At 33.1% G+C, this 121,896-nt stretch overlaps 15 protein-coding genes, 4 long non-coding RNA genes and 5 other non-coding genes across 45 annotated transcripts; 22 read left to right on the top strand and 2 right to left on the bottom strand.

Moving 5' to 3' along the window:
• The first annotated feature begins 1,044 nt into the window (after positions 1 to 1,044).
• LOC123199140 (splicing factor U2af large subunit B) lies at positions 1,045 to 6,509 on the top strand. Of its 7 annotated transcripts, none has more exons than XR_006498201.1 (13): positions 1,045 to 1,283; positions 2,036 to 2,343; positions 2,421 to 2,516; positions 3,110 to 3,186; positions 3,825 to 3,895; positions 3,986 to 4,033; positions 4,106 to 4,165; positions 4,242 to 4,302; positions 4,385 to 4,497; positions 4,625 to 5,071; positions 5,352 to 5,487; positions 5,593 to 5,824; positions 6,082 to 6,509. XR_006498201.1 is itself a non-coding variant. In XM_044614008.1 (13 exons), exons 1-13 carry the CDS (start codon positions 1,173 to 1,175, stop codon positions 6,217 to 6,219), a joined length of 1,731 nt encoding a protein of 576 aa, XP_044469943.1. In that variant the 5' UTR covers positions 1,046 to 1,172; the 3' UTR covers positions 6,220 to 6,509. The 7 variants fall into 7 exon arrangements, 6 of the variants coding, with proteins under 6 accessions (XP_044469943.1, XP_044469942.1, XP_044469945.1 ...); XM_044614008.1 differs by having other exon boundaries at positions 1,046 to 1,283; positions 3,989 to 4,033; positions 5,757 to 5,824; XM_044614007.1 differs by having other exon boundaries at positions 1,046 to 1,283; positions 5,757 to 5,824.
• A 4,746-nt stretch (positions 6,510 to 11,255) lies between these two features.
• On the top strand, positions 11,256 to 14,203 carry LOC123199141 (indole-3-pyruvate monooxygenase YUCCA6-like). Its single transcript, XM_044614013.1, has 4 exons — positions 11,256 to 12,739; positions 12,932 to 13,180; positions 13,270 to 13,392; positions 13,789 to 14,203. Exons 1-4 carry the CDS (start codon positions 12,110 to 12,112, stop codon positions 13,984 to 13,986), a joined length of 1,200 nt encoding a protein of 399 aa, XP_044469948.1. The 5' UTR covers positions 11,256 to 12,109; the 3' UTR covers positions 13,987 to 14,203.
• Positions 14,204 to 19,590: 5,387 nt separating this feature from the next.
• LOC123199657 (transcription repressor OFP7-like) lies at positions 19,591 to 20,877 on the bottom strand. The gene has a single exon (XM_044614688.1). It carries the CDS (start codon positions 20,836 to 20,838, stop codon positions 19,765 to 19,767), a length of 1,074 nt encoding a protein of 357 aa, XP_044470623.1. The 5' UTR covers positions 20,839 to 20,877; the 3' UTR covers positions 19,591 to 19,764.
• Positions 20,878 to 28,250: 7,373 nt separating this feature from the next.
• LOC123199542 (probable polyol transporter 6) lies at positions 28,251 to 30,408 on the top strand. The gene is made up of 2 exons (XM_044614577.1): positions 28,251 to 28,546; positions 28,805 to 30,408. Exons 1-2 carry the CDS (start codon positions 28,441 to 28,443, stop codon positions 30,208 to 30,210), a joined length of 1,512 nt encoding a protein of 503 aa, XP_044470512.1. The 5' UTR covers positions 28,251 to 28,440; the 3' UTR covers positions 30,211 to 30,408.
• Positions 30,409 to 32,932: 2,524 nt separating this feature from the next.
• On the top strand, positions 32,933 to 35,035 carry LOC123199543. Its single transcript, XM_044614578.1, has 3 exons — positions 32,933 to 33,232; positions 33,641 to 33,985; positions 34,522 to 35,035. The coding sequence occupies exons 1-3, from the start codon at positions 32,945 to 32,947 to the stop codon at positions 34,999 to 35,001; spliced, it is 1,113 nt and encodes a 370-aa protein (XP_044470513.1). The 5' UTR covers positions 32,933 to 32,944; the 3' UTR covers positions 35,002 to 35,035.
• Positions 35,036 to 36,170: 1,135 nt separating this feature from the next.
• On the top strand, positions 36,171 to 39,080 carry LOC123199544. 2 transcript variants are annotated; one of them, XM_044614580.1, is made up of 3 exons: positions 36,171 to 36,587; positions 36,675 to 36,890; positions 38,670 to 39,080. In XM_044614580.1, the coding sequence occupies exons 1-3, from the start codon at positions 36,357 to 36,359 to the stop codon at positions 38,700 to 38,702; spliced, it is 480 nt and encodes a 159-aa protein (XP_044470515.1). In that variant the 5' UTR covers positions 36,171 to 36,356; the 3' UTR covers positions 38,703 to 39,080. The 2 variants fall into 2 exon arrangements, with proteins under 2 accessions (XP_044470515.1, XP_044470514.1); XM_044614579.1 differs by having other exon boundaries at positions 36,177 to 36,587; positions 38,696 to 39,080.
• Positions 39,081 to 41,334: 2,254 nt separating this feature from the next.
• On the top strand, positions 41,335 to 44,571 carry LOC123199696 (plant-specific TFIIB-related protein 1). Of its 3 annotated transcripts, none has more exons than XM_044614738.1 (4): positions 41,335 to 42,048; positions 42,132 to 42,290; positions 42,747 to 43,553; positions 44,205 to 44,571. In XM_044614738.1, the coding sequence occupies exons 1-3, from the start codon at positions 41,461 to 41,463 to the stop codon at positions 43,530 to 43,532; spliced, it is 1,533 nt and encodes a 510-aa protein (XP_044470673.1). In that variant the 5' UTR covers positions 41,335 to 41,460; the 3' UTR covers positions 43,533 to 43,553; positions 44,205 to 44,571. The 3 variants fall into 3 exon arrangements, with proteins under 3 accessions (XP_044470673.1, XP_044470672.1, XP_044470670.1); XM_044614737.1 differs by lacking the exon at positions 44,205 to 44,571 and adding an exon at positions 44,022 to 44,153; XM_044614735.1 differs by lacking the exon at positions 44,205 to 44,571 and having other exon boundaries at positions 42,747 to 43,756.
• A 2,219-nt stretch (positions 44,572 to 46,790) lies between these two features.
• On the top strand, positions 46,791 to 51,106 carry LOC123198787 (acidic leucine-rich nuclear phosphoprotein 32-related protein-like). Of its 3 annotated transcripts, none has more exons than XR_006498131.1 (3): positions 46,791 to 48,367; positions 49,773 to 50,153; positions 50,480 to 51,106. XR_006498131.1 is itself a non-coding variant. In XM_044613560.1 (2 exons), exons 1-2 carry the CDS (start codon positions 47,231 to 47,233, stop codon positions 50,025 to 50,027), a joined length of 1,392 nt encoding a protein of 463 aa, XP_044469495.1. In that variant the 5' UTR covers positions 46,791 to 47,230; the 3' UTR covers positions 50,028 to 50,429. The 3 variants fall into 3 exon arrangements, 1 of the variants encoding a protein (XP_044469495.1); XR_006498132.1 differs by having other exon boundaries at positions 50,467 to 51,106; XM_044613560.1 differs by lacking the exon at positions 50,480 to 51,106 and having other exon boundaries at positions 49,773 to 50,429.
• A 62-nt stretch (positions 51,107 to 51,168) lies between these two features.
• Positions 51,169 to 51,753, top strand: LOC123198788. The gene has a single exon (XM_044613561.1). It carries the CDS (start codon positions 51,170 to 51,172, stop codon positions 51,659 to 51,661), a length of 492 nt encoding a protein of 163 aa, XP_044469496.1. The 5' UTR covers position 51,169; the 3' UTR covers positions 51,662 to 51,753.
• A 671-nt stretch (positions 51,754 to 52,424) lies between these two features.
• LOC123198483 (F-box protein At5g49610-like) lies at positions 52,425 to 55,274 on the top strand. Of its 3 annotated transcripts, XM_044613167.1 has the most exons (3): positions 52,425 to 52,658; positions 53,143 to 53,319; positions 54,024 to 55,274. In XM_044613167.1, exon 3 carries the CDS (start codon positions 54,036 to 54,038, stop codon positions 55,104 to 55,106), a length of 1,071 nt encoding a protein of 356 aa, XP_044469102.1. In that variant the 5' UTR covers positions 52,425 to 52,658; positions 53,143 to 53,319; positions 54,024 to 54,035; the 3' UTR covers positions 55,107 to 55,274. The 3 variants fall into 3 exon arrangements, with proteins under 3 accessions (XP_044469102.1, XP_044469101.1, XP_044469098.1); XM_044613166.1 differs by lacking the exon at positions 53,143 to 53,319 and having other exon boundaries at positions 52,428 to 52,658; positions 54,030 to 55,274; XM_044613163.1 differs by lacking the exon at positions 53,143 to 53,319 and having other exon boundaries at positions 52,430 to 52,658.
• A 3,830-nt stretch (positions 55,275 to 59,104) lies between these two features.
• LOC123198635 (F-box protein At5g49610-like) lies at positions 59,105 to 61,747 on the top strand. Of its 2 annotated transcripts, none has more exons than XM_044613365.1 (2): positions 59,105 to 59,246; positions 60,352 to 61,747. In XM_044613365.1, exon 2 carries the CDS (start codon positions 60,356 to 60,358, stop codon positions 61,493 to 61,495), a length of 1,140 nt encoding a protein of 379 aa, XP_044469300.1. In that variant the 5' UTR covers positions 59,105 to 59,246; positions 60,352 to 60,355; the 3' UTR covers positions 61,496 to 61,747. The 2 variants fall into 2 exon arrangements, with proteins under 2 accessions (XP_044469300.1, XP_044469299.1); XM_044613364.1 differs by lacking the exon at positions 59,105 to 59,246 and adding an exon at positions 59,677 to 59,923.
• Positions 61,748 to 61,880: 133 nt separating this feature from the next.
• On the top strand, positions 61,881 to 65,893 carry LOC123198634 (proline-rich receptor-like protein kinase PERK4). The gene is made up of 9 exons (XM_044613362.1): positions 61,881 to 62,203; positions 62,283 to 62,842; positions 63,534 to 64,085; positions 64,259 to 64,345; positions 64,419 to 64,489; positions 64,631 to 64,707; positions 64,930 to 65,071; positions 65,165 to 65,326; positions 65,407 to 65,893. Exons 2-9 carry the CDS (start codon positions 62,359 to 62,361, stop codon positions 65,650 to 65,652), a joined length of 1,821 nt encoding a protein of 606 aa, XP_044469297.1. The 5' UTR covers positions 61,881 to 62,203; positions 62,283 to 62,358; the 3' UTR covers positions 65,653 to 65,893.
• A 953-nt stretch (positions 65,894 to 66,846) lies between these two features.
• LOC123199135 (U1 small nuclear ribonucleoprotein 70 kDa) lies at positions 66,847 to 72,135 on the top strand. Its single transcript, XM_044613997.1, has 10 exons — positions 66,847 to 67,125; positions 67,717 to 67,831; positions 67,928 to 68,007; positions 68,599 to 68,674; positions 68,780 to 68,844; positions 68,935 to 68,997; positions 70,348 to 70,429; positions 70,520 to 70,682; positions 70,948 to 71,019; positions 71,296 to 72,135. Exons 1-10 carry the CDS (start codon positions 67,027 to 67,029, stop codon positions 71,915 to 71,917), a joined length of 1,437 nt encoding a protein of 478 aa, XP_044469932.1. The 5' UTR covers positions 66,847 to 67,026; the 3' UTR covers positions 71,918 to 72,135.
• A 1,274-nt stretch (positions 72,136 to 73,409) lies between these two features.
• On the top strand, positions 73,410 to 76,846 carry LOC123198530. Of its 4 annotated transcripts, none has more exons than XR_006498052.1 (4): positions 73,410 to 73,723; positions 73,790 to 73,879; positions 75,417 to 76,323; positions 76,397 to 76,846. It is a non-coding gene; the product is annotated as an uncharacterized LOC123198530 (long non-coding RNA). The 4 variants fall into 4 exon arrangements; XR_006498051.1 differs by having other exon boundaries at positions 73,410 to 73,879; positions 75,417 to 75,753; positions 76,183 to 76,323; XR_006498053.1 differs by adding an exon at positions 75,005 to 75,059 and having other exon boundaries at positions 73,410 to 73,879.
• Positions 73,412 to 73,607, top strand: LOC123199827. Its single transcript, XR_006498433.1, has one exon. It is a non-coding gene; the product is annotated as a U2 spliceosomal RNA (small nuclear RNA).
• An 886-nt stretch (positions 76,847 to 77,732) lies between the features above and the next one.
• LOC123199344 lies at positions 77,733 to 80,714 on the top strand. Of its 4 annotated transcripts, XR_006498329.1 has the most exons (7): positions 77,733 to 78,087; positions 78,177 to 78,206; positions 78,296 to 78,346; positions 78,865 to 79,302; positions 79,434 to 79,960; positions 80,063 to 80,168; positions 80,276 to 80,714. It is a non-coding gene; the product is annotated as an uncharacterized LOC123199344 (long non-coding RNA). The 4 variants fall into 4 exon arrangements; XR_006498328.1 differs by having other exon boundaries at positions 78,177 to 78,201; positions 80,063 to 80,714; XR_006498326.1 differs by having other exon boundaries at positions 80,063 to 80,714.
• Positions 77,761 to 77,956, top strand: LOC123199849. Its single transcript, XR_006498452.1, has one exon. It is a non-coding gene; the product is annotated as a U2 spliceosomal RNA (small nuclear RNA).
• Positions 80,715 to 81,843: 1,129 nt separating the features above from the next.
• On the top strand, positions 81,844 to 84,781 carry LOC123199040. Its single transcript, XR_006498167.1, has 2 exons — positions 81,844 to 82,715; positions 83,734 to 84,781. It is a non-coding gene; the product is annotated as an uncharacterized LOC123199040 (long non-coding RNA).
• LOC123199839 lies at positions 82,210 to 82,405 on the top strand. Its single transcript, XR_006498445.1, has one exon. It is a non-coding gene; the product is annotated as a U2 spliceosomal RNA (small nuclear RNA).
• Positions 84,782 to 85,661: 880 nt separating the features above from the next.
• On the top strand, positions 85,662 to 92,212 carry LOC123198526 (ATP-dependent DNA helicase DDM1). 2 transcript variants are annotated; one of them, XM_044613210.1, is made up of 16 exons: positions 85,662 to 85,822; positions 86,028 to 86,107; positions 86,821 to 87,090; positions 87,187 to 87,270; positions 87,399 to 87,745; positions 87,839 to 88,028; positions 88,139 to 88,314; positions 89,247 to 89,316; positions 89,395 to 89,584; positions 90,314 to 90,409; positions 90,493 to 90,587; positions 90,678 to 90,797; positions 91,151 to 91,270; positions 91,389 to 91,487; positions 91,579 to 91,689; positions 91,793 to 92,212. In XM_044613210.1, exons 2-16 carry the CDS (start codon positions 86,036 to 86,038, stop codon positions 92,018 to 92,020), a joined length of 2,268 nt encoding a protein of 755 aa, XP_044469145.1. In that variant the 5' UTR covers positions 85,662 to 85,822; positions 86,028 to 86,035; the 3' UTR covers positions 92,021 to 92,212. The 2 variants fall into 2 exon arrangements, with proteins under 2 accessions (XP_044469145.1, XP_044469143.1); XM_044613208.1 differs by having other exon boundaries at positions 85,698 to 85,899.
• A 172-nt stretch (positions 92,213 to 92,384) lies between these two features.
• TRNAE-UUC lies at positions 92,385 to 92,456 on the bottom strand. The gene has a single exon. It is a non-coding gene; the product is annotated as a tRNA-Glu (tRNA).
• Positions 92,457 to 93,470: 1,014 nt separating this feature from the next.
• On the top strand, positions 93,471 to 93,543 carry TRNAE-CUC. Its single transcript has one exon. It is a non-coding gene; the product is annotated as a tRNA-Glu (tRNA).
• A 1,543-nt stretch (positions 93,544 to 95,086) lies between these two features.
• Positions 95,087 to 98,153, top strand: LOC123198642. The gene is made up of 3 exons (XR_006498085.1): positions 95,087 to 95,538; positions 96,612 to 96,655; positions 97,515 to 98,153. It is a non-coding gene; the product is annotated as an uncharacterized LOC123198642 (long non-coding RNA).
• Positions 98,154 to 111,272: 13,119 nt separating this feature from the next.
• LOC123199686 (cytochrome P450 90B1) lies at positions 111,273 to 118,170 on the top strand. The gene is made up of 8 exons (XM_044614727.1): positions 111,273 to 111,517; positions 111,600 to 111,924; positions 112,021 to 112,173; positions 112,251 to 112,502; positions 112,730 to 112,822; positions 112,909 to 112,987; positions 113,073 to 113,179; positions 117,847 to 118,170. Exons 1-8 carry the CDS (start codon positions 111,315 to 111,317, stop codon positions 118,075 to 118,077), a joined length of 1,443 nt encoding a protein of 480 aa, XP_044470662.1. The 5' UTR covers positions 111,273 to 111,314; the 3' UTR covers positions 118,078 to 118,170.
• The last annotated feature ends 3,726 nt before the right edge of the window (positions 118,171 to 121,896 follow it).

The following is a 121,896-nucleotide window of genomic DNA, read 5'->3' as shown; positions in this document are numbered from 1 at the left end:
TTGTGCTGTGTGCCTCCTGTACTCTTGATGTTCTGTGTATTGGGCTGGAGATCCTAATGGATAGGGTTAGGGCTAGATTCGAGCCGAGTCGATCTCGAACTCGGTTTGGTTCACATATAGTTGAGTTCGAGTTCGAGCTCGTGAAAGCCAAGCTCGAACTCGGCTCGAGTTCGACTCAGTTTGTTTTTCATTATTAAAACGACGTCGTTTTAATACATATTGATCAAAATGACGTCATTTTGTATCAAAATTTTTAATTAGAAAATCTTATTTTGATCGAGCTCGACTAGAGCCTGCTCGTTTCGAGCTTGTCCGAACCGAGCTCGCTAGGATCTGCTCATTTCAAGCTCATTTAAGCCGAGCTCGAACTCGAACTCGAATTCGAATTGGCTCGGTTCGAGTCTAACCCCAGATAGGGTGTCTTTTGGGTCCATGTAAAGTGATAGAAATTTTTTTTTTGTATAATTGTTATCTCGTTTCCTATTTTACTTTCATGACAATAGTTTAATAAGATATGTTTAGGTTGTTATTTTTGGGTTTAGTAATTTAATTTTACTTTGATGATACACATAAAATATGCGTCTAATTCTATATTTAAGTAGATATACATAATTTTATTATTTCACAAAATAAATTAAATTCAAATCAATCTAAATATTCAATCTTGAGCTAACACGTATCAAATGCAAAATAAAATTATTTTAAACTCTAGTTAGAGCTTCAACTCATGAATCTCAATCTTACTCTTTTTTATTTGAGCTAATCACGATTTAGACTTTGTTCGGATTCCGTCTAGCCAGAATTCCTTCCCCTCATTGTTCTTTTACAACTAACCAGCCCACTGCCGGCCAATGACATTGGGCCTCAATCTATCCATTTGGTTTGCTCAATTTCAAAGTGATGATAAAACTATTTATAAATTAATTTTTTTATTTAAAGATTTATGGTTAACTTTAATTTTTTAAAACATTATTACTATAATACCCTTTACTTTTACTTTAATGCCGCATCAGAAATTCTCTATCCCCATCACCTCTCGCAATAATTTATCGTATCTAAAAGCAGAAACTGTTTAAAAAGAGGCCGGCAAACCCTAGAATTACCTGCGCTCAAATTTGCCGCTAGAGCAAAATAAGACAAATCTCATTTAAGATAAATCGTCAACCTGAAAGATGGCTGATTACGAGCTCAACGGTGAAGACGTCGGCAACAAAAATAATTACGCTTTCGATTCCTCCCCGCAGCCTCGTGGTACTGAAGATTATAGCGACTCCAAATCCCAGGTATTCATTTTCCCTTAGTCACGTCACATGCATACAAACTACTTGATTTGTTTTGCTAATTGTTTTAAATGTTTATTTCTTTCGTATTGTTAGATAACCGTCCTTTTGATGCGTTGAATTAGGTTTTTTTTTTTTATTCGTTCTAGATTTTATTGAGGGTTTTGATGAGATTAGAATGCTTTTATTAGAGATTGAATCTCTGTATTGTCGTATGGTGAATTACAACTCAGTTGTCCATACTCTCTTATTTAAGTCTACGCTTTTGCTTTTTTTATTCAAGTTCTGATAAATATATAACAATGTTAAATGTGTTTTGTTGATCTGCCCTGTATGAAACATTTTACAGAGACCCAACATGAAATTAGTTAATTACAACCGAGCCATCTAAAGGCTACATTACGGGTTAGTCTATGTGGCTTCTTATGTCATGCGATATGCTAGGAATTTTATCATTGTCTGGGTTTCTGTTTGCTTTTATTATGGGTTTAACTTTGAGGTACTGTGCTTATGATTCGTACATGTAAATTTTCTGAAAATGAATAACTATTTGGGGTTGCTTTATCATTTCAATCTATGCTGCACAATTCCTTTGTTTAATCATCCGAGATGCCTACATCATGCAACTTTAAGACAGTTTCATTTATAAACCCAATAGAAGTTACTTACATCAAACCATCTTAGGACATAGTTTCATTTATATACTCAAGTCATCTTTTACTAGTTACTTTTTTATGCAATTTTTCCATTTGCAGCATGGATCTCGTGATCATGAAAGAGAATCTTCAAGAAGCAGAGAAAAGGAAAGAGAAAAAGGTCGTGATAAGGAGAGGGACCGTGACCGGGATAGGGATCGGCGTCGTGACAGGGATAGGGATGGGGAGAGACGCAAAGATAGGGACAAAGACAAAGATAGGGATAGGGAAAGGGACAAAGAAAAGGATCGTGATCATCATCATAGAGATCGACACAGGGACCGCAGTAGAGAACGCAGTGAGAGGAGGAGGGATAGAGATGATGATGATGATGATGATGATTATCACCGAAGTCGAGATTATGATAGGTATTAGAAAGCAGAGTAATTTTAGACTTCAGCCCCATTTTATATCCATATCTTTAGTTGATAGTTTTTATTTGTAGGCGAAGAGATTATGACAAAGACAGAGAAAGCAGGCACAGACGCGGCTCTCGATCTCGGGGTAGATCGGAAAATAGATCAAGGTCACGTTCAAAGAGGTAGGTTATAAGGAAGATGTTTTTAAGCATGGATGATATTAGCTCCCATCTTTACGTGTGTTTCCCCAGTTGTGATTGTATTTGATATATTAGTTTCTAAAGTCTATTTAGCTTCTGGAGTATTTTATTTTATAGTTCTTTACTAATGTTTTCCATTTTCATGTGTGGTTGCTCATTCTTGTAATATTTCAAATCTCTTTTAAGGAATTTTAATTCCTTTTCTCACGAATTAAGACTCTCTGATTGGGAAATTTATATTTGAGTGACATTTGTTATTAACGTCTGTTTTTCTTGATTGTTTTTAAGCCTCTAATGACATTGCATTAATTCTGTTTGGAGTGTGGAACCTTTTATTTAGAAAAGGCTTTGTTAACTGAAGTTTCATTCAACTGTTATGTTTATAGTGTATTCCAATGTATTCTTTTCATTTTCAGTCTTTTCTGTTTTTGTTAGATGGGGTGGTGTAGTTTGCTTTTCTGTAATGTTGGCTAGGCTGTGGCGATAATAGTATTTACATGTGGTCTTCTTTCTTTGTTTTCCCATCACTTTAACATTGTTTTATTGTTGGTGTACCTGACCACGTTCATTTATAGCAAAAGGATTAGTGGATTTGACATGGCACCTCCTGCTTCTGCAATGTTAGCTGCTGGTGCTGCTGTTGCTGCAGCAGGTATATGCATCATCCTATATACCTAAGATTGTTATTCTTTAACTGTTATCTTTTGGTTTTGGTTGATCTAGTGTGGAAAGTTCGTACAAAATAACATGGTGTGATTTTGGTAAGCTTAATTTTGTTCTTTTACTTTGTTCATCGTATAGTCTATTGAAGGTTTGGTCTCTGGATGGGCTCAGCTATTATTTTTTACTTTTTAATTAGTGAAAATATTCTGGAACTGAGAGAATTTTTGGTTTTTTTGTTGTGTTTGGTGTTTGTTTTGTATGTTTCTATGTCTTGTCTTTGTTGTAAGAGGGCAATGTTGGGCTACTTGTCCCACTGTGCTGACAATGGGCGTGAGCCGACTTCTGTAGCTTTAATGTACAAGAAGGAATCAATGCACCGGTTTGGTGGGTCTTGTTCATCTTCAACCTTGCCATTTTTGGTAGTCTTGCAAATATTTCCTCCGAAACTTGTATATGATGTATTTCATTCATCTATTTTGGTTAACATATTGTGAGAGGTTAATAAGTACTTAGTGAAATAGGTTTCCTACAAAAATGTGCTATAGAAGTCTTTTTCAGTCTTTTAACGGCAAAATAGTAAGATGATTCATGTCTGTGCTCTGATTTGGAGATTAATTACCTTCTCAGGTCAAATTCCTGGGACTACTCCAGCCATTCCTGGAATGTTCCCAAGCATTTTCCCATTGGCAACTGGTCAGGTATTTGCTCACTTCTATGCAAGGTATATATTTGAGCATGCTTTCTCATTTTTTCTAAATTAATTTTTTGGTCATTTTCTTTTCATGCAGCAGTTTGGTGCTCTTCCTGTTATGCCAGTTCAGGCAATGACACAGCAGGTTTGTGTGATTTTTGCATACTCTACAGTCACTTTAAAAAAAAAATCTGTATGATTTACTTTCTTCTTTCAGGCTACAAGGCATGCTAGGCGAGTATATGTCGGAGGACTCTCCCCTACAGCGAATGAACAGGTCTGACATTTAACCTGAATCCATACTGCCATCTTTGATGTCCCTTTTATTTCTGACCATTCATATTCTACTGCAGTCAGTTGCTACTTTCTTTAGCCAAGTTATGGCTGCAATTGGAGGGAACACAGCTGGTCCAGGTGTGTTGATTTGTGACATACTTATGTGTGAGTCCTCTTGTTTTAGATGGTTGATTGACTTATGCTTATTGGTTCTATTCAGGGGATGCTGTTGTTAATGTTTATATAAACCATGAAAAGAAATTCGCTTTTGTTGAGATGAGATCTGTTGAGGAAGCCAGTAATGCAATGGCTTTAGATGGGATTATTTTTGAGGTTCTTTTCTTTTCATATCTGTTGGCTTTCCTAGTTCCTCTTGGATCTTGAGCAACTTCTCTTTAATCTGTGCAATTTACTATTCTGGATTAGGCTGTTACTGTGTACTGACATGTTAAATTTGCAGGGAGCCCCTGTCAAGGTGAGGAGGCCCAGTGATTATAACCCATCTCTCGCTGCTACACTGGGTCCCAGCCAGCCCAATCCCAATCTTAATCTGGCTGCTGTTGGTCTAACTCCAGGTTCTGCTGGTGGACTTGAGGGTCCAGACCGCATTTTTGTCGGTGGTCTTCCCTATTACTTCACAGAATCACAGATTAGGGAGTTGTTAGAATCTTTTGGGCCCCTGCGTGGTTTTGATCTGGTTAAAGATAGAGAAACTGGAAACTCTAAAGGCTATGCTTTTTGTGTTTATCAAGATCTTTCAGTTACGGACATTGCATGTGCCGCCCTGAATGGGATAAAAATGGGTGATAAGACTCTCACAGTTAGGCGTGCGAACCAGGGTGCTAACCAACCTAAACCTGAGCAAGAGAGTGTATTATTACATGCTCAGCAGCAGATAGCATTGCAGGTGACAATTTAGATTTTATTCTGATTTTCTCTGCCTTTTTTTTTCTTTTGGCTGGTAAATGAATCTTCTCAATATCATTCTATCCCAACTATCCTGTAAATTAATTTTTATATCACATATTATTCTATTTCTTTGTTAAGTAATTAGTATGATCTTTAATTCAGCTGTTGTTACCATTTCCTATTAATTAATATTTATATCCCATATCATTCTAATTCCTAGTTTGTTAAGTAGTTAGTATAATTTGTCCATTAATTTATTGTTTCTGTTTCTTGTGCAGAGGCTTATGTTACAACCTGGTGCAGTTCCCACCAAGGTTGTGTGTTTAACTCAAGTAGTTACTGCAGATGAGCTCAAAGATGATGAGGAGTACGAAGATATTTTAGAAGACATGAGAACAGAAGGAGGGAAATTTGGTAAATCTCTTGAAGTTTGTTTCTTGGCCCTTTTTAAATCTGTGAATGTTTTTATTTATTAATTTTCTTTATTTTCTTTGTTTTGTGTATATGTCTGTTTTACAGCTTTATGTAGTCCCACATTCTGCTATAAAGAATCAGGCCTAATATGCACAGATAGAAGACTCCATAACTTTCAATTTGTTTATTTTATGTTCACCTTTATATGTTTTTCTAACAACATTCAAAGTTTTTTTGTCCATTCCAAAATTTTCACACTTGATATGCAGGTGCATTGGTGAATGTTGTCATTCCACGCCCAAGCCCCAATGGTGAACTATTACCAGGAGTTGGAAAGGTATGATGTTTATTTGTGGCTTACTGTTATTGTTAAAAAATTTTTATAGCATTTTGAGGTCAAATATAATCATCAAATGTCTCTCCACACTGACATTGCCTTGCAAATACATGAAATATGTTAATGAACCAAAATTCTCTTGCCCAAATGCAAGTGCTTCTGGGTGGGCATGATTTTCTAGTGATGGCATTCTTTGTTCTTTTCACCAAACTTGCTGGGGTCCATGGTGCTGAGGACAATTTTCTTGTTCATTCCAGGTGTTCTTAGAGTATGCAGATGTTGATGGTGCTTCAAAGGCCCGGTCGGGGATGAATGGAAGAAAATTTGGTGGGAATCAAGTGGCTGCTGTGTTTTATCCGGAAAACAAGTTCGCTCAGGGGGATTATGATGGATGATAGTTTTCTTCTGAAAATTACTGCCCTGATATTCAGTGCTTAGGTGTCCTTAGTATTAGATGGGTTTACAAGGACGATTTCGAGAGTTTTGGTGTTATGTTATTAGTACTTTTGATTGTCTGCTCAAGGGTCATTATGAATATTGTTCCTTCTATTATTAGTTAGAATAGGTGAATGTGGTTGATATAAATCCATGAACAATTTTGTTAGATTTGAACAGTGTCTGTTTTTATTTTATTTTTCACTAAATTTTATAAGGAATTGCTGGCATCCAATGATTATTTCTTCAATAGCTGTGGAAGCTTGCATAGGGGCTTGAGTGAAGCCATTTCAGCTTCATAAGCTCAACACACATAAGCCTCTGGTTTGAGAAGTTAAGATAATTTTTAACAATAAAACCATGTAGCTTCTATTGTCTGTCAGCCATTGAACCTATGCAGTTATATCTAAAAGAGAAATGCCATTGGCACTTTCTTTGCCCAGACATTTTTCATTGTGATTCTTTCATCCCCCAGCCAATAGCATAAAAGATGTATTTGCCATTTTTTCACTTATTAATATTATGTGTATCTATTTCGAATATATAAATAGATATACACTTATGTATCATCATGTGATTGAATGTTGTTTTATACTTAATTAAAAATCATGTAATTATATGATGTTATATATATGTATATATTTATTTGTGTATTTAAAATGAACACGCTTAGTTTTATTGTTTTTCACTAAATTATCCAGATTTTCACTTTGGCTCTTCCCAAATTATATTTTCCAAGAAGAGAATCAGACACTGGTAAATAAATTGCTCGTAGCATTATTTTCTCTTCCCAGTTTTATCATGAATGAGCTGGATAATTATCATTTTCAGGTAACTGAAGGAAAGGGTTTGGTAGTCAGATTTGGTCATTGCTTTTTATGTTAGTTTTCTTTACCTGCCATCTTTATTCACTTTTTGCCTATTTTGACTATCTGTGGCAGCAGTGTTAATCAGCAGTTGGCAAGCCTATTGCTTAGGATTTGGTACCAAAAACAGTTCAAGACAAAATAATCCCAATTCACTGTTTGATCCTGATAACCTCAGTTTAGTGTTGCCATCTGGTATAATTAGAAAGAACATATTTTTATGATCTGGCCAACAGGTTGCTTGTTATTTACGCTTAGGCAGTTCTGGTTTGTCTAATTGGATGCATTTTTCCTAATGTTGGAAGCTTGCTTTGCTACTATAGTAAACTTGTAAAGAGTTACATGTGAAGATTACAATTCAGTCGATGAAACCAAGTTTTCTGTCTGCATCTTTCCAAAAGCAGAGGGAATTCTCTCGATAAAAAAAATGACAGGGATGGTTAAAATCCCCATAATTGAGAACAAGGCGAGAACATAGACAAATATATTCTTAACTTGTACTTTCCTTGACTTATCCCTTGGTTCATTTCTTTTTTTACATATTTCTTAAATCTTTATGTATTGAATTATATTTTAAAATTTTAATTATTATAAATATGTTTTCATATATAATAAATATTATATTATTTTTTTAGTAATAGTGGAAAGAAGAAAATGTGAAAAAAATTTCCCATTGAGACAGGGGGGAAGGGGAGAGAAATTTTCTCATGAGGGGATAAAAATTCTTTATCATCCTCATATTAGAGACAGTGCAAGAATAGGAAGAGATCTTCTTTGTAGAGATAAGCGCAAGATTAAGGTATTCAATTCTTATCCGATTATATGATAAATGGATTTTTCTTTTTAACAAGCCGGAACCTAAGTAAGCAATCGTTATAAGCCCAGTTACATAATTTGATAGTCTCCTTCCCCTTCTTCCTGACTTGACAAGACACATCAATTTCTGGGTAGAAGAACTACTTTCTCATTTCCCTGTTTTTAATCTCATGCTTATCTAACTTCCACACCTTTTCACCCAACGCATTGGAAACAAATATCAGTCTCTACGCATATCTCCTATAGCTTCAACATAATTCTTCATAAAAAAATTTTCATTTTTCACATGCTTGAATAAAAAAAATTTATTTAAATTTATTGTCAACTATGTCGATTGTCTAAATTTTCATCTTTATCTTTAAACATCTCTTTTTTTCCATCACTAAACCTCCTGAAAATATCACAGTTTTAGGTTCTAAGGTTCTACAATTGAGTGAGGTCTTTCATGAATGCATGGCTTGTCACATCCCAAATTTTATGAAGATTAAACTGCATGAACATAAATGAAATTGGTACAAAATCTTTGTAAAATGCCCATTTATTACACTTTAGATAATTATTTGAAATCGTTAGACTTAAACTTGAGTTATTGATTATCGTAGTCAATTTGGGTATCTTCAAGAATCCTTCAAATACTCTCCAGTTATCAACAATCAATGAGTCACAAGAGAATTTCCTTTTCCTTCATACTAGATTATATTGACGAACAAATCCCATTTCCATCCTTATATCAGTTTAATTCATTTGGTATGATAATATTCAAATATAAATCTATATAGGGTTTTCAGGAAGAGTAATATGATGTATATATAATTTTCAGTACATAATTGAGTACTCAGATGACATATTATCATGCGATTAGAAGTTACTTTATTTATAATTCAAAATTACTCAATCACATAATAATATATCATTTGTGTATCCAATTATGTATTATGCGCACATGTAATACCTCATTTAAAAATACTACGCTCCAAAGAAAAATAACATTAACTTACACTATTTGAGCATACATTCACTCTCAACTCAACCATAAACACATTTAAATACATAAATTAATCAAAATGACTAAATTACCTTTGAGATGTACCTGTGGATATTATATCATATAATTTTATTATATCAGAAATCAACATTCTTCAGTCATATACAATACGTTTGGGCTCCAAATTCTTCCCAGCATTTCTTTCTATTTCATCATGTGAATTTTATACCATACAACGATTTGTCCAATCATCTGCTAAAAAAAGAAAGTTCACCAACTTTTGTCTCTTAGGGCTTGGATGGTTCCACTTGACGTCTACGAATTCGGTCGACCTACAGAGAAGAAAATGTATATAAATGTGGATAATCAGTTCATCAGATTTGACTGTTTTCTTCACAGATTTAGAAGAAGCCAAATGATTGATGGAACTTTTCGTAGTACTGCCAAATGGCCTGTGCTTTGTTGGGTGTTTAAGCTGATATTGAATTTTCCTCGTTTTCATGCATGACTCAATTGTGTTGAAGCCACCTTGCATTGCCACCGTCCTCTACCAAAACAATGCTGCTTGTGGAGAAAGTTTAGTTTTGGGTTGTTCATAGTTCTAATGTTGAGCATGAAACTTCATTGCTACGGCTTTCCCCCTTCATCAACATTTGTCTAACAAAACTAACACAATTTGGCACCCCATGCCCATGTATATATGATCATATCATCTGTTCACATGATAAGATTAGCATTATACTGTAGTAAGTCATTATTTCCTGAGACCAGGAAAAAGATGATATTAAGATATTAAGCATTGCAATCGTGTGACACCCCTAGACTAATCCACATTAGTACAGTACAAAAGAGATATTATGTTTATATATGTATCTCATATCAATGCTAAGATATAAATAATTAAATGAACTATGAACTCCTTTAACCATAGAGAGATAGGTTGAGTAATTAAAGTATTCAATATCTTGATAGTGAGTTAGAGTATTTAACGAAAGATGTTATAAATAGTATCAAACCTATTCTGAATGTCCTTTTAAGCAATGATGAAACAAATTTTAATAAATACGTTAAATTTTATGAGGGAGGAGGGGTGAAATGTGATATCAAATCATTCTACGTTTCCTTTTAATCAATAGTAAGACAAATCTCAATAATCATTATTATTTATCCAAATTCAATATAATAAGATGATAGTTTATTCTTAATTTAAGATCATTAAATCATAAGATGATAAATTATATAAAAATTTAATTAAATATTTAAAATTTTATATGCTTAATTTTATTGTAAAATTTAACTCATATGTCAATATCAAGGATGTAAAGATCCCATCATATCACATCACAATTAAGGCAGGGATAAAGGAGAGGCTTATGGGCAAAGAGGTAGGATTGTATTTAAATGTGGAGAGACAGCTTAAAACAAGAGGGGCAAGAAGTTGGGAATGGAAGGTGAATAACTAATCTCCCTCGTTGATTTTTCGTTTAACCTTTCCATGATAATGATTGACAAACTTCACAATCCTCTGCACAATTATACAGCATTGATGGTTCCTTTTTTAATTAAAAATGGCAGCATCGAATAGTTTTAGGGCCTTGTACTTTTAGAGCCTTGTACTTAACCTACATAGATCCCCCCCTCCCCGCTTATTTGGCTGTCTTCCTTTAATATAATTTTGGTTTAATAAAATTAAATATTTTAAAATTTTAATAATACTTTACAGATAAATTTAAGTAACCAATAAATATAAACTTAAATATATTGTGATCTCTTATACGTGGGTCTTAAATTTATTAGTTTTTTTATGGGTTATTAACTTACTATATATTAGTTAAGTCTATACTCCGAAACCAATACAATATAGTTTTACCTATTAAAAGTTGTTATTAAAAGAGGTTTTAAAAACAAAATATCAGTTCAAATCGTTATTCTTATAAACTTAAATAATTTCAATTTAGTATAATCTATGTGTAGATCCTGAAATTAGAATTGATTGGTTTATTTTATTTAGTTTATGCGATCTTACAATCCTTCACACATTATTTATAAGCAAAGAGCTGATGAATTGAAATCCCTTTTCATACTTTCTGTCAGTTATTTGTTTCTGTTGTAACTGGATCTCTGGAAAGCTTGGTGGCTCTCTTCCTGCCTCCTTTGTACTGTGTAGTGTGTACCACATAAAAGCAAACTCTAGTGGGGCTTCTAGCCAAAACCCTTTCATCCCAGCCACTCATCACAAGTACCCAGAATGACACGTGCTAGCCATTTTTGTGTAGATAACATCTGTATGTATATAATGTATCTCTAATTATGTAGTACTGCAAATGATAAAGATTTCAGAGGCATCAAAGAGAGGATTCTGAGAAGATAGCAACTGAAAAGCCCTCTCATTTGCATTGATTTGGTATGAAATTTAGCGCATAGAAAAGCAGTAAGCCCAGAAAATGAACAGAGATATAGCCATGTGCAGCAATAGTTATAAAATCTGAAGTTCTATCAGATTCATCAGAGCCTAAATAGCAACTCGAGCAGTATAGGATCAATAATAAATTGAAGAACTATAGGGACACATGATTTCTATAAGTTGACTGAGAACATGGGGTTCTTAAACCCAACTAAATTTTTTTCACCTTTTGTTGGCTTTTATCTCCATATCTTTCATTAAAAAGATCCATCCGTTTTTGAGTCACCTTCCTCATCGATTCATCTTCTTTCTTTTACTCAATAGAGCAAACAAATATTAAGTTTCTTTCAACTTCAATATCCATGTGCAAGGATATTTCTTTTATGCCATTCATTTTTTTTTTTCATGCTTATGTAACTTCTATATGTTCCCTTTCACATACAGCATTGGAAACAAATCTCATTCTCTACAGAGGTCTCATACAGCCTCAACAAAATTCTTTATAGAAAGATTTTCTTTCTTCACAGAGATGAATAAAAAGGGTTTATGTAAATTTATTGTCAACCATGTCTATCATGGATGCCTTTTCCTGATTGTAGTTATAATTAGAGTCTAGCTAAATTTTCATCTTTATCTTCAAACTTCACAGTTCATGGTTCTACTCTGTTTATTTCTGCATTCTGTTTACAATTTCCTGAATTGGGTTTGTAGCAACAAAGGTAAATTCATCTCAGTAGTTAATTTAAACTGAATACAAGAACTTTACACAGTTAAATTCAATGGATGATGAAGCAGTGAACTCAAAGTCCAAAATTTTTTGGACCCCAGGACCAGTTATTGTTGGTGCTGGACCCTCAGGGCTAGCTGTTTCAGCATGCCTTAAACAAAGGGGAATACCCTCTTTGATTCTTGAAAAAGAGAGCTGCATAGGGTCTCTGTGGAAACAAAAAACATATGATGCTTTAAAGCTTCATCTTCCCAAGAAAATTTGCCAGCTTCCTTATGTTAAATTTCCTAGTGAGTACCCCATATACCCAACTCAACGCCAGTTCATAACTTACTTGGAGGATTATGCTAGCCACTTCTCCATCAACCCCCTGCTGGGACAGGAGGTTCAGTGGGCTAAGTACGAAGAAAGAAGGCGGTGCTGGCGGGTGAAGACTAACGAGCATGAGTACAGATGCCGGTGGCTCATTGTAGCAACTGGAGAAAATGCAGAACCTGTGGTACCAAGAATTCCTGCAGTATCAGAATTCAAGGGAACATTACTTCACACCAGTGCATACAAAAATGGTGCTTCTTTCAGAAGAAGGAAAGCTTTGGTAGTGGGCTGTGGTAATTCAGGCATGGAGATAAGCTTGGATTTATGCAAAAATGGTGCTAATGTCTTTATAGTCATAAGAGATAAGGTGAATTTATGCTCTCTCAATTTCCCCTTTTAACTTGTCTTTGACTTCCTAGTGCATAAAATAATATCTTCCATATGAGACATTTTTAACATGCTTCATTAAGATTGTCCATGTTAATAATAAATTCATGGTATTAAATTGAAGCTTTTCTTGTGATTTATGAATAAACATATCAATTTTTGCCTCTTGTAGTTCCATATATTACCTAAACAGGTGCTGGGAAACTCAACCTTTGCTCTGTCAATGTGGCTGTTGAAGTGGTTTCCAGTAGAAGTAGTTGACTGGTTCCTTCTTCTCTGTTCAAGGCTTATCATTGGAGACACAACTCAAAGTGGGATCAGAAGGCCCGAAATTGGACCCCTGAAGTTAAAAAACTCCATTGGAAAAACCCCAGTTCTGGATGATGGAGCTTTTGCCAAAATTAAGTCTGGTGAAATCAAGGTCAACACAACTTCAAAGTAGAAGCATAAACCAATTCATTAAGAGCTTTATTACCATAATTTCTGATACTGCATGAATGCTGCGCATAGGTGGTTAATGGCATTCGAAAATTCACAAGCAATGGTGCTGAGTTTGATGATGGAACAATGGAGGATTTCGATGTGGTAATTTTTGCAACTGGGTACCAAAACAATACGACATCTTGGCTTCAGGTATGGGCTTCTTTTGTTAAGTTTTACCATTATTATATATAAAAACAATATAATGAGTATCTATTTTGAGTATTTAAATAAATATGTAGTTCTATGTATCATCTTAATTATATGATAACATATATAAATCACATAAATATGTATCTATTTAGATATTCAAAGTAAGTATACATAATTTTATTTAAATAACAATACTATGTGTACTCACTTTAAATACACAAATAGATATACATTTATAGATGTTATCACGTGATTAAGTATTACTTTATCTTTAATTTAAAATTACTCAATCACATGATAATATACATCAAACATGTAGACGTTTGTATATTTAAAGTTTTGATTGTTATATAAATATGCAAAACCATCTTAATCAAATTCTTTTCGCAATCCAAGGGGGCAAAATTCTTTAACCAGAAGGGTGGTCATCGTGAAGGCTCACAACCCAGCAATTGGAAAGGTGAAAATGGAGTGTATAGTGTGGGTTTCACCTCCCAAGGTTTGCTGGGAACTTCCATGGATGCACACAAAGTAGCAGATGACATATCAAAGCAATGGAACTCTGCAACAGAGAAAGTCTCTCTTGATGCTTAACTAATATGTTCCTTACTCTGTATCAGTCATAGCTAAGCACTTTTATCTTGTTCATCAAAGCAAACTTGAAGATATTTCTGTTATAGATTTCTCTAAGACTGCATAATTCACTAGAGTCAGTGACACTGTGGGTCATAAAGTATATTGTGTGAACAGAATTAAAGAGAAGTCACTGTAAGATTCGATTTACATGGACTGAACAATAGCATACATTCAATCGGATCTATGTAAAGAGTATAAAATACTAAATTAAGCTTTAGGATTATAAAAATATCTGGAACATCATGTAATCTGAATTTATAAAATTGTGATTTCATAATGTTATCAAAATTAGTTGTACCAGAATGATTACTCTTTCACTCTTGAAACCTTTATAAATGACAACTTTCAATAAAAAAAAGTTACACTATTTAGTTTCAAAAAGAGATCTAACTAATATATAGTATATTAATAGACTTTGTAAAAGATCCAATAAATCTACTATCTATCTAGATCATAACTTGCGGTTAAATTTTATGGAACTGTCGAGGCATTAATGGAAACAGTTATAGCTTGCTAGTACTACTAACTGGCTCATTAAAGTCTCCACTAAAACCAGGTTGGTCCCCTCCCACCATACCCATGAAATCTGCAGGAACACTGAGAAAGATTGTCTTTACCTTCCAAGCTCAATGGTTCAGCCAATAACTTCTGCAAATAATTGCAAGGCCCACTATCCGGGCTTTGATGAAATTCTTTATGCGTTTTTGTAGTGAAGTCGTAATCGTCTCTTCCTTTTGATACTGATACTTATTCACTACTTCATTGTTGGTGAACCCCATAAAATTGGAAATAAGTGTAGATTCAATCCAAACTGTTAAAATTCAAATCAAATAAGTCAAGTTTGAATATGAATAGATTACCTTCTATAGAATATTGAAATCATGTCATTAAAAATGTCTTGCCTTGTTTATCCCAATGGTAAAACAATGAGAGCATCCATTGTTTTAGTTGAAGAAGGGCACTTAATTGTCGGCCGGCCATTTCGCAACTAAAGATTACAAACTTTAACACAATAAAATTAAACTAACGTGAAAAAACCTCTTTAATGTAGAGATAAAAGATTTACGAAAGAATAATATTTTACTATATCTTACAAAGTTTTCAACTGAAAACTTTACTATAATATATTAAAGTCACTAACAATATCTTGAAAAAATAACATGAATACAAATACAACAATGCATCCTATTTGGGATAACCATTTTCTATTCTTTCTATCACCAGAAATCTTTGGTCTCAACTCCTTCATAAAAAAGGACTAAGCTCATCTTTGAGACATTCAATCTTTTTAATATCACGATCAATAATCATTATAGCATCCACATTGTATACAAGTATAACAAAATCATTTTTAGGAAATTTCTTTCAAGAACACATAATCGTAGAATGTGGTCTTCCCATATCCATGCATATTCACTTTGTTGATCAAGATTCAAAATTTTTCATATACATTGACGGGTACTTCACTTTTCTTAGTCATAATTAATAATTTATTTAATTATATAGACAAAAATGCATACTCACATTTCTTAGTATGTCGAGCTTGAAATAATATTGATATTAAAAATAACTAAAATTTAAGAAATTTTACTAATATATAAAAGGATAAGGTATTGAAAATGTGATCGATAACCGTAAACTAAATCGGACTAAGTCATAAATTTTTGTTTGATTTGGTTCAAAGCACAAAATTATTCAATTTGATTTGAGATTTTGTTAAACTCTTTTTTTTATTTTCATTTTGATTTAAAAATTTTTCTAAACTAAATCAAAATGAATTGTCCAAATATTTAAAACACAAATAGACTTTTTGACTACAAAGTCCACTTAACATAGACCCCACAAATAAGGCCGCTCATATGGCCTTTAACTCTTTCCTTAAAGAGAGAATATTAGAAACAAAGTAAATTTCATCTTACATAAACTGAGATGAGTATCAGGCTTAGCACTTGAGTTCTCATGGGACCAAATCTTATAATGTAAAAGGAAAAAAAAATTCATTGTTAGCAGATTCTTGGGCCCTTCAATTCAATGTCTTCATTTGAGAAAGGCCACAAACAAAATCTTGCAAACGTCAAGATGAAATAATACATAACAGAGTAAGTGCTTTATCGATTCCGAATTCAGATTTTAAGGGAGCTACCAAAAATCAAAACCAAGTACAAGATTCCAAATTCAGCTGAGTAGACTGTAACAATAGCCTCGGTTTAATTAAGTGAAGTACCAAACTGTAGAAATAGTTTCATGTTCCAGCTTTCTCCATTACAAATTCAACGCACGGGACATGCCTCAGCTTAAGCAGAGTACTACTGATTGCAGAACTGGGCTCAATATTCAAAACTTTGCTGTGTAGACCATCACCTCAGGGTGAGTACAGTACCAAATTGTTGGAAAGCAAGAGTAAGATATAAAACTTATATCTCATTTTAAGAAGTATGAATTTTTAGTGTAAAGTTTATACAGTTATATAAGTTTTTGGAATGGGTTTATATAATTTTATATTTTTTAATCTCAATAACTAGATTTTAAAATATGATTCTCTTGAAATTGATATCATTTTATATCAAAACCATTTTTATATCTCTTAGTTGTAATTATATGTCTGGGCTAATACACAACTAACCTATATGAATGTTAAGACTGTAGAACGTAATGGTATGTTCGGATTCCAAAAGAAATAAGATTTAAATCCCACGTCACAGAACAAGCTCACAAGTCTACTGATCTAAATTATATTTTTTTCACCGGAACGAAGAGCCTAGAATCATCAAACATAAAAAAAAAAAACGAATTTCAGAATAGAGTTGAAAGTTGGAACACATCCCACTTAGAGTAGAAATTTTCAATTCAATCAAGGAAGCAATATCTAAATGAAAACCTTGGTGGACCTGCTTAAAGCCATAGTTTTATGCTATTTCTATATCCCAGATCGAAATCTAGAATGCAATCTTCAAAATCACATTAATAGTAAGGAATCCTGAAGACTAATGAAGCAAGAGAGTGGGGCATTTCTCTCTTGTTTGCCATTTTTCTGAAAACATGCTCAAGTTCTGCAAGTTCACATGCATATATGTGACATAACAACAAATCAGGTGAAATAAAATACACAAGCTGGGTACGATTCCTTTGCCTCATCATCAGCTCTTTGAGATAGAGGAAATATCTGAATCGCCAAACAATCATCTGCAATATGCAAAAAGATATTTCTTCTTTTGGTCCAATAACAAAATCCTCCCAGATGAAGAAAATCTTGGAGAAGTGATAAACATACATTTATGTAGACAATATATCCTCCTTTCACAGGCATATCTGAGGGAAAAGGAAAATGCAAGGCAAATAAGAACAAAGATTGGCGTTGAAGTTTAAGCCCAAAGTCCCTTCATAATCCCAAGGCCTAATCTGAATAAAAATCCATAAGTTTACATGGATTTTTTTTGGGTTGCGGGGTTCTGTGAAAGCTCCATATCGACAAATGAAATCCTGATGATGAGATAAGACACTATTAGCGAGCTTTGGCTATAGAATAAAAGGGATCCGCTAGCGAAGTTGTTTTTTCTAATAATAGGTAAAAAAAACTATTGTTTTAATAATTGAGTTATAAACCAAATTTCAATGGAATTGAGTTATATATTCAATTTGTAAACTAAATTAAACTAATTTTTTTTTAATTTAAGTTTAATTTGATTTTAAAATAAGTTAATCTTCCCATTCAAATTCAATTTAGTTTTAAACTAAATTAAATCAAATGGAGTGTTTCAAGTTTGAGCTAATGCGGCTAAGATCCAACCATAGGTCTGGGTAAGATCAGTATCTATGACTGACAAATAAAATCCTGATGAAGAGATAAGACAATATTAGCGAGCATAGGCTATAGAAGACAAGGGATCCAGGTATGCAGAATTCGAAAGATCTAATCTCTGTATCCAAAAAAAGCTGTCGTTTTCATGGGAAAGGGTGCTCTCTGTGCCCTTTAAGTCAGTTTCACAAGGCGGGTAAAGAATCTCTGATACCGTGTTTCAGCAAAGCCCAAGGAAATATTTCTACTTTCACTTAAAAGATGTAATTCTCTTTGCAATAGGGTAAAAATTTGTCTTTTGGATTTTGCCGTGTTATTCACGAAATTTAACCTTTGGTAACAGTATCCATGAGCTCTCTCTCTTTCACAGACAGCCATAGGTATTCTGCAACAGAAAAAACTCAAGCTTGTGACTGCTTCTGTGGTGGGAATCATGTATATATACGAGGGTAGCAGCCATTGCTGAAGGACGTTTTAAGTATTTGTACATACCCAAAGACTCTAGCTGCTGCCTGATGCAAAATCAAGTAAAAAAACATTGTCTTACCTGGTTTTATAAGCACCCATTTGGATTTGGCAATAGAACATTCAACTTTCAAATTTACAAATCATTAAAGCGATTTTCAAAGCTAACAGTTCAGTAACATTGGCATCTTTGTCAACCTATAAAGCTTACAAATTTCAAAGAATGGAGCCTTGCTATTAAGACTATGAATATGTTACATGTAGATCAAATTCAAATTAAAAGTCACTAAATATGTTTACAGTGAAGGGTTTATAAGCTCCAAACAAAGTGTAAACATGTGGCCCCAGAATGGATAGATTCCAGTGGACAGGAATAATCACCGGGCAAAACGGGGAGGAGGGCAATCTTCCTCTCCTCTCATGCCCTGTAATCGTGGGTGAGTTTTAATGATGAAGGGTTCTATAATTCAAAGCACTCCACGTGTAACTGATTAGCGCCTGTCAAGCCAAGGACGGTGTCTCATAAACAATACAACTATGAGAATCTAATACATAAAGTAATTAATAATTTTAAATTAAAAATAAAATAATATTTATTATTTATTAAATATAAATTTATTTATGTATTAAAAATAAATATACATAATATTACTTATCCTAAAAAAAGTATATGACTGCTTGCTTCTTCTTCGTTAGCAATGGCCCATCAACAGATCCAGGCAAGTTTAAACGGGTCCATTTTGTTCCACGCTGAGCTTATTTAATCAACATAAAAGCCTGCAAGTCGGCCAATGATAAGCATGCAAAGAAAGCGTAAAAGGATGAGGAAAAGGAAAGAACATGCAAGACAATTGGGATGGACAAAGAAAATCCCAGAAACTAGCACAATTATGGAGAATATGCATGCGGGAGAGAGCACAAATAATGTAGCTAGAGTTCTTGAGATTTTGTGTTTGTCAAGTCAAATATAAGCATTATCAACAGAAATGATTATGTTGATTATGATTGCTATTTGGTCAAATGACTTTGATTAATTTCTGATTAAATACAACCCAAGAACATAAAGTCCCACAGTACATGTCCAAAAGAGAAAAAAATATAGTCAAACAATTAATATGGTCAAAGTAAATAAATTGAGAAGAAGGGCATCTTGTATTCTATCAATCAATTTCTTAGATTGAGAAGAAGGTCATCAGTTAAGTTTCTTTCTTTCTTCTCGTTCTTCTTTTTTGTATAATTTCCAATGTTAGTCCAGTGGTGTGCAAGAGGTATACTGTTGCATAAACTGGAGACGCAGAGGCTGTACAAGCAGTAAAACTTACAATTCACTGATAGTTATATGTTCATCTCATAGAAGAACAATGGGTACATATAAACCTTACAATTGAACTACATTGATATCTTAAATATAGGGTTAACTAAGACAGTTAACATAAACCAAAGAGGTTCTTGCTTTGTTTATCTGCTGATTTATTTCAAAGACCCCTAGAAATTCTGAAACTACCGGAGCTACGGTAAAACATGGCCTCCCATATCTCAGTGAAAGCCTCCACAATGACCCTATGATGCTGCCTGGAATTCAAAGACAAAAAGCAATGCAAGAGTTCTTCCAACTCATGCTCTTCAAACATTTGCTTCTCCAAAATCATCTCCAACATGGATCCTTTGAAATCCTCGTAAGGATCCTCAGATTTCTTCACAACAGCAAAGCTCTCTCTCACTTTCCCATCTACAGTACAAGGAATCAGCCTTTGTAGAAACATCGACAACCTCGCTGGAGATTCAACCTCTGGCGAAGAAAAATCAATTCTTTTTGTGATCACTTGGGATTTCTTCAAAGCTGCAGACCGTTTTACCTTCTTGATCCTGTTCTTCTTCCGGGTGCTTCTAGAAAGGGGTATTTCTCGAATGGTTTCAAGTTTGGGATAAAACTCTGAAGAAGAATAATCAGTGGATAAACTTCTAGAAGAGGAAACTAAAGTTTCAGTTTCTTCGTTGTGTACATACTCGACGTCATCATAATCTTCACTGCTAAATAACTCAGTCTCAGCTGAAGATGTGCTGATGCGGGTCTTTGGTGGTGTCCTTTTTTTCCTTCTAACACGTCGCTTTTTCTTCTCGGTGTTTGGAGGCGGAGGAGGAGGCATCAAAACCTCGTCATCGCATGACGTCCGACTGGAGGCTGAAGCCGAGGAGTTGTAGATTTTCTGGCGAGGGGTTTCATCAAAAACTTTGGCCACCACATGAAAATTATCTTCTTTTTCCCAGTGGAACTCTGGCCCGAGTGGAGACTTACAGTGGTCGGTTAAAGCGAGGTTCTTAGAGGTGGATCTTGAGGTGCAGCCGCATGCTATGCACGTGATCGCGGAGGAAACGTGGCGTTTAAAAGAGGTGTGAAGTGTTTTGGCGGTGTGTTTTGGAGGGCTGGCCAAAGAGAAGCGGAGGACTGAAGGGACAGGATTTGACGGGAGAGTGGAGGGGTCTTTAGAACGGCAAGAACTGAAGGTTGCGATGAATCGGGACATTCGGAGCTTGAAACCCTTAGCCATTATTCTGTCTTGAAGGGAAAGCAGCTCACCTTCAAGACTAAAACTGTCTTCAAGTGAGAAAAAGTAGGATTTATATAGGCGGTGTGACGAAATAAATGAATTATTTTTTCAAATTTCCTTTATTACTTCCTACAGTTCAAGTCCCAGATTTTTCTCCCTGCCCATTTTTTATATTTACAGAGGAAGAAAGCGAGCTATTTATCAAGCCAGGACCATAAGATGTTCAGTATTTTAATTTGTAATTAGTTCTGCATGTAAATTGTTTTCATATTTAGTACCTCCTTTGCCACTCCAACCAGTTTTGACATTAACAAAACTATTTTGGACAGGAATATAGTTAGACTTGTAGCCAGGAGTCCTCATAGTTAGTCTGTAGGCAAATTCGTCTTGAGAAACTTTTAAGTTAAAGGGAAGTTTCCTCTACCACATACATGATAGTTAAATCGTACATAATATAATATATTAAAATTTTAATTTTTTGTATTATATATTATATCGTATAATAAAATATATCTATTAAAAAATAAAATAAAAAATTTAATTAACATATTATTATTTAAAAAAATTTGAATATATTCAAAATTTTAAAATTTTTCATATACATTTTTATTGTATCATCATTTTTTTTTAAATATATATTAATTCATATCAATAATATATATTATATTATAAAATATATATGATATTATATAATATATTTATTATATTATATTAATTTAATATACCTCGTAATTATATCATTATTCACCTATAATTGGCAGAGTTTCTGAAAAATAAAAATATTGGAGACTAATGATGATTATAATCCAGGGGATCCAACCTGCACTGCCAGATTCTTCAATAATATATATATATCCCAGTTAATAAAATCCTGAGCAAGTTCATATCTGAAAATTTGGATGTACAGATTTCGCCCGGTTGGTTTCCCTAGAAAACATATTGATACAAATCCCAGTTTCATCTTCTTTTCCGACCTTCATCTGTTCATCTGACAATGTCTGCCACGTTGAATATATAAAAACCATCGATGAACATTGCAAGTTCAGGATGAAGAACTAAAAAAACCCTGATATATCTGCCTTTTTATTACAGAAAATCAAGCTCACTGTTTCCATTTGACCTTATCTCTTCATTTCTGGATAATTATTAGAAGATGATTACAGTATGGGGACATTGTTCTTGATAGATTGATTTTGAAAAAGGAGCGCCAAGATGAGACATGAAGAACTGGAGGCTCCCATGCATTAAGTTTATGTACATCTACAGATGGGTAAAAATTTATTGCTTTTACGAAAATAGTAAAAGGTAAGTAAAGCAAAAGGGATGGGAAGGAACTCAATGACTTAAAAATTTTAACCTATGGGAAGGCACCTGACTGAGTGATTCCATGGTCTCTTTCGCTTGCAACAGAAAAGATAGTTAAATAGTCGAAAGAAGATGAAAAGCAAGTGTCGTTTTCTCTATTTTTAGCTTAATATTGATTATTGTATGTAAATAAAAGCTTGCAAAAGAGCAAAGCTTTTGTGTTTAGAATAAAGATTATATATGGGTTGATGGAGCTAGAAGAGAGTAGACTACTCAAGAAAAAGGTCGATGCAAAGAAGCGCTTCACAAGATAGGTGGGGATCCAAGGAAACAAAATCATCTTTTGCATGGTATTGTCTTTCCTTTTTTGAGACATGGTCATTCGGCCAACCTCCTTTCTTGTGTTGGGCATCTCACCTCAGTCAACCATTTGCCTTGCTCCAATCCCAAGTTATATTCTTTAAATTTCCAAATTTAAGTTAGGACACATGGGCCAGGCTGCAAACATGCATGTAGAATTGTCCACAGTCACAAATTAACTTGTTCTACAATGGGCTTTTTTTTTTCACTTACGTTTGTAGATCAGCTTTCCTGGAGGGTTAGGGTCACCGTCAAGGTAGATGAAGGTGACAAGGACTTAGGCGAAAAGAGTGCATGAGTGTTTTAATGAGTGAGTATGTGTGGTTGTTAGTTTTGTATGTGTACTGTTAGTAGTTAGGGACGATTCAGCCACAGGTTGTGCACAGTAGACAAAGGGTAATATTGAAAATGAATTATATCATCCTTGTATAAACTAGTTGAGAGTTTGAGTCGCTTTCCTAATCACTCCAAGACATGACAAAACCAATTATTCTAAATCATTATATGAGCGCATGTAAAACTGGCATTTGAGAAGGCAACATCGGATATGTCCAGTTGGCTAATCAAACAGTTAAGCCAGTGACAGATAGCTTGTATGATGGTATACCTGAATATGTTGTACTCTTCTTTTGACTGTAGATTCAAATCTGAACTCGCAAAGAAATCTAACGCATGAATATTGGGTTTACTGTTATTATTATTATTTTTGGATTCTTGTGTTTGATTATGAACGTATTAAAGTTTAAACAGTAATATCAAAATAACTGTAGAAGAATATTAATAAATGAGCTGGGTTGAGGAGGCAAGCTGCCAGCATGAATAAGCAAATAAAAGGTTGACCCCATATTGTCCACCACATGAACCTCGGCCTGGGAGACTAGAGGTTCTATTAACTGTACCAGAAAGGCAGAAACTTGAATTCTTATAGTCAAAAAATAAAGGCCGAATTCGTGTGCAGCTCGCCATTTATTCGTGCATTTCAAATATGATTTATTGTCAAGACTCAGGATAATGTGAAAACTCTGCTCGATGTGGACTTTCCTAGCCACACGAATGAGAAGCACAAGAGATTAGGTCAAGCCAAAATTATTAATAATGATAATTAGATTTAACTGAATAATTCCATATCCATTTACTCTATATAGGATAATGAATGAAAATAATTTAGTGGGCGTATAAATTTGTATAAGTAAGAAGTAAATATGAAAAAAAAAATTATATTTATTCATATAAGTTTAAATATATATATATATATATTTATTTATTTATTTATTTATTTATTCATATTCTAATTTTACAAAAACATGATAATTGCACAATTCTCATTTGGTATAAAATGATAGTTTTCCCTTATGGACATGAAATATAATAGGAAGATACCCTAGCAAATACTAAGTAGTTAACTACCCAGTAGAGCTTTTTTTGTTAGAAAATTTTCTAATATGGTTTAATATTAATTATGAATTTGATTTAATAAAACTAGCTAATTGAATAGTTAATTACAGTTTATAGACGAGTTTGAATAATCAATAAATATAAATTCAATACACTTAAATGAGTTATAATCTAAGTGGATAACATTAGTGTGAACTTTAAGGGTTATTGGACTTTTATAGGAGAGTCAATTAACCTATTATATATTAGGTATGTCTCTACCCTAAAATCGCATGTAATATAACTTCTCCCATTGAAAGTTATCATTCAAAAAAATTTTTGAAACGAAAGACTAATCACATCGAGAGGCAATCTGGATAGATTTACGGATTCAAATTGTATGGCTTTTCAGATTTTCTTATAACTATAAAAAATTTAATTTAATATTTTATAATTTATGTATAGATATGTAAAATATTTGGTTTTGCTAACCAAATGACTTGTGATTAACTACTTCTTAAGTGTTATGTCTACAAGTCTAGTCAAAGAAGAGTTTTATAGACTGTATCTTAAACCTTTTAATACCATTGTTAATACGCAAATGGAAGGAAGGAAGGAAGGTAAGATATATACATCATGGACTATTAAAGCGAACAAATTAAAACAAACAAGTTGACGAAATTGAAGGCGACGCCTACCACTGCCAGTTCCAAACGTTTGACCTTCCTATCAAAGGTGGCCAACCCAAAATTTGCTTAGGATTCTTATCTTTATTAACCTCTTCAATTAAATCTAATCTGTCCTTTGCTAGCACGGAGCGGTCCTTGCTTGTACAGATAAAAGATCTTGACCTGTTCACATTCTATTGAAAATTCAACAAATAATTAAAAATGTACAAATCGGTATTCCCCTTTATGTTTATATTAATCTATTATTAAATTCATACTCAGTGATATGGATATTTGGACCACTTAATTTATATGAATTGACTGAGCTGCAAATATATAATGGTTAACCCTCGTTAAGTAAACTTCGTATATAAAAAAATATATATATGGGTTTAAGTTTTATAATTTAATAATTATAAAATTGATCATTAAATTTAAAATTTATTCTACTCAAAATGATTGATTCTCACTTAATATGATAATTTGATTTAGATAAGATTTCTCATTACTCAAAAAGTATACAATGGATAAGAGTAATTCCAAGAGTGACCTAATGACAAAGAAATCAAGAATATCAACATAGGTAGGTATTGATTTGTTTTCAAATTTTACTTATTCCAACAAGAAAAGAAGTTTGAAAATTGATTATTATTTTATTCATAATTTAAAATCATCTAATCAGATATTAATATATTATTATTAATTATTTTATTATATATAATTTTTTCTAATTTTCAAAACGTAAAAACTTTGAAGAAAATGAATTATAAATAAATATGGATTTAGAAAAAAATAGTATAATATAATAATTTTACATGCTTCTATTTTAAGAAAGATATTATTGGATATCTCCCACTCAAAAGGTAGCTTATAGTTATAGATGAGGTTTTTCCTAACACTAATACACTGACACCTCTTCTCTTTCCCAATCAATATGAAACAATCCAAAACCGTCGCCTCATATCGATTATTGGTTTGATATTTTTTATAATTAATTTTACATCAATTGGTTACTCTCATAATTTTTAGGTCAAATTGTTACAATTGAATTCTAATACCACTGGTCAATGTTAGGGTATAAGTGCACGAGAGAACTTATACTTTTGACCGATGGGTTATCATCTTTTTCAATCTCGGGAGTGACCTTATGACAATGAAATCAAGAATATGGTGAGGAGGGTGTTAGATTTGAGACATAGTTTTTAGGGATGTTATATCAGGATTCATTTGTCTATAAATATTATATTTTTCGGACAAGAAAAGGACATTAACAGTGGAGTTATTTTTTATTTAAAATATTTTAAGTGAAAGAATTTTTTTAATAAAATTTTCTGACACCCAACTCTTACCAATAAAGGAAGACATTCTTCATTACCAAACCAAAACAAAATTCAGGTTTGATGAAATATAATCCTAAAATATTATCTAATAATTAAATAATTAAAATCATTTTAAATATTATCTTTTATCGGATCAATGTCTTGAAAAAACATTTGGGTCGCCGTTGTGACACATTTGACGATTGACTTTCGGCCGCAGAATTCTGGTGGGCCTAATTTTGTGGAATTTTAACAAACATTCGACTTTTCATAAGGCCCACCCTCCACGTTTACTCCTAAACCCACTTAATTTCAACAGTACCTTGTTTCCGACATCACTATGTCTTCACAAATCCAATTTTGCCACGTTACTATATCTTCAATATTGGAAATTAAAAAGCCTCTCCACCTCTTCCAACTTCCTGCCTCACATGACACCTGAAACTGTCATCCATTACACGGGGACTAAACAAGAGTAAAATTATCTCCACTATCCAAGTATATACCATACATATTTTATAATATAAGATAAATAAAAAATAATATATGTTATAAAATATATCAAATTAATATAATATAATTAATATATTATATAATATAATATATAATATTGATATAGGTTAATACATTTTAAAAAAAAATGATAACATAATAGAAATGTATATATAACAAATCTTAAATTTTTAAAAGTTATTGTGATATTTTCTAAAATAATAATGTATTGATTAAATTTTTTATTATTTTATTTTTAAAAATTACATCATATGATATGATATGATATTCAATACATGATACAAAAAATTAGATTTTAAGTATGATTCGATTATCAAGATGTCAAATAGGTAGAGTTTTAGTGATAAAAGAATTATTTTACTAACTAATGAAGTATTAAAACTTTCAGTTAAAAGATCTAAATTTAAATTTTTATTATATTCATAAAAATTTAAATTAACTAATATAATAATTCTAAATTTGATTATTATATATTAAATTTATTTATCTATTCATCCAATAGATGCATGTCGTTATGAAAAAATATATACTTTGCCAATTTTAATATGAGTTACGAAGGGAAAACTCTTACGCCACTTTAATTATTAAAACACGTGGTAATATTACTTCCATTAGTAGTGGTTTTTGTGCAATTATATTAGGTCATGCATTTTCCAGGCGGCCAACTTCACTGCTTTGATAAATTCCACAAATGCGCCCAACTTGGTCTTTATTCTGCCTAATTACATTGCTAATTGAGTAAATTAAATTAAATTAATCATTCCGCTTGCTTATGGCTGGCCAAGTACAATTTGGTTGCTCTTCTATTACGTTTTGTTGGAAAGAAATTTTCAACCTAAATGAATCAAATCAACTGATGATCTAAAGACCCCCATTAAAGCCATTTAGCCGCAAGAAATAATTATTCTAAGAGTAATATTACATGTATCTATTTTAAATACATAAATATATACATATAGTTATTATATGTTATCATGTGATTAAGTATTTTATTATTTTTAATTCAAAATCATTCAATCATATAATGACACATATTAAATATATATTTATTTGTATATATAAAATAAGTATACATAGTTTAATTGTTATTTAAATTGTTTTCCCTTTCTTTTTACCCTAATGGGGTACTTGCTTTAATGTATAAAAAAATTACTCTGATAATTTATGGCTGTGAGGTGATAAAAGATTTTGATAGTAATAAAAAATTTCATAAAAAATATTTAAAAATAATTATATTCAAAAGTATTTATACCTATCAAATTTTATAAAATATAATAATCATTATCTTACCATAATTTATCTTTAAAGTATTCAATTTTAATAATAAATATTACCCAAGCAAAGGAAACCTAAAAGATTATTTCCAAGAAAAAATGGAGTAAACTGGGGAGATATATATGAAAAACATTTCAAGGATTTTCTTATTCGTATTTGTTTGATTATACAACTATATATATATTGATAAAATAAAAAAATAGAAGCAAATATTAAAAAATATTCAGTCCAATTATTCTCTCATGCAATTAATTCTGTAATATTTCTTGGGTGAATATTACAAAGAATCTGCTCCATAAATTTCCTGCAAATATTTCTTATTATTGTCGATATCCTCCAAATCTGCACTTCAACTTATATATGAAATATGGATTATGCCTGCAACGTGTTTAGATAATCAGAAGATCTAAATTTACCTATAAATTTAGTTGCTTTTTACCTTTTCTACCGTAACAGATTAGATGGGAGATTTTTCCGTATAGGTGTCTTCCTATAATTGAATGTCCAATTTCTTTGATATCATCCAGAAGTATCAAAAACCTTATGGATAATGAGTGCTGAATATTAATACTGCAGAGAATCCTGTTTTCCATATTTCTTGACTGATTTATCTTCTTTCTTAATCGGGCCGCTGGTTAGCTTTATAATACAACCTGTACTAGTAAGTTATCGCCAAACAGGTGGGTGCCACCAGGACTGTTTCTCGTTTACTTTCTCATAATCTTGCTCACCTTGTAATTCTATATAAGAGGGTTCTGTCATTGACACTGTCGAGCTCAAGCAGAAACATGAGTCTGGTTTCCACTGATCGCCATGGCGATCCCCAGAAGTTCAACAAATTTGCATTTGCCAGTTCCATTGTTGCATCTGTCATCTGCATCATATTTGGCTATGGTAATTCACTTTTATCTTTTCTTTTCTGTAATCTTTATATGACCGGGACCTATCCGACTTGGCAGATAGATACACTTGGGTTACAATGATTTTACCCAGAATTATTATGTCAGGGTTTCGCTTTTGGTGACAGTCGCTATTCTGTCCCGAATTAATCCCTCCAGAAGTTCTTTCGCCTAACTTTTCTGTAATTTTCATTATTATTTTCTCCATGTTTGATTCTGTATTTATGTATATTGCAAATTCTTGTTTGTTCAGACACTGGTGTTATGAGCGGGGCTATGATTTTCATAAAGGAAGATCTGAAAATCAACGATGTGGAAATAGAAATTCTGGCTGGAATTCTCAATGTCTGTGCGTTATTTGGTTCTCTTTTTGCCGGAAGGACGTCGGATATTATTGGCCGGCGTTACACCATAGTCGTGGCCTCCATAATTTTCTTGGTGGGTGCAGTTTTAATGGGCTATGGCCCCAACTATCCAGTCCTTTTAGCCGGAAGATGCATCTCAGGCATTGGCGTCGGCTTTGCCCTGATGATAGCGCCAGTTTATTCTGCCGAGATTTCATCTGCAAAAGCTCGAGGGTTTTTATCCTCTCTACCAGAGCTCTGCATCAGTATTGGCATATTATCAGGTTATTTATCAAATTATTTCTTCGGGAAATTAACTTTGAAGCTTGGATGGAGGCTGATGCTTGGAGTTGCAGCCATTCCTTCAATTTTCTTAGCCTTTGTCATACTAAAAATGCCCGAGTCTCCAAGATGGCTGGTAATGCAAGGCCGTTTAGGAGAAGCCAAAAAAGCACTATCACTAGTCTGCAATTCTGAAGAAGACGCTGAAAGGCGCTTTCGTGACATAAAAAGTGCCGCAGGATTTGATGACAACACCAACGAGGAGTTTGTAAAGCCCGCTAACAACAGTGGTGGCAAAGGTGTATGGAAAGAGCTTTTATTGAGGCCTACACCGGCTGTCCGCATGATCTTAATCGCCGCCATCGGAATCCACTTCTTCGAGCACGCCGTCGGAATTGAAGCTGTCATTTTATACGGCCCAAGAATATTCAAGAAAGCCGGTGTCAAGTCCAAGGAGAAGCTCTTGCTGGCCACAATTGGAGTGGGCATCACAAAGTTCTTCTTTTTACTGATAGCTACTTTGTTATTAGACAGAGTCGGTCGCCGGCGTCTTCTTCTATTTAGCACAGCCGGCATGATTGCAGCTCTAGCAGTGCTGGGTTCCAGTTTAACCGTTGTTGAAAACTCAAAAACAGAACTCTTGTGGGCATTAACTCTCAGTATTGTTTCTACATACGCATATGTAGCTTTCTTCAACGTTGGGCTTGCGCCGGTGACATGGGTTTACAGCAGTGAGATATTTCCATTGAAGTTAAGGGCACAAGGGATGGCCATAGGCGTGGCTGTGAACAGGTTCATGAACGCCTTAATCTCCATGACTTTTATTTCGATCTATGAAGCAATAACCATTGGTGGAGCCTTCTTTATGTTTTGTGGCATTTCAGCGGTTGCCTGGTTTTTCTTCTACTTTCTCTTGCCTGAGACAAAGGGTAAGTCTTTAGAAGAGATAGAGGCGCTCTTCTCTAAAGGATCTAAGCCATCTGCTGATGCTGAGATGCAGACAGGAAATAATGGCCAGACTGCGATGGCTTAGCAGCAGCATAAACTTAAATTGTGTTGCTTATCTTGAGATGGATCACTAAACCTGGTGTTTCATCTAATTGATATGATTGGTTTTGTCAGTCTCGAAGAACAGTCTGGCCGAGGTTTGCCATAGATATTGTAATTTTAACAAGAAGCGAGCTTATATGACATGTAGTATACAGTGGTTTTCTAAGATTTCCTTTCTTTGTTATAATTCCACCTCCAATTAATTTTTGCTGCTAAAGTTAATCTCAAAGATTGGTGTATATCTCAAGTCATATGATACTAGTACATTATTGTTGTGTCATTTCTTATATACAAAATACTTGTGTCATCACTCGATTCGGGATATTAATTTATACCCAACAATCACTCTAGAAAGAGAATAACTTATAAATCGGGTCTTAAAAATTGAAGTGTGAAAATAATATCAATTAAAAGATTTGATCTAGTTATCTTCAATATAAGAATTAATAAATGAATTTTTTAATTTAAAATCAAATCACTAATCACTTGATAGAGATTTAGTATGTACTCATTTATATAATTAAAATAAATATCTTTAATATTATTTCTCCTAGGATGTAGAAGATATTTTATCTTATATGATATTGTTAGATATATTAAGAAATTGATGGACTACATAAATATTTGTATATTTTATCCAATTCCTTTTAGAGTAACTAACATTTTCCCACCCAAGGTTTAGCTAAAAATCCTTTTTCCACTCTTTAATAGTATAAATAACACTTTTTACCCAAAATCAAACATCTTTTGACATAATACCAGCAAGTTAAATTATTATATAATCTATTACTATTTCACTTTTAAAATTACCATACCACATTCAATTAATAAAAATAAAATAAAAACCCTTTAGAAATGAATTTGCAACAAAACCCTCTTTCTTTTTTCTTTCACCCTTGCGTCCTTTTTACTCAATTATCTGGTCAGGCTTCACCATGCCCTCAACCCACCCCACACACACCCCTTTTCATCCACCCTTTCTCCCATATCACCATCTTTTTCCCTCTCTATCACACATGGTAGTAGCCCCCACCATTCTCTCCTTCTTTTTTATTGTCATGATCTAAAATTGCATTGATAAATTCATTTGATCGAGTTATTAATAAAATATTTTCATCAATGATTCAATCAAATGAAGGAATCATTGACAATATCTCAAATCACAATGACAGAGATCATGACAATGTTAAGCTCATGATGTGATAATTAAATTTTCTGAAAAATTAGAAAACAAAATTGAAAGTTTTTAAACATGTTAGAAAGTCAAATTATCATGTTTTAAACTTAAGTATGTATTTATAAAAGAACAAAATCTCAAACATTAAATATGTTTTAAACTTAAACAGTGAAGATATATTATTTCATCAAACGTTGGGTGGGAAATAATAATAATAAATATAATTGACATTTAAAAAATTATTTCTCTATCTCATATTGATATCTAACAAAGATATTAGAACAATCTTGTTGATATCAATGTTTTTTAAAACTTCATCAGTGATTGCACATGTTATCTCATTAGTTTATGATTCGACCAGTTTAACCAATCGATTCACTGGTTCATGTTATATGATATTTCAAAGCTTTAAAAAAATTCTTTCACACTTTGTGTATCAGCTATTTCAAGGCTTAAAAAAAATATACATGTTGGAAATATATATTAGGTTTACAAGTGTGAAGATTGAAACTCATGTTATACACACACTTATATACCACTCTCTTATGTTATATTCATTAGATGTGAGATTCTCCTTTTATTTGAGTCTCTAACACTTCTGCTTAAGTGCAAGCATCACTTAGGTGGACTTGTATTCAGGAACACTTAGACTCATATTGAAAATATATATTAGACTTACAAGTGTGAAGATTGAAACTCATATTACATAAAACCAATTGACTTGGGTTAAAATCTAATTCACACACTTATATACCACTCTATTATATTTTATTCATTAAATGTGAGACTCTTTTTCTTTCCTTTTATTTGAGTCTCTAACAATACACAAAGAATCCACCATCCCATTTCTATTGAGCAATAGAACATTTTCCACTTGTTGAAAAATATGTAATAGGATCAATTTCATTTTCCCATTACAAAATAAAATAGACTTCTATTAATAAAACTCAAACTTAATATCAAACTATTAAAAAAGTTTTCTTTTTTTTTTTTATTTTTATCTTATATTTTCTTCACAAACCTTTAAAAATTGATTAATCGGTTCTTTGGTTTTAACCAGATTTGATCGAGTTACTAAGCAACCCAATTTTTAATGTAAACCAAACTAGACTTTTGTTCCCAATTCAACCAAGTGAACTGGTTGATCCAGTCTAGTTTTGAAGAGCTTGGTTAATTTAACTTTTTATATTATCTATTATTCGTTGGCCGATAAGGTTAAATACAATATTAATAGTCGCATGTGTGCATTTGTGTGGATATTAATTTTGACAGGAAAGGACCATAAGACAAATTCTAATTAATATGATCAGAAGAATTAAGTTGCAATAACAAAATGGGATAGCCATTTCTTAAATTAGAAAGCTAAAAAAACCAATTGAATCTAGCTTATAAATCGTGCCCACATAACAACTACAAGCAAGGAGAGCCCTAAGCCAACCTCCCATTCTGAAATAGCATATTACCAAACCTAGACACAATCTTTCTTTCTTTTAATTCTTCCTACAATAATTTCTGCAATTTTACTCAATCAATCAACTTAATGAGGAAACTTTGTCCAAATGTTTATAGAGAAGATGGCCTTGAGACGGTTCTCGAGGTGCCAATTCCAGAAGAAATGTTCCACAGCATGGGCAACACTGCTCAATTACGATCGCAAAACATGTTAACTTGGATGAAGGCTCAAACTTCTGATAAATGGTCGCAGCCGGTGATTACCAGTCGGTTTAATGAGCTTCGGTTCCTGCTTTACCTCGTTGGCTCTCCTCTTATCCCTCTACAGGTTCAATTGGGCCACTCTGTGCATAAGGCTGTTAGAGATAGTTCCATTGTAAGCTTCCTTTCTCTCTTTCTTCCTATTAGAGATGGCAATAGGGATAACTAAAATCCTTGCAATTTGGAGAAAGATCCCCAACCTGTCCCCTCTCCGGTTTGTTTCCTGCCTAACATATTTTTTAATCCTTAAAAATTTTAAATTATTAAAAATATGTCATAAATATTCTCCAATGAAATTTTCTTCTTGGGGATTCGGAGGAAAAGAAAAGAAAAATATTTCCAGGGAAGGGAGAGAGATTCTCATTATCTCCCTATCAGGAAAGAGAAAGATTTCTCTAAATATTTAGATTAAAATATTTAACCCTTACCTATTTCATTGTGATCTATCCTTCCTATATAAACAAAACAAGAATTAGTAATAAAATTGTATCAGCTAATAGCGCAAGCATTAATCAATTTGCAGCAAGCATCGACGGCAAAATACATTGTACAACAATACATAGCGGCCACAGGAGGGCAAGCAGCTTTAAACGCAGTTCACAGCATGTGTGTAATTGGGCAAGTCAAAATTTCTGCATCGGAGTTTCGGCAGGCAGATCAAGATCAAAACACAAGCGTAAAAATCACCCAGGAAGCTGGTGGGTTCGTGCTATGGCAGAAAGATCCAGACTTGTGGTATTTGGAACTCGTCGTCTCCGGCTGCAAGGTCATCAGTGGAAGCAACGGTAAGCTTTCATGGCGACATTCCTCCAACAGCCAAACACCCATTTCAAAGGGCCCTCCAAGACCCCTGCGACGCTTTTTACAGGTATCTTTTATTCATTTATCAACCTCACCTTACAATTTCAAATGTAAGGTATGAGATATCGTAGAGTATGAGATTGTAGTTTAGGGTTCAATTGTACAGAATTTTTCAATCTTAATAATTAATTTTTTATATATGATTTTTTAAAGTTTCATATCATTTAATATCATAATCATTACCATATTTTCTTGTTACAATTATGCAGTGTGGATGGTGATACTATAGTGTTAACCCAATGTTAATAGTGAGGTACAATATAACCAACTCACATAGGTATCAAGACTGTTTAGCATAGTATTATGTTAGCATCCATAATGTAAGTCTCAAGCTAATGCACAATCAACCCATATGGGTATTGGGATTGCAAAGTGTGGTGGCATTTTAGCATCCCAAATGCAAAACATGAAACTTATATATCAAAGTAGAAAGTATGAACTTCTAATGCATAATTTATATGACATAGGCTCCTTAATTTCAATAACTAGCGTTATTTATTTGCAAAACGTTGTTGCCTTTATAGGAATTTTTGTTTTTATCAGGGTTTGGATCCAAGGTCGACGGCGAATCTATTTACCGGAGCTTCATGCATTGGCGAAAAGGTGATAAATCAGGAGGACTGTTTCATATTGAAGCAGGAGACAAGTCCAGCCATTCGAGAGGCACAAAGCGGCCCTAATTACGAGATCATTCACCACACAATCTGGGGTTACTTCAGCCAAAGATCCGGGCTATTGGTTCAGTTTGAGGATTCAAGGCTGCTAAGAATGTTAACAAAAGCCGACGACGATGTTTTCTGGGAAACAAGCACGGAATCAGTAATGGATGATTACAGATACGTAGATGGTATTAACATTGCCCATGGTGGCAGGACACGTGTCACGATTTATAGATATGGAGAGCAATCTGCAAATCACAAGAGGGAGCTGGAAGAGAGGTGGAAGATTGAAGAAGTGGACTTCAACATTTGGGGCTTGGCAGATGGTTTCTTTGTTCCTCCGGAGGACCTTCAAAGCAAATAACTTATACATGAGCAATGCCATGAATACAAATTTTGAGTACACAAAATAGATTTATAAATAACGTATAATCATAAGATTGAATATTAATCTATCTTTAATTTAAAATCATTCAATCACATGATAACATATTAGTTTGTGTACTTAAAGTATGTATACAGAATGTTATTGTTTATAAAAATTTGTAGGATGAACTTATCAAAATGCAAGAATATATACTTAAAAGAGCAATGTTATGCGTATCCAGTATAGAGTATTTAATTGGTATTCAAATAATATATCATTACATAGTTCGGTGTTATTTTATTTTTATTTTAAAATTATCTAATTACATAATGAGATATCATATAAGCATTCAATTGATGCTCAAAACTATATACATATATATTTATTAATTCGTATGCCAATAGAATACACATTTAATAAAAAAATAAATATATGATTTTAACGACACATTAAATATAAAGTAATTGTGTCGATCAAATAACATGTATCACATATAAATGAAGTGAACCTCCTACAACATGTAATGATCGTAATGGTATACATATTTTTTCAATCGAACGAATATGCAAGTCTAATAAAATCTACCAACTTTACATGTCTTTAGTGATGATAACATCATTTCATTTCAAGTAGGTAAACTAAAAAATTCTTAATTGCTCTGTGAAATTGTTCTTTAGAAATATATTGTAAAAATAAAATAAATAAATAAATAACTCTACAGAAAATTTAAGTTTTTCTTAATAAATTGAACAATTTAAAAAAAATCATTTTTTTTATTTTTACTGTTTTGTTCCTCACATACTATTATCACTTAATTTCCTATTTATATTAAAACTTAATTTAATTGAATATTATAATATAATTAATTATTATATTATTTTAATTTAAAATTATTTAATCAAATAAGTACGTATTATTTGACTTCGAAGGGATACAAGTATTTTCATAATTAAATTTAAATTTTGGTATTTATATATGTCACTCCATTTTATGAGGATCTGCACGAAGGCCTCCGGCCCAATCAAATCGAATTAAAACGATGCCGTTCTTTGTCGGTCGCCTTTTAACAAAGTCTAAACAAAACGCTGATCTCACATTAAATCGACGGTCAAGATGATACCGCCATCCATGTAACATTAACCAAAAACTGATAAAGGTCAACAGCCCTTAGAAATGAGAGAGTATACGATTCACAGCCGTGGTGGGCCACAAAAACGTATTCGCCGTCCCTATCTCAAAGCCCTCTCTTCAAATTCATTTGATTTCCAACTCTTTTCAGAACTCACAAATTAATCTCAATTTCTAAGTAATCGAATCCGTAAACTTAAATTTCTCGCGTTTTGATTTTCGAAATGAAGGATGATGACAACCTTCCATCAACAACGCTAAGTGTAAAGAAAGAAAGCTCAGATTTGAGTTTTTTGGGCAAAGGTCGTTACAAGGTTTGGGCATTGGCGGCCATCTTATTGCTGGCTTTGTGGTCAATGTTCACCGGCACCGTTACTCTCCGTTGGTCGGCCGGCAATCTCAACCGTTTTACCGATGATATTGATAGCCCTATCCACGACGATCTCGACGTCCTCGTCAGTCGCTTTCTTTAATCTTTACTAAGTTAGTAGATACACGTGTCTGAATCTGTGTTAATGCGGTTTTGTTTGTGGTGAATTTAGGAGATGGAAGAGAGAGAGAAAGTGGTGAAGCACATGTGGGATGTGTACAGCAATAACCGTCGGATCAGATTACCGAGATTTTGGCAAGAGGCATTTGTTGCTGCGTACGAGGAGTTGAGCAGTGACGTGCCGCAGGTTCGAGAGGCTGCAATTACTGAGATCGCTAAGATGTCTATTCGCTCTGTTGATATTGATCCGCCTCCGTCCCACTCAACGGTCAGCATTTGCTTTGGGTTTTGATTTGATATGTGCAAAATTGCTTTTGTTTTCAGCGATACATCATTTTTTAAGTAGTCGTTAGTTTAGTAATTTTCAATTAAGCTGCTCTCATGATAATAACTACTATAAGTCAAGTATTTTTGTTACTACCGGGCCCGATCCGGTTTATTATGTTCATGATGTGAAGATGCTTTTCTGGGTTGAAAACTTGTGCATGACATTTTAGCTTGGAAAATATAATATATAGGTTCTGTCTTTGGCCCTTAGCTGCAAATTAAAACTAGAAATAGTTCGGCTAAGCATCCAGCTGTTGTAAGGGTTTGAGGGTTTAAGTAGGATAAGCTCCTTCGGGGTATGCTTGACTGATCTGCAAAATCACTGGCCATCAAGTGTGACTTACTCAATTATTTCTTGCTTGAGTGAAAATTTTGAATAGTAATCTTGTATTCTTAGGCATCTGGATTGCCTTAGAGATTCTGTCTTTTTTTGTTTTTTTTTTTTTTAAATCCTGGTGGACAGAAGACAATTACATAGAGATGAAAAATTTTAAGTTTGTACATTGGGGTACATATTTGGGGAAGTGGGAAATGGGCAAATACTTGACTGATCTGATTTTGTATGCATCTGGGTAAGGACATTAGATTGAGATTCAGGTAAAGAGAGTTTAGACATGTTGTGCCCGAAGGTTTAATGGAAGAATTTCATCTGTATAATTGTGAAAGGGATGCAGAAAACATGGATTATCTTCTTCATTGTTTTGCTATCGCCGCAAAGCTTGGGTTAATGCTTGGTTGTTGTTTAAGTATTAGCGAATTCATTATGCCAGAAATATTGATTTAACTGTCTTCAAGTTGCAGTAGCTTTCCTTTTTTTTTTTTTTAATTGTTTAAGACTCAAGTTAGAGGAGATTTGATTTGGGACTTATAATTGAAGTTTTACTGAATTCTATTTGGTTTGAAGTCTGGGATTTCAAGAAAACATTTTTCATGGTTATCCAGTTTTCCTGCTTAAGTTTTAAGGAACTTATAGGATTTCATATTTGTCCTTGTTTCAGTTTTATTGCGTGTATAAAAGAAAAAGAAAAGAAAATACCAAGTGTTGTTTTACTGTAATTGAATCTGTAAATATTAATACTCATTTATGTAAGCTAATATAAAACTCTGATATGTCTAATTTTTTTATTAGAGACTATAAATAACAGGAAAGGGAATATGTAGGTTTGTCTTTTTGGACCACTTTATTTGGAATACCTATCTGAAGCTACAAACATGCTTGCTATGTTTATAATTGCATTGATGCTGTAACTTCTAGCTTGTTCATGTGCTTTTAGCCATCCATTGTTTTATTATATTTATCGTTTAGCCTTCAGCATTTTTTCATATTTGATGAATGTAATAATTTGGCCTTTTAGATTTTGTAATGGATCCTGTTCGTGCATGCTTTACCTTAACAAAATGGTGAGCCATAGGGATGCTCCGCATTTTTCACCTATTCATTGAGTATTTTAGGTCACTGGGGGACCATTAACAAGGAAATGAATGCTTGTTTTAATAAAAATTATCTGAAACCTGCCAGCATTGATATTTGCACGGGTTATCCCCAGGTGATATTAGAATTGGATAAATGTTTCTCTTTGTACTTATTCATTGAATTGGCTCAATTTTATTGTCAAATAACATAATCTTAGGGTCAATAACCTTAGCACGGTATTCTTATTCACATTTCTTGTGCTTGATTTAATTAGATCCAATGATACAGAGACTAACAAATCTACAGCCGTTCCATTCTTGTGTTTTTCTCAGGCGGTAAGACAATTAAGTACGAGTCTGAGGCAAATTGGGATAGAGGGGGAAACCATAAGTTCAACCACAAAGGGTGAATGATGTAAAGAATGCTGAGGATCCAAGAATAGTGATCATCATTCCACCCCAGGTTTGCCCAGGGATTAAACAAAAAAAATCACACCCTCTTTTCTTGCTTTTTCATTTATAATTTATAAACAGGGACAGTTTATGTATCTAATTAGGTTCCTTTCCAATCCTTCCAAAATTTTGCTGTCAAGATCATGTGTAGTGGGTGATAGAGTAAAACAATATTTTGAGCGCATATAATGTTGAAGTGAGATTTTTTTTTTTTTTATGAGATTTTGTTTTATAAATTCAAGTGAGAGATATCTTTGAAGCTCTACTTTCAACCCATGTTGACGGCATAATCATGCATTTGAGATAGTTGGTGTTGACAAATTTATAAGCTATCAATACTTGTACGCTGGTTCCTTTTTATTTCCTTTTTCATCATGTCTTAAGAGTGGTATTTATGATATGTACTGTGTCATACCACTTGAGTATTTTTCATGGGCCAAAGGACTTATTCCCACCGAAAGTTTACTCTTTCTCTGAGTTTTCACTAATTATCTTTTAAAAATTCAAATGAGTTATTATAGTTAACTAAATTTATTAATTTTAAGAATAAAATTAACATTTAATTAGTCATATTAAAAAAAGTAAAATTTTATCTTTTTTTCCTTTTTAAACTTTAAAAATTAATAATTTTTTTTCAAATTAAAATTTTGAAAAATTATATTTCCCTTTATGATTTTAATCAACTTCATATTCATTTGGATGAATCATTCGTCATCTAGACGATGTTGAGTGGTGTATTGGAAAATGTTCGGGAAAGAGAGATGGTGTCAAAGAGGGAAAGACTTTGTTGGAGAGCGTTAGAGAAGACAATCGTTTACATAAAAAACTCACTAAAAAATTAATTTTTTATGAGGAAATATATAACTTTTTAAAAATTTAGTCGGAGATAAATTATTAATTTTTTAGGTTTATAAGAAAAATGAAATCAAATTTTAAATTAATAGAATTAGTTAATTTGAATAGTTTATAGTGAAATTTTGATTTTTGGAAAGATAATGAATAGGAGCTTAAGAAAAACGTAATCTTTTATGTGTGCAAGCAACTCCTTTCCTTTGGCCTTTTTCTTGTTTTGTTATTATTAGTGGGACAAATTCCATTATTAACTGGAACTCAGAATATTAGATTCAATAACTACAAGAGAGGTTGTTTCTTACAAAGACAAAGTAGAATGATCAAAGATGAATTAGACCGAATCGCAAAATGTTTTTTCAAATATTTCTCAACTTTCTGGACATTCTTCAATGTATGTGAGAGACAGATGAATATGCACATGCTTATGAAAAATATTGATTTTTTTTGTTTTTCCAATTCTTATAAGATTCATTTATGCTTTTTTTTTTTTTTTCTGATAAATGGTAAGAGATTTCAGTTGAGTTAATCTTACTAAAAGGTCCACAAAATATTAGATATCGATGGAGAAGAGACAATCGATAAACAAAGAAATAATTGATATATTCAAGTTTTGATGTACGATTTCAATTCTTCTATGTTTAACCAGTATATTTTCATAGAGATAAGCTCTATATTAAACCATATTCTACAAGTTTTACTTGGTGTGAAATTGAAAACTTCCCATTCTAAGACTCAACCTGTCAAAATTTATTAATTTTATTTAACAATTTGTTATAAATTTCAACAAAAACATGTATCATCTTTGTCTATTGTTAATCACTTTTCATGTATCATTTATTGTTAATCTATCGTTAACTTAATCGACATTTAATTTTTATTAAAATTTTTAGTTAATTGTAAGATTATAAATATTATTTAATCAAAAATATTAAAAAATATAATTTATTTTATTTTTTCATTTTAATTTTAAAACAGTTAATTTCTTTATCTCGTATTTTCTAATTTTAAAAAATTAATTTTTCTTAGTACTAGAGTTTTTTTTGCCCTATTTGACAACTATCTTTGTCTAAACGATTCAATATGGCCTATGAGCCCTAAGCCGTGACCTAAACCTTGTTACAACATAAGTCTACATGACCTACAAGCCATGGCCATGGCTATGGGTAAGGTTGGACTCGAATTGAACCAGTTCGAGTTTAAATTTGAATTCAACTTGATTGAACCCAAAATGAGTCAAACTTGGCTGAGCTCGAACTGACTCGATAGATTTTTTATTAAATTTTTTTTATACAAAATGACGTCATTTTGATCAATATATATTAAAAACGATGTTGTTTTGATAACGAAAAACGAGCCGAGCTAAGCTAAATCAAACTCGAGCCCGAAACGAGTCAACCTTAGCTGAGCTCGATCGAGCTCGAACTCGAGTCACCTATATATGAATCGAGCCAAACTCAATTCGATTCAAATCCAACCATAGCCATGACCCTGTCTAATCTACATAATAGCCCTCTTCTATGCATAATTTAATTTTATTGAATGTCAGAATTGGGGTTCATGACATGGGGACCCTTAGTTTAGGCGGTAGCTCGGTTCGGTTCAAATCCAGCCCTCGCCATGGGCCTGTCTAAATTACATAATAGCCCTCTTCTATGCATAATTTAATTTTATTGAATGTCAGAATTGGGGTTCATGACATGGGGACCCTTTGTTTAGGCGGTTCACTCGTTTCTTCGCTGAAAAAGTCGCAACACAAATGATCGAGGCTTCTTAACGAAACAGCCGGACCCAAGATGAAGTGTCCGTACTGCTTAGCGGCGCAGGGACGCTGCACCACGACAACCACTGGCCGCTCAATCACGGAGTGCACCTCGTGCGGCAGAGTCGTCGAAGAGCGAATGTTCCAAAACCACCACTTATTCCATCTCCGAGCACAGGACAACCCGCTATGCCTGGTGACCTCCGATCTCCCCACAGTCACCCCCGCTCTTCAAAACAAGAACAACGACGAGGACCCTTTCGAGCCGACGGGCTTCATCACGGCCTTCTCCACCTGGTCCCTGGAGCCCAGCCCACTCTTCCTCCGCTCTTCTCACTCCTTCTCCGGCCACCTCGCTGAGCTTGAACGGACCTTCGAAGTTATCTCCTCTTCTTCAACCTCCACGTCATCGACAGTTGTGGTTGATAATTTAAGAGCATATATGCAGATCATTGACGTGGCATCGATTTTACAATTGGATTATGATATATCTGATCACGCATTTCAGTTGTTTAGAGACTGTTGTTCAGCTACTTGTTTGAGGAACCGGAGCGTTGAGGCTCTTGCCACTGCTGCTCTTGTTCATGCCATTAGGGAGGCCCAAGAGCCCAGAACTCTGCAGGTAATTTTTTTTCTTTAATTTTAATTTTGTTTAGCAGAAGGTTGATTATGGCGCTGAGTTTGATATCTGCTTTTAAACAATAGGAGATTTCGATTGCGGCTAATGTGCCTCAGAAGGAGATTGGAAAGTACATAAAGATACTTGGAGAGGCTTTGCAACTAAGTCAGCCTATTAATAGCAACTCCATATCAGTTCATATGCCCAGATTTTGTACTCTTCTTCAACTCAACAAATCTGCTCAGGTAACTCTTCTTGTCCTTGTTTTGGCTGAAACTTGTGGTGATTATGAAACTTGTAGTCAGTAAGTTTAACAGCTAAATAGGAGAGTAAAATTCTTTGTTTCCTTGTTTATGTTTGTAACTACATTGTGAAACGGCATTGGCTATGCATCTCAAGAAAACTGTTGAAATATATTTAAAGTGAAAGGGATTAAGGGATTTTTATCATGAGAAATTGTGTTATTTATCAGATGGATTGGAATTTTGGGGAATTTATGAACCAACATCGGTGAAAAATAAATTCCATATTTGATATGTATCTTGATTAGATTGACTACCAAATGGGTGCAAAAGAAATACTGATAGACACATTTCCCTGTAGTATATGTATTGATGGCATTATATCTTATCTTGGAAGATTAAGCTGTTATACCTATTGTTCAAACCGTGGGCATAATTGACTTCTTATAACTTTTTCAGGAACTGGCAACTCACATTGGAGAAGTTGTAATTAACAAATGCTTTTGCACTCGGAGGAACCCCATTAGCATCTCTGCAGCTGCTATATATCTGGCCTGCCAGTTAGAAGACAAACGCAAGACTCAGGCAGAGATTTGTAAGGTGACAGGTCTGACTGAGGTTACACTAAGAAAAGTATACAAGGAGTTATTGGAGAACTGGGATGACCTGCTCCCATCTAATTATATTCCAGCTGTCCCTCCGGAGAAAGCATTTCCCACTACTACAATTGCTTCTGGACGCACATCAACAGTTAAAGTTGATTCGAGTGAAGTGACTCCTTTAGACAAAGATAAGCAGCCAGAGACTAAGCCAAATGAACTCCTAGAAGCTGAAAGTAGTGGTGATGTTCATGTTGCGAATGCCTCCATGTTGAACCTCCCACAGACCTTCACACAGCCCTGGCTTCAATTAGCTGCATCTAAAGTGAAGACATCTGGAGAGAAAACTCAGAGTGTTCCTCGAGGAGACACCATTGATGTGCAGTCTAATTATCAAGAATTAGACCAGAAGATAGATGAGGACACAAAGGCTGCTATTACTTCTGTAAGGCCTAGCCAGTTTTCAAGTACTTCAGCTTCAAGCGTGAGTTCAATTATGTGGCCATTTAGGCCTCCATCATCTTCCAGGTCTTCTGTGAGTGTTCAAGTGTATCCATCAAAGTTCCTGCCAGATCACACTGAGCTTCAGGGAACTGGAGTTCAAAATGAACACAAAACTGACAATCAATATTCAGACACCAAGTAATTCTATAGAATTGGCGTTCTGGTATGTGTTACTGTAACTATAAAAACTATATTAGATTGTTCTGCATTCTTAGTTCCTAAATATTTTAATAGTTTTTCTGTTGTATCATGCATCATGCAACATATTTCTTCGCATTAGAATAGATATCCATTCTGTTAACAGTCACAGAATTGCCCATGAATGGATTGAGGACAACAAAATATTTGTTTGTTTGATTTTTGCTACATCTGATCTTACATGCTAACCTTTAGATGTGTACAATTGATATAGTGTATTTGATGAGCTAGAGCTAGTTTCTTCTTATATTTTAACCATTTAGATGTATTGTACAAATCGTATCCGCGTATATGTTGTGGTGAGAGCAAATTTTCTTCTTATATCTTAGGCTTGAGATATTTAGAGTTATTTCGTGAATTTGGTAGGTTTTTGCGTTAGAACTAGAAGCTTTAACTTCAAATTAAAATGCTGAAATTTGGAGTTGCGTTACAGGAAACCAAGTATAGAAGATGAACGAAGGGTGATTATGAGGAAGGACTGATTAATCTTAAAACTAAACTGACAAATAAAGTTAGAGAGAATGGAAGAGTTACCTTTTAAGTCTTATATTCATGAGCCAGGGTTTCTATACGAGAAGACTAACTCTTTGTACATTTTTTTTTTTTATATTAACAGTTAAAATCCCTTTTGACCTTTCTGAATCTGCAAATCTTTCGCTCCAGAGTTGCTATTTCTCTTGAATGGATGTACTTATTGTTTCCCACAACTCTATATCGCTCAAAATGTTTTTGCGTCTTTGAAGATGCCTCTACTAATTAGGTATAGGATTCCAATTAAACTACAAAATCAAATTGTATTGTGACATACTTTTTCCACTGTTGCAGCATTGATCTTTTGGCACTTCTGCACATTTTATTTTGTTGCAACACCTTGCTCTTGCTGACGGGCATTGCTCTGTATTTTGTGATTCCCCCTTTTGAATTTTCGCATCTTCTTCATTCTAACTCAAGTTCTCAATCCATTTGATTTTGCTTGTCATGAATCTCTTCCTTGGTCTTATTTTTCATAAAGTGTCATTCTCGAGCCTTTGAGACTTGAAAACACACAAAATTTCACTAGCGATTTCGAAAAACATACGAATTAAACCCAATTCCTCAAAATTATTTCTGAAGAAACACTAGTGTATTTGTAAGCACTTATCAACAATTGTTTCATTGTGATTTGTAAACAATCTTACTTCATGGGTTTGCAAATGAGCTGGTCAAAGGGGTTGGTTTTGAAACAGGGACCATGCACATGCGAGGAATACAGAGCCTAGTCCAATTTTTTCCATCAACATACTTACAAACTACCCACTTGGTCAAATGCTACAAATGCTAAAAGCTTCGGGGATATCATTGAAATGGGCGATAGACCTAAGCCAACCCGAGATTAATTTCAAGCCTCATATAACTATCAAAGGCCAGACACTCGCGGACTTCATTTTTGAATTCACATGCCAACTTACACTGGAATTTGCAAAATTAGGCCGCCCAAGCAAAAAAGCAACTTCGACAAACTAATAACCTGTCACCTTTATGTAGAGCATGATTACTATTGATTAGGTCCGAGGGCTATCGATACTATAGTGCCCTCAAACTTGGCTATAAGGCCTTCAAACAACGAGGTTGGCCACTGGTGTGTGCCAACTTCCAAAGAAAACTATACAATTTGCTTTGGAGCTCTCCTCCTTTACAACAACGAAACCTTAGTTTTGACAGACGAGTTCTCTGAATTCCAAATCAACATAACGTAACTCAAACCCTAGACAACTCTATGATTGACCCCTTTGCATACTCAAAACTATAATTGCAGGAGCAAATCAAAAGGATTGGTAGTGGAATAATCTTGGAGAAGTGAGCACGAAACCAAGCACCAAATGGCAAAAGGTTATATCGAATTGGTTAGGGTATTGCCGATAAAATGGAAGTATTTGAAGCGGAATGACTTATATGAACCCAATGTCATTCTTATAGACATTTTGGAAAATAGAAGGAAATAATCTAAATTGTTTAAGATAACATAACAATCACGTTATCAATTCACTCATAGATAAAAAATATGATCAATAAAATATTTTCGAAATTTGAATCGACTCAACTTGCACACAACTCGTGCATGTGGCACATTAAATGCATAGGAAGAGCCATTGTTTTAACAACAAATAAATCTTGATTGCGCATATGTTGTTCATCCATGTAGAGAAACAAAGGCTTTTTGAAGTCTTCCTCTCTCTATCTGAAAAATAAGAGGTAATTGTTATATGATCAAAATTTTTTTCAATCAAATTCCTAGATATAACATCTACGAGACAATCAATAATTAATAAATATAATATATATCATCCTATAGTAGAGATGAAATAGCGTAATATCAGTAAAAGTAGTAATGATGAAACATGAGTTAGTATCTTTTAAACTCATGCATCTCTCCGATATTAAATAATGTTTATCACTTCTTTATAATTATAATAATCACAATAAAATGTAATTATTCTTTTACCGTATTCAAAGTATATAATACTGGTTCCATATATAAATTTAGTTAAACATAATTTTTAAAAACAAATTGTTATATCAAAGACTCATCTTTAAATGGTAGTTTGAGTGACAAAAGATGAAAATCTATATATAAAATAATATAAGTTTAAGTCTTATCTAATAATATATCATAATTAAATTTTTGATTTATCTAATTTAGTAATTATAGAATCAGTTATTGAATTTAAAACTTATCTTATTTAATATAATTAATTTAGTTTCAAAATGATTATTTAGTTACATTAAGATCCAAAGTTGTGAGAGCTCCTACTTTTTTTCTTTGTAAAATATTTTCGACCATTAGATTTAGATCTAAAGGCTGAAGCGGTCAGTGACACTTCATTAATCATGCGTGTGCGTTACACGTAGTCTTTGTGATGATCCATCGGTCACATAACGCTTCGCTAATCCGAACGTACTATACTAATGGCACACTCGTAATTAATCGAAACATCTATGGCATTTCTTAAACGACCTCGATATTTACATAGAAATGTGACGTGTTAAACGGAGAGATCCCCAGTCCCCCCATTCTTTCACATCCTAAAACAAACACAAATATTCCCAATCTCTACCGTCCATTCTTCCAAGTCATCGATCTCTGTCCTCTTGAATCCAACGGCCCACATCTCAGCAATTATTCAAACGAGCAAACACAAAGCCACTTAACCTGCCTGGCCACGTCCAAACTCTTGCCACGAACCGAGCGACTGCAGGCTTATCCCCGACTTGCTCTCGTCTTCCTAACCAATAAATGAAGGAGAGAGAAAGTGAGAGAAACAGAGAGAGAAAAACAAAATTAGGTTTAATTTCATTTGTGTGTTTCTCTTGAATCAACCGAAGAGGAGGGACCCGACACCTCTGGGGTTAGGGTTTTAAGATTTTTTAAAATTGATAAAGCCTGTCAAGTCCGCCATCGGTCTTAGAAATCCTGCTTACTGTTAAGGCCACTGGTTGGTTCAAAAGGTTGTTTCCTTTTAACCATGAAATTACTATTTCTTCTTATCTCTTAGTGCTGTTAGCGTGGTTTGAAATAACTGTTTTCTTAGCTTTTTATCGATTTCTCATAAAAAGGAAAGTAAGTATATAAAGAAATTGTATGTTAGAGAAATAGTTGGTTGTATGAGATACAGGGTTTCATATTTGATGGATGAGATCTGGGAGAGAGCCGTGGAAACAGCTTTAGACGGTCAAACGGACCATAGCGCGGCACGGACCTTAACTCTAGACGGCGCGGTGAAGTGTGTACAGGGACGGTTGCCACCGCCGAGTCTTCTAGAGAGATACGAGAATCTTGAGCTTCTTTCGATTGCGAATACGGGAGTTTCAACGCTAGAGCAGTTTCCACGACTGAAAAACCTTGAGAAACTTATCCTCTCTGACAACCGCATCGCAGGAGGCCTAGAATTTCTGGTTCAAGCGGGCTTGGACTCCCTTCGCGACCTTGATTTGTCCAACAACCGGATCCAGTTTATTGAAGATCTAGCGCCCTTGGCTCAACTGAAGCTCGTTTCTCTCGATCTGTATGAGTGTCCTGTCACCAGAGTGAAAGATTATCGATCTAGGGTTTTTGCGATGATCAAGTCCTTGAAGTACTTGGATAAGATGGATGCAGAGGAGAATGAGAGGCCTGAATCTGATGATGAGGAGGAAGATGACGATGAAGATGATGAGGATGACCCTGGGAGCGGAGAAGTTGATGGTGAGGATAGGCTTTTTAGGAGGGATAATGGGCACAGTGAAAATATAGAGGGGATTGTGGATGCTGATGAGGATGAAGAGAGTGATGCTGATGAAGAAGAGACTGAGACTGCTCGACAGCCTAACGAGACGAGCCATCAGACAAATGGATATGAAAATGTGAATGGGGAATATGTAGATTTTGAAGATGAGGGTTACGATGATGAGGAAATTGAATCTGGAGAGGAGATTTTTGAGGAAGAAGATGTAGCCGCCATTGGGGAAAGTGACGATGAGGAAGATGGAGTTGAGGAAGATGATGAGGATGATAATGATAACGATGATGATAATGAAAATGATGATGAAGAAGAAGAAGAGGAAGTCGATAATGATGAGATAGATGGGTATTTGGCTTACCCTGAGAGTACGGGGAGGTTGACAAGCACAGAAGGAGAGATTGATGGCCATGAGCATGGGGAGGAAGATGGTGACGATGATGGGGAGACTGGAGAGGAGGAGCAAGCTGTTGAGGATGATGTGGAGTTTGAAGTTGAAGATGAAGAAGAGGCTGAAGAGGAGGTGAGAATGATATAAGATCTTCTTTGTGCTGTATTAAAATATTAATTTCTCTGAGGATGTTGATTGGGTTAATGGACTTTTTGTTGTTGTGTCTGCTATTAAACTGCATATATGATAATGCTGTTTAATTTCTTGTATTATCGTATATGCTTTTGTTGCAGTTAACTTTTATATCTTTTTTAACTTAAATTTGTCAGTGAAATTAGACCTTTGCAATTGTTTGATGTTATCACTTCCTTTTTTGTGACTGATAGCATGTTGCTTTAGAGCAAATAAACGACTTGTGTCATTCAAATAAACTCAAAGTTTCTGAATCAAGGTCAAATGTAGAAGTTGCTGACAGTTTTATTCTTGGCTTGTGAATTTTGAAAGTTATTGTTTGTATTTTATAGCCTCACTGTGAAAAGGATTATGTTTCTTTTATCTCATTGTTGTTTGCTTGTTTGGTGTTTCTTTGTCTACGACCTTAAAAATGATCAAACTCAGGATTGCAAATTTGATTCATGGACTTTTTCTTTGAAGCTGTATATAGCATACATTGAGTCTGTTAAGAAAAGAGTGAACACTTTTTTTCTTAATTTTTTTGCATGTTGAAATTTTAGATGTAAATTTTGAAACTGGTTGTTGAATGATTTGGTAATTGCATTTTCAAAATTTAGCTCCGGGGATGCTTTTACTTGATACTTCACATTTGGTATTGTATTATAATATGTGACATGACATCTTTTCTGATTTTTAATGTTTTCAGGAATTTTGTTGACTTCTTAGTTCTTAATCATATCACCCAGGTTTTACAGGGAATGTCTTTGATATTTCATTAACATGGAGCATGCATTTAGTAAGAATTTTGTATTTGAGTTTATTGGTGAGGGTGCTTGGTTTTTGCATGTGATATTTTCTCGCTGAATGCATTTAAATACATCAAGTTGCTATTGTCCCTACCCAGCTGATGTGGTCCTGTTGTTGTTTCAATGACTTGAACCATGAATGTGATTTTTATTTTGGTTGCTTATACTGGTTTTATATTCTTACCTTCGTATACGTGTGTTTGTGCTTGTAATTTGGTATTTATTTTTGAGTGCAGCATTATTTTACTCTAAATATTAGTTTCAGCTATTAACCTGATCAACTCTTCTACTTTACATACTTGAGTGATTATTTTTCATTTCTTTTTAATTAAGTTTTACTGTTCAAAAGTGTTTCCATGATTTTGGATTTCACCATGAAATTTGATTTGCTTTTTAAGTATTTGTTTAGCTTAGTTTTTTTTGTATGTAATATTGCTTTTTAGGTTTTCCTCTCTGCCGGCTCTTTTTCCGTGTTTTTGTTCTTTTGTGGCTATATTTTATTTTTTTTATTTGTTTATTCTCTGATACTAACTGTGGGAAGTTCTCTGGAATGGCAGGATGAAGACTATGGTGCAGGGTACCTAGTTCAGCCAGTGGAACAGGCCGAAGAAGATGATGGTGGAGGGAGTGATATGGAGGCAGGGAATGAAGAGGAAGTTGAAGAAGAAGAAGTACAAGATGACGAAGGAGTTCAAGATTTGCCTGCATCTTCGTCACAACTGAAGAGAAAGAGAGGTGATGATGTTGAAGAAGATGACAGTGGTGAGGATGATGAGGATGTTGTTGAATCACCATCAAAGAAGCGCCATTAGCTGTTTTCCATCTCATGATTAGATGTTTATTAATCTTGGCTGTCTTCTTGGACAATGGCGATGTTTAGGAAGATAGATAGATACAGAAAGAAACTGTTATCTTGGGTGGAACCTTCGATTCAAAAGGTTGTTGGTAGTTCTTTCCCGCTTGCCCTCTTACATAGCCGTCGCTATGATATTTTCAAATGGTAGTTATTCGGGGAGAGCTCAATCTCCCCGCCCAAACCCATCGGTAGTACTTTTGTTTCAAAAGGGGTTCTAATTGGAGGGAAACTTAAAATTCTCAAAATCTCTTTGTTTTTTCTTCTGTTTGTCCAAGCGGGGTTTTCATAGGGCTCTTGTAAAACGCATCGTTCTGTTGTAGATAGTTTATAATTTGCAATATCATTATATTGTTGTCAAGCTGTGATTGGTAGCCTGCTTTATTTATCAATTTCAGGTCTGTTGGACAGGTGGCAATATGTTGATAATAACGAAGGGGCTTCATCGGTCCATACTGATTCCTGAAATGTTCCCTTGGAAGGTTTTTGAGTCGTGTGATGTATGGGGCCTGTTAGCATGATAGGCATTGATAGATCATCGAACGGTTAAGGCTCTGTGTAGAGGTGCTCCTGAGTAGTTTGGAAGATTAATTGCCTCCCTCAACTATACGCTTTCCATATAAAGCATTTGCACGGCTATTTAAATATTGATGCAGCGAATCTGATTGTTGGACTCTCTCTGCACGGCCCAGCTCAAGCTCCAGATTCATTCAAGCTCAAAAATTGACCCATTTGTAGCAGATGAAGCCCGCATTGTTGACGAGTTCATTAATCACTGGTTTGAGGAGCCAACCAGAAAACCGGCTGAGTTACCCGGTTTTTCTGGCTTGACTGGCTGTCACTTTTCTGCCACGTGTCGTGAAGTCATTGTTTTTCATTTTATTCAGGCTCCATCCATATATGTGATTTTCAAATTGAAGTTGTTACAGTATCACGTAAATCTGATTGTTATACGGGTTACTTTGGGTCCAATAAACATCTGCTATTTTTTTAAAGATTATTTTTAATTAAAAATGGGACCCACAACCCTTCTGTTTATCACTCAGCCATGGATAAGGCACTATTAGAAGCACCATCACACAAGCTCAAAAGCTTGATAACATGGAAGTCTCAAAGATGTTGCTATCAAATTCATCTCCACCGTCCGCCTCATTGTCATCACCACTACACAAGCGAAAATCAAGGTCGCACGCCCCACTCAAGGTACTAAGCATGGTAAAGGAGACCAGTGAAAGCGGCAACGCAGTTCTAGAAAAAGCAGCAATCGGCGCTGGATTAATCTCAACCCCAGTGATCGGCTGGTCTCTTTACACTCTCAAGACCACCGGCTGCGGCCTGCCCCCCGGACCAGGCGGCTCAATTGGCGCTCTGGAGGGAGTCAGCTACCTGGTGGTTGTGGGAATTGTGGGTTGGTCCTTGTACACCAAAGCCAAAACTGGCTCTGGTCTCCCCAATGGCCCTTTCGGCTTGCTGGGAGCCGTCGAGGGTTTGTCGTACTTAGCGTTGCTTGCCATTCTGGTTGTGTTTGGTTTACAATTTCTCGAGCAGGGCTCCATCCCTGGACCTCTCCCAACTGACCGGTGCTTTGGTTGAGATTCTGTAATATCAGCCATTGCAATTCTATCTTCTGTAATAAAGCTTTAGTTGATTCATTGAATGTGATAAATTTTTATATTTTTACCGTATATTTTTAAGGCCGAAGTATTTATTTCCACTCAAAGACAGTAGATTTCGCAAATTTCTATCATTTAACTTTGAAAACGTCTCATTTTCTCAGTTGAAGACAAGATTTCTTGTTTTCCTCAGAGAAGATGAAATCGGACGATGCTTCATCTTCCCATATTTGATTTGGCGCTTTGACGGTTAGTTAGGGGGAGAGATGGGGAGGAAGAGATTATCAAAGAGAGAGAGAGAGAGAGGATGCCAGTGGTGAAAAAATAAATTGCAGAGGAAAAAATATTGTTTTGTAAAATTTTTTAGAATTTAAAAGAAAAAATAAGATAAAATATTCTTAAAGTTTGTACATACCTGATTTAGACTCATTTAACCAAATATAAATATTTTTAATTAAAACATAAAATTCATCCATTTATTTAACCAAAGTTAAAATATAAGATAAAAATATAAAATTTTCTATTAATTTTGACAGAAAAAAAATTGACCAGTAATCAGTCAAATACTTAATTAATTAATTTATTTTTAAAAAATTAATTGATTAGATGATTGAATATTTAATTAATCAATTTATTCTAGAAAAATTGGTAATAAGTGATTGATCACCCGATTTACCCATTCAACCCTACTCAAATTTTAAAATTTTCTCTTTTGAAAAATTATATTTATATAATAAAAATATATATAATTATGTACATAACATCGCTCGATCTTTCTATTCCTGTTAATTGAATGGAGGCGTTCTCCAAGTCAAGCTTCAAGTCCTCTCTTAAATATTAGGAGAACAAACGTATCATATAGTACCATCCATCTGCTCACAAGCTGTCGGTCCTCTTGTTCCAATTTCATATTTCTGGCTCTTCCGGAACGAATCGCAGGATTCTCTGCCTTTGTTTTTAACGATTGTCACCGTCAGGTATGGCTTTTTACCCGATCATTACTGTAAACTTAGTTGATTTTGATTTGCGTTTAATCATATTCTATTAATCCTTATTATTAACTTAATCAATGCGGTGTTAACGGGTTTTCTGATTATCATTTTTAAACTGTTGATTGTCTGAAATTCATGAGTTTGTTTTAGGTTTTGAGTTGATTGTGTTTGGTTGCTGAGAAATCAGAAAAGAAAACAAGTGTAAGGAAGTAATGAAAACAATAAAAAATATATAAATTAGATGTTTAATTCATGTAACTTCTGTTTGGAAGAGCAAGTGTTGTCTGTTTCTGGAAAATTGAATTTTACTTCTTCTGACCATGAGACTGACTGGAAGTCCAACTTTTAAAATGTTTATTATTCTAATAATGTGGATAAATTGGCTTTTGAAGTAGGAAAAGAAATAAGTAAAAAGACGCTTGATACAAGCATCATATATTGCAATTGATGTAGTGCTTTTCTACCTTAGGGAAACATGTACATCATCGGTGAAATTGGTTGAACTTTGCATCTCCTTGGAGCTATGTGGCTGGAAATATGTTAATCTAGTTGCATTAGAAAGTGTTTGCTATATAGTTATATTTCAGCAATAAGGTTAAAGTTGATACGCATGAGAGGAATCTAATAGTAAATCCTTTTGTTTAAGGTACTGGGTACTTATTTGACAAACTTATTGTATTGACTTCTCTTGAATATTCAACTAAAGATTATTTTCTGTTTTGTTTTATTAGAATGTATGTAGAGTTATTTGTTTGATTTCTATGTATGAATTGTTGGTTTTTGTGAGTTTTATGCAGTGAATTTTTTATGTAAAACAGAGAGGCTGCTAAAAATGTTTTTGCTGGAAAGTTCTTCTTTTCATTACTTTATCTGAATAAATATTACATGACTTCACTTACAAAAAGTTAGTAAAATCAGCTGCTATTCAGCTGGATTTAAGCATAGCCATTGACTTAAACTAACACACATTAACTTGTGTCAAACTTTTCCCTAACACACCTAACATTATCAACTTTACATAAGCACAAGTTAATTACAAAAGCATTACATCAAAACTACCAGGAAAGCAATGTCATTATGCCACATCAATATTCAACTTTCAACTCAGCTTCCAGGTCATTGCTAATTCACTCCAGCTCATCATGAATAATGAATTGTTATCAGAAAATGTCATAACTGCAACATTCGGAAATAAATGAAGAACATAAAACCAAAGCTTTACCTTGTATACGAAGTGTTCTTTTCAAGCTTCTCAAATTCTCATAACCAATCAGATCAATGAGATGCTTCCCACTTTTTTCTTTATTTTATATATTCCTATTGGTCATTCTGATAAACTTTGATGTCCAGTTGCAGTTAAATATGGATCAGGGGACGAAACAAAGCACCATCATCAGAAACACCAATAGGAAGATCTACTTGGAGCTCAAGGATATTATTCGGGAGCATGCCCTTCAATACCTTCCAGCTAAATCAATTCTTCGGTTTACAGCAGTTTGTCGAGACTGGAAGTTCCTGATCTCAACTCCTTTCTTTGCACACAACCAGTCAAACCATTTCCATAATATCTCAGGCTTCTTTTTTCAGTCCTCATCTGGTGATCCATCATTTCTTACGCTCAACCCAATGGCCTATGGTGTTCCAGACCCTTCTTTGAAGTTTTTGCCTGAAGCTGTTGACATTAGGAGTTCTTCTAATGGATTACTTTGCTGCCAGGGTCGCACTGACTACAATGCTTACTATATTTGCAATCCTGTTAGCAAACAGTGGCAAAAACTTCCTAAACCAGAAAATTATCATGGCCCTGAACCTGCTGTGGTGCTCATTTTTGAACCATCAGTATTGAAATTTAGGGCTGAGTACAAGCTGGTTTGTGCCTTTCCATCCGAACTTGATGGATATGAATTTGAGATATATTCCTCTGCTGAAGGATCCTGGAGAACTTCTGGTGAGATTTTCCTTGGCAGTTGCAAGATCCAGCCAAATTCAGGTGTTCATGCAAATGGTATTATCTACTGGACAACAAAGAATAATAAAATTCTTGCTTTTGATCTCACAATGGAGCGGTCCCAACTCTACTATGGTGATGGGACCTTGGGCGTGATCAATGGAAAACTTTGTGGGTTTTCTATTTCCCGCAATAGATTGTCTGTGAAAGTGTTATCTAATGCATACACGAATACAATGCAAATGCATAGTAATATCAGGACATGGGAAACATACTTTATCACTTTAGACCGTTCTGCTCTTGGCAGGGCTGTTTTTGGTCCTGATAGCGTGCTGTGTGCACAAGATGACATTTTGGTGCTTCATTCAGAGAAAACACTTTATTTATGTGACATGAAGACGAGAGAAACCAAAATCCTTATGAACGAATCTACTACTGTCAATGGTAAGATTGTACCTTACATTAATAGCCTCATTGATATCTAGTTATTGCCTTTGCCTGCTCTCACCTAATAGTATGTGTTTTGGTAATGGTTATTTAGAGTTTTTATGCTTGTAGCAATATTCGTCCTGTCGTTTAATTGCTTTCGAGGGGGAATGTAATATTTCTGTTATGATTTTGGAGTATATACTAGTGTAAACTTGCTTGGATAACCTGTTTGTCTTCTGTTCTTTTCTCCTACCTATTTTACCAATAGAGGAATGTAAAATTGTGACATGAATAAGGCTAGGATACAAGCTGAGCCAAGTTTAGTTCAACTCAAGTGCAGTTGCTTGAGCTTAGGCTCAAGTTCATCGAGCTCCTTTCAAACTAGTTCAAGTTAAGCTTGTTTAAGGAGAGTGAGCTCGAGTTCAGCTACAATACTAAACTGATATTGTAACCGACCAAAAAACGGTTAAAATGATATTATTTTGTTACATACTAATCAAAATAACATCATTTTACTTAATTCAAATAGAATTTTTCTAGGTTCATTATCTTTGCAAGTCAAACACTTGATAATATTAGTCATGAGAAGGAAAATGGGTTAATTGACTCGTTCAAATTTGAATCCAGTCTTAGTCATGAGAAGGAAAATGGGTTAATTAATTCTTACTGTATTCAAGTCCTTGTTTAAAAAGAATTCGAACACTAACTTCTTAAAGAAGTGATTGCCAGCCCACAAAATAGGCAAAAGTAAGTGAAAGAAGCTTGTAAGAACTGTTAATGACTTACTGTATGTTGAAGTTGATATTTTGTAAGATTGATAATGCAAGATGTGAAGTGATTGGATGTTTGAGTGTAATTTAGCCATAAACTCCCCAGTTTTGATTCATAATTTGAATACACAAATAATGTACTATTGTATGATTCATATGATTTTGAATTAAAGATAAAGTAATATTCAATCGTATGATGGTACATTATTTATGCATCGAAATTATATAAAAAAAATATGTATATATAATATGGCTTCATTTATTATAATAAAAAATAGGAATTTTTGAGAATTTCTTCCACTAATCTTAAATGTCCTTATTTTAAATCGTTTTACTTTTGATCTTGTTTTTAAGTTGATTTAACATCAACCAATATGCTCATTTAAAAAAATTATAATTATATATTTAAAATATTTTATTATGTTATTTTATAAATGAAAATCGGGGTACGCAAAATTTTGTATTTTTATTTCAAGACATGCAAGACTACTCTTATATATTGTATACAGAAAACAAATTTTTATTTTAAATATTTCAGGCCTATAGAAAAAATTATTAGATAGGCCGAAGACATATTCCCACCTAAGGTTTATTGCAAACCCAAAGTAATATCTATTACGTATTAAAAATCCAAAATCTTGTTCATCAGATATTAAAATTAATAAAAGCAGTTAGTTACAGAAGTAAAATCATCATTTAACTAATAATATATTAAAAATAATAAAATATTTTTTTAAAAGAATTTTACTTAATGAATATTTTATTTTTTAATATTTTTTAAAATCATTATTATTTTTTAAAAATAATAAAATGTTAATTTTAACATTTTATAGATGCGAGATTGGGTCTTCAACACTTAATGAATGCCAATTTGAGTTCGGGAATATGTCTTTTGGCCTATTAGATAAACACGAACGCCCCATTCCTTTAACTTTTGTAAGGTTTATGTTAGAGTTATTTCCCTTAAAAATTACAATCCTCCAACATAAATAACAATAATAATAATAATAATATTAGCAATAATATATATATATATATATATATATATATATATATATATATATATGATATGTTATAATGTGATTAAATATTATTTTATCTTTAATTTAAAATAATTTAATCACTTAATGACATATATCAAATATATATATATTTATATATATATAATAGATATACATAATTTTATTGTAATAATAAGTACTGTTTTTTCTAATTAGCCACTTGTATTACATAGACAACTTTTAATGTTATACGGGGAGAAAAAGGCAAAATTAACCTATTATGTTAATACACATAATTGTAATTAAAATTTAAAAAAGATTTATTTTTAAATAAAATATATTCAAAATTTAATGTATTTAAAAATATTTAATTTTTCTTAAAAAGAAAGTATAATATCCTATATTTTATTTGTAAGAAAAAATTAAAAAATAATTTTGTTAATCTTTGTAGATTTTATAACAATAAAAAATTAAAATATAAAGATCTCTTCAATTCGCGTGTACTTGCATCTTTTTAGGGGTCAACTTGTTAAGTTTTGTATCTTTTGGGGTGTAAAAAATGATAGTACCCTGGTGAAAGTTAAAAAAGTGGGTTGTTTGTCTTAATAAAATGATCTTTTAATGCGTCTAGCGGAATATTGAAACCTAAGGGGAGAAATGTGCAATTAACTAAAAATGTGTTGCTTCGCTCTGAAGGACTTAGGAAATTGTACTCGATCTGTAGCTCTTTAACAAAAGTAAAAAATCCGAGCTTGCAAGTCGGGCAAGTTTGATCGTAAATGGACGACTTTACGGTTGACGCCAAATTACGTCCAATTAAAAGAAGCCACGTTGCTGACAGTTTTTCTTGTAAAGCTCTTATTTGATGGGAGGGAAATTGAAAATTTTACTCACTTGTTTTTACGCTGTATATAAATATATCAATTATCTCATAGCTTAAAAAAAATATCATAATAATATTTTATTTTTTTAAAATATTTTTATTGATATAACTTATGCAGAAAAAGAGAATATTATTTCTCTCTTTTTTTTCAATCTTTCAACGAAAGAAAAACAAAAATTATTAAATTTATTTAGATAATTAACATTTGTTATAAAAATTTCACAGTAAAGTAATCTACATTCAAATTAATATATTATGTGTTTTCTTTATGAACAGTCAAAAATCAAATAATATATGATAGATTCATATTCATTATTTATATAAAATTTAATTTTATTATTTTTTATATTGTTATATTATTTAATGTTATTATTTTATATTATTTTTATTATTTAAAATTATTATAATATTGTATTAATGATTATAAAATATAAAATTTAAAATTTAAAAAATTTTCAAATAAAGAATGAATGGCGTTGCCAACCCCCTGAGGTTAACGGCACCCCTTGGCGGCAACGCGCCAGCCCCCTTTCCGGATTTTTTTTTTTAGTATCTTCCAGCAGTGGGGCATATAAGTTAAAATATTGCAAATGAGTTTATTTTACTACATAAAAAATTTTTCCATTCTTTCAACAGTGGGGCCCATATAAATTAAAATACTGCAAATGATTTTATTTTAGTGCATGAAAGAAACTAAAAATAAATCCAGAAGAGGGGTTGGCAACGCCAAGGGCCAATCTCTCGGCGTTGTCGCAAAAAATTGTCGTTAATGCTAAGGGGTTGAGAATGCCAACCCATTCTTTATCTGAAAATTTTTTAGATTTAAAATTTTATATTTTATAATCACTAATATAATATTATAATAATTTTAAATAATAAAAATAATATTAAATAATTTAACAATATAAAATCATAACAAAATTAAATTTTACATAAAATTATAAACATTAATCAATCATATATTATTTGATTTTTAATTATTCATAAAAAAATATAATATATAAATTTTATTATTTAATCACGTATCTCTTTTGTTAAAGAGTTTTTTTCATATTACAATTATTTTTTTTCACTAAAAAACAAAAAAAAAAGGTAAATGATATTTTTTTAATATAAATTATATTAATAAAAATATTTTTAAAAAATATAATACTATTACGATATTTTTACTCTCGTTAGAATAAGTGGTATAAACGTATAAACGGTGAACTAAAAATGTGTTGCTTCGCTCCGAAGGACTTAGCTGATTGTACTCCACCTGGAGCTCTTTTACAAAAGTAAAAAATCCGAGCTTGCAAGTCGGGCAAGCTTGACCGTAAATGGACGACTTCACGGTTGACTCCAAATTACGTCCAATTAAAAGAAGCCACGTTGCTGACAGTTTTTCTCGTAAAGCTCTTATTTTATAGAATGCCAGTCTACTTTTTGAAAACCAGCACTCAGCGACTTACAGAACACGCTGAGAATTTCTCCCTAAATAGTTTTCTCTGTTTCTCTTTGAGCTTGCTGAGTTTTTCGCTCTTCATCTCTTCGCTTTCACAGGTAGTGTTCTCACTCCTTGAAAGGTTTTTTTTTTTTTAAATTTGTGAATTTTAAAAAAGAAAAGAAAAAAGAAAAAGTCGATCTCGGTAGTTCATTTCGTGGTGTTAAATCCTTTTTGCATTCTTGAAAAATCTTGGTTTATGTTTTTGTTTAAGTTGCTCTTCCGGATTCTCATATTTTGATGCAAATTTGCTGCATTTACTGTTTCTTTACGAAGATTTTGAATTTTCTTGTTTACGTTTATTGGTTTGCTTGACTTGTTTGGGTCTGCCCGGTTTATAATTTTTTGTTTCGGATAAAAGGATTTGGATATCGAAAAGAATATGAGTATAGCTACTAAACTAAATTAATTTAATTACCTTATGTTTTCGTTGCCTTGTTGAGCAAGTAATCTTTACTTGAATATCAAAGATTTGTTTACTCACGTTAATTTGTTTGGCCCTTGTGTGCCAAGTAATCTTTGAAATGAGTTTCTTTGGTCAGCATCAAGTGACACACACACACACACTCGTATAGATGTATGTATATGTATGTAATTGTTTGGTCCTTGTGTGCCAAGTAATCTTGGAAATAAGTTGCTTTGGTGAGTATCAATTGACACACACACACATATAGAGAGAGAGATTTTCTTGTTGAATTTTTCTTCACAACTCAAAAATGGAATTATTTTGTAAAAGGTTAGGATTGAGAACCATGTGTCTTGGAGATCGATTTTGAAGCGATTTAAGTAACTTCATATATTTGTAGTGAATTTTCTTTGCTATTATTCTTCATTTCAAGTTTATTAGTTAGTAGAATAGAATTAGAATTTGTAATTATTCATAATAAATTGGTTTTTCTCATTGCAAAAAATAATGAACTGATCATTGATTTCTGATTAGTGAAGTTGAATGCACTTTTGCTTTGGATTTAGATGCTAATAGATCTACTGGGTTCTGATTAGAGCCAAATTTAATTTAATTGATGTCATGCTGCATTTTTATTATGTTATGGCCAGTTTGATGGATGATATTTTTAATGCACTTAAGAATCGCAACTGTTAGTCTTTTTAGCAATTGAATTAGATTTGTTTTACTTTGACTAATCTATTCTTCTTTAATTGTAGTGTAATGGAGAGTTTTGGGAATACCAATACAGAGGAAGAAGTCTTCCATGATGAATATAGGTCTGATTTTAAATGTTATCCAACTATGAAAAGGAGGTTCTACCTTGAGCCGAAGGGTTGTCCACCCCTGGGAGACATCATAAAACAGCATGCTCTTCCCTTCCTACCAGCAAAATCGCTTTGCAGGTTCAGAGCTGTTTCTAAAGAGTGGAATCGGTGGATAAGCTGTCCTTTTTTGGCTCACATGCAAACTATCCACTTTAAAGATGTTTCTGGCCTTCTTTGTCAATCTCCTGGTTTAGACCCCTCCTTCATCTCATTCAACCCAGATGCTTACAGCATTCCAAGTCCCTCCCTGGAGTTCTTACCTGAACGTGTTCGTATCAGAGTCACATGCAATGGATTGGTATGCTGCCAAAGCCGTTATGATGAGTTTGTCTACTACATGTGCAACCCTGTGACTAAGGACTGGGTAGTGCTTCCTGAGCCAAAGTTGTGCCATACTCCTGAAACAGCAATAGCACTTGCATTTAACCCGACCACACTGAATTTTTCTGCAAATTATGAGATTGTTTGTGCTGTCCCTGTTGCTTTAAATGGTGTGTCAGCTCTGTTTTTTGAGATTTACTCAAAGAGTTCAAACTCTTGGAGGGTTGCTGATACAGTTTGCAGTGAACTGATCGCCTCAAGTCTGACTCGTAATGGGTTCTACTTGAAGAATGTTGTCTATTGGAAGACATCTTCTGGTGCAGTTTTAGCTTTTGATTTGAAGAACGAGGTCTATGGGATTCTGTCACTTCCTTATGGCATTGAATCACATGGTGCTTTGATGCAGATGTATGGGGAATTGTGTTACATTCTTCCAGAAATACAAGACGGAGAATGCATGTTAAATGTTTATGGAAACATGGCTATGAACCTGAAGTGTGTAATTCCTCTTAAATCTGAAGTTGTGGGTGAAAAAGTTTCTTACTGCCGGGTTTTGACTTGCGTTAACGATGACATGCTGATAATTTTGCTCCCAAGTAGGGTTATTGGTTATCATGTGAGAAAACAGAATGTGGAATTGTTAAGTGAGCAGAGGACTGAAGATTTCGAAACTTTTCTCCCGTATATAAATAGCCTTGTGGCTGTCCAGAAGTAGCTGTGAAACCAGATTTCAGATGTGATGTCCCACTCCCAAACTTTTCGATGACAAATTTCTGAAAATTTAAACTTGAAACTGAAGATTAGGACTGGATGGATGCTTTAATTTGCAGTTGTCTTTATTTGTCTAAGCTCAGTGATGTTGAACTATGATGTTTCTAAATATTCAGATCTATTGTTGTGAAAAACAATTGTGGGATGTTGTAAATGGTTTCTTCTTTATTGTGATATAGCTGTATTAGTTTTGAAATTTGCATGTTGAATATGTTCTTCTCAAATTTAGGAAAGGTCCGAAAGCTTCAATCTTAATAGCCTTCCTGTATGTAATTGAATCATGTAAATGGTTGCCTTTACAGGGACCTGTAAATAGTTGTTTAGTAAAAAGCGGTTGACTAATTAGTTAGTCTGAGATTGTGTTTGTTACAAGCTTAAAGCCGAGCGTTTATGGTGGAGATAGTCTATATTAGGCGGAAATTAAAGGCTGTGATGGCTCAGGCAAAAATTCCAGGCAGGAAATGGTAAAAACAATAACCAACTCAGACTAAACTAAGATTGTTTAATACAGAAAGAGAGAGACAAGCCCTGTTTTGTCGCAAGCCACAGTGAATTGACATGTCTCCCTTTCTATCTAGAATAGGAATTTCACTAGGGAAAACCTTTCTCTCTCTTCTTCGAGTTTGAGAGCTCTTGAATCTTCCTCATTCAGGTAAATTTTTTTATGTTCTTCCATTCTGCATTTGAAGTTTTTCAGATCCTGCAACAATATTTGCTTCATTTGTGTTCAGGAGGGTGCTCAAAACCTGAGACGGGAAGTTCCAGGAGAGCTGGAGGTTCCTGGGCGGCATTTCTTTAGCAGAAACAATGAGCGACGACGGTGCCCCAGCTCCAGATACTCCACCTTCTTCTTCAAATAATACTAGTAACAACAACAGTGGTGGTAAAAAGAAAACTAATGATAATTCCTCATCTTCCTCTCCTCCTCCGCCGCCACCAGATTCATCGTCACCAACTCCACGGAGGTCCCCTCCTTCACCTCCTACTTCTACTGGGAATACTAATACTCCACGTATACCGGGTGCTGCATTTACTCCACCTCCACCGCTTCTGCTTTCCATACCATCACCAGCAAAGAAAGTTTCACCATCAGCGAATACAAAGTCATCATCTTCTTCCTCATCTTCATCTGCTGACAATTACCTTATATATACTGTAGCAGGAGCGATTGGTGCTGGGTTACTTCTCATTGCTTTGATCGCCATTTGTGCTATGTGTTGTAGGAAGAAGAAGAAAAAGCACCATCAACAACCAATGCCATATTATGATCATCAGTCCAACCCATATAAAGGTCCTCCCTTAAGGTTTTTTATTTTTATTTTTTTGAACATATGAATGGAAAGGAAGGTCATTGTGATACCCCTAGGCGAATCCCACATCGACAAAGCACGGGAGAGATGTTGGGCCTGTGTGTGCTCTGTCTATGGATCCCACATTGGTTAGTAGTGGGAGAATTGAATTGGTTAAATAGCCTGTGAGCTCCTTAACTGTTAAGACGCGTTTTGGGTTGCAAAGCCCAGAAACAAACCCATGATGGACTGTGTGTCCAAAGTGGACAATATCTTAACAGTGAGCCGGGCTATTGGACCTGGGGTGTTACAAATGGTATCAGAGCAACTCCGCGTGTCCTCTTGATCGATGGTGGGGCAAACCTCAGCGAGGACGCTGAGTCCCGTAAGGGGGGGTGTATGTGATACCCCTAGGCGAATCCCACATCGACAAAGCACGGGAGAGATGTTGGGCCTGTGTGTGCTCTGTCTATGGATCCCACATTGGTTAGTGGTGGGAGAATTGGATTGGTTAAATAGCCTGTGAGCTCCTTAACTGTTAAGACGCGTTTTGGGTTGCAAAGCCCAGAAACAAACCCATGATGGACTGTGTGTCCAAAGTGGACAATATCTTAACAGTGGGCCGGGCTATTGGACCTGGGGTGTTACAGTCATGGTGATTAAATTAATTATGTTTGTATTATTTGGATGCAGTTGACCCATATTACAATAGTTCACCATATCCAAACTGGCAGGGGGGGAATCCAAACTGGCATCTTCCAGGAGAAGATGGTGGTAAAATGCAGCCGCCACCACCACCACCACCTGGTGCTGGTGGCTGGAATCTGGCTCCAGCACCTCCACATATGATAAGCAGCGGAGAAATGAGCTCCCAGTACTCTATGCCAGTGCGTCCTCCTATGCCTCCTCCATCCCCAAATATTGCTCTTGGATTTAACCAAAGTTCTTTTACTTACGAAGAGCTAGCAGCTGCTACAGGGGGATTTGCGCAGTCCAATTTGTTGGGTCAAGGAGGGTTTGGCTATGTGCACAAGGGTGTTTTGCCTAATGGAAAGGAGATTGCAGTTAAGAGCCTCAAGACTGGTAGTGGCCAAGGAGAGCGAGAGTTCCAAGCTGAAGTTGAAATCATCAGCCGTGTCCATCATCGCCATCTTGTATCACTTGTTGGATATTGTATTACTGGTGGGCAGCGCCTTCTGGTCTATGATTTTGTTCCTAATAAGACTCTGGAATTTCATCTTCATGGTAATTTTCATTTTTCTCTACTTATTTCCTCTTTTTACCTCCATCATCAAGTTAAATTTACCCTTCATTTTTGACATGATAGTCTTCTCCCCTTACCCTGGAAAATTAAAAAAGGGCAGTTGTTAAAAGTTTATTGTGCTATTGCCGCATCCTCAGACAATTTCTGGTTGCAGGAGAGGATCGACCAGTCATGGATTGGCCTACTAGGCTTCGTATTGCACTGGGGTCTGCAAAAGGGCTTGCTTACCTCCATGAAGATTGTAAGGCAATCATAGCTTATCTGTGTCTCTGTGCTTGTTCTAGTCTCATTTGTTTGTGGAATGCTGCTTGCAGGCCATCCACGGATTATCCATCGAGACATCAAGGCTGCTAATATTCTCCTTGACAACAACTTTGAGGCCATGGTATCTGTTTTCATAACATACTTGAATGTTCATATGAAGAGATGTAGACTAAAAGGAGCCATAATGATGCCTTATCATCTGCCATGACACTCAATTAAGCACACCAAGCTAATTAATCATGCTGCAATACTTCTCATACAGGTGGCAGACTTTGGATTGGCAAAACTCTCTTCAGACAACCACACCCATGTCTCTACTCGAGTCATGGGAACTTTCGGGTAAATAATGTCATTTCAAGTTTCTCATTTAATTTTGATATAGAATAGAAGATAATCAAAATGAGGTAGGGAAAGAGTTAGTTTATAACAGTATAGCAGAACCAACTGAATGGAGGATGAAGGTTGGCCAGCAGAGGGGTAGAATCTGCTTTAAACATTTCCTTCTAAGTTACAGAATATGGTGAAACAACTAATTTGGAAGCTGACGATGTGCTAACGCAGGTATTTGGCTCCGGAATATGCATCAAGCGGCAAATTAACAGAAAAATCTGATGTTTTCTCATTTGGTGTCATGCTTTTGGAGCTCATAACTGGAAGGAGACCTGTTGATGTAAATATGATGGAAGATAGTTTAGTAGACTGGGTGAGTCTTTTCTTCCAAATCAAGTATCTTGTACTAAAGAATGAAATTATTTGCAGCAAAATTTACTAAAGCAAGACATCACATAACATACAGGCTAGAGTAATTGCAAATGAAGCATTGGAGAGTGGAAATTTTGATAAGTTGGTGGATCATCGCTTGGAGAATAACTATGTACCTCATGAAATGGCTCGCATGGTAGGCTGCACCATGGCTTGCGTGCGACACTCTGCTAGAAAGCGCCCAAAAATGAGTCAGGTATGGGAATGGGACAGATGATTAACTATTAATTAGACTCATAACTAAACACATAACAACATTTTAATAATGGAAAACAGATAGTGCGTGCACTGGAAGGAGATTCTTCACTAGAAGACTTACAAGACGGCGTAAGGCCTGGACAAAGCACGATCTTTGGCGCCTCACCGGGAAGCACAGAATACAGTTCATCTACATATTCTGCTGACATGAGGAAGTTCAGGCAGGTGGCTTTGGGTAGCCAAGAATTTAGTGGTGAGTATGGAGGATCCAGTGGTGACTCCCGTGAACAAGCTAGGCCCGTCCAACAGAAGTACAATATTTGAGCACCCTAACCACAAGAATGGATTAGCTTGAATTTACTAGCTGCAGCCATTTTTGTGACCTTGTTTTTCACTGTCATTCTTTTCAATTTGGTATATAAGTTTTAATTATATGTACGTGATTGAGTTTAGGTGAGATGAAAGTCATTGTTTGGGTGCCTTAATTTAAGTTTGGATCGTATTTGTAACATGTAAATGGTGACCTTCCTTAATTAAATTTTAAGTGAATTAATTTTTTCTATCAGATGGGATTATTACACTACTAGGTCTACAATATATCTACCTTCCATTATTGAGGTTGGTTGTATATATTGTTTACGGCTGCATACAAGCCGATCTGATTTGACTTAAACTCGGCTTTTATATATATAGATAGAGAGAGAGAGAGAGAGAGAGTTGAGTCGGATCGGTAGAATCTTGACTTGAGCTTGAGGTTAAGATTGAAATGATTGATTTAATCTTGGGTTAGAAACTTTTTTGATTTTGAAATTTAAAAAAAATAATAATTAAACATTTATAACTTATATATTTATTAATTATTTATCTATATTCATAACTAAAAAAAAAGTTAATAAAATGTGTGCAATATTTGAAATTTTAAAAAAGTTATTGATATTTTGTTTGAATCAAATCATGAGCTTGCGAACTTACTAAACTAGCTAACATTAAGTTTGAAAACCAAATTAGAGTGATTCAAACTTGAGCTTGGCTCGAGACAAATTGAGCTCTGAGATGTTTGACGCAACCTTTATTTTGCCGATATCAGCCCAAATTCTAAATGCTAGAATGTTAATAAAATTATGTGTATTTATTTTTTTATATAATTTATATATATAAATTATATATTATATAAATTATGTATTAAAAATAAGTATATATATAATATTGTTTATAGGATATTATGTAACATAATTAAAGAAAAAAAGTTAAATTAATCAATAAAATTATATATGTAATTTTTATACACAAATAATGATATATCACTATATAATTAAATATTATTTTATTTATAATTTTTAACTATCGAATCATATAATATTATATTACTATTTGTCCACAAAAATAATATACATAACACTTCTCTAAATTAATTGACTTAAACTGCTTCATCTAAACGACACCGTATCAAATCAATAATTGATGACTAAAGAAACGAGCCTCCACACAGAATTTGGAAGTGCAAGTCTATAAGTACCTCGCAATTCCTTCCTTCCTCTTAGCCGCCGCTTTCGGGCTCCGTTTCGCACTTGTGACCCGAATCAGTTAACCCGATCCTAATAAACAGATACCGAGCCTTTCATGTTATCTTCTAAATAATCTGGTCATCAACCCCGCGATTCCTTCTGTAACCCTAGTTTAGCCCCGATCTCTTACAACATGGGAGACTACAACGATCCCTTCATGCGCAACCAAAACGCCGCCGTTCAGGCCCGTACCAAGGCTCAGAACCGCGCCAATGTCCTTCAGCTTAAGCTGGTTAGTGTTTAAGTAAATCTCGTTTTTGTTTCTTGAAAATCATGAGGCTTTTGGTTTGATGTTATTATCTGATGATTTTAGGTTATTTGACCTTTTTTATAGGTTAATGTCGATTTACGTGTTTTGTCATGCAATCATTAGTAGTTCTAAAGGATTTTGTGCTATATATAAAATCAGATATCGTTGATTTTTCAATTAAAGTTATTAGGTTTTAATAGGTCCTGTAGATACGTGTGTTTGTATATAGGCTATTAAACAAAGATGATAATATTGTTCAAAATAGGTGACAAAAAATTGAAATTTTTAGACTAATTTTGATTAAATCTCTGTTTGGTAATTGGTAAGCGTTCTTAAACTGCTTTTCCTTTCTACCTAGAGTATATACAAGTTCAAGTTTACCTCCTGATTGCAAGAAAGTGTATTTCAGTTGTTTCCGTTTCTTCATTGATTTTATTTGATAAAAAAATGATTTTCCTATTAAACACACCCTTACAAGACAAGCACACGACCTAAATTTTTATTCCATGTTCTTTTAATTTTTTCCCTGTGCGGATGTGATCAAAATGTTTGTCTAATTTGTCATTTGCTCAGATTGGGCAAAGCCATCCCACTGGCTTAACAGCAAATCTACTGAAGCTCTTTGAGCCTCGGCCCCCACTGGAGTATAGACCGCCTATTGAGAAAAGAAAATGCCCACAACTTACAGGTCATACAAAATTACAGTACCATATTTTTATTATGTTGATAAGAAATTATTGATCCAGTTGAGGTGCTGTACTAAATTTTTGTTTTTCTTTTTCAGGAATGGCACAGTTTGTGAGTAATTTTGCTGAGCTAGGAGATCCTGAATATGCTCCACCTGTACCAGAGGCTGAAACTCCTGTAATAAAGATTCTTTTTCTATCATATAAAGTGACATCTATGATCGCTTCCATTTATATTTCTTGTTTGTATATCAAAGCTAATGCCTGTGTGTAGATCTATGTGAGCAGGATTCCATATAATCAAGTATTTTACTGTTTGTCTGTGTATAACTTGTGTTTGTATGCCAAAGTATTTCAAGTAGATAAGGCCACTTAATACTTCTTGATGAAATAAATGGTGATTAGATCATAAATTTTTAGCTTTTCTACTGATTGAAGTTTATTTTTCAAATCCAAAGTATTATTATTTTAGGTTCACCTATTTTGGATATATTTCCTGGCATTTTGGTTTAGAAATTTGTTATAACTCTGGGTATTTTGCATAAGGCTGTCATTTCTAAAGAGGCTTCTCCTAACAGTTGGTATTAATTGGTCAGTGGAACTAATAGATAAATGTGAGATAAACAATAAAACTTGTTTGATTATTGACCTTGTTTAACTTAGAAATATTTATCATTGGGTGGCTAACATTCTTAAGAGAACTGCTGTTTTATTCTTTCTTTCTTCTTCTTTTTTTGGTTTCTTTCCTGATTTGTTTATGTGGCTTCAGGCACAAAGAAGAGCTAGAATCCATAAGTTACGACTAGAGAAGGGTGCAGAAAAGGCCACTGAAGAGCTTCAGAAATGTAATACCACCTCTATTCTATAAAGTTCATATGAAGGTGGATTTGATGTTTTCAAAGTCTTAAAAGTTATTTTTCTTGAATATAATATATTCCTTGTTTTTGCAGATGACCCCAATAATGACCCAAATATATCAGGAGATCCATACAAGACATTGTTTGTTGCCAGGCTTGTAAGTGATAAATATTTTACTTGTTATCTTTCTTCACTTTTTTCTTAAATTTTCTTCTATGACTTATTTGCTATATTTGTCTACTTGCAGAGTTACGAGACCACCGAGAGTAGAATAAAAAGGGAGTTTGAGTCTTATGGACCAATTAAACGGGTAGGTATTTTTGAGCATCCTCAATGGGTTTGGTAAGACGTTATGTTCCACTTTATTCCTTCTTTTTTATTTCCAAAATGTTCTGGATTTATAAAATCAAGGTTTGAGGCTTTTATAATTGTTTTTTGCAATTTTTCTTTTGTTGTTTCTTTTCAATTTTTTGTGATAAAAATTAAATTCTCTTTTTGCTATAAAGTTTGAACTTGTGCAATTTTGCCTTTATTCTTGTTTTATCTTTAAAGTTGTTCTTAAATCGTTTATCTAAGTACATTGATTGTAGTAATAGATGACAGTTGCAAGAACTCATGGATGGTAAGTGTAGGTAGTGATTACTAGAGTATACTCTGTCCAGAATCTATACTAATAGTGGGACAGAGAATGTTAACATCTCCATGTTCAATAATATACCATCAATTGGAGTGTGCAAAATTGGAATAATAGCTAAGGTGTTACTTGGCTCTATGCTGGTTACAGTTTATGTTAGTTTGTTCAATTAAATCCTTTTTAAGCTTCTTTTGATATAGATGGACATAGGAATCGTTATGGGACAGGGGCCTTCTCCAAGATTTTTTTTTTTTGGGTGGAGAGTAATAAAAAGTGAAAAGGCATCTCCACTCTTTAGATATTCTTTTTTAGTATTAAGTCAACATCCGGTAAGGGGGCTTATAACTCTGTTCCGCAAATGAATTTTGTTCCCATTTTCTTACAATTCCATTCCAAAGATGGTGCTTCATCCTGCACAGTAAAGCTGAAAATATAAGTTGACCAGAGCAGTGATGCATTGTGCCTTTTTGCCTTTATTTTCAAGCTACAAAAGGAGACCATCTGTTCTTTTTCCTGCAGTGGGTAAAATATGTTGGGAGTATTAGCATCTCTCTCTTTTTATTTGAATTTATGGTATGCATTACTTGCTACTGAATTTTACTTTTGGATTTAAAGGCTGTCAAAAACCTATCAGCAGTTGAGAAGATGTACTGGTATTTTCTGTATTTTCTATATTATCTACAATAGTATTGTCATTCAAAACATTTATTCCCTGGTAAGGGGAGGTTTAGTCTGTTCAACAATTGGTAAATTTGCTACAATACATCAGTTAATCTGCAACACTAGCACTGGTGGTGATGCATCTCGCGAGGCAATTCCTATGATAAAAAGGTGAGCACGGCTAATGAGGCATAGTGCCTGTCTGCCGTGCCATTTAGGATTTACTATTTTCACCTCTGTGTAGAGTTGTCAGTTGGTTACAGAAAGTACAACATGTTTGCTATGAATTTTTTATCCCTCTCAGGTCTAGTGTTCTCCTGTAACTGTGGTTCATATTTTTTTTTTCTTTTCTTTTGAGCTTCTCAGGTTCGCTTGGTTACTGACAAAGAGACAAATAAACCCAAAGGCTATGCATTCATTGAATACATGCACACCCGGGATATGAAAGGTTTACTTCTGTATTATGCGCTTGTTAGTTTTGATCTGATGTGCTTTTTAATTTTTTTCTAAAAAATCTCGACTCCTGTACATCTCACAGCTGCATACAAACAAGCTGATGGGAGGAAGCTTGATGGCAGGAGGGTGCTTGTAGATGTTGAGCGTGGTAGAACAGTTCCAAATTGGCGTCCTCGCAGGCTAGGTGGTGGACTTGGAACAACCAGGGTTGGAGGTGAAGAAGTTAATCAGAGGCATTCTGGAAGGTAATTACCCCAACCACAATCATATATCAGACTCTTGTACCTGATTACTAATTCATGAATTTTGGCATCCATCATATGATGAACTCTCGGAAAATTGTTTCTGTACCTGCTACGACCTATATCAAGTCTTCTGATGCAGGGCCTGGTCACACTTAATTGTCTTGTCCAATATTATTTTCATCAGAATGTGTTTTTGAAAAGATTTTCTTCTCTGTTTTTGGATGAAACTTCACACGTTTTCCTTAAATCATCTTTAACTTATCAGGGAACAGGAACAGTCAAGAGGCCCATCTCGGTCTGAGGAGCCTAAGATACGAGAGGATCGGCATGGTGACCGGTAAGATTTACAAATATTTTTCTGCTTATCTTATTTTTTATTATAGGTAGCACTATTTATTTTGTTTGTGAAATAATTTCTTTGACAAAAGGCCTTTTTAGTCGAAATCTAGAGACTTTTTCTGTTTACGTAAACTACTCTGCAAGGATTTTAGGGTGAATTCTCATCTTAGGCCTTTGTCATGGCATCTTTATACCGTTAAATTTGTTCAAAGGCTTTTAAATATGGTTTGGGTGTTATGTTTGTGTGATTGATATCATATAATGATTTGTATAGAGAAAAATCCCGTGAAAGAGGAAGGGACAAAGAGAGGGAACGAGAGAAGTCCCGCGAGCGCTCTCATGATAGGCCAAGGGATCAAGATCACAGAGATGATCGACACCGTAGAGATCGTGACAGGAACAAAGAAAGGGAGAGGGAGAGAGACAGGGGTCGGGACCATGAGAGAGAACGCGATCGAATTCGTGATCGTGATCGTGGTCGAGACCATGGACGTGACCATGAGCGTGACAGAGAAAGAGACCGTGATAGGGAGCGTGATCGAGGTCGCCTTCGTGAAAGGGATAGGGATTATGAACTTGGTGACGTTGACCATGACCGTGGATATTCTCGCGATAGGGATGACTATGATCGTATTGAATCGAAACATGATCGGGATCGACATGGGGAAAGGGACTATGATCATGGTGATGAGGATGATGGTGATTGGTATGAACACCCTGACCATTATGAACGTCATCGGGGTTATGCTCACAGTGAGCATGATCATTATGCTCAATATCATGACAGTGATCATGATCGATATGACCAAATGGAGGAGGATGATTATCGTTATGACCGTGCAGTGTCTGAGTCACGTGACAGGGAGCGTGCTCGAGATCTTGATCGTGACTACTGAATTTCAGAAAGGTCACTTTCCCAGTAAGAGTGGTAGCTAGAGAACTAGTTTACTGAAACTCAAAAAGTTCAGTATGTGTAGTTAAAAGTTTCTAGGAGTGTAATTGCTGCCGTTTTATGACCGTGATGTGTTTTATTTATCCTGTATTTGCTTTATCATATGAAGGAATTGAGCTTGTTGTTCGACTAAGAAGTAAGCCTGAATTATTGTTTTGGCCATGGCAGTGAGTTTTGTCTTGTTCAAGAACCCTTATTATGTGACCAGAAGTTATGACTTATGTCGAACCTGTTCGAGGACATCTTATAATGGGTGTGTTTTTTTTTTTTAAGTTTTGATGAGTATTGCGTTTATAATTCTTTTGTCAATAAACATCTGTACGCCCCGATGCAGAGGAACAGCATCCTTGAATATGCAGGACACAAGAATGGTTGGAAGTCCTTCAATCTCTGTTTGGTGACGGTCCTTACTCTGCCATAGTTGTTTCTATATAAAAAAAAAAAAAAAATTGTCTAATTTGTTGTCAAAGTTTATCAAATAAAATTACGGTCACACTTCAAATAATAACCTATTTGATAACTATAGCACCAAATACGTTTATTCTAAACCTAATATCTAAAACAAAGCTTATTTCTTGTTAGAATGAAATATCTAACTATAATTATATATTTTTTTAATTTTTTCATATTAACAAGTATTTTATGTAAGTTTGAATCAGCACTATACCTAACAAATGTTTTAAAAATTTGATGCAAAATGTATAATGTTAACTTAGTTATAGAATAATACATATAACTTAAAAGACTAGTGGAATAATTAAAAAATTTTAAAAATATAAAAAATATTTCTCAAACCTTTTCGTTGGATGCATTGACGATGAGTACCCCTCGAGCTATTCTTATTGTTGACGGAATCCATATTTTGGTGTGCATTTAGAAAACCTTTTTTAAGATTAAATACGTTAAATTTCACTATATAGGTATGTCACAATAAGACTCTAATAGTTTAATAAGTGAATTCTCTTGTTTGTAATAAATGACATGCTTATTCTATCGTGTATTGCCATTGACAATGAATCTAATTGTTGTATGCACATTGTCTAGTAATGTGTGGCCGCAGGTACATAAGGGCATAGAAACATGATGAAAGAGACATTAATGAAGTAGGTATTAATTTCTATTTCGTAATCTCGAGCTTTTTGGATTATTTGCAACTTCTTAATGATGATCAACTAGCAGGAAGCAGCCAAGGCGCTGGAATCAGATCAGCCCAAATTCGTTGGTGAGTCTCCTTCCTTCCCATACAGAGGCCTGCCATAAGCCTATAGTGTATTTGGAGGTTTGTCATAGATTAGGCCCATATAATAAGAGCCCAAGATCAACAAACCACTCAACGATCAGCTTGTTTTAACCTGTTTAGAAGTCCCACATTGACGGAGAGAAGAAGCGCGGAGCGAAGAGATGACTCTATAAAAGACTGCCGTTAGACAGATAACTCATACCTTTCTCGGCCTTTTGGCTAAGATCAAGTGTAGTATCTGTTCTTATCAGTTTAATATCTGATACGTGGGACATTGTCCCACATGATATTAAATTAATTTTTTAAGGGGGAGGGTTCACAACAGTGGCTTGCCACTGGAGCTCTCGAGCGTCGCCCTTGCGTTGCACTACTGCTCGGGCCTGGCGCACCCCGCCAAATCTAGTCTAAAAATCTTTCGGTAAAGGCGCGAGCAGTTAATCAAATATTGTTCCAGCCATGACTGCTGATGGTCAAGGATAAAATTACAAACGCTTATGGCTTCCGTTCCAGGTGAACACGACAGAGGCGATTGTCTAATCAGAAACTTGTTTAACTTATTGTTTTCTCTTTATTCAGATTCATCTCAGACAAAGCATTTATCGGAAGGAATTATCATTGCTTGGGCCTGTGTAGCGGATTGGTTTTCTTCCTGATCAAATCGTTAAGGTAATCAAATTATTAAAGGGTAATTAATTAAAATAAGTAAAATTTTAAACGTTTATATGTTTTTAGGTCGAATAGTTTTACCGAAATAAGTAAATAATATATTTTTTACCTTTTTTACCCTTATGTTGAAAAACAAGTAAAAATATTTTTTTTGAGAATGTGCATTGGTTTATGGTAGTTACAATGGTGGCTAGGGATTTTACAGTGAAACTTTAAATATGTCGAATTATGTATATGGATGTTTTTAAATGTTTCGAACGCTTAAAATGATGTAGTTTTGATGTTAATGGATGTCTGGAAGTGTAGCCGTTGAAAGACAAAAACGTGCAAATTTATAGTGCCGCGTAAACACTGTTCACATTTTCAAAAGTTGATATCATAGTCTGTGAACAGGATTTTTGTGCGATTTTGCAAGCGGTTTGAGCAGTTGAACAGTGTTTACGCGATTTGTGTGGCACTGTGAATTTACACAGTTTGCGCGACACTGTAAATTTGCGTGCTTTTGTCTCTCAACGGCTATACTTCCAGACATCCATTAACATCGAAACTACATCATTTTAAGCGTTCGAAACATTCAAAAACATCCATATACATAATTCGATATATTTAGGGTTTCACTGTAAAATCCCTAGCCACCATCGTAACCACCATAAACTGACGTACATTCTCAGAAAAAATATTTTTACTTGGTTTTTCAACATAAGGGTAAAAAGGGTAAAAAAAATACGGTTTGCTTATTTTGATAAAACTTTTCTACGGTCGCCTAAAAACGTATAAACGCTTAAAATTTTACTTATTTTAATTAATTTCCCATTATTAAACTAAGGTAATCATAGTTTAGTAGGAATTCTCATCATCAGATAATCGGAAGCTAGGAGTGAATATTGCAGACAAGCAGATATGATGCAACGGTGTTAATAAGTTAGCCTCTGTAAATTGATTTACCACTGAGTTTGAAATATATTGTAAAGTATTAAGTAGAAACAATTTAGAAAATAAATGAATAAGAAAAAACAATAAGCGTACAGCTTGGTTGGATCTGCTGGAATGGAGTAAGAAGTACAGGAATCAATTTTTTTTAATGGAACCTTGGAGGAATTTAATTTCGGTTGTTTTTCTGCATAGGGGGTGTTGGTGCGAGCTGTTTGATTATAGAAATAATTCGATCAAGCTTTAAGAGGTGAAACACAGCAAAGCTAGACTCTTTAACGTATAAGGATGGCAATCCTTCTGGGAGAAGTAATTTGATCAAGACAAGGAATAAAAAGCTTAAGAGATAATATGAAAAAAAATGGAAATGGCATCTTCGAATGTTTTAGCCTCTTGGCACCGGCCATTGCATGATTGTAATGAATGCGGATGATAAAAATAAACTTTTTGTTGCCGTATTTCACCAAGAAGCTCATCGGGGATGCACCAACTGAAACAAAAATTTTCGAGATGCCCTTTACTTGAATTGTGAAGAATGCATCAATAATTTAAAACTAATATTGTCTTATTGATTAAATCAATTCTTTATCAATTCCGCATTTTGTAGGTACCTATTTCAGCCTCTGTTGCACTGTTTGAAGCTATATGGCTTATTCAGAGGAAAAAGGGTGATTGCATCGAAGGGAAAAGAAACTACAAACTGGAAGATACAGCAGATATTGTTTTACTGTTGCTGTGCGATAATAGCTGGTGTGATGGGTAGATAACATGGACTAGGAGGAGGGTTTATCTTAGGCCCTCTTTTTCTTGAATTGGGAATTCCCCCTCAGTTATGCATATATTATTGTCAAGCTTGTGATGGAAGGAAATGGTCACCAGAAGACATAGATAGATATAACATTCTATGCTTGCAAAAAGCTTCATATCGTGTCCAATGGTCGAAAGTATGTTTCCTATCCGCACTCAAATCTATTGACAAAACAAAATGGTTCCTTTTGTGGAAGGCTGAATATAGATTAAGTTTATAACAATGCCTGAATTTTAACATTGTTAGTCATATTAAAGGCAAATCAATTCTAACATAACAAACTGGTAAGTACCAATTTAGTAACTTGCCATCGTCCAAATCAACTCAGGCTACCACAGTTTATTGGACATGTTCAACCCTTACATTCTCCTGAATGCTATAACCTGCCTCACCCAGACCCGCCTGAAGCAGGGAAGGGTAAGTGGTGGCAGGGCTAGGTCAGGGGCATGGTGCACACTATATGAACACCAACTCACATATATTTGTACAATTTTTGCAGGTAGCTGATGTCACATCAGCATTTACATCTACTTGGCTTTAACAGTTTTACCTTTTTGGTCTGCAGCTACTTATTTTGTTTTGCTTTCAACAATAGCTACCTTCACTGGTCAGCATGTCATGAGAAGGATATTTGCAGTCCCTGGAAGGACGTCAATAATCATATCTTTACTAGCTCTGACAATCTTTGTTAGTGCCATCAGTTTAGGTATATCTCCAGCTTCTTTGATTCAATTTGAAAGTTGCAACTCCAATTGAAGCTGTTCAGTTTCAATTTTCAGAAGCAGAGCACAAACTTATCAATTTCCTAATCCAATGTTGAAGGTGGAGTGGGCATCGAAGACATGGCCGAGAAGTTGGAGAATCAAAAATACATGGGATTTGAAGATATATGTCACCAATCCCACAGGGGGGGCTTTGTCTTGTAGGCATGATTGTTCAGACTCGACACTCTAACAAAGAGGCCACCAAGACACAACGAGGAAGATTCATGCGAAGCTTAAAGACCATTAAAAGATAACTTCCCAGGAGACATGCTTTCTATGATGGTGTCTTCTATTTGCAAATGATGGTTATTCATTTGGTTTTTAGCCATCTAAACTGATAATCTATTTATTATGTTTTGTAATTTTTTATCATTACACATATTTTGGGAAGTAGATTGATAAAGATGTGTATTATAAACATATAATTAGATAATTTATATTTAAAAATAGACTATTTTTTATGAATATTTGTATATAGAATTGGATTTGAATTAAATTAAATTTGAATTTTAAGTTCGAGTTTGGTTCAATTTATATGGAATTAAGTTTGAATTTGTCTTATTTTAACACAGTCAAGTTTAAGTGTAAACTCAAATCGAGTTTTAAGTTTAATTTATTAGTAAAACGATATTATTTTAATATATAAATATTAAAATAACATTTTTTATATTAAATTTTTAAAATTTATAATCTTGATAAGTCCATCAATTTTAAAATTTAAATTTTAAAATATTAAACTTATATAAGCCCAGTTCGAACATAATTCTACAAACATAAGATTACGACCTGGCATTGCTATTTCAGCCAGTGCTTGATGCTAGGAATCATGAATGTCATGTTTGCTGATTGGATGGTCACTGTTCTACTTATCATCCTCTTCTTGGTTAATTACAGTTGATCTTCAACCATATTACCTTCTATTCATGGGCATCTTATTGCTGTTAAGATTGAAATGGAATCGTGTTGCTTGTTAAACTCACGCCCCAGCTATGTCTGGCTGCAGGTACATCAACAAAAGCCTTGATAGAAGGCAGAGAAACATGGAAGAAACAGTCATTAATGAAGCAGGTATTAATTTCTACTTTCTAATCTCGAGCTTTTATGTCTGCAACTTCTTAATGATGATCGACTAGCAGAAAGCAGCCATGGCGCTGGAATCAGACCAGGCTGTAGTATCTTTGGAGCCTTGTTAAAGAAAAGGCCCAAATAAGATTTTGGAGCTTTAACAGAGATTAAGCCCATATAAAAATCCAATATGATAAGAGCCCGTGATCAACAAGCCTGGTAAGTAAAGTAAACCTGAGTCCCACATTGACAGAGAGAAGAAGCGCTGGGCAAAGAGGTGACCATAAAATAGGCTGCCGTGCGAAGGTAAACTCATACCTTTCTCGGCCTTTTGGCTAAGATCAAGTGTAGTATCTGTTCTTATCAGTTTAATATCTGATACGTGGGACAATGTCCCACATGATATTAAATTAGTTTTTTGAGGGGGAGGGTTCACAACAGTGGCTTGCCACAGGAACCCTCGACCGTCGCCCTTGCGCTGCACTACAGCTTGGGCCAGGCGCACCCCGTCAAATCTAGTTTAAGTGTTGAGAGCTGTCGGCAGTGGGTGAACAAGGTTTATGCGAATCCTCACTTTGATGGTCGAAGACAAAGATTACAGACGATTACCAAGTGGTTCGGCTGCCTTACAAGATAAAGAGGTGAGAACAATAGTGATATATATTAAGAAAATTCATTGAAATTTCTCAACTTGTTATTGTTGATTCAGATTTCTATTGTGTATGTGTAGATTTGTTTTTTTGCAGTTCAAATCGGTAAGGTAATCAATTGTTCTTCATATTGTCACACGATGAATAAATTTTTGCATTTAGTTTTTTACTCTTGTGGCATGTATGAATCTCTGTGCAGGAATATGTTGAAACCTGCTCCACCGTGTACTTGATTTTGAACTCCTTCCTGGTAAATTCTACCACCTCAGTTGTGATATCTCTTCAATCACTTTACCTATATAATACGTCCAGAATTTGCACTCAGGAAAAGCATTCCTCTACTGAGCAGATTATAATATGATGCAATGTTGATGCTAAGTCACTACCGAGTTTGAAATATTTTGTGAAGTATTAAGTAGAAACAATTTAGAAAAAAAATGAAAAGCAAAAAAACAAGCGTATAGCTTAATTAGTTGGATCTGTTGCAATGGAGTAAGAAGTACAGTAATCAATTTTCTTTTTATACAGAGGCATCTTTGAATGTTTTAGCCTCTTGGCACGGGCCTTTGCATGATTGTAATGAATGCATATGATAAAAAATAAATTTTCTATTGCTGTATTTCACTAAGAAGCTCATCAAGGATGTACCACCTGAAACAAAAACTTTCAACATCCCATTTACTTAAATTGTGGAGAATGCATCAATAATTTAAAACCAATATTGTCTCATTGATTAAATCATTTCATCACCAATTCCATATTTTGTAGGTACCTATTGCTGCCGCTGTTACACTATTTGAAGCTATATGCTTTTGCGGAGTAGAAAGGGTGATTGCTTCGAAAGGAAAAGAAACTACAAACTGGAAGATACATCAGATGTTGTTTTACTGTTCCTGTGTCACCGTAGCTGGTGTGGTGGGTGGATTACTTGGGCTAGGAGTGTTTTACTGTTCCTATTGCTTCCCAATGGAGGTTCCTCTAGTGATCATGTCATGTGAGATTCCAATGTTGGCCATTTAAGATAGTTGGGAAATACAAGAATACTTACAACCAGAAAATGGATTAAAAGGCCCTACAAAGGCATTTTTAGTGTAGTCAAAAGTGTTAAGAGGAGCTTAGTGCTGCTTGATAGGTGGCTGTGGCAGTAAAAATTGTCACCACAAGTAGTACGTTTCGGACTTCAAGAGGAGTTTTATTTATGCTTAGGTAACCCAGCCATAATCTTTTCAGAATTCTGTCAAAAAACAATAAGCCCCTTGAAAAGTACTCAACTAGGGAGTTTTGTAGCCAAATAAATAAATAAATAATCAAAGCATTTTCTGTTGTTCTTTGATCAGGTACCATTTGTGACTACTCCCTTATACGCAGTTGCAAGGGAGGGAAAGACCCATTTTGCCAAGGAAATACTAAACTCAAAGCCTTCATTTGCTTGGAAGTGAGACCATCTTGAGCATAGCCCCTCCATTTGGCTTTGGAAGGGAACAGCAGCTGCAGGAAGGGCTTAATTAGTCCCCGTGCTCTGGATTTGGAGAGGAAGTATCAGGAACTTGTAACATTGTTGATGAAACATGATAGTGAGCTTGTTCGTGTTAAAGCTAAGAGGACGCTTACTCCTTTGCACTATGCAGCTCAACTAAACGATGAATCCAATATGACAGACTTTTCGCATGTTTATTCATTATCAATTGAAGAAACTGTTAAATCTGAAACTGCTGTCCATGTCGCCCTCAAAAATGGGAGTTTGAAAGCCTTTAAAGTCTTGCTAGGATGGCTTTGCTACTTCAACAAAGAAGAGATCCTGAACTGGGAGCACTAGGAAGGAAAGAATGCATTGCATACTGCAGTATCTGCAAATCAACCTGAGGTACGCATCCCATATGTTTTTAACTGCTAGCTCATTTGGCCTTGTCATTTTCTTTACATAAGCTTCTAATATTTCCTTATCTGGTCATGGTCAATAATAAAGGCAGTGAAGCTGTTGATTGGATGTATGGAAGTGAGTAATAAGAACAGTAAAGGTTTGACAGCTTTTGACATCTTCTATGGTCGCCAAGGTTTGCTAGATGCTGCTGGTAGGGACATTCTACTTGCTGCTAAAGCTAAAACAGCATCTCAACTCTATAGTTTGCTTATGAGACTTCCAAAATTATTATTTATTTATTTGGTTTGTTTTTCGAAGGAATTTTGAAAGATTCCGACTGGATTACCTACGCATAAATAAAGCTCCTTTTGAAGTCCGGAACATACTACTTGTGATGGTAATTTTGACTGTCATAGCCACCGATCAAGTTGCACTAAGCTTCTCTTGAAACTTTTGACCATACTGAAAGGGCCTTCGTAGGGGCTTTGTTTATCCATTTTTTGGTTGAAAGTACCCAACTATCTTATCTCGCCGACATTGGAATCTCAGATGACATGGTATGCTGGAGGAACCTGCATTTGGGAAGCAATAGGAACAATAAAACACTCCTCTTAGCCCAGGTAATTCACCCACCACACCAGTTACTATCCCATAGGAACAGTAAAACATCTGATGTATGTATTTTGAGGAAGAATACAAATTGACTGTTGAACTGAAATTTGAAATAAATGTGAATCTCAGAAGATAGTTTATTAAATTTTTTATTTTTGCATTCGGAATAATGTTTGATATTTTGAACCCATAATAAACTTACAGTGGTATCATGGCCTCGTTTATGGATATATTATGCATTAAAATTGTAGTTGAATGCTCTGGTTCTAATTTGATTGATAATTTGTATGATATATACATGTTATTGGGCATCAATAATTTAAATTTGATAACATGTGTTTGTATGTTATTTGATAAGGTAAATGTGCTTATGAGAATTTTGAGTTACACAATTCATATATTGGTTGTATCTGAATTGTGTGAATATGTATTTACTGAAATTTCGGTTGAATAGATTTTTATTTTGCCTTGTCGCACAAATGCTCATTTATATGAAGCCGTGTCTATTCATAAGGTCAAATTGTGGTTTCAACAGTTTAACTTTGTTGATTCAAATGAGGATCAAATTATAATATTTATAACCTTTGGGTCCAATAAAATTTACAAATATAGGGGATGCAAAAATAATTTAACAAATTATTAAATAATTAAAATTTTAATTAATTTTAATTTTTCGGTATGTCGTATTTATTGAATATGGATATTATCCGATAGGGATGGCAATTTGGGCCTCATTTTAGGGGTCTCGATCTTAACGGGGAGGGGATTCTTTAATTGAAACGGAGAAGGGGATATGAATGGAGATGAAAAAAATCTCCACAATCGAGAACGAGCCAAGGATGGGATATATGTGCCCTCATCCTCATCCCTTTATATTAATATATTTATTTAAAATATTAATATATTTTTTATAATTTTAAATTATTTATGTTTTTTAAATTTATTTAGGTTTTTGTTGTATATATTAAAATAATTAATATATTATATTTGTGATATTTGAAATAGTAGGTTAATTTTAATTTTATTTGATTATATTATTTAATATATTTATATTGTATTTAGAAGGTAAAAAAAAGAATTTTTTTTTTGCGGGTACGGGAGGAGATTTTTCTCCGCAAGGATGGAGAGAGTATAAGGAGAGGATGGAGAAGAGATTTTTTTTTTTACGGGAAAGAGACAGAGAATCATTTTTATCCCCGTAGAGAAGACGGAGATTAATATCCTTTATGGGGGATGGGATTGATATCCCCTATAAGGACGGAGACAGAGATTAAGATCCCCTCTCCGTTGCCATCTATCCGGGTCTTAGAACCTAAGTTAGCCCTACAACTTAATGATAATTTTGAGATGGTGATTGACTAACAGGAAGCGGCCTAAGCGTTGGAATCAGATCAGTCCAACACGTGGGTCGGTGTCCTTCCGTTACAGAGGCCTACCAGCCTATAACGGAAATAAAAAAGGCCCAAATAAGATTTTGGAGCTTTATCATAGATTAAGCCCTTATAAAAATCCAATACGATAAGAGCCCGTGATCAACGAACCTGTTAAGTAAAGTTGTTCTGAAGTCCCACATTGACACACAGAAGAAGCGCAGGGCAAAGAGATGGCTATAAAATAGACTGCTGTTGACTTAAGAACTCATACCTTTCTCGGCCTTTTGGCTAAGATCAAGTGTAGTATCTGTTCTTATCAGTTTAATATCTGATACGTGGGACAATGTCCCACATGATATTAAATTAATTTTTTGAGGGGAAGGGTTCACCACGGTGGCTTGCCACTGGAGCCCTCAAGCGTCGCCCTTGCGTTGCACTACTGCTCGGGCCTGGCGTACCCCTCCAAATATAGTCTAATTGTTGGGATATCCAGTGATGGCGAAAGCAGTCGACAAAGGTTTGTTCTAACCTTGACTACTGATGATCAAAAGAAAGGATACGGAAGATTACCTAGTTCCTCTTCCAAAACATTTAGCGGAAGGAATTATCATTGCTTTCTTGCTGTTCAAATTGCTAAGGTAATCAGTTATTCTTCACAATATCGATGAATACGTACGTTCGCGTTTAGTTTTTAACTCTGGCATTTTTGAATCTCTGTGCGGTAATATGTTGAAACATGCTCCATTGCGTACTGGATTCTGAACTCCTTTCAAGTAAGTTCTACCAACTCAGTAGTAGTATGTCTTCAATGACTTTACCTATACAATACAAATTAAAGCACTGCTGCATAGTATGAAGAAACTTGCTAAGCTTGGATCAGAAAACTGCTCTCCAGAATTTGCATTCTGGAAAAGCATTCCTCTACTGAGCAGATGACCTTTTCATTCTGATGATGAGATATTAAAACTCTCCTTCCGTTTCTATCTTGATTAATGGTGATCATAGTTTAATAGGAATTGGCTATCCATTTTCTAGAATTCTCAGTTTTAACTAATAGCAAGCAAGGAGTTGATATTACAGATAGTGTGGTCTATAATGAAGTAATACTATACGAATATATTTTAAGTATACAAATATATACACTCTTTGTTATCACATAATTAAAAATCATTCAATTATATAATAATATTATATATATATATATATATATATATATATATTTATATACGTAAAACGGGTATACATAGTTTTATTATTACGATTCATTGTCGTTACTAATTTAGCCTTTTTACATAATTTAGTACTGAGTTTGACATATTTTGTCAAGTAGAAACAATTTCAATGGTGTAAAGGGTACATGAATCGAATTTTCTTTTCTTTTCTGTTTTTTTTTTTTTTTTTCATAGAACCTTGGAGAGGTTTAATTTAAGTTGTCTTTATCTGTGGAGAGAGATGGTGTGAGGTGTTTGATTATAAAAAAATTTCCGATCAATCCTGCTGGGAGAAGTAATTCAATCAATACAAGTAGAAAGGCCTAGGAGATGATTTAAAAAAACAATCAATGGAAATGGATGCCCATGTAGCCAAAACAATCTATTCATAATACAGAGGCATCTTATGTTTTAGCCTCCTGGCACGGGCCTTTGCACGATTGCCTAATTTCATTGAGAAGTTCATCAAGGATGCACCACCTGAAACAAAATATTTCAAGATGCTCTCATGCATCAAAAATTTAAAGCCATTATTGTCTTATTGATTAAATCAGTTTATCATCAAATCCACATTTTGTAGGTACCCATTGCCTCCTCTGCTACAATTTTTGAAGGTATATGCTCATACAGAGGATGGGTGGATCATTTGGGTCCTCTTTTACATGATCTGGGAGTTTGCTTGGCACCTGAACAGCTAACCTCTTGGGCTATGTTCTTGACAAAGATCTCAATTTAAATCGAACCATCTCTTCCGATTGAATCAATACTATAAATAAATAAAATTTTAAGCCTAATAACTAATTTTATAACTAATATGATTAACAATATAAGAGTTTAATCTGATTTTTATGCTTATAATTTTTATCCCTAAGCTTTATTGGGACTTTAACTGGGGATCTTACACAAGTCAAGATACCCATCGGGAGTACGATTTCAATATTAATCATGCCCTAAACTTATAACTTGATTATCCCACACAAAATCCCGCGCTGCTCTCGAGAGAGAAACACTAGACTGGAGGCGGCAAGGGAAAAAAAAAAACAGAACCCATAATAATATGCTCCAATGAAAACAATAAAAGAGTATAAACATTATACTGTGCTGTGAAAATCTCACACAATCCAAAGCAGCGATTGGACATATCGATTTAGCATGCCCCATTAATTCGGGGAAGCATTTATACGCCGGCCAAGTGGCCAACACAACGCAGGTTAACATTGTCAGAGACTACATCATAGTTACTACCCAAACTTTGATAAAATATATTTCCAACTATTTAAGTTTAAAAAATCTATTTATTTACCCATCAACCATTTTCATTAATAAAACTATTTGGCTTCAAATTAAGTTACTATTTTATCCTCTTGTCGTCATCCACCTGTCTAGCTCAATTCAATCGAAATCAAATCATTGTTCTCTTGTCGTTGTTTATATTGAAACTTGTTTTCTTCTACTCATGTCATCTTCATCAATAACATTGTAATATGTTTGTTTGAATTAGATCTTGTTGATTTAGTATGCTTTATGACCCTAAGTTTATGTTGCTATGTGAAATTACTAGTTACAACTTTCATGTTTGATGAAACACCACTCTATGATCTCTAACATCCACCATTTGTCGTCTTTGAAATTGTGTTACAAACTGCTTGTCTTCCTTGATTCTATTTTTGCTACACTTGTTATCATGCACATTTGTTTCTAGCTAATCAATTGTGTGCACATTAACGCACTTAGCCACACATCATTGCACCACCAACTGTGTGTACACAACAATGCCCCATCATAGTGTTTTTCTATTCTTTACCATGTCACCTAACCCTTTTGTCAAAATCCACAAGCTTCGATATTCACACAAATTGGGTAAGTCTTTGCTCTTTAATTCTCACACCTTGGTAATGTCAAGTTTGACTTGGGCTTCTTATTCATGGATGTTTGATGTTGTTCATAATCCTTCTTCATTTTTAATGACACATTTTTTAAAATTTGTGGTTTTTAGCTCATTCAATGTTTATAACTATTTTTTTATTTCATGTATATTTCAAAAAAAATTTCACATAAAGCATATTATAGGTTAAAATGTCAATCAATTTAATCAATCTTAGAATCAATAAACCTAATAACAAGAAGTAGATAGTGAGGAAGGAAAAAAAAAAGAAACAAGGAAGAGAAAGAGAAGAAAAAGAGGGGTGGAAAGGACTACTCTCACAAATTGTTTCTTATTGGAATGTTAGTCATTGTATAAAATGACTTTTATACCATTTTATGCATAGATTTTTATTAATAAAAGTAAATAGTGGATGGATAAATAAAACTTTTCAAATTAAAAGATGAAAATGTCATTTCATCAAAATTTTGGTGGGAAATTGCACTGCCCATGTTAAAAAATAAAATTCATCCAGGACAACTGGCAGCAGTCGAATGGTTAGAATAGTAATTAACTGCAAAATTTAGGGTTAAGTTAAATACCAGTTTTCCCGCCCAAACCCAATGGCATTGATTGTCCAATGAACCAATAAAAAATAAATAAATAATTTCTGGCTTATTCAAAAGTTGAAACTCTACCATAAACCACTGTCCTTATTCCTTGCAGACGTCCATTTTCTCTGGTCCGTTCTGTTGTTTGTGGCGGGGCTACCTTTCTCTTCTATTTTAACTTGTAAAAACTACTGGTATGTGCGGTTCTTGTTCATACATTTCATGCTTTGGTTTCTTCAGAAATATCATTTTTTAGTGTGTTATGTGTGGGGTAAGTCGAAGCCCTAGGCTTAATGGTTCTGGAAATGAGTTTTACTTATACTTTTTGTTTCAATACGTTTTATGTCAAGAGAATCCCATTTTCGTGCTGTATTTGTTGATTACTGTACCCATTTTTAGGGTTCGAAATGGTGGCCGAGAACGAAATCAACAACGATGGTGCTTCTGCTGAGTCTCCTACTTCGGTCCTTGAGGATGAGGTTTGCTTTTCTTTACCGTATCTGTCTATATATTAATTTTTTGACTCCCTTGGTTCGTTGGATAGAGTGCGAAAGTTGAAAATTTTGTTCAAGGTTTATTTTTGAACTGTAAAAATTAATTTTGATATTAAAGACTTGAACGTGTCTTCCATTTTGAAGGCACAAGTGCTTTTATCCTATGTATATATATTTTTTGTATTGTTCTTTGTAAATCAAAAGGCTGGCTATTGCTTCTCTTAAGTGTTTAGGATTTTATTTTATGTGGAATGTTGATGCACTAATATAAATCTGTTTGATCTATTGTCCATATGAATGATTTTTTACTTGTTCTGTTTGTATTGTACAGCTTATGAATCTCATTCTTTACCTTTTTTGTTTTTGCGGAGTGGTCTGGTTGTTTTTCGAATTATTTTTCACAATAAGGTAATACTTTATGTTAATGTAACTTTTTGAAATTTATACTATTTCTGGGAAATGCCTCCATTGTATCAGTTTATTAAAACAAAGGTTTTGAATCCTCATTGTTTGCTGTGAATATTTTTTTCCTCAATTTAGGAAATTGTTGGAATTAGTTACTATGTCAGAGAGTTGTGTGCATGTGTGATATCTACTCATTTGGTCTTGCATTTGATTCAATCTGCATGAATGAGCTTTCCCATAGGGATCACAACTGAAATTTTAATTGAATTTACCTTTTATTCCTGTGAACAAAGGACATCTGCAAGGACGGTATTGGAGTCAAGTTAGATGAAGAAACACTTTTAAATATGAAAGGTAAAGGTACATTCCTTATATCTAAATCCATGTTAGAGGAGGAGGTAAAGCTACTAGATGCTCGAGAGGGAGAAGAGGAGGAACAAGAGAAAGAGCCCAACAATGAAGCCTGCCTGAATGACATGCAGTTTACCAAGTTGGATGAGCTTCTTACGCAAACACAGATGTATACAGAGTTTCTTCTTGAAAAAATGGAGGACATCACAAATGTATCCTTTCAAGCTTCCTTTATAGACGAATCTTCTAAGTTAAGAACTATTTTTTTCACATGGCTGATTAAGTTTTTTTATGAATCACATTGCTAGAATGGAGTGGAACAGGAGAGTGAACCTGTGGTGAAGAAGAAAGGTCGTGGTTCAAAAAGAAAAACAGCAACCCAATACAATACTGTAATATTTTTGTTACTTTTAACATGTGAATACATTGCATAATATTACATTTTGGCCTATTAAAACAGTGATTTTAAATTATTTTGACATCTTTATTAAATTCTGTGATAACTATGTGACATCATCAGAGGAAGGCCAAGAGAGCAGTAGCGGCAATGCTAACAAGATCTAAAGAAGGAGAAGTAGCTGAAGATGAGAGTCTGACTGAGGAAGAAAGAGTTAATAAAGAGCAGAGAGAACTCGTGCCTTTGTTGACTGGTGGAAAATTGAAATCTTATCAAATAAAAGGTGTTAAGTGGTTGATCTCATTATGGCAAAATGGGTTGAATGGAATTCTTGCAGATCAAATGGGCCTTGGAAAGACAATTCAAACAATTGGCTTCCTTGCACATTTAAAAGGAATGGGATTGAATGGACCTTATTTAGTAATTTCCCCGCTTTCTACTCTCTCAAATTGGGTGAATGAGATTTCAAGGTAATTTTGTGTTGTCAATTTTCCATATACCGGCGTATGGAACAAGGCAACCTTGTGGCTGCTTTTATACTCTTTTGGAATTTTTTTTGATAGGTTTGTGCCCTCAATGAATGCAATTGTTTACCATGGAAGCAAACAAGAGAGGCAGGAACTACGAAGGAAACACATGCCTCGTGAAATTGGCCCAAAATTTCCTATAGTTGTCACTTCTTACGAGATTGCATTAACTGATGCAAAAAAATATTTAAGGCATTATGATTGGAAGTATGTTGTTGTTGATGAGGTAAGTGTTATATGTAGTTCACAAATTTGAGTGCTCCAAATGTATATTAATGGAAGCATTAGGATTTGTAATTTGATATTATTCAGTCTGAACTCTATCTTTGTGTGAAGGGGCACAGGTTGAAAAATTCAAAATGCAAACTGCTGAAGGAATTGAAACATTTACCTATAGGAAATAAGCTTCTATTAACCGGGACTCCACTGCAGAATAATTTGGCAGAGCTTTGGTCATTGTTACATTTCATTTTACCTGATATCTTTTCATCCCTTGAAGAATTTCAGTCATGGTTTGTATGCACCTTTCTATTAACTTGTTAGTTATGATATTCCAATCATGTGAACGTTGTTGATACTGTCCATAGAGACCTGAGTGCACCAATTTTAATACTTTTACTTTCTATTAAGAAAGGAAACAAGCCCAAGAGTTGGATTAAGTGGTAAAAGTTCTTGATTTTGACTAAGAGGTTGAAGCTTCAAATCTCTTGACCATATACTTGGGATATTATGTTACAGAAGTTTTCTAGCTATTAATGCTGTAAGGTTTGAAAGTAGTAATAGTTTGGTGAATACCTAGACAAGATTAAATGAATGTTGGGTATAAAATAAAAACAAAATATGGTTCCCAAATGTTGTAATAGTTTGAATTTTTTGCCACCTTATAAAAGTGGAGTTACCTTGGGTAATTTATTGATTCATTGTTATTATCTATATATTCATCTTTTGCTATATCTATCAGGAGTTCTTTTGAAATTCACCATATATATTTTGAAGTTAAACAATATAAATGGAAATTCTATGCTAAAGTTTTTGACATTTGGTTTTACATCAGTTTTTGGCTTTTGGTTTTATGCTATTTCAAGAATTTTGTGTTTAGTTTTTCAAAGTATACGATGGAACCAAAAATGTCACCTAAGGTTCATAAATATTGTACTGGATTGGGTTTTGGCCACTTTTTTCAGAGTGTATTTACCTTGATTAAGTTTATCAATTCAATATCATTATATATGTATATACATCTTAGGGGTTAAGTAATCTAGGCCTTTTTCTTTTGAAATTCACTTTATTATTTTCTGCTAACTAAAAGTCTCTCCATCTATATTCTTGTCTTTGTGGCCTAGATTTTTGGTAAATCCAATCACCAAACTGAGAAAATGAAAACTCTTAGTTACACATTGTTTTTGAAAGATTAACTCTTAGTTAATGCCATCTTCGTATTCAGGTTTGATTTGTCAGGAAAGTGCAACTCTGAAGCATTAAAAGAAGAGGTTGAAGAAAAGAGAAGGGCACAAGTATGAGTCCTTATTACATAGTGTCTTCACTTTTATTGAGCGTTCATAAATCATAATCAAGGATTCTATCAACCACAGGTGGTGGCTAAACTCCATGCTATATTACGCCCCTTTCTTCTTCGAAGAATGAAGTCTGATGTTGAGCAATTGCTCCCTCGTAAAAAGGAGATCATATTATATGCTACCTTGACTGAGCATCAAAGAAACTTCCAGGATCATTTAGTCAATAAGACATTGGAAAATTACTTATGTGAGAAGGTGGACACAGGTATAAGATCTCCCTTGATATCGGTTGCTATATTATGATATCAATTTAAAAGAAGTGAAGGTGTTACCTGTTATCTAACTTTTTATGATGAACCTTTGTATTGGTGTATATCTGTTTGGAGTTATTTTGTGGTATTTGATAAGTTAAGAATTCATATTATTGCTATCAACTGGCAAGAATTTCATCTGATTTGAGAAACATATTCCGGGAAAATGTTGTTTGATGAGACAAATGTATAGATTGGGTTGTTGCAATGATTTTTTGAACTTCTAACTATGAAAGGATAACTTTATCACTGCAACAATGCCTGACTTGATTGAATGAAAAATATTATCACCATGACTATTCAATTAAGCATCTCTCATCTTTCCACCAAGGGCCTTATAGATGTGCCCTGTATAATTGTCTTACAGGATCTGATAGCTTAATTACTGGAATCTTGCAAGATAGATTCTGGGATGTTAAAAGAAGCTTTTCTTAATGCTTTTATTTTTGTGTTGTCATGGAGGTTTTGTTTAAATGTTTTTGGTTTTCTGATGGAGTTAAAAGGTCGGTTGCCATTTTGATTGAACATAGGATATGCCAGTTTTAGAAATTCTTTTCCATTTCATGGATGCTCTTGCTGGTTATTTATTACTTCTGACTGTAAATTTCAATCTTCTTCTATCTGACTTTTACATATATTTTGTGTATATTGTCTCTGCTTATTTACAATCTGTAATGTTGCAGGACGTGGCATGAAAGGAAAACTTAACAATTTAATGATTCAACTTCGGAAGAACTGCAACCATCCTGACCTCTTAGAGTCAGCATTTAGTGGCTCAGGTATCTTCTTCACAATCCGTTAAGTGATTCTACTGTGACTGGTCTACTGCTTGACCCACTCCAACTTTTGGACCCTTCAACAGAATTTTACCCACCTGTCGAGCAGATTGTTGAACAGTGTGGTAAATTCCACCTGTTGGATAGGTTGCTGACTCAGCTATTTGCTCGCAAGCACAAGGTTTGGTGCATATATATATATATATATTGTAAATTTGTGTATATCTTGTTGCATATAGCTCTGCTTATCTTCAATTTTCTCTGTAATCAGGTCCTCATCTTTTCTCAGTGGACTAAGGTTTTGGATATAATGGACTACTATTTTAGTGAAAAGGGATTTGAAGTTTGTAGAATTGATGGCAGCGTGAAGTTAGATGAAAGAAAAAGACAGGTTTGTTCCTCCTTACTACTCTATATTTAATTTATTTTTTATAAATGTATTTCATTGGAATTATACGACTGCAAAATTTAGCAATTTATATTAATTAGCTGCCTAGTGTAATGAGTGTTAAATTTGTTATGTGTAGTTTGCTTTGATATCAGTTCATTCATTGTCTACTGGTTTATACTCTGCTGTAGAGAACTGTTTCTCCTTATTTAGTAATATGTAAATTTGTTTGGTTTTGCAAAACATTTGTTTTTACTTTTACTACCAAATGAACCCGAAGTCTTTCTCTTGGTTTTACAACTATTGATGAAGTGTAAATAAATCTCCTTGATTACCAAACTTTCTTCTGCCTACAGATTGAGGACTTCAATGATGTCGACTCCAAATGTAGGATATTTCTTCTGAGCACTAGAGCTGGTGGACTGGGTATTAATCTCACTGCAGCTGATACCTGTATATTGTATGACAGTGATTGGGTATATGTCCTTTTTCAAACCGTCGGAACTTCAGTTTCTTTTTCATTCTTTGTGAACATTTTCTTTAATCAAAGCCAGAGAGCTCTAGATGAATTTATTATGTCTCATATGCATCCAGAACCCTCAAATGGATTTACAGGCTATGGATAGATGTCATAGGATTGGCCAAACCAAGCCTGTTCATGTTTACAGGCTAGCAACAGCTCAGTCTGTTGAGGTAATCAACTGGTGATCTTGATCTTTTGGATTTTTAGAAGTTAATGTTATTTTGAGTATTTGTAGTGAATCATAGACGTGTATGTTAACAGGGTCGGATTTTGAAAAGAGCTTTTAGTAAGTTGAAGCTTGAGCATGTTGTGATCGGGAAAGGACAATTCCATCAGGAACGGATCAAGGGCAGTGGTACAGATGTCATGGAGGTAATTTTTTTTTTTTCATCTTTTTGATCTCATGGATGTGGTTTCTCAGCTTACAAGTTTTTGGCATATTGTTGTTGACATTTTTTGCTGTTGATGTTATCAGGAAGAGGATCTACTATCACTTCTTAAAGACGAAGAAACGGCGGAAGACAAAATGATTCAGACGGATATTAGCGATGAAGATCTGGAGATGGTGTTGGATAGAAGTGATCTAATTGGGGTTCCATCGGACGATGAAGAGAAGCCTAATGTTATTCCCCTTAAAGGACCTGGTTGGGAGGTCGTGGTTCCAACGGCAACCGGAGGCATGCTCTCAACCCTCAATAGTTGAAGGGATTTCAAATAGGATAATGTTATGTCGCCTCTTCAATTTTCAATTTTTGGGAGCAGACGAGTGTTGGAAGGGCCCAATTTTTGCTTTTTTGTGCTGAGAATTGAAGAGTCGACTTCTCAAAATGTCTGTTAAGAATCAAATGACGTGTTGACATGGGTGTTGATACGAGTAAATTCGAACTTTTATTTATGGATTACGGGCAATCCTATAATTAAAAAGGAAAAATTAGATCCTAAATCAAAAATCAAATTATGGTTCGAACGGAAAAAATTAAATTGTATATTAAAAATGTAAAACAATAAAATATATAATTATAAATTAAATTATAATTATATATAACAAACCCAAAAATACATATGACTTCCGTTGCCGGGAATCGAACCCGGGTCTCCTGGGTGAAAGCCAGATATCCTAACCGCTGGACGACAACGGACTTATGGCAATTTGCTTCCCAAATTAGAATTTTAAACAGTAATAATGCTGATACAAAAATTCTGGCCAAAGAAATGCTATTTAGTGACCAGCCATCATCCCTAGGGGGCCTGTCTCACCTCACTAGCCAAGGTTTCATAAAGCTTTTGGTAACCATCAATTTCTCAGCCAAAACTTTCTTTTAAAAAATATTTTTACAGGATTCTTTTACCGTCAACTTGATCATCTGGGAGGAAGCAGAACTTCTTTTGAGGTGCAAAACAGTCGAATCAAATACAAAACCACCATTAAACCGGCGGTACAGCTTATCCTGCTGGACGAACAGCTTTTGCGTCCGGGGTAGTTATAACCTGAGGTATTGACATGCCACCAGATATGACCATTTCTGTTCCAAAATGTTCAATATTTTTATTATATGAGCAAACTTAATACAGAAAATATTGCTGCACTTATTTGTTTTGAAGCAGTGTAAATATAGCTGAGGAGGGCATTTTCTTGATAAACCATTCTCCAAGACTAAGAACAGAAGCCCGCCCCAACTATGAGGACATGAATATGCCAACCACGAAGATTAAAGTGACAGATGACACCTGCTAAAAAAAAAAAAAAACCTCTTACATACCTAATTCTATAAAATGTAGTTTAGCATGGAAAATAAATTTCAGAAAGTAAAAAGATAATATACCAACCAAAGACACTGATGCCAAGATGAGTATAAACTGGGAGAAGACCCCATCCACAAAATGAATAAACCACCAAGTGATAGCTGTAGGAAACAAAATGATACTGCACACACAATAAAATGTTGTCAGGAGCAAGAAACTGTGGAATTACAATCAAAGAAGTGCCTTTCAAGTTTCAGTTCTCGATGAACCTTTCATTACCAGCATACAAGGTGCAGAAAGTGCAAAGTCTACAAGGCAAGCATATTTAGCTCGAATTACAGTCACATGACATTTTCTAATTCTGAAGTTTAATTAAGTTAAGTATTTAAAGTAGCAGAAAAGATGTCAAATCCGTTGTAGTCTAGTCGGTTAGGATATTCGGCTCTCACCCGAAAGACCCGGGTTCGATTCCCGGCAACGGAACCATATCATTTTTAATTCTATCTATCGTCCAAACGGCAGCGTTTTTGGTACTCTGAAGTCTGCATCATAAAATTTTTCAATGAATCTGGTTCGATTTAAACTTCTTTTAGAAAGTAAATAAAGAGCAAAACAGAATGAAATGAAGGCCGCATTCAGCACCAAAGACGAACCATTCTGTCATAAACTTTTATGAGGCCCAACTACGAATGACTTTGGCGAATGCCTGCATCGATATATAAGATCAAACCAGAGGCTAAAAGCATCTGCCAAACATTTATTAATTCAATAAAAGAAGGCAAGTAAGAGAATTGGACATTGCATAACATGGAGATGCTGATTATGAGATGAGAAAAAGACCTCTTTGCAGCTTAGCGAGATAAACAGGCAATAGGTGAAAGGGCGGTGGCTGACGAAACCGAGTCTCCATTATCAACAACTCCGGCCATTGGAATCAGAAGATCTCTTGTTCCCATTCTCTCTCGCCTTCCTCCCTGCTGTGATGCAGTGCAAGAAACCAACTCTTCACATCACTCTGCATTGGGGGTGTTCATGAATTTTTCTAAAATATTAATATAATTCCCGATAGTTTTAAAAATTAATTTACACCTTTACAAATTAATAAAACGGAAAAATTATTCAGAATTTTTAAATTTTCAGGTTTCAGCTGATAAATTGTAAATCGATAAGCATAAGTGTTAATGACGGTGTAATTTTAATAAAATGGTTTAATCAATTCTCAAACTTTTATCAGATAAGTTTTGAAAATGGAAATACTCATTTATTATTTTACCTTTTTAACTCTGATATTAACAATAAAATTTAACAAACAAGTGAATATTTGAGTTTTCAAAATTTAACAGATAAAAGTTTAGGGATGGACTTAATCTTTGGTGGGAATAAGTCTTTTGGCCTGAGGTAAATTGATGTTCATCAAATTTTATGTTGTTTTTAGATGTTTGTTTAAATTAATATTTGTTAATTTTCATATTGAATTTTTTAGAATATACTCTTATTTATGATATCTAATAAAACTTTGAAATTTGATAATTAATTAAAGTTGAATTTGAATCAAAACTGCTCAATCTTAAAAGCTGATTTAACTTAATTTAGCTCAATTGGAATTCATTTAATTCAAATATAACCCAAATTCAAGAAAAAAAATTCAACCCATTTTTAACACTAAATTGAACTTAAGATAGAAGGTGTTTAACTTGGTTTGAATTGAATTGATAATTTGAATTTATGATTTAGTTTGATTCGAATTCATGATTTGAATTGGTAATTCAAATTTGTGATTCAAATTTATGATTCAATTCGACTTAAATTCATGTTTCTTTTCTTTTTATCTTGAAGTTATTATCTGTAAAAAAAAAAATCTAAAATAGGTTAATTTTAGTAATACATGGCTTTATTTAGAAAAATGGATAAAAAAATATATTTTAATTTGCCCGTTTAAATGAAAAATATCATAAAACTCCAAAATCAGAAAATATTGCGACGCCCACCACCAGGCTTGATGGAAAAGTACAGAAGGCCCCCAGCACGCGAACCCGCGAGTCTGATCTCTCAAGAACCCCTGTGTGCTGAAACTCACACTTAGACCCCAGCACGCGATCTCGCGTTTCCTACACTATTTGAAAGCCCACACTTAGCCCCCCAACACGCGGGGTCGCGTGGCTCACACTATTTGGCACTCACACCGTCAAAATTCAGCTATCAAACTCACTTGCAAGTTCAGCGGAAAAAGCCATCAACAGTAGTATTAAATTTAAACCCATTGAATTCAGCAATCAAAATCTCGTCTGTTGTCAACAAATTTATCAAATCTAAGGTTTTTCTTACATTATTTAGGAACTAGTGTTTAAATTTGAAGGTAGGTGAAGAAATGATAACTCGTTCTAAACTCGTTGAGCAACTCAGAGACTACCAGATCCGATCTCAACACAAGTGTTCAGCTCTCACTGTCTTCTCTCCTAAGCCATTTCTCTCATCCCGGTAGTTCTCTCAATATCTAATTTTGTATTAATTATAAATTCAGTTTGATTTATTACTTAAGCATTTAGGTATTGAAATTTATTTTCTTCTTTATTTTGTATAATTAGCAATCTGTTGTTGAAACAAAAAGTTAAGTACATTAATGGGGTTGATTTGGGAACTGCTGGTTATTTTGCCTTTAAAAAAAAAAAAAATCGTAAACTGTAAATTTGGCTTCTTCGTATATATAAAAGGATGAATATCATGAAAAACCTTAATGGCCAAAATTGGCTGTTTTGTTCGTAAATTACTGTTGCAATCGCACAAGTATTCAAATTTTGAGGGAATTAAGTCTATTTTATGTTAAAATAAGCATTGTGAGTGGGCATATAAGCTTGCGGGCAATAGGCAAATTTTTCGTTGAATTAGGACTTGAGTTTGTGTAGTTTGAGCAAAATTTCGTGATAAGGAGAGATTATTCTTCAAATATGTAAAAGAATTGATTTTGGTTCCTCCTTGTATATTGAGGATGCCTATAGCAGCCATTTACAAAACCAAAATCATTGGCTTGTAGCTCAACCGTACAGTGAAGCTGTGCTAGTTGCTTTATCTGAGAGCCTTTGATGTTCTATTGAAGTTCGTATTTTGGTTTTAAATAGCTCTAATATCTATGCCTGTGTCAGTGCAAGTATTGCACTTGGCTATCTTTTGTTTAGTTTGCCAATTTGAAGTTCTTAATCAATATTGTTAATAAATTTTTCTTTAATATTCACTGCATGAAGTGGGCTTGCTGCGCAGTCCAAATAGTTTGAAATGGTTAGCAGATTACATGTTTTGAGCCTTTCTTACGTTGATTGTGTGATGTACCACATGATTGCATTGAGTCATTTAAATGAAGTCTTCTTTTTAGCAGCGGGCACAGTTTTGTTGAGTTGCATTCTTATTTTTCTACTTCGTAAAATCTAAGAAGTTGTGTATCTCTATTCATTGCTTACGTTGATTAATATGGGATTTAATTTTTGGTTGGTTAACTTTTTGGTGGATATTAGTTGTCTCCTTACCCTTTGTCCTTGTATATTCTGGGTTATTGACAGACATCATGTTCCCTAGGAGTGGAGCTGGCTTTTGCCTCATCCAGGTATAAACTCAGGGATTTATCAACAGGCTTTGCATGTGGATTTAAACACAGACCTGCCTTACTCTGAATTGGTATTTGGTTAATAGGCTTGAAGGTTCTGGGATTTGAAAAGAGGACCCAGTGTTCAAACTATTTTAATATTAGGTTCAATAGCCATCAATCCAAAAACTTAAGTTTGTATTCAAATTATAATTTTCAAACACTAACTAATAAATTCACTTCTGCACATTTTCATTTTATATTGAACATGTATTGGGAACTTAGGAAAGTATTCCAATGCTAAGACCAGCAAAGAAGGGTTTATATATGTTTTATTTTCATATAGAAGTTCCTATTTGCTAGATATATGAATCTCTTTAATAACCCTTTCAATTAGAGATGGAGCAATGTATAACCAACCATAATTGCCATGCTAAAGATGCAACTATGGAAGTCATGAAGTACAATTGGAGGTATAGCCCTGAGGAATATGCATATACCTAATAAGGGCAATTATTTTAGTTTTGAGGGATTTGTGTGTACAAGACCTTTTCGTAATAGATTTAAAGCTGCAACTGTTTCCTTACTTGACAAAAAGTAAGCCCCAAATGGTTAATTTCCTGATGCCATTCTGTGGTTGCAGCTTTTGCTAATTTTATTCTACTTAGGATTAATTGTCCAATCCCCCTTTCCATTTGGTTCAATTTTCACTCAAATTTTCCTATAACATGTTGAGTTCAATACATCACTGGACCATTTATGACTATTTGTATGTTCTTAGATTTATAACTGCCTTATTTTAGTGTCTGAAGTATCCTTAGGATCTTAATATGATTGTGATGCCATTAAATGTGAAAATTTTTTCCTTTACTTCATGCAGGTGTGATGTTGCTGTGGCTGTCTTTTGGGCCTTATTTTTTAGCATGCTTGTCATATCATCCTATGTGGCCTTTTACTTTGAGCACTTCTGGATTTCTTTCTTCATTTTGTGCCCTAGTATTTTCCTTCCGCTACGCCTAAGAAGTTGTAGGCAGGCAGTTGCCAGGAAGAGGGATAGGAGATTGTTATTACCATTGTCCATGTGAACCACCTATGCTAGTAAAGTACTTGCAGCTATATGATTGGGCTAACAAAGGGCCCATTACTCACTTCAATTCATGTGGCCTCTACTAATCAATTATAGAGGATGGATCACTAATCTTGGTCAACAGGCCCTAAACTGCCTCTCTGAGATGGATGGTACAGTTTCTTCCTACTCCTTAACCATACACTAAAGGCATGAGAATTTGCAAAATCTCCTTTTTCTGACATGTATACACTATATAGTTGAGCCAACGTAAGAGGCAATACCTGTTAGTTTTTTCCTATCATTGGCTTGTAGATTTCATTCAGGTTCAAGAAATATATGTATCTAACATTCTACAGATTGAACTTTATTTCTTCAGATTTGAGGTGAAGGAGGTGTAATTAATTTTAATCAGCAGATTAGAATAAAATCTTAAAAGCTTTATGATGATTAGAACTTATTTTAGTGAAGATAAAACATTAAAATGATTTTCTTATCTTATCAGCCGCATAATAGGTAAGATTCGTCAAATGAAGTATGAAGCATCTGCTACTTTACATGTTCCCTTTCTGTGGTCTCCTTTACTAGACCAGAATTCAAATATGTATCTCTCACCTTCATGGATTTTGCTTGTTACTTATGAAAGTGTAAATTTAGTACATTGTAAAGTCTGGAAAGGTCATTATTTCAATAACCAAAAAAAAAAAAAGCACAATTCAGATGCGTCAATATCTTTTAGGGGTAATATTCTTCCATAATGCATTTTATTATTTTTGCATAAGACATACTTGATTCTGCAAGTGAAAGAGGAAATCAGTTTTTGAAAAATAATTTCCAAACTATCTTAAATGGACCATCTCTTTTTCTGCCATGAAAAAAAGATTTGGACCTAGATGTCATTGCTTAATGTTAATGTTTATTTTAGTTTTTGCACCTTTGAGTAGGTCTTTCTGGGAAGCACCATTTGAGTTTGCTCAAATCTTAAATATGGTATTGTGTCAGTTTCACTTCAAATTGTGAAATAGAGATTACCTTACTTGAAAGCGTTTGACCTTTGATTGTCCAATTACTTGCAAAATACTTAAATTTTCTAGTCATTAATAGTTAAATCTAGAGGAGTAAATTTTATAGTTGCCTTTTGCCTCTCTGGTTTTGCTGTTTGGAATATTGGTTAGATGACAGCATTGGTGCTGAGATCTTTTGCGTATATTTTTAAGCAATATTACTTGTATGGTATGAAGCAATAAGTTTTGATTCGTGACTAAATTTGGATTGAATTTTATATTTTTGCTTGTTCCTTAATATGAATTAAGAAAATATTTGGATAGGTTATTAAAAACCTGAGGGGTATATGCTGCTTGTTTACATTCATTGTTCAAACACCTTAAGGGATTATCCTCAGACATGGCTCAAGGCATGCAAGTTATCATGAGTAAAAGAAGAAATGGTAAGGTAATCAAAATACTGACGGTAGGCAATCTATGTATAGTGTAAAATTTTACACAGTTGCTCTTGTAGTTGAGGAATTGATGACCCTTGAAGAATTATAAGAGCTATTTTTACGCTGGGCTCCTGGATTAGTAAGAACAAAATTTTATGGGACTATTGTTGCATATCACTGTTTCAGCTTCTGTGAATCTATAATTTATTTCGACACTTGGGTTCATTACAAATAATGGTAGATAGTATGATAAATTAGTTATAATTCCTCTTTTCTTTTCATGTCTTGTGCCGCATATTGTTATTATAACATGTATGTATTCAATTCTTTACTCCCAAGCAATGTTTTGAAGTCATCTTTATGACATAATGGCTGTTGGGTAGTGCAAAATATAGTTACAATAAAAGAGGAATGTGTCTGCATACTACATACTGTAGAAATTATGATAAGACCACCATATAATAACTGTATTTGTACTGGGTCATTATTAGAGCATTCTTAAGATGTTCGTTGAAGCTAGTAATGTCGCATGGCACTTGCATGTGTAGAAAAAGGTTAAGTAGTGGCATTAAAAAGTTACTTTTATGAAACATGTTGTCTGCATGAAGTGCAGTTTTGGCACTAGAGAACAAAATTGATGCATTTTAATTATTATTCTTCTATCATCATTGGGTACACTGAGTATAATCGTGGAATGACTTTGGAAAGTAAAGGCTGTGATTGAAGAAGTCATATTCAGATGTTACAGATATTATTATCACTTTCAAAAACGAATTTTCTATTGGCTTTTCAAGTCTTCTTATCTTAGCTTGTGGAAAATGGCAAAGTGAATTGAAATTAAATAAGAATGAGTTATCTTTTTTAGTTTAGCTTTAGTGTTTCATCCACGAAGCTATGAATTCTGACTCTGGTGGCAATTGTTTGGCATCAAACCTCAGATTTTAGACACTTCTAGCTTGGTGGATCTTATCTGAGTTTGAGTCTGACCCTAATGTGGACTATCTATCTTTTCTTTTGTCTCTTATCAGGATGTAGATAGTGATAGATGATTTATCCAGAAACAGTTAACTATATTAATCTAACTTCTCTATGCCTCTTTTGAAGGTATAGTTGTCATTATTTCTCAAGTTCGGTAGCAGTACTCAAAAACACCTGTACCAAAGGCCAAAATTCGCGGCCAATGAAAGGTTCTTACACTAGCGCTTAAGCTAATATAATTTCTAGCATGCTTTACATTATATTAGGTTAATCCCATAATGGAAACTTTTGATTGTATAAGTAGTTATTGTTTAAGCAGAAATTCCAACTAATGCTAGTGCAGCCATCTCCCCAAGCCTTTTCTGATGATATGATTCATGAATCTCATCTCAACCGTCAATCCATGAATATGATCAGGGGACCTCAGGTTTGATTTGTTATGGCCGAAAGCAAAAGGTGGAGTCCTAGTTGGTTATCCCCACCTCCATAACAAAAAGGCTTGTAGGTTTCATTAATTATAATGGTTTGTGCCCATAGTTTCACTTTAGGTGGTTCTCTTTTCCTTGCTTATACATGTAACATGTTTTAGAAAACCGAAAGGAAAGGCTTTAGAATTTTAAAATCTTCCTCAAGCACTCAAACCTTACTTACAGATAGGCCCCAAATTCAAAGACTTTCGAGTTGGCTTGTTGGCTGTAAACCTCACTCTTCTTTTAACTTTACATATTAACTCTTGTAGGCCTCCGTTGCCTCGATCATTTAGTGCACAGCGGCTCCATGCACTTCTGGAACACATTTTGCTTCTTGAACCTTTGCTCTTCAAAAGTCTAGATTTTTTTCCTGTGTCATATTATCTAATTAAATACTAAATAAATTGCCATAATTTAATTAGGTGTATATGATGTCATAAATTGAATATTCAAAATTAGATATATAACATTACTCTATCGATATTAATAATATGAGAGTGAATTAGATATTGTTTGGACTCGCATATAAACAATGTTATATGTATACAGATTTGATCATATAATTAAGTATTGAAATAATATGTCGTTATAATCATGATTAATAAAATTATTTGTATTTAAAATAAGTATACATAATTTTATTAATTTTAAATACATACTTAATATGTGTTATTATGTGATTAGATAATTTTAAATTTAAAATAAAATAATATTTAATTTTATGATAATATATATAAATATATATTTATTTATATATTTAAAATAAATATATATATAATATTATTTAAATATATTATCAAAATTTGATATACATAATTTTATTATTACCATATTTATATTGTGATTTTCCTTTATTGTCGTATGTTGACTTGATAATACAAAACTCACGGCTGAGGGGCAAGCAATATCTTAAGAATCCGACTGGTATAAGTAGTCTGCACGAATGTTGATGATTACTTTAAGACTTGGAGATGTTTCTTGTATCTTTTCTGTGTGTTTTGTTGTTTTCTTTGACATTCTTGTTTGAAATTGATTTCTTTTGACTAATAGATTGTCTGGGATTGTTCGCACACGTTTGCATCACACATTACATCCTTGTGTGGAGATATTTAATTTAGATAATATTTTATTATTAAAATAAAAAAATTATTTTAAAAATAGATTATTTAAAAAATTATTAAATATAAATTATTATTATGTTTGATAAAATTTAATAGACATAAATAATTATTGTATTCGATTAAAGGTAATAAAAGAATATTAATAAATTATTTTATTTAAATGATTTTTAATATAATTATTTTTAAATATTTTTATATTATTTGTTACACTAACTAAAAATAAATTTGTTTTTATATAAAAATAAAAATAAATAATAATATAATTATAATAAAATTAATATTATTTTAGTAATTTTTTAATACCGAATGTGAAGGTAGTATTTAGATTACTACTAATATTACTTATCACAACAGTATTGATAATAGAAAGTTACCGTAATATTTTATTATTGGTAAACTAAATAAAATAATATAAATAATAAAAGATAAATTATCAAAGTAATCTTTAAATATCTGAAACCAAACGATCCTTTATTATTTTTTTCTCTGATTTTCAATTTTGTAAGATATTGATGTTGATATTTCTCTTGAAGGAAGAAGTGTTTTTGTATCTATAGTCCACACAGGTCGGTGACCTAAATGAAAGGGTAACTTAGGTCAACTGATGGTTAAACCAATTGATTAATGACCCAATTGAACAAATTGTTTATACACAATATTGTATCCGTTATTTTGTTCAAAATTGATTTGCAATTAGTGGTGAATTTTTCATTTTTTAGACTGGTTTTTCATTGTTATTGATTTCTTTATGAGTAAACATTTTTTAAATTAAAATTAAAATTAAAATTCAAAAATATTAAATATTTGTATTTATATTTATTTAAATTAAAGTTATTTTAAATTTAAGTAAGCGTAATGATAATGATAATAAGTGATACAGAAATGGTCCAAATCTAAGCGATTGGCCAATAAATTTTGAGAAAGGCAAACTAAAAATAAAATAAAAGTGGTCAAAGATTGTGACCTTGTAAGTTGAGCCCAAAACGTCATCATATTGATTGACATGCCTGTCTGTCTGTCTGGGTATTCTTTGAGTATCGTGCAGCCACGTTTTCTAAGCTCTTCCCGCGCGTGAGCAATGATTGATGTCCCTCTTTTTTCACAATCATGATGCAAGCCAAGTGAAAGGCTGGACAGTGGGCCAAGCCAACTCGTAAAATTTCTCCAAATAAATTAAAATCAGATAATACCCCATCGGTGATTTTCCCATTTGAACGGGGACATGAATTTGGACAAAAAAAATTTTAATATATTTTTTAATTTGTTTTTTCTGTTTGTTATTATGAAAAAAATTTCTGGACGAAAAAGGGAGAAACTTTTTTTACCAGAGAATGGAGATCTCACTCACACGTTATCTGTGCATAGAAGACTGAACAAAAATAAAGAAAGGCCAAGGACTTATTTCCAATTGAAAGTACAATGTTTTTTCAAATTTTTATTTTTTTATTTATCTATTATAAATAGTTAAATTAGTTAATTTTATGAATATAATTATTATTTTATATTTAATATTAAAAATAAATTTAATATATTTTTTTTATAAATTCTAAAAATTTTATCTATAAAGAGCTTTTATCGTTTACAAAAATCTTGTCTTTATTCTTTAATGACAACGATGCTGACATCGTATAGCACGAAAAGGAAGACTTATCATAAAGAAAAAGACATTGTCAAAGACGTTGTCGAAAAAATTGAATTTAAAAAGTTAGAAATCTTAAAATAAAAATGTTATTTTTTGAAAATTTTAATTAGAAAAAATTATTAATTTTTAAAATTTAGAAAGAAAAAACAATATAATTAATAGATTATATGAAATTTAATAGTTTATAAAGAGATAAATGAATTAAAAATTAAAAAAATTAAAAAATGTTTTCTTTATAGTCAAATGAGTTATTCTCATTCAAAGAATATTGTTTTTTTAATTTTAAAAAATTAATTTAAATTCGATTTATTTTATAAAATTAAATCTAATTTTCAATTTAAATTCAACCTTGAAAAACTCATCAAATTACATTTAACCCTAATCAACATGGTTCGACATTTGCGTGAATGGTAATTGTATTTCAGTGATTTAGTCAAAAAGTGTTAGTGTCAGAAATAAGACAGGGCTATAATGGGACCAAAATTGCTTCCTCTGTTCTACTCAGCCAAGTCTGGCAGGTCACGGGTTGGCCTTAAGGTACTGTAAGATTCAGCCTTCGGCTTCAGAACAGAAGGACTTCGACCTCAGTTCACAATAAACATCTCACATACATTCGTCCACTAAATACTAGATCAATTTATTTATTTTTATTTTTAATAGAATCTTGGCAAAATTTTTATGACAAGTATTTTATATATAATTTTTGGGAAAAAATGACTATTTTTTACTCAAATTTTAGTTAAATTTAAAATTATATTTATGATAGTTGAAAAATATAAATTCTCATTCATGATTCAACTTCTATTAACTTTTTTTTTGTTAAAAGTAAGAATAAAATACTCATTTTACTGTTTATATTTAAAAATATATAAAATTTATTATTTTTCTCTTTAAGTTATAGAAACTAATATTTTATTCTTGTCTAAAGTTTTTAAATTTTAAAAACTAACATTTTTACCTCTAAACCTAAAGTTTTCATATTTTTAAACTCAGCACCCCTTGAAACTTTAAAAAATAGTAATTTCTCCTCTATTCTTCAACTTCAACTTTCGACATCTCTTCTGACATCGTCTCTGACCTCCTCCTTCTCCTGGTGCACCAATAAGTCCTTTTCCCTAATTTTTATATATAAATAACGATATATTATTATATTATTAAATAATTAAAAATAAAAAAATAAAACAATATTCAATTACATAATAACACATCGTTATTTGTGCTATAAGTTTATTGTATTTTTATTGGAAACTAACACTAAAACAAGCACAATATTATGTGTATCCTCTTTATATATATCAATAGATATATACTTATATATGTTATTACGTAATCAAATATTTTTTTATATTTAATTCAAAATTACTCAATTACATAGTAATACATATCAAATATATACTCATTAATGTATTAAAATTGGTACATATAATTTTATTGTTAAAACAAATATTGTTTTTAATAATAATCTATTTAGCATTATCTAGGGTTTGTTTTTCATGAATCAATGTTATATCTTAATTCACGGGCATTTGGTTTGACGAATATTTAATTACCAAAATTTAAAAATTACTTTAAAGATTACTGGGTATAAATTATTATTATTATATTTAATAAAATTTGATAAAAATTAGTGGGTATAAATAATTATTGTGCTTAGTTAAATATAATAAAAAATACTAATATATTATTTTACTTAAATGTCTTTGAGTTTAATTATTCTAAAATATTTTTTATGTTATTTGTTGTATTAATTAAATATGAGATTATTTTTATCATAAAAAAATTAATAAATAAATATATAATTATAATAAAATCAAGATTACTTTAGTAATATTTTAATATCTATAGTGAATACGGTAATTAAATTACATCTTATATTATTTGTCACATCACCATTAGTAATAGAAGACTACTAGAATTTTTTATTATTTACCAACCAAACAAAGTAATATAAATAATAAAAGATAAATTACCAGAATAACATTTCTCTCCTTTGAACCAAACTCCCCCTATATGTATATATATTTTTTGTATATAATTTAGATACATGATAACGTGTCATTATGTGATTGTGTGTTATTTTATTTTTAATTCAAAATTATTTAATCACACGATAATTCATTATTTGCAGACACAAATTATAGACTAAAAATATGTACGCATAATTTTATTAAATCTAATATATCAATGTTGTAAACCAACATATGTACAATATATATACTACCTAAATCAATTGTAGAAAAAGTAATATTATGTGTATAATTTTATACATAGAGAATAATATATTATCGTGTAATTGAATAGTTAAAAATTAAAAATAAAATAATATTTAATTATATGATAATATATCATTATTTATATATAAAATTATAAATAAAAATTACATATATAGTTTTATTGGGGTGGAAAACCTCAGTTATAATAAATCTGTACAGGGTAAATATATACATGAAATAGATGAATGGTCATTTGAATGCTAATTGCGTGGAAATTTTTTTTTGATTTTTGTTAATTAAAATAAAATTTATCAAATTCTAACTCGAATTATCAAAATATCCAAAGAAAATAAAAAAAAAAATCAATTAACCTTGACATTAACAAACTCCTTGAAATCACAATGTCACTCCCAAAACTTCAAGCTTATTCTGACTGGACCACGCTTCATGAAAAATGTCAATTAACCCCCTGGACGATGCCACTAGGAAAATTATTCCAAAAAAACAAAACATCACAACTATTGTAAAATATGGATTTAACCCTACTAGGTGTTTGTGCCTAGTAGTTAACTCCCTCATTTTACCAAATAAAATTATCATTTTCCCCCATTTAATTTTGTAGATACATAACAGTTTTTAGTAATATACATTTTTATTAGATATATATTATATCGTATAAGATATTTATTATATATTATAATTTTTTGTATCATATGCTATAATATAATGTATACTTTCTCCCTAATATACGACAATAATAACATTATACATCAACCTCATACGGTAATAATAACATTCTACTTCAATATCTCAAGTTCAATCCCACTAAATTTTCAAATAAACCGACTTATAGTATGAGTTTGAGATGACAAAAAAGAAAAGGATTCCAACTATGTATGTGTGGCAGCACCTTTTGATATGTATAATTAAGATGCCGAATTAAATTTTACATAAAAAACAAAAACAAAAGATAAATATAAGTAACATTTAAATATAGATTAATTGTCACAATCTGTATGTATAGACTCAGTTTGCTAAAATCTGAAGGCTTTGTCTTGTCGAAGATCTTTGGCTTGACTTTTCTGGCAGTCTCCTGCAAATCGTCACAGTCCAATTAAATCGGGCTGTAAAGAAGCTAGCCATACCGTACAGCAGGTCAATTTAAATAAATAAGAAAATTAATTGTAAACAACTTCGTGAATATAATTAAGGCCAATGGACTATTTCTCACCCAAGGTATACTTATTTTTTAAAGTTTTTTTCGTTAATTTTGAAAATAATATTTATCTACTTATAACTAGTTAAAATTAATAAAATTCTAATTTTTAAAAAATTTATCTTATTTTTTTTCTTAAAAGTTTAAAAATTAACATTTTTTTTCCCAAACTAAGATTGAAAAAATCACATTTTTCTCTCGATCTCATCTTTATTGTTTGAGAAGACGATTTCTCTTTTCAAATGACATTTCTGGACCTCGAAAAGGTTGGGGTGGAGATGAGACAAGTCATCAGAGGATGGAGAATCATCAAGAGAGAAAAACGAGTGACGATGACACTTTGAGTGGGTATAACGATTTATTTTTAATATTAAATATAAAATAACGATTTTACCTTTAAAATTAATAGATTTAAACATTTATAAGTGGATAAATAGTATTTTCAAAATTAACGAAAGAAACTTTGAGAAATCAATATACCTTGTTTGGGAAATAGTCCTTTAGCTTATAATTAAATGCATAAATAATATATTATAGTATAATTAAATAATTTTAAATTAAAAATAAAATAATATTTAATTATATAATAATATATTATTTAATTATTTAATTATAAATTTAAAAATATCTATATAATATTATCTGTAAATATATGATATATAGTTGGTGACTAGTGGGCATCAAAATCCGATCCAACAGATCATATATTTTATTTGAAAATATATATATTTTATATATAATTTAAATATATAAATAATATAATATTGTATAATTAAATTAAGTTTATATAATAATAAAATAATATATTCTCTCTGTGTTAAAATTCAGTATCGAAAAGTTTTATAGTTTAATCTACAGTCTAACGTCTTTGTCAACACATACGTGTGGTGTTGCCACGTGTAAACTTCCCAGAGGTCCAAACTCTCTTCAATCATAAGCAATGTTGGCCACCCGCACGAGTGGCTGGGTTGGCTTGGTGCTCCCAGCTCCCACGCTTGCCTGCCGCTCGAGCCACCCCGGGCAAGGGCAGGTGGATTTGGTGGAGCTAGAAAAGGTAAGTTGGCAGACGAGGATTCACGTGAAGGGCAATAATGCACGCACGTGGATCGGAATAAATATACGAACATTTGCCCCATTTTATAACTGTGGTTTTTAATTTGAGTGATACTATTTTTACTTATTTCGGAAATGTCCGACACACTTTTCATTTCCTTACATATATGACCCAACACACTACCTTCTACTTTTTTTTCAGTTGTATTCCATTTTGATTGCCCCGTTTCTATTACTATGTTTTTTATTTTCTCCATTTTGCCCATTCCAAGTTTTTATTTTACTTACAAGCTATAAAAATCTTAAGTAAATTATGTGTTAATGATTTTTTTTTATTATCGTATTGATCTATGTAATTTAGAATTTTACGAAAAATGAAATATGATTGTGATGTTGAGAATCTATCACTAAAAAACATAAGAAGTTTTTAATATGGTTCGAATCATTGATCGAAGAACTTACGTACATGGGTTATAATTAACCAATGATACAATAAATGTTATCCTAAAGTGAAGGTAACTTTGAACAAGGATTCTTACACAAGGAAAGTGGCTCTCTTTCTCTTTGCAGCCAGAATAGTGTTAGCTTTTTGGCTTATTTTTTTGTCATTCCTCTCGTTTTTGTGTCTTTCATATTTATAGAGCAGTGAAGAGAAATTATATTCATTAATAAATATAAGTATTCTTAATACAAATATGATTTTCTCAAATTTTATTCATATCCTAATTGAATTAAAACATAATAATTGCATTAACATCATGATCCCAATTGAAAATGAAAAGATAGTTTTTCTTGCAAACATAGAGGATAATAAAAAAATTTGTCTTGTTGAAGCTAAGAAGATTTATTGTCTTGTAAAGTTCTTCTTCTTCTCTTGGAATATAAGTTTATCTGCTATCCTTAATAGGAATGACAACAAAGAGAGACAGGAAGGGACATCTCAATCCTCGTCCTTATTACGGGGGTAAAAAAGATTTTTCGTTTTCTTCTCACAAAGAAAAATCTCCTCATCATTCTCATCTTTGTGAGAAAAAAATCTTTTTTTTGTACCTTTTAAATATAATATAAATATATTAAATAATAAAATTAACTAAAATTAAAATCAACATACTATTTCAAATGTCATAAATATCATCATATATTAATTATCTTAATATATACAACAAAAATATAAATAATATAAAATTATAAGAATATATTAATATTTTAAATAAATATATTAATATAAAGGGGTGAGGGCAAGGGAGAGGGTGCGTGCAAGGATGGGACACATGTTTTCCGTCTCGGATTGCGATGATATTATTCATCTATGCCCCCTTTGTCATTTCTATCAGAAAATTTCCTCTTTGTTAGGATCAAAGATCTTAAATTCATATCAAAATTGTTATTTTTTATCCTGGTAGATAGAAAATGTATATAGGTGCAATTACAACACCATAATTGTTCGAGCTAATTCAAACAAGGAGAAATTTCACTGGCAAATATCCCGCGACCCATCTAACAGTCTAGTATTAATACATGTATAAAGGGCAAGATAATCCATCAGATACTTATAATTGAATAATAAGACACAAACAAATTTAGGTCTTCATTTTACAATTTGACATTAGTTGTCAAAGAGTGAAATGAGCATCAGGTATTCTATTTGTTTTAAATTATTATTATTCCTCCTAGATTGTTGGAAAATTAGAGACTGTCAAATTGGCATGGTCATCCTCTCTAAAAAATAACTAAATACTTGAAAAGGCTCTGAAATTTCGAGTCTTCAAATGGGTTTAGTGAGCTGTGATTTTTGCTCTCGAAAATCAAACTCTTATGCCCTAGATTTCTCCATGATTAGCACAGCTCAGCGGAGAATGTTGATCAATAATGGCAGCTACTGGTCATAATAATTAATCAATTAGGTGAAATAATATGTGCCTAATCAACAGTTTTAAATTTTATTTCTTAATAAAAATGTGTTGTCATAGTTAAAGAAATGATAACATCCAAAGACTACCCACTAAGATACTGAAGCCTGTGTGGTGAATTCACATAATTTAAGAAAATATTTAAAAAAAAACTCCATATATAACTCCATGCACAAGTTCTTGAGGATCTCATAAGAAATGCTTTATCTCATTGTAAGTTTGTAACCTACCGTATCTGTTTGCCACCCTCAATCTTTCGTTGGTTACTGTAGGACCCAAAATCTGTTTTTGTGCTACGACTGTCCTGGCATGCATTGGATCTTGGTTATTCATCATCAACTCTCAATGCTAGAAGTGAATTCATGACTTGAGCGTATTAATATATTAAATAGTTTTAGAAACATCATGATTAACCTTCCAATTTTGGAGTGTAACTTATTAACATGATTCATGATGGTATCTCCATGAAAACATAGTGTTTCCCTACGTTAATGGAAGAAGCAATGATTCAGAGAACACCCACGCACACGGCCACACGATTGACAATGTATGAAAATGACAACTTAATCCTAAAAATAAGATTTTCACCTTATTTCACTGGGTAAAGGGAAATAATTCTCCTATGTAAACAAAAATGAAGATGGGATCATGGACAAATACTGTTTCCATAAATGAGGACTAGACAGAGATAGATATATCTCCATCCCATCCTCTCCTCTACCTGTCTCTATATCTAAAATATAATATACGAAATATCCATTACATTTTTAATTAGAATATAATTTCTAAGATATTACTAGGGGAGGAGACAGAGAAGAGGCAAGAAAGGGGAGGATTTTTTTATGGCTAGGGAATGAGGATTCTTTATAATCTTTGTCACAAAGACAGAGTAGGGGCAAAAATGTGTCTCATTCTATAGGACAGAAACGAGGACGGGAATGCTATCGATGCCGTTGTCATCTCTAACCCCATATGTGTGTGAATATACATAAAATTTCACAGGGAAAAGGCTAATCAAGGAGAAGAGAGAAGCTCCGTTGTTGAATAGAGTGAGCGTGGAGCTGTGCATCTGCCGCCCGTGGTGTTGGTCCATTGTTGTTTTTAAGCCACAGACCACACTCAGTAATTATCACAGTTTCACTCAGATTGCTTACGTGGGCCATCCATTCCTTCCATCCAAATCTCCTTTCATACAAGTAGAACACAAGGAAGAACCAATCCTCACACTGCAAAGTTTTTATTCTATTAATCAACGATATTGACAAAATGGATTGCCTGTAATGAAATTTATTACTTTCGTTTTCGGCAAGCCTTAGTCCATGGTAGCTAACTAGTGACTTTATAATAAAAAAACAAGTGAAAATAATTGAGAATTTACATTATATTATATCTACGTATTAAAATTGTCATGAAAATACATGATGTAAATGTAAAGTACAGGCTTCAGAATTCTGTGTGTGTGTGTATATATATATATAAAACCATCGTAAAGGTGCTTCCTTTCCAATACATGAAGAAGAAGTTGAGAATAAAGTAGAAATCTGATTTCATTTTTTCACAGCCATTCTCCATGTCTGACTCAGACCATATTTTCTTACTTTTATCAACAATCTCAGCTCTTCTTATTATCTTCATTCTAATCAACAGAAAGAAACCCAGATTTAATCTTCCTCCAGGCAACATGGGGTGGCCTTTTATTGGGGAAACCATTGGTTATTTGAAGCCTTATTCTGCTACATCAGTAGGTGAATTCATGGAAAATCACATAGCAAGGTAGATTAGAGAGACTTCAGACTTAAACTTAAATCTAATCATGGCATTCACTAACTGTTTGAGTTTAAATGATATGCCGCAGGTATGGAAAAATCTACAAGTCTAATTTGTTTGGAGAGCCGACGATAGTCTCAGTAGATGCTGGGCTAAACAGATTCATATTTCAAAACGAAGGGAAACTGTTTGAATGCAGCTATCCGAGAAGTATAGGTGGGATTCTGGGAAAATGGTCTATGTTGGTTCTTGTTGGGGACATGCATAGAGACATGAGAATTATTTCCCTCAACTTCTTGAGCCACAACAGGCTGAGGACTCATCTATTAAGAGAAGTGGAGAGCCATACCTGCCTTGTTTTGAATGCATGGAAAGATAATTCTGTATTCTCTGCTCAAGATGAAGCTAAAAGGGTTAACTTTCTTCAAACTTTGAATAAAAATTCATAAGGGTTTATTTATTTATTTATTTAAAATTAGCTTATCATTTTAAGAAAATGGGTACTGCAGTTTACTTTCAATCTGATGGCGAAGCATATTATGAGCATGGACCCTGGCAAGCCTGAAACTGAGCACTTAAAAAGAGAATATGTTACTTTCATGAAAGGAGTTGTATCTGCACCTTTAAATTTGCCTGGATGTGCTTACAGAAAGGCCTTACAGGTAATTCATCTGGGAACCTCATTAATCACTTATTTAGTTTCATCTTGTTTGGCTAATTTGGTTGTTCGATTTGGCAGTCTCGATCAACTATCTTGAAGTTTATTGAGGAAAAAATGAAAGAGAGAATCCGGAAAATGGAGGAAGGAGAACAAGACATGGAGGAAGATGATCTTCTGGGGTGGGTTTTGAAGCATTCCAATCTTTCAACAGAGCAAATTCTTGATTTGGTACTAAGTTTGCTCTTTGCCGGCCATGAAACTTCATCGGTTGCAATAGCTTTATCTATCTACTTCTTGCAAGGTTGCCCTGCAGCCATTAAACAGTTGCAGGTAATTGAACATAACAGATTATATGTACAGTAGATTTTCTTTTAATAAACGGAAAACCGGATTCAGACCAACTGCACTGGCTGAAGTCAGGATTTCATTCATTGTGGTAAAAGTTTGAATACAGATTTTCTTTCCGAAAGTTTTATTATTATACCAGTTTTATTATCCTTGGTTCTAAATTGATTTATTTTGATGATATATAATTACTTTTTTTGTTTTCTTCGCAGGAAGAACACCTTGAGATTGCCATAGCCAAGAAGCAATCAGGAGAGACGGAGTTGAACTGGGAAGACTACAAGAAAATGGAATTTACCCAATGTGTAAGTGATATTAATAAATAAATTATTTAATGGATTTAGATGAGGTAAAGCATTTCCTAAGTGGGTAATTTTTTTTCTTTATGAAGGTTGTGAATGAGACACTTAGGCTGGGAAATGTTGTGAGATTTCTCCATAGAAAGGCTCTGAAAGATGTACGGTATCAAGGTAAAGACATGGAATCAATTAATCAATTATGAAGGAAGGCGTTGGTTTGAAGGCAAAATTGTGTTAAATAAATATTTATTTATAGGTTATGACATTCCGAGTGGGTGGAAAGTACTTCCAGTATTAGCAGCAGTGCATTTGGATTCTTCTCTTTTTGACCACCCTCAAAGCTTCAATCCATGGAGATGGCAGGTTAGTCAGTTTAACTCAATTTTAACTTTGTTTCTTTTTCATTTTCAAACCAACTCTAGAACAGACAATCCATAGGTTTGATTTATAATAATAATAATAATAATAAAAAAGAGATCGAAGACACATAAGATGTAAGCAGAGTGATTGTCTTTCATCGCTAGATTTGAAAAATTGATGGAAAGCACCGTCGATAGTCGAAAAAGCTAAACAAGCCCTAAAGTTAAAATATAAACTTTTCAAATTTTAAGATTATAGTGAAATATTAATTTTTAAAACTTGAAAAGAAAAATAATATTAACTTTTAAAAATTTAGATTTTAATGATGAAATAACGATTTTACCTTTACTTATAACTAAAAATTGTAACAATAGTTAGTGTTTAGATTTTTTATATAAATATAATTTTAAGATTGAGTTAAAATTTGGATGAGAAATTGTTCTTTACCCTTTAAAATTATTTTTATTTCCAGGAGGAGTCCTAGTAAGATTGATTTTATCATGGAAGTTGATTTTATTTGGAAGCATTTCTCATAGTCTTAATCCTAATTTAAATAGGTTTCCTTTCAACTTAAGATAAAATTAGTTTGCTTTTAGTAATTATTAATGTGGGTTTTAAGAATTATTATTCTATTTTAACCACAATTAAAAGCTTATATAAAAGGGGCTATTATATGTAATGTAAGGAATCATTCTATAAATTAATTTTATAATTTAGTTCAGAATTTGTTTGTCTTTGTTTAATGATATCAACTTCCCAAACAAATCAAATATTGTAAAAGGAGAAGATCAAGTAAATTGATGAAATTCTTGTAAATAATTCAAACTTCGAAGAATCACCTCAACTTCGTGAAAAATTTTAAAAACTCGAAATATAGAATGAAGTAAAAGTTATAGCTAATAAAGAAGTTGAAAAACTGAATCAAATAAATCAAAAGTTTGATCTTAATATATTAACCCATAAAAGCTTGTCTTATTTAATATAATTGGTTTTAACTTAATATAATAATTCAATTCGAATAGAATTCATTGTCACAAAAAAAAAAAAAAATCATAATAGGAAGAAACTCCTAATCTAACATTTTCTCACTAAAAGACTTATTTCTCCTTTTTCTTAAATCATATTCCAAGGTGATGCTCATACATGTGTTACCAATAATTAGATATTTTCAAACCCAAGAGAAGTCTTTCATAGAATGAACTTCTCTTTGTAAAAGTTTCATTTACATATTTGTCACATCGTTGTCATTAAATATTTTGCAATGATGCTGCACCATTTTTCATGGCTTCACATACAAAATGATACTATATCTCAATCAAATATTGGATTCTTAGTGAGATATGTTATACTCTATCTCAATCAATCACAATCTTTTTTTTATTTTATTTGAAATCTTTAAGTAATATCTTAAATTAGGTATCTTCTTTACGCGCTTCAATAGTTATCATATATTTAACTTTTGGAATAGACAATGTAATCTTATATTGTAACTTTGACAACCCACTAACAACCCCTTTTGCTATAGAAAATATAAAACCAATGGCAAACTTCATTTTATTTGAATCTCTAGCAAAATCGACACTCATATACCCAACTAACTACATATTTTGCTTATTATAACAACAAATAACCTCAAAAGTATCCTTCAAGTGACTATGAATCTACTTCACAATATTTTTTATGATCTCTACTAGGATTAATCATTTACTTCTTTAATTTTTTATTAGGTGAATATCCATAAGACAACTTATATTCAACAAGAAGTAAAGTATTGATTCATTTTGCATCTTGCATATTGAAGCATCGCAAGATTCACTCAGCGTAACTCTTTTGAGTTATCCATGTTTTCATGTCCATTCTATCTTCCAATTTCGACGTCCAAAAGATTTGATTTGTAACCCTTTTAAGTCTTTCATTCTAAACTCCCTAGTTATACGAGCTATAAAGTTTGCAATTCCATTTATATTAGTATTTGCACCTAATATGTCATCCACATATAAAAACAAGACTATGAAATCATTATCACTATAACTATAAAAATAGAGACAATGATCGATATCATATTTTCTAAATTCTAAGCTCAAATGAAAAATTTAAACTGTTTGTATTGACATTTGTTTCAAACCATAAAAGAATCTAGTTAACCTTCAAATTAAGTCAAATAAAATTTTTCATCCAAATTCCCATGCTCAAATTTTGGGACTTATGAATATTAGCTAAATGAACCATTATTATCAAAGTCATTACTAGATTTCTACGCATGACTATTCATAAAAAATTAAGCCTTATACCTTTAGATATTTTCATTAGTATTTTTATTCATATTTTTTTCGTAGTATTCTGGTATTCCAATCGTAGGACTAATTTTTAAAACATATATATTCATACAAAAAAATTCTAATAATCCTCATCTTAAGTGAGAAATAATCCTAAACAATAAATATTTAGAATTAATATCCTATTAAAAAAACCACTCATATAATATAATAATCATAACATTATTTCTTCTATTATACTTTTTAATTAATTATTTATATTAATGTCCCAAAAAAGATCATTAATAGTTGATAAGAGTCCGTAGTCGTAACCTTAAAATGTATCCATATTGAATTATGGGTAAAGTTTTATACACAAATAATATGTATAATATTATACATAAATAATATACATAATTTTATGTAAAAATAATATTATATTATCATATGATTAAATAATTTTAAATTAAAAATAAAATAACATTAAATTATATAATAATATATCATTATTTATCATAAAATTATAAATATTATTTATAATAAAACTATGCATACTCACTTTAAGTACACAGATAATATACACTTAATATATGTCATTAAGTGATTGAGTGATTTTGAATTAATGATAAAATAACACTCAATCATATATGAAATATTGGATTCTTGGCAAGAGATATTATACTCTGACTATCTCAATCAACCACAATCACTACTTATCTTACTTGAAATCTTTAAGCAATATTTTAAGTTACGTACCTTCTTCACACGCTTCAACAGCTGTCATGTATTTAACTTTTGTAATAGACACTGTAATCTTATATTATAACTTTGACATCCAACTAACAACCCGTTTTGCTATAAAAAATATAAAACCAATGGTAAACTTCATTGTATTTGAATCTCTAGCAAAGTCGACACCCATATACCCATCTAACTACATATCTTGCTTACCAAAACCAAAAAAAAAAAAGCCTCAAAAGTGCCCTTCAAGTAACTATGAATCTACTTCACGATACTCTAATGATTTCTACTAGGATTAGTCTTGTACTTCTTTAATTCTTTGTTAGTTAAATATCCATAAGACAACTTATATCCAACAAGAAGTAGAGTATTGATTCATTTAGCATCTTGCATATTGAAACATCACAAGATTCACTTAAGATAACTCTTTTGAGTTATCCATACTTTCATGTCTATTCTATCTTTGAATGTCGTCATCCAAAATATTTGATTTGTAACTTTTTAGGTCTTTCATTTTAAACTTTCTCTCTAGTCATATAAGCTATCAAGTTTGTAGTTTCATTCATATTAGTACTTGCAACTAATATATCATTCACATATAATAACAAAATTATGAAATCATTGCCACTATAACTAAAAAAATAGACACAATGATCAACTAATAATGTGTATAATATTATGTACAAATAATATATAATTTTATATATGAATAATAAAATTATATATATTTATTTTTGATATATAAATATGTATATATTTAACATGTATTATTAAATAATTGATTGATTTTAAATTAATTATAAAAATAATATTTAATTATATATAATATTATATATATTTATTTATGTATTTAAAAAAAATATTTGAATAACATTATTCTGTTATTTATTTGTATAATTTTTTTAATTGAATTATATAGCATTTTAGTATATAGTCACATAGATGAAGATTTATGTACAGTGTGGTGGCGTTACATCAAAGTCCCGTTTGTCTCGTCGCGTTAGGGCAAGGCAAAATTTTTTTTTAACATAATCGGAAGACCCATTTTGCATACTGTACGGACATAAGTAGGACCTAGAAAAAAAATCTCTCTCGTGAGCGTGGGGAGCTGTGGGGGTTTGGGATGATTAAAGGCCATGTGACTGTGGGTTCTTCACTTGCACGTGCATCTCTTCTGTTCGCTTTGGATTCATTACAAACTGGTCCACTAAGTAAAATCTTATTCAAACTTGCGTCGGATAACAAAATAAGAAGTTTAATGAACGAGTTTAAATTTTTCTAATAATATATCGAAATTAAAATTTTAATTTATTTAATTTAATAAGTATAAAAATATTTATTAGAATTAAAATCTAACTTAATAATTATTAAATTAAAATTTATTTTATTTAATATAATTAAAATTTTAATTAAATTATTTAATTTAAATCAAATCGAATAACAAACTAAATTACGCTAACTCTTTTCAAATAAGACTTTAGTTGTACAAGTTTAAAAAGAGGGAAGACAAACGACAGACGTACAATTTTCTATGACAGACACTAAGAATTGCTTGAAAGATATTAGAATCCCCAGTGAATTTCATTTCAAAATTTAACATATTTTTAAAGCTATAATTTATTTTTTTTTTAATTTTTTGGTTGATAATGGGTTGAAATTGACATGATGGTGCAGCAAAACAGTGGAAGTCGTGGGGGAACAAGCAATGACTTCATGCCATTTGGGGGAGGACCTCGGCTCTGCGCCGGATCAGAACTAGCAAAACTCGAAATGGCTGTTTTTACTCACCATTTGGTCCTCAATTACCGCTGGGAATTGGCTGAACCCGATCAACCTTTTGCTTTCCCATTTGTCGACTTTCCAAAAGGTTTACCCATCAAAGTTAAGCACCAGCCTTTAATATAATTATTTCCTTCCTGCCTGCATGCATGAATATGTAGATCTTGTTAATATAGGTCCATCATTTGACATTATTATTATAAATATATAAATATATATATAGCTCACATCATCAATCAAGGAAAGGCCAAAAAAATGAACAAAATAGGTATCATTAGCACCACCTTTTTCTCGGGGGTATGGATTAAAACTTTTTTTTTTAAATTTTTATATAATCACTTTTTCTTTATTATACATATATAACTTAAAATATAAAATATTTAAAATATCTTCAGGTCTTATACTCATCCAATTAAGATTCATCCAGTTAAATATAAACTTACCTAATTAAGATATAAAACTCATTGATTCACTCAATCAAGATTAAAATATGAGATAAAATAAGATAAAAATATAAAAAGAAGGTTGGTCAGGTGGTTGACAGGCCGACCAAGTATCCAATCAACTAATTTGTTTTTAAAAAATTGATTGATCAATTAATTTATTTTTAAAAATTAATAAATCAGGTATTTGATTTATCAGTCATGACCGACTAATCTATCCGGTTAACCTATTCAATTAATCCCAAGTCTTATAATTTTTTTCTTTTAAAGACAAAATCTACTTAAATAATCATTATATTTATATAATAAAATATAAAGTGATTATATATGTATAAAAAAATAAACAAAAAGGCTATTTTAATATATCCCTTTTCCTCAAACCCCATGTTGTAAATTGTATAATCTTTCTCTGATCCCTTCATGTTAGGACTACGTACTTAAATATTCGTTTGCATTGGGTATTATTACCATATATTTATTGTATTTTCTGTAAAATCATGGAGGCGATCAGGAAGAGCCCACAGAGAAGATTAATTTTACAGCTGATCAATTTAATAATTTGACATTAATTCAAGTGTTAGTGCTCTTAATAATTACAAAGTCACATGTGACATCGATTATGATTTTTGTAATGTGTGCTACAAGGCCTTCGAAACGTGGAAATTAGTTTTCTCACAATGATGACGGCAAAGTTTTTACTTATCGAAATTTTCTTGATAAGAACAGTGAAAACCGGGAATTTTCTTGGTAAAATATGGTGTTATCCATAGTAAATAAATTTAACACATCTTCACTAAGCTCGGCTCTTACTAAGATTCATCTCTATTCTTGTCTCTTATTCTTATCGACAAATCCACTTCTTGTTTGAAGATGGATAAACTAGAATCAAATTTAACGTATAAGATAAATTATCGTCTCTAATGATATTTCATTTTCCTTGATGATCTGAATGATCTTTGTGGGGACTGATTTCGCTGGCTTATTGAGAGGCTGTGATCATTACTAGATTAGGTAGCCACTAAACCTCTTGTTTTAATTTTTAGGAAAGTGAAGCTTTCTTCTCTCAATCTAGGAGTTGAGATGCAACCTAAGATAAGAGGCTGTTTTGTCGTCTGTCCCATTTCTCTTAATCTCCCTGTTGAAAAATTTCCAGCAATTTTGTTTGTTCATGCTGAACAATCCATCTCTTCTTCTATCAAAGGACCCTCTACGGCTCTACTCATAACTATTTGTCCTTTACAACAGCAGCCTCATCTCTCCACTATGCTCTTCTCATTTTAATTCATTTTTAGAATTGGTCGCTTATATTGCCTTTATTAGCTTCATCAAGGATGTCTTATATCTTGAATTATGTTCTTATTGTATTAGAGACACTAGAGAGAACATACACTCTTCTACTATTGTTATCTATGGAACCTAAAGCAAATTATCTAAAAGTTTTGAATATTATATTTTATTCGATTTTTAAAGGGTGTAATTATAATTTTTAAAACAATTAAAATACATATTAAAATTTTAAAATTTTTAAAAGTTCTCTCAAACATTTTTAAATATCTAAAAACTCTTTGAAAAACTTTATTAACACCCGTAACACTTTTAAAAATTTTAATTCAACTCCAAATATATGCCATTTTAAAAAGTAAATATTGAATAGAAAACTTTACGCAAAATGGTCTTTTTACTTAATCACTTAACAAAATTTATTAACAGAAATAAATGTTAAGTGTGAATCTAGCTTTTTGAAACTTAATAGATGAAAATTTGTCATTTTTGCAAACCTAAAATGGGAAATAATCTTTCAACCTATTATAAATGAAAACCAAACAAATCCACCAATAAAAATAGATAACGGGTGAGAATTTTATTTTTTAAATTTATCATGTTTGGTCTGATTAATTTTAATCCAAAAGTGTGATCCAACTCATGTGAGATTTCTCGTTATAAAAAAAAAAATTTACATTTTAAAAATTGAAATTTATGGATTTATTGTTTCATTAAATCTTGGGTGAGAAAGATAGTCATTTGGCCTTTACAATAATATAAACAATGACACTAAGAACCAAAGTTCGTAGAGAACTCAAAGAGAAACCATTAATTGATTAGACCAATTTAATCGAACACTTCTTACTATATTAATCGTCATCTTTTTTGTTAAGTTTACTCGAGTTTTTTAATTTTTTTTGTTATAATTTTTTTATGATAATGTCCTTTTGTTTTAATATATTATTAATATATTTCGAATTCATATATTTTTTTATGTCTGAGTGTTTCTATTTTTGTCACTCAAATTACTGTTTAAAAGTTTTATAATTTCACTGTTTTTATTAATGTATATGTTTTGATGCTACTACTGCAAGGTCCTATTGGTTGACATAATTGAAGGAGGACAAAAAGATAACATAAGAAAGGGAAAAAGTTAACTAGTTTTTAAGGGGAATAGATGTGTGATATACATTTGTTCAAGGTTTTAATATCGACCATCTCTTGCCATGCGATGTTCGAAGCAAGATGTTGTGGATTTGAATGCGATGTGGGCTCTAATTTTGACTGAATCCTGCCATCCTATCTGATTTGAATTGGCCATTTGTCTGTTTTAGCCGGCCGACTAAACAAGTAAACTAGCAACTTCCAAATTTCGGCAGCTTACATTTATGGATTCCCTTAACAAAGCAATATGGCAACTCTAATATGAAGGCCCAATTGAATTTGGGCCCAACAAATGAAGTACCCAAACCAAAGTCTATTTTGTGAACAGTCTCCAAGGTAACTCACATGTCAACTTGTATCTATAAGATCGAATAGGAATTTTAGAAATCATTATATATCATTTTATATATACCCGTTTTATCCACACCCATATTAATTCGGTCTACACCCAATCTGACCCGGCAATCGTGTAATGTTGCCACATGTAAACTACCGAGCTAGCTCTCTCCAATCATTAGCAGGTTGGCCCCCAGCACGAGAGGTTAGGTTGGCTTGGTGCTCCACGCTTGCCTGCCGGCCGAGCCACCTGGGCAAGGGCAGGTGGATTTGGCGGAGCTTCAAAAGACAGGTGGCAAATGAGGAAAATGTGGCCAATAATGCACGCGCGCACGTGGATTGGAATAAATATATAAACATTTGCCCCATTTTATCGCTGTGGTTTTCAATTGAGTAATACCATTTTTACTAATTTCGGAAATGTCCTACACACTTTTCATTTCTTTACAAATATGACCCAACACAATGCTTTCTGTCCTTCTCCTTGTTTCATTATTATTCCATTTTTGTTCCCCCGTTTCTATTACTATGTACTTTTTTTCTCACAAGCTATAAAAAATTTAGTAAATTCTATTTTGACGAGGGATTCTCGCCACTATACTGATATATGCCAATTAGGGTTTTGTTAAAAAAAAAAAAACAATTGTGGCATTGAAAAACTGTAAATAAACCCTAATATCCATTATGATAACATAAGATAACATGAATGTAAAGAAGATAAAAAGAGCACATGGGTTGT

Source organism: Mangifera indica, chromosome 16, assembly GCF_011075055.1.
Source record: "Mangifera indica cultivar Alphonso chromosome 16, CATAS_Mindica_2.1, whole genome shotgun sequence".
NCBI classification, from domain to species: Eukaryota; Viridiplantae; Streptophyta; class Magnoliopsida; order Sapindales; family Anacardiaceae; genus Mangifera; species Mangifera indica.
Note: the sequence above shows the minus strand (reverse complement) of the source record. Positions and strands in the feature narration are given on the sequence as shown.

Excerpts from the sequence above, each read along its gene's own strand:
- LOC123199542 (XM_044614577.1), top strand. The coding sequence starts at position 28,441 with ATGAGTCTGGTTTCCACTGATCGCCATGGCGATCCCCAGAAGTTCAAC. Across the intron at positions 28,547-28,804 it reads CTGCATCATATTTGGCTATG|ACACTGGTGTTATGAGCGGG; the intron begins GTAATTCACTTT and ends TTGTTTGTTCAG.
- LOC123199543 (XM_044614578.1), top strand. The coding sequence starts at position 32,945 with ATGAGGAAACTTTGTCCAAATGTTTATAGAGAAGATGGCCTTGAGACG. Across the intron at positions 33,233-33,640 it reads CTGTTAGAGATAGTTCCATT|CAAGCATCGACGGCAAAATA; the intron begins GTAAGCTTCCTT and ends ATCAATTTGCAG. Across the intron at positions 33,986-34,521 it reads CCCTGCGACGCTTTTTACAG|GGTTTGGATCCAAGGTCGAC; the intron begins GTATCTTTTATT and ends TGTTTTTATCAG.
- LOC123198526 (XM_044613208.1), top strand. The coding sequence starts at position 85,851 with ATGCTTTGGTTTCTTCAGAAATATCATTTTTTAGTGTGTTATGTGTGG. Across the intron at positions 85,900-86,027 it reads TTTAGTGTGTTATGTGTGGG|GGTTCGAAATGGTGGCCGAG; the intron begins GTAAGTCGAAGC and ends ACCCATTTTTAG. Across the intron at positions 91,271-91,388 it reads TATTGTATGACAGTGATTGG|AACCCTCAAATGGATTTACA; the intron begins GTATATGTCCTT and ends ATATGCATCCAG.
- LOC123199696 (XM_044614738.1), top strand. The coding sequence starts at position 41,461 with ATGAAGTGTCCGTACTGCTTAGCGGCGCAGGGACGCTGCACCACGACA. Across the intron at positions 42,049-42,131 it reads AAGAGCCCAGAACTCTGCAG|GAGATTTCGATTGCGGCTAA; the intron begins GTAATTTTTTTT and ends TTTAAACAATAG. Across the intron at positions 42,291-42,746 it reads AACTCAACAAATCTGCTCAG|GAACTGGCAACTCACATTGG; the intron begins GTAACTCTTCTT and ends TAACTTTTTCAG.
- LOC123199141 (XM_044614013.1), top strand. The coding sequence starts at position 12,110 with ATGGATGATGAAGCAGTGAACTCAAAGTCCAAAATTTTTTGGACCCCA. Across the intron at positions 13,181-13,269 it reads TTAAGTCTGGTGAAATCAAG|GTGGTTAATGGCATTCGAAA; the intron begins GTCAACACAACT and ends TGCTGCGCATAG. Across the intron at positions 13,393-13,788 it reads ATACGACATCTTGGCTTCAG|GGGGCAAAATTCTTTAACCA; the intron begins GTATGGGCTTCT and ends TCGCAATCCAAG.
- LOC123198787 (XM_044613560.1), top strand. The coding sequence starts at position 47,231 with ATGAGATACAGGGTTTCATATTTGATGGATGAGATCTGGGAGAGAGCC. Across the intron at positions 48,368-49,772 it reads AAGAAGAGGCTGAAGAGGAG|GATGAAGACTATGGTGCAGG; the intron begins GTGAGAATGATA and ends CTGGAATGGCAG.
- LOC123199686 (XM_044614727.1), top strand. The coding sequence starts at position 111,315 with ATGTCTGACTCAGACCATATTTTCTTACTTTTATCAACAATCTCAGCT. Across the intron at positions 112,174-112,250 it reads CTTACAGAAAGGCCTTACAG|TCTCGATCAACTATCTTGAA; the intron begins GTAATTCATCTG and ends TCGATTTGGCAG. Across the intron at positions 112,988-113,072 it reads GAAAGATGTACGGTATCAAG|GTTATGACATTCCGAGTGGG; the intron begins GTAAAGACATGG and ends ATTTATTTATAG.
- LOC123199140 (XM_044614007.1), top strand. The coding sequence starts at position 1,173 with ATGGCTGATTACGAGCTCAACGGTGAAGACGTCGGCAACAAAAATAAT. Across the intron at positions 3,187-3,824 it reads TGCTGCTGTTGCTGCAGCAG|GTCAAATTCCTGGGACTACT; the intron begins GTATATGCATCA and ends TTACCTTCTCAG. Across the intron at positions 5,488-5,756 it reads AACAGAAGGAGGGAAATTTG|GTGCATTGGTGAATGTTGTC; the intron begins GTAAATCTCTTG and ends CTTGATATGCAG.
- LOC123199135 (XM_044613997.1), top strand. The coding sequence starts at position 67,027 with ATGGGAGACTACAACGATCCCTTCATGCGCAACCAAAACGCCGCCGTT. Across the intron at positions 68,675-68,779 it reads CACTGAAGAGCTTCAGAAAT|ATGACCCCAATAATGACCCA; the intron begins GTAATACCACCT and ends TTGTTTTTGCAG. Across the intron at positions 71,020-71,295 it reads GAGGATCGGCATGGTGACCG|AGAAAAATCCCGTGAAAGAG; the intron begins GTAAGATTTACA and ends TGATTTGTATAG.
- LOC123199544 (XM_044614579.1), top strand. The coding sequence starts at position 36,357 with ATGAAGGATGATGACAACCTTCCATCAACAACGCTAAGTGTAAAGAAA. Across the intron at positions 36,588-36,674 it reads ACGACGATCTCGACGTCCTC|GAGATGGAAGAGAGAGAGAA; the intron begins GTCAGTCGCTTT and ends TGGTGAATTTAG. Across the intron at positions 36,891-38,695 it reads CGCCTCCGTCCCACTCAACG|GCGGTAAGACAATTAAGTAC; the intron begins GTCAGCATTTGC and ends TGTTTTTCTCAG.
- LOC123198483 (XM_044613167.1), top strand. The coding sequence starts at position 54,036 with ATGGATCAGGGGACGAAACAAAGCACCATCATCAGAAACACCAATAGG.
- LOC123198788 (XM_044613561.1), top strand. The coding sequence starts at position 51,170 with ATGGAAGTCTCAAAGATGTTGCTATCAAATTCATCTCCACCGTCCGCC.
- LOC123198634 (XM_044613362.1), top strand. The coding sequence starts at position 62,359 with ATGAGCGACGACGGTGCCCCAGCTCCAGATACTCCACCTTCTTCTTCA. Across the intron at positions 64,346-64,418 it reads TGCTTACCTCCATGAAGATT|GCCATCCACGGATTATCCAT; the intron begins GTAAGGCAATCA and ends TGCTGCTTGCAG. Across the intron at positions 65,072-65,164 it reads AAGATAGTTTAGTAGACTGG|GCTAGAGTAATTGCAAATGA; the intron begins GTGAGTCTTTTC and ends CATAACATACAG.
- LOC123198635 (XM_044613364.1), top strand. The coding sequence starts at position 59,904 with ATGGAATTATTTTGTAAAAG. Across the intron at positions 59,924-60,351 it reads ATGGAATTATTTTGTAAAAG|TGTAATGGAGAGTTTTGGGA; the intron begins GTTAGGATTGAG and ends CTTTAATTGTAG.
- LOC123199657 (XM_044614688.1), bottom strand. The coding sequence starts at position 20,838 with ATGGCTAAGGGTTTCAAGCTCCGAATGTCCCGATTCATCGCAACCTTC.